Source organism: Ornithodoros turicata, chromosome 5 (genome assembly GCF_037126465.1).
Source record: "Ornithodoros turicata isolate Travis chromosome 5, ASM3712646v1, whole genome shotgun sequence".
In the NCBI taxonomy this organism is placed as follows: Eukaryota; Metazoa; Arthropoda; class Arachnida; order Ixodida; family Argasidae; genus Ornithodoros; species Ornithodoros turicata.
The window spans coordinates 48,268,186-48,392,955 of record NC_088205.1 but is presented as its reverse complement, the minus strand read 5'-3'; the positions used below and the strand labels follow the sequence as shown (position 1 = coordinate 48,392,955).

Sequence of the window (124,770 nt, the reverse complement as noted above, 5' to 3'; positions counted from 1 at the left end):
GTTGGCGAAAAGAGACGCAGAGTTTCTCGGGGAGGCATCGCACCAGCACCCGACACAAGATGACAGCGTAACACACCAAATTTCGCCCAATGACGGGACAAATTTGGCAAGCCAAACTGGCCATCGATGGCCCATGCTTGGCCAAACAGCACATTTCCGGTATGGGTTTCGTTCCTTGGCCTAAGACTCCGGCATCATTTGGCTGGCCAATCACTGCCCAAACACGTCGGTTAATTAGTGAACTCTTGTTAGTACACAGGCAGTGACACCGCACGCGGGTTATGGTGAGCTAGAAGAAGAACCTTCTAGCTCACCATACGCGGGTGGTGGACGCTGCAGTCACATAACGTGAGCTGCTTTCAAAAGACACATCACATGTGCGCCAGTGTTGCCACACGTGAAAAAAATTTATCTGTAGATCCGAGTCCGAAAAATCTGTAGATCGAGCTAAAAATCTGTAGCCACTCAAAACTCAGTTTCTTGAACTCTTTGCCTTCAAATCTGGAATGTCTGCCTGCGTCTCTAAATTAGTGGAAGAGCAAGGGCTTAGTTCGTTCCACTGCTGAAGACCACAGCTGGAATTTATTGCGCCCTGGCATTACGCGTTGGAACTTTCGGTTTCGGTTTGCGATGTCGCGTACTTAAGTCCGCTACAATCACAAAAAAGTATCACTGCACGTAGATTTTAATACTTTGTGATGTGTGTTCACATCAGCTGTGGCGCTCCAATGCAAGAATAATGCAGGGGCGCCGTATCGCCGTGTAGTAGGAACATTTCTCTCGCTCGTTCCACCAGTGGTGAGCGAGGATCGCAATGGACCACAAAAACAATAAAGCTCGATATATTATTTCCACAAACATAATGAAAGCGTACATGCGTGACGCGAATTATAAACTTAGTGGTTTCACTGCAAAGCCAGTCAAGCAGTGGTTTATCCAGAATCCCAAGCATGGAGTGGTGTTGCAAAAAATTGGGGGGAGGGGAGTCATTATTATAGTTACGTCATTACAGCTTAACCTATCATTACCGACATGTGTTTAAAGCTGAAATCGCGAGGGCACCGCTGTAGGGGGTACACAGGTGAAAAAGTTAGGGGGTGTCATTAAACATATGAGGGGGTGTTAGGGGGCTGTAGGGGGGGTCTGGATAAATCACTGCAGTCAAGCCAAGTCTGTGAGGCAAAGTGGTTAACGCGCACACAAACACCCATGAAAACTGATTTAGCGTTGAGGCTCGCCAATGGTTCAATCGCTGTAGACATCCTTCTCCTCCGGCGAACCCCGCGCGTTTCGTGATCCACGGATCAAATCCCTGTCAACGGCGAAGGCGAAGAGGCTTGACCCAACAGCATGCGTTTTGTCTGCAGGAGGCCAGTTATGGTGATCATTGAGAGGCTGCTTCTTTGCTTCGTTTTCGTCAAATTTACTGCGGAAAAAATAGTCGGTAAAGCACTCAATCCAGTGTTTTGCTGACGTTTTTCATCGTTGTCGTTTTGTGCCCTGATGCGGAACACTGGGTCGAGTGACTCATTCGTTGAAGCGAAAAATCATGAGATTTTCAGAAATCTCTGTAGATCTGTAGATTTTTGAAAAAGTAGGTAGATCTCATGATAAATCTGTAGGTGTGGCAACACTGATGTGCGCGCTCGTCCGAGGCTATGGATACGTGGCCGACAGTAGCCGAGCGTTGCGATATCAATACGGCACTCGCTGTTGGTGCGAGCACAAGGGGCGCATTACCGCAGCATCGTACGTCGCCCGTGCTCGTGCAGTCAGCGGCGTTAGGACGTGAAGCTGCGCTTTTCAAACTATGCAAACCGATCAAGCAGCACATTATACCGTATATATTATGTATGTCATGTATTTATTATGTATTATATTATTATAGAGTATATCACGTCGTTTGGTTGCAGAACGCAATGCGCTATATCAAGGAAAGGAAGGATAACCCACAGACAACGGCGAGCCCTTTCACCACCACCACCACCACCAATATCCAAAAGTTTTGTAACGCGCTGGGATGGGCTCTTCCTATAATTCAGATTTCTAACCATATTATTGGTAGAACCTTGGCCAGAGCACTTGTGACAAGTACTGTAGCCAAACTTGTTCCAATCTTTGTTTGGCCAATGTTTGAAAAATCTCAAAATTTTCCTTCTTGGCCAAATTTTGTGCTGGCCAAATGGCTGCCATACCCTTGCCAATCGATGGCCTTTGGCCATAGCTTGCTTGGGGTACTTCTCCCGACCGATGCCCAATGCGTCAAGAGCAGCAACGCGCATCGTTACTTCATCGTAGAGGCGTCTCAGCTGCTCGACATGCTGCGCGGTCGGAATGGGGCGCAGCTCCAAGAGCCGATCGATGTGCTCAGCACTAAGCATGTCAGGTCTCCCGAATCTGTCCTTGAGTATCTTGGTGGCAGACGGATAGGTATCCACATCATCCACATCGCCGCTGATGCGAAGCTCCTTAACCGCCCGTTTTGCAGCGTCGGTAAGGTAGGTGGCTAGGTATTTAAACTTCTCCACAGGCGACAAGGCCTCGTTCGAATGGATAGTGACATCAAAGTGCTCCCAGAACTGGTGCCATTCTGAGAACTTCCCGGAAAACGACGAAGCTTCGACTGTGACTGTGACTGTGAGGCTTTGGAAGCTGGACAGTGCGGAGGTGTCCTGCAGAAGACTGCGAGCGATCCACCGTCCCGTGCCCCCATGCTCTCTTCGTCGTGGCTTCCGCTCAATGCCTAACACCAAAGTGTTACGAAAAGAAGCAAACTTCAGGATTGCGACCGTCTTTACTAGGCCGTATCTCACATGTAACTGCCCCGAGCGTGACCCGTTCTCCCCCGTCCCGTGCCCCCATGCTCTCTTCGTCGTCGCTTCCGCTCAATCCCTAACACCATCCCCGGCGGGGGTTGGCTGGACGTCGACTTCCAGCCGGGAAAGACGCTGGACGGGGCGTGCCACGGATGATCCATTCGGTAGGCGCACAAAGCATGCGCGTACGACACCGTCTCTCCGACGTATGACTCGTGTCACTCGGCCGACCTTCCAAAAAGGCGGACGGACCCTATCCTCTTCAACTAGAACCACGTCTCCTTCGCTAAGGAGAGTTTCTTCCGCCGTAGCTCGGTGGTGTGCGGAGCGTAGAAGTAGCAAATACTCTCGCTTCCACTGTGCCCAAAACTTCCGCTTGGCCTTGCGGACGCTTTCGAGGCTCTGGCACAGCTCGTGACGGCCGCCCGATGATGGGACAGCTTCCCAGGCTTGATCGTTGGGAAAGGAAGTGGCACGTTTACCCAGCAAAAAGTGTGAGGGCGTGAGAGGCTCCGGGTCCCCGGCGTCGGTGCCCACGTGCATAAGTGGCCGGGAATTAACGACAGCTTCTATTTCGCACAGGGCTGTGGTCAGCTCTTCAAAGGTTAAACTGCCTCGCCCCAGACATCGCCTCAGAGCCTCCTTCACCGTTCTTATCAGGCGCTCCCACCATCCGCCCTACCAAGGAGCACGCTCGATGATGAAGCGCCACTCTATCCGACGTTGGGTGGCGATGTCCTGAACGTCGGCGTCAGCGACCAACAAGAGAACGGCGGACCATTTGTGGAAGGTCCGTGCGTTGTCGGAGTAGACGCACGAGGGCATGCCTCGTCGAGAAATGAACCGCCGAAAGGCGAGTAGAAAGTCGGGCACGTTCATGGACGAGGAGAGCTCCAAATGAACCGCTCTGGTCACGCCACGCGAAAAAATTACGATGTAGGCCTTAGAGCTCAAGAACGAGCCTCTCAGGTACAGGGATCCCGCGAAGTCCACGCCAACAACAATGAACGGCTCCGACTCCGTGACTCTCTCGCGTGGTAGCGGAGCGGTGGGGGCGGTTCCAAGTTGTGGATGATGTTTGCGGCAGGTGAGGCAGGTGTGAAGCACACGTCGTGTTGTTTGACAGTCGCGCAGTATCCAAAACTTGCTCCTGACTTGGCTTAGCGTGTCCATCCATTTTATGTGCGCGTGAAAGTATTGATGATGTAGCAAGTTTGCGATTCGATGAGCAGCCACTTTGCTTTTCTAAGTGCCGTGTCGCGAGAAATTCACAGTCTCGCGGATATAATGGTTGCGCTAAATGAAATGATTAGCGAGTTAGCGCGCAACCTTGAAAATTATCAGGGTGAAGGTAGCGGTTACGTCTCCCGGGACGTATACGAAATCGAATTGAATATAAGCACAATTGAAAAAAAAGAAGATTGGATGTGATACTGTAATTCCTGCCGAATTGAAAAAAAGAAAGAAAACACTCACAAATTTAAAATGCCCTGACAACGAGTGTTTCAAATACAATACTATAGGGCTGTTGCACTGAAGTTTGCACAGCGCCATTTCGGGCCCAAACGGCCGCGGATCCCAACAGTAAGGAGTTCCATCAGCGGGTTTTGCATGGTGTGTCAAACGGTATGGTGCCAAGGAAGCTACAAAACCTCTAGGAAATCAACAGAAAAAGCGGTGCTTCTTGAAAAGCGCGAACAACTCGAAACCGTGTACTTGAAAGTGCCGCGTCGTCTGCTAAACTGGGGAGTGTTGCATGATTCGGGGCGCTGATGTTGCTGCTCACTCGCGCCACCTGGCCCAGAGCAACAGGCCCATAGCGCTATTGCATCCTCAAAAAGCGCGTGGAAATGATTGGAAAACATATCGCAAATATCTCGTTGATCTCGAATCGAATCCCGCGGCTAGAATCAAATGGTGGCCCGACGGTCCGGGAGATTGCAGAATTTGAAGAACAGAATCGAATTGAAGTGTATGTGTACTCATATCAGGATGGGAGTATCCACACTTCTCGTGTTCCACGTCTCACATTTAACGATAAAGTGCAATTATTAGAATTTGATAATCACTTTTTTGGGATAAGGAATTTCAGAACCTTGTTTGGTTACAAAAATAGATATTTTTGTGAAAAGTGTACGAGGGGATTTACAACACAGGAAAACCTAGTGTCACATAGGAGAGTGTGCAAGAGTTTTGATGAGCTTTTGTTCGAGTTCCCTGAGCCAGGTAAGAATGTTCTAAAATTTGACAAGTTTGGTCACATGTTTGCATTTCGATATATTATCGGACTCGATACAGAGTCGGTCCTCGACCCTAATACAAACGTGAAGAGTACCGTACAGAAGCATGTTATGAGTTCCTTCTGCTGCATTCTAATCAGAACGTACGATTTGAAAATACTTGGAAATGAAAAATATTTAGGCTCCGATGTCGCTTCCAGATGCGTCGACTGCCTGCTACGTTTTCATAACAAGGTGGTCGATATCAGTCGTTGCCCTGCCCACATTAAACTCACAGACGAAGGGACTCGTAAACATGTCGCTGCAACGCACTGCGAGTATTGTGGTGTGTTGTTTAGTGTTCATAGGAAAAAGGTTCGTCATCACGATCACAGTCGTGAAAGCAGTGTCAGCAACTTTTTGGCTACCATTTGTAACGAATGTAACATCAGTTGCAGCAATCATGGCAAAATTCCTGTGCTCATCCACAATATGACATCAGCTCCCTACTGCATTGCTTCCATGCTTCGAAGTGGAAACACCCACCCAAGCTCATCGTGACCAGCACGGAGAAGATTCGCAATTTTGAATATGGCAATCTCATATTCAGGGATACCACACAATTTTTAAATAGTTCCCTTTCTTGCTTGGTGGATAGTTTGAAGGTGTCGGAAGGAATTAAGGCATTTAAGTGCCTACAGCAGGTGCATGGTAATGACTTTGCACGTTTAGCCAGGATAGGCGTGTACCCTTATTCCTGGATCAAAAGCTTTCAAGTCTACAATGAAGAATGCCTGCCAGCAAAGGATGGTTTTTATGATGATTTGAATGGAACACACGTCAGCGACGATGACTATGCTTTTGCTCGGGAAACATATGATCATTTTGATTGCAAGTCATTGAAAGATTATACTTTGATCTATTTGGAATGTGATGTCCTGCTCCTGTTAGATGTTATGCAGCATTTTAGACAGCTTTCTATGAAGACATATGGATTGGAAGTGCTGTACTTTGTCAGTCTACCCGGATTCAGTTGGCTGGCTGCACTCAAGTATACAAAGGCCGAGATCGAGCTGCTTACAGATAAAGATATGTATCGAACAATCGAGTCTTGTAGTAGAGGTGATATGTGCCAACAAGGATTGAGGTATGCTGCTGCCAATAACAAATATTGTGCAAACTTTGACCCAGAGAAACCACCTAGTTACATCTCCTATTGGGATGCAAACAGTCTGTATGCCAGTTGCCAAACATTGCCATTGCCTATTGGAAGATTCGAGCGGGTGCCCGAATCTGAATTTTCGAGTTTGGACATCATTAACCATCCTCAGGATGCAGAGTATGGCTACATTTACGTGTGCGACCTCGTCTACTCGTCGGAGCTACACCAGAAGACCAGGTATTTCCCACTAGCTCCAATGAAGCAAAAGGTTGATGAGAGCTGGTTGTCAGAGTATCAATTGGCTCTAAAAGACCAGTTGAATTACAAACCTGCAGCACAGGGTAAGTTACCTCTCACTTGTAATGATAAAACAGAGGATGTTGTATATTATCGTTTGCTGAGTCTATATTGCAAGTTAGGTATGCAGGTGAGAAAAATTCATAGAGTGTTGAAATTTTGTCAGGGTACGGTCTTTGGCCCGTACATTGAAATGAACATTCAGCGACGCATTGCAGCGCAAACGGACATTGAGAAGCAGGTATTGAAGTTAAGCTGTAACTCTTTGTACGGTAGGACACACCTTTCCCCCAGGCGATTTAGATCAATTAAGATAGCATTCAGCAAAGAAGAGGCCCAAAGATATAGCTCCTCAAACGAGTGCATTCGATTTGAAATTTTGTCAGAGAATTGTGTGTTGTATGAGATGAAGAAAAAGAAGGTAAAGTGTAGCTTTCCATTGCAGATTGGTTTTTGTATTTTAGATTATAGTAAGTTGGTAATGTATGAATTTGTCTATTGCACTCTATTGGAAAAATTGAATTGCCCTATCACCATCATGTATTCGGATACCGATTCTGTCATTGGTGTGTTTCATGCATCAGAGTATGAAGAAGAAATAAAAAAGATTGCAGATGATCACCTCGATCTTTCATCCTATCCCACTGATCATCCACTCTAAAGCAATAAAAATAAAGGGGCATTGTTCCGCTTCAAGGATGAGACTGGAGGTAGGATAATTGAAGAGGTGGTTGCTCTGAAAGTAAAAATGTATTCTATCCGATTGAGTGACGATAGTCAAATTGCTAGAGCAAAAGGTGTTAAGAAAAGTATTGCTCGTAGGGATTTGCATCACGATGTATATAAAGATGTTTTGTTTAATAGTGTGAAGGTAAGTCATCCACAAAGGACCATATGTAGTAAGCGCCAATATGCATGTATACAGTCGAAACAACTAAGCTTGCACTCATGCCCTATGATGATAAGAGATACCTCTTTAATGCAATTGAGTCCTATCCATATGGCAGCTGTGAAATTGGTAATGAGCAAGCATGTTCTTTATTATGTGTATTGTGTTTCTTCTGTTACAGGTCGTGAAGGTTTTTCGGCTGGGTTTTTCTCCTTCACTTGATTGGCATCACAATTGGCACAATTCCCAGCACCAATTGGCTGTAATAAATATATCTCAACTTGATTGGCATTAACAAATATATATTCACTCGTACTTTTTGTATATGACCGTTCTTTGCATGCCTCTGCATGTTATGAGCGCGCGGACAACCCTCCGCACACGCGCCGCGCGGGGAAAAATACGCGCAGGGCTCAGGGGCAGGGCCAGGGGTTGCTGAGTGGACCTGTCGTAGTCTCGGCACCCCCTCCTACTACTGGAACGTAGTGCGAGAGAATACCAGTCCTCCTCAGGTAACCGAGGATGCGGCTGTAGCAGGCCCCCACAGCTCCCCCTCTTCGCGGCTCTAAAAAATGTTTGCACTTCATAAACACGTGGTATTACTCTGTCAGGCATCATAGTTGATACCCATTGGCCGAAGGACATTGCGCGCTCCGCTATTGTTTGGCAAAGTTTCAAAAGAGCATTCTTTCGCGGGCTGCCTGTCTGGCGGGCAGTTACGAGAAGAGAACGGAGAGAAGTGGCAGCGGCGTCTCGACGATGTCAGTTGACACCACGGTATGATGGCATTGTTCAAAGAGAAGTCCCAGATTTGTTCATGTGTCAAAGTGACTCAGCGCGTGTTATGATGTTTCCCGACACAAGTATCCTACGTACGAACAGTCTCTCGAGTTCAGAACTGGAATGCAGTGGTGAGCTCACGCCTGAGGAACACTTGTGAGCGCCGTCGCATTTTCAAATGCAGTCACAACGGAGACAGGATTCGGTGTCCGTGCGACAAGCATTGCCCGCTTCGTTGAAACCTTCGCACTGCAACCAACGAAAGGAGATGCTAACCGTGAAATCGCGTGCACTCGTGTGAGCGTCGCTCACTTCTGGGAGTAGAGTGTGTGTGTGTGTTTCGAGTTCGAACTTGGTCAACGAACGCAACGATGTGGACTCTGTAGGCACGGTGAATATTTGTGTCAGACTATTGAATCAGTACGATGTTTCAAATAAATGTGTATTTTGTCAAAAATTCGCTTAGTTGTTCTGGAATACGGAATAACAAGCGTCGGGCATGAAAACCAGTAAAAGTAAAAGCCGATGGTAGCCAGTACTGGCCAGTACCGGGCCGAAAGGCGAGCCAAACTGAGAGACTCCTGATTGGCCGAAAGGTAGGCATCATAGTTCATTTTCATTGGTTGCATGTCCAGTGTTGCCTGAATTATCTCAAACTATGGGCTCTATGGGGAGCTGTGGGAGCCTGGCTGTAGAGTATGTACCACTACGCCAATCTACAACGTTGCAAGCTCATTGGCCTAGACTGTGTGCGCGCTCCGATTGGTCAATAATGTTTTGAAATCGCATTTTCTACGCGCGCATGTGCCTGCAGCGTCCCCGCGGCCGTTTCAACAGTTTTAGCATAGTTTCGAAATAGCTCGCATCGGCCGGCACGGCGTCCGTCGTCTTGTGTTCCGTGTTTCGGTAATGTCAGTCGGCAGAACAGTTTGTGATTCTACGCGTATTGTGCTGTTCCTGGACACAACTATTATCCCACGTACAGTCTATCAACTACGGAACTGGAATGCTTCGTGGGTTGGAGCGGTTGGAGAGTGAAGAACGCGTTCGGGCGCCGTTGAATTTTGAGGGCTGACAACAAAGACCGGATTACGATTACGTGCCACACAAGTGCCTTCCGCTCTGCAATCAACGAAAGAAGATGCTCATCATAGAATCGGCCGGCACGCCGTCCTCTTGTGTTCCGTGTTTCAGTGATGTCAATTGGCAGAACAGTTTGTAGAAGTGTTCGCTGGCTTATTCATGTGTTGATGTGATTCAACGTGTGTTGTGCTGTTCCTGGACACGACTATTATCCCACCAACAGTCTATCAACTCCGGAACTGGAAGGCTTCGTGAGTTGGAGCGGTTGGAGAGTGAAGAACACGCACGGGGCGTGTCGGATTTCGAGGGCTGTGTTCGTTTTGCTTCAAGATCGCACTTAATTACAGTGCGTGGAATTGCTTTGTATTCACAGTGCACCAATGTATCAGATCTTTGATTCAGTGCTTTGTGTCAAATAAATATTTATTTTAGCCAAAAGAAGCTTCAGTTGAAACATGAAGAAATTAACGATTAAAGATGTATTTGTCCCTTCTATGTTGTTCCAGCCTCAGAACATCAGTTCTCTCAAGCTTCAGTTATTTTGAATATCGGGTAACGGCGGTAGGCGTGAAATCCGGTAGAAGTCGATGGTAGCCAGAACCGGCCGGGAGCTCAGCCAAAGTTAAGGCTCCTGATTGGCCGACTGGCATTGCATAATTTCTACAACGTTGCACTCTCATTGGTCGTGTGCCCAGTTTTGTGTGAATTATCTCAAACTATGGGATCTATGGGGAGCTGTTGGAGCCTCAGAATACGTTGTGCCGTGTCACTCCTCACCGGCGGAGCGCGGAACAACAAGCACACGAGTACAAGGCTCAGGAGGCACACATATTATTCAGCGGGCACAAAGCCGTTTCATACCAACGTGACAGCTTTGTACCTGCTGAAATTTGGCGATGAGGATCGCTGTGCTTGCTATTTGATAACCGTTACGGCTACTTCCAGACGATTACGGCTGGGTACCGGCTGCACCTTCTGAGGGAACTTTTTTAACTGACACATGTCCGTCACAGGATTTAGAGTGTAATGTTTGCTCATGCTTTCGCAAGAGCCAACGCCTCCAAGAAGGATAGATGGCCTTCTGAGTGATTAGCTTAGGTCTCAATTAGGAATTAGGAGTTATTGTTGTTGCCTACTCCTTGCTTCCACTCTTCCAGGCACACAGAACCGTTCTCGTAGAGAAATGTCGATTTTACACCGTCAACAACTTAAAGGAACATGGCAAGTGAGGGAGCAAAAGTTCTCTGTTTGACCGCGTTGAAATGTGTCTGTTTTAACACAATAAATATTTTCCTAGCAAATATATTTCGCCCACGGCGGATTCCCATCGCTCGCGCAAAGCTCCCCGCTTTTCTGCGGAGGCCACGTGACAAGCCCTGAGAACGCGCGTCACGATGTGAAGAAGCACCTGCATCCACTGCGAGGAGGGATCGCGGAGTGACGTCGGTCGGGACCGGTCATCGACACTGCGGAAGTCAGAGCCTAGTTTCTTGCAGTTTCTTCTGGCAGACGCTTCTCCCGATAAGATCACGTGGAGTCCGAAACGGTCGATCTATATTGTGCAGCAGCGCAGGTTATAGTGCAGGTGCTCATTCTTCGCGATTTGCATTGCTCGATCGCGTAAGGTAAATTTTGCGACGGAGCAACACATCGCTTCAGACAGATTCCAAAGTCCGCACCGGTGAATTCCACGACGCTCGGCGGTGACTCATAAACCGTCTCAGTGAAATGTGGACTACGTATTCGGAGTTCAGTGCCAGGTTGCGTGCCTTACGTCCAATCAGTGCCTTACGTCCAATCAAGGCAAGCCACCTACTTCTTGCTGGCTCACTTGCCGGAACGTCATGCATGCGAAAAACGCACGTCCTTCCGTTTCTTTTATACTTTATTTGCGCTGCCTCGAACTCCACACGGCATCACACAATCACGGCATCACGGCAATTATACAGGCTCTATCTCGATTAAATGGAACGAAAACGAAAGGCGCATCAAACCGCAAAAAGCCACATTAGGCGCGTTTACATGAAGGCGACATAAGTCGACTGGGCTAGGTAGGTGTTCTCCCCTCTCCAGGTAAACCCACCTACATCGACCTAAAGGGGACGTCGACGCAGCAGAAATAAGTCGCTACGTTGGGGTAGATCAGACGACTGGAGTCGTCTCGCCTTTGCCATGTAATCCGGGCAAGTCGACTGTGCCGACGGTTTCCGCTACGTCACAACCGCATCTGCCGCCGTGCTCCGCCCGCAACATAAACATGGCGACGAACGGATGGTGTGTTTGTGGGGGTGAGTATAGGGCTGTTGCCAGACTGGCATGCAATGCAGCCAAAACAAGACTCGTTCCAGGTGTAGATTTATCGACTGGGCCGTTGGTAGAAAGCTTTAATGTTTATGGGCTCAGTAAAGGAAGTCGCACACTGATAAAACAGTATGCAATTGCAAAGTGACCACTTTAGTGCCTTGGCGGCGCTGTCATCGACTGAGTCGACTGAATTGCCCGGCGGACTAAGACGCATCACTTCCTGCCACGTAAACCGTCCCAAGTCGATCTTTGCGATCAGGCGACTGTAGCTTTCAGTCGACGTATGCGCCCATGTAAACGCGCCTATTGAGTACCACCACAAATAAGACTCCGATTGCGACGTACGTACGGGACGTACTCCCTACTCCTAGACGAACGCAACGATGATGAAAGAACCACAAAAGAACCACCGTAACATGCCAGCGGTAAACAAATGCCATTTTCAAAACGTTTGTCTTCCTGTTTGATGTCCTGGAATGAATAGCAGTGAACAAGTATAGCACGTCGCTCTGTCGAGAGCAGACGAATTTTTCGCAGCGAATGAGGCACATTGCTGAAGCAACGTAGCGACGGAGAGACAAGAACGAAGTCAGACAAAAAACACGGTGAACGTGGACATATTGCCATGGCAACGCCATGGCGTGTTGTTCGCCTAGTGTGAGTAGGCTACCCTAGTCACACTAGGCGAACAACAGCAGAACACGCGATGAAAAGCACGTGCTCGCAGATGTTTTGCATTTGTTCGGGGCCTTATCACACTGGGAAAACAAAAAAACAGACAGCAACAACAGTGCTGGCGAACATTGCTTTGCAAAACATTTCATGTTCTGCCCGTGCTTCGCAATGCACGCACACTGCACGAGCTCTCGTGAAAACGCGCTAGGAAAACAATCCATCATGGACGACGCTTTGGCGATGCGGCGATACTGATGTACAGTGCTGGACAAAAGTTTACGGAACGCGCGAGCGGCGAATTTTCTCTGGGCAGAGACACCCTAGCGGCGAGCGGAAACGGGCGAGTCCACGCGTTCAGAGGGATGAAAGAGTGCGCTTGTGGCGACCCACCGTGGTAGTAGTGATAACTTTGCTTTTGAGTGTAACGAACGCCAAAATGGCTTCGTTTTCGGTCTGCTGCACCGAGCGCGAGTGGAAGTCCCTCCGCTATCGGAGAGATAACAGGGCGCTAAGATGAATTGAGGTGACAACGGGCTGCAGTGCCTAGCTTTTTTCTTTTTTTACGTCTCAGCGTAATGCAGCTGACATGGCCTGCGCAGAGCCCGGACTTAAACATCATCGAAAACCTCTGGGACAGCCTGAAGTATAGGATGAGCAAGAGACGGACGCCTACAAGGAGCAAGGACGCACTCTGGGAATTTATAGAAGCAGAGTGTTCCTTGCTACGTGAAGACGTGGACCTTGTCCGTCGGCTATACGCTTCCCTTCCTGTGCGTATGGCCCCAGTTATTGCTGCGAAAGGGGGCCGACAAAGTATCGTCTCCCCCTGCCTCTTTTTTGTGTGTGTGTGTTCAAGGGTATACGCTCTTTTCTTCTGTTTTTGTCTAATAAAAAAAGAAAAAAGCTAGGCACTGCGAGCCCGTTGTCACCTCAATTCATCTTAGCGCCCTGTTATCTCTCCGATAGCGGGCAGTCTGCCTTCCCGCGATAGCCACTCGCGCTCGGTGCAGTAGACCCAAAACGAAACCATTTTGGCGTTCGTTACACTCAAAAGCAAAGTTACCACTACTACCACGGTGAGTCGCCACAAGCGCATTCTTCCATCCCTCTGAATGGGTGGACTCGCCCGCTTCCGCTCGCCACTAGGGTGTCTCTGCCCAGAGAAAATACGCCGCTCGCGCGTTCCGTAAACTTTTGTCCAGCACTGTACTGTCTGGCTGATCATGGGCAACAACGATGGTGGTGGTGGTGATGGTGAAAGGGCTTGCCGTTGTCGGCCTCACGTATATGGGCAACGTCACGACTGACGCCCTGGGGAAATGTGCGTCCTGGGCCGACTTCTAGGGGAACTGTGCCGACATATGTCTGAAAGCGTCTGAGATGACATGGTGACACGTTCAGGTACATCGGTACAGGTAGGTCGAGTACAACTACTTTGCTAGGCGAAATGCTTCACGTTACGAATGTACAATCTTCATACTAAGGTGAAACAGACCAGAGGACATCGCACGAAACTGAGACGGCACAGGAGGCTCTGTGGCCACTTATCAAAGTTAGTTGCAAATGTTCATCTGATGCAACCGCATTCAAGCACATTCAAGCCACATTTCTTCAATGAAGATGTAGTGAGTGGTCGAGGCTTTGCTGCAAGGCAAGTTACGAGCTGCAGCCACAAAAACAGGTGCAATTACATTGTCTGAAACAGCTCAACAGAGGATCTCAGTTGTCTCGCGACGTAAACACCCAATTATTTAATTGTTTAGCTCTTATTCTTATTCTTATTGTATTTAAGATACAGTATTTTAAATACAATACTCCAAATACGTACAAGTCTGCACACCTTCACCCTCACGCACATTACTCTCATCGTTTTTTTTCATCTCTTTCATTCTGCTTTTGTTTTGTTTTTAATGTTTCATTTATTTTCTGGTTATTTACTTGCAGAGTAGCAAGCCGACACTCCGCTTGGCTGGCCTTTCTCTGTTTTTCCCCTTTTCAGTTTTTTCTTCTAATAAATATATCCCCCGCCAACACACACACACAACCCCTTCTCTTACAAAGCGTATGACTGTAGAGTATACCCGTGCGAGATTACCTCCGTAATGAAGCATACAGTAAAAAATATATTGTAACTTTTCATCAAAACGAGGTAATTGATCAATTGCTTTAAAGTTAATCGCCTATGTACCGCCACCAAGTAACAAAGAGCACTAATAAGTACGTTGGCTTACAGGAACTCCCGAATAATAACCTGTTTGAGTTTCGCAAATGTGAGGTCAAACTGGGAGCTAAAAATGCACCCCCCCCCCCCTTCCAGTCTAACACAAAATATATTCCTAAATATTCGATTGTGCTTACCTTATGAGAGTTCGTGAAAGTTAGGGAGAACGTCACATCAATCAGCGTAATTAACAAATAAGTAAAAGAAAGTACAAGAAAAAATTATGCTTGCCGCTATTACGTCTTTTTCTTTTCTTTTTTTCTCTCTGTTCCACGTCCGACGCTACCCATATTTGTAGCGGAAATACTTTTCTCGTTACAAATTTATAATGTAGCGGCATCGCTACTCCGCTACTGAGAAAAAGTACCGAAAACGGTACTTTTTCTCAGTACCAGTAGTAGTACTATTAGTACAACGCTACTATAGCGCCGCTATGTGCAACACTTATCCTCCTGCCATTAACACAAAGTACCAGTAACCACCGAACAATTTTCGTGATAATGAGCACCAGGTGGTTACGGGGCGTTCCACTTTGAAACAATGAACACATTTCACACAACTCATCGCAGTAGAGAAAGCAATCGTACATAAAACAAAAATGCATTTCTCCGCCGTCTTGACACAACTTTTGACAACTCGCGGTACTTCTCAGTTGTCGGCTCTCGTATGAGGGTACATATGGGTTGCTTTAACCCAGTATTGCGACTTGCGCCGATTGACATGCCCTACTCTCGCAAAGAAACAACCCCTTGGGCTCAGTAGGTTGTTAGTTGAGCGAGCAAGCGACAAGACAGAAATATGCGCACGCTCGTACGAGCAGTGATCCTTGTATTGTATTGCTGTAATGTGTGCAATGGGGCTAGGAGACGAATTCCAAAGTGGCATCTTCGAATGGCTCAGAAACAGGGGTAAGCTCATTCGCTCTAGATTTATCTGAACGGCATTTCATTTGTACAGTGTATGACACTTCGGGACAATTGTCTGCTACTCAGTGCAAAGTTCGGTCACGATGACTGAGTGGCCCCGCTGGAGTAAAGTTAGCATATGTGCTTTGACGTTCAGAGACTACATGGACTCAGCAGCCAAACATCCCGTGTTTTGTCTTTTGGAGTAACCTAAATGCACTTTTCGTGTCGAACAACAAGGGAAACCCGCCGATTTAACGATTATTAGGTCATTACTAGAGCCGTGTAGGTTACTGAGAAAAGGTAGTGAAATCACAAGTACAGTTACGTGACTCCGAAAGTAATTAAATTACACCTAAAGTTTCTCATCAAATGTTGTCGAGTTATTCTGGAGTTACGTCAAGTTGCGTGGGTTTAATGTGGCAATGCAATGTGGCAAAACAAAGATAAGAAGGTTGCTCTACAAATAAGAAGGCTGATCATACCAAAAGCTCACTTTCTTAACTAAAAAAAAAAAATACTTGCGTAACAGGCTAGATCACATCAACGGGTATGTGAGAAGCCAGGCTATTATGGATTAAAATGCCTAATACAAACAAAACGGCACATCTAATATTGATGTTAAGTTAGTCGTTCTTCGTATGTCGTAAGACATGACATGAAAGACAAGACATGACACTCATTATTGAAATGGTGCATACATACCACCATATCTAATATCTATGAGAAAATAAGTTACAAATCTACAGTCTTAAAGCGGGGCTATGCCCACACGAACAGTGAAAACCTTGTTTGAGTGCGTTATGCCCTAAATGAATGTCGAAAAATCGAATCATTCGAGAGTTTGTTTAGGACCAGACCGCTATAAGAAGATCGCAAAACGTAATACACCTTTTCTAATTTCTTTTGCGCAAATTATCCACACACAGCAGTTGTCTCGCGACGTATAGCCCCAAAATTATTATTATTATACACACACAGGTTGTACAGACCGGAACAGGTCCTGGTGATGCCATTCTAAAGCGAATTCATGTACCAGTCTTTTTTTTCTCCTCTAATTCGTGTGTGCGTGGTTGCCTCCGTTAGATGGTAGTGTCACGACGAGCAAGCATGCTGACGATGAGAATAATGATGAGGATGAGGAAAAGACACACGCCCTAGGAAATGCTTGGGAACACACTTATGTGTCGTGTTATCAACTGAGTTTTCGTACAATGCCCGTATGTACTGGCACTCCGTTTGACTGACCTGTCCTTCTCTTTTTTCCTTTCTTTGGTCTTCTAATAAAGATACCCCCTTTTTGTATTTTTCGTCATAGTTCCAAATTGCAGTGTTTACGAACGCCACCTGTTTACGAACTATTCAGCCGGGGGATTTATGTGAAATACCCGGTATATTTAGTTTTACTAAGTATAACGAATGTTCAGGTTACGTATGAAAAAAAAAAAAGTTATTTTTCCGTGTACACTTTGCATGTGGAATCGTGAAGTAAAAGTGCATAGAAACAGCGAAATGCAAAAACAAGTTCACTTCAAATTACGTTACACGCTATGTTAACTTCGTACTTGTTATCACAATTCAAAACGTTGATTCCGTTACGGAGCTACAATCGAAATTACACTAGACTTTTTCTTTCCGGTGCTAAGCAGTGAACGTCGTTTCAGCTGGAGCATTGGTGTCTTTAGTTCATGCTGCGCGTGCCACGCCATATGGAGCAGTTGGAGCATATGGAGCGTTGCGAAGCTGACTGGCGTCGCTGTCTGAAAGACGTGAAGATAAATGTTGTCAGTGGAAGATTCGCGAGAACTGTTGTGGGCTACAATTCAGTGAATCGGTATTGACAAATGCACCAATGCGCATCAAGTCGCGCATACACGGAATACTTCGATCGGACCCGTTCCAAATCCACACGGCCAAGATATGTATGCGCGCGCTTCTCCTGTTATCTCATTGGATGCCGCCAATCTTTGCCTTCTGGGGATCCCATTCGTTGCCGCCAAAGACGGCTCTGTTTTCATTACATTTTTCTTCTAAACGGTAGCGCTGTGTGAACTAATTTTGCTCGAATTATACTAATTGAAACACGGACTTTCATTTGAGAGCAAGTTGTTTTTGCATTTTAGTGCCCCTTTAAGTTCTAGCATAATAAAGAACGCTGTCATAACGAGTATCCGTCTATTTCCGCTTTGAATTTGGTTTGGATTCTCGTGTTATATTGCTCATGCTGAAATTTCACGTACAAACCGCGCGGATGCCCAGACTTTGCGTTTCACATACAACAGCGATATTCCACGTCGATTCTGCATTCTGGCAACATCTGTGTTGACTGGGACTATACGATTTTCATTAAAGGTTGATTAAGTAAGAGTCCTCAAGCGATGTACTCGTTAGTAGAACGAAAGTGAAATGAAGTGGGTGGAAAGCAGATAACATAGATACTTTAGCCGTTAAATAATGTTTGTCTGGTCACAGAGTTTATAATCTCGCACCAGTTTCCTTTTATTTCGTGATTGCATCGGCACGCACTGTAACTCATGAGAGGTAGTCATTCATGGTTCATTTAAGTTTTCAAACTTGCGAATACAGCTTCGGACATTATATTTGCTTTATTGCTTCGTCGCATAGACAGCGCTGCTTCACGTGATGTCACCACTTGTGTCCTCTGTATATACCACAATATGACGTCGTCCGTGAATGCGTTATAATATGGACTGTAAGACTTCATCATAAAATAAATATCTAAATTTCGTCAGGCTCCTGATTCAACCCAAGAATAAAGCTTGACATTTCAGGGACTGCCTTAATAGTCTTCTGCGGTGCATTCGTAAACGATTCTCTTTAAATTATCAAATATCGATACCTAGGAAATTTTTCAGGTAGCCATTATGAAACAACGCGACAACTACGCGGGGACAGCGTTCACGGTTGTCTGTCCTTGTCGTTCTGTTCGCGTTGTTCCATAATGCGTATCTGTAACCACCGCGCTCTCTTTGCTTTGTCCTTTATTATCAGTTAAGCTCAGGCAAACATTTTCAACATCACATTTCTGACTTGCAGTGAAAAGCTTATTTAGACAACATATAGGACGAGCTTCCTCATCAAGCTCGACCATACCTCCTTTTGGACGTTTTCATCCAACAGTAATGAGTAACTGGTTCACTAACGTGTGTATGTTAATTAATTGATAAAAGACAGAGAATATTTTTTTTTGTATGAAAAAGCCTCAGCTGACGTTAAGACTACTACTACCATCCTGCAATGTAGCAGAGTATCGTCCCTGGCAATGGAACTCCCCAATCGTCATCATAAAATACAGTTGTTGTATTTTCGGCGAAGCGTCCTGTGTATAAATGAGCGAGAAACACATCTTACCGAAATGATCGCGCACCGAAGCGTCCTGCAACATCCGAGCCGGACCTGCGCCGAAATGTTCCATTCCCCTTCTCGTCAGAGATTCCACTCATCGAAGACTTCCCTGCCATACATTGTTCCGGTCCATTCAGTCTATGGATGGATTGATCATCGAAGTCAACGTTTTCCTTCCTCCTTTCAACGGAAGTTCCTTCTTTCAACGGTCGACAATAGAATGGATCATAAATAAATAAATAAATAAATTAGGGTTTCTCTTCGTAGGCGAGGTTTTGAGTGTAGAATTTGCTATGGTAATTTTCAGCGTAAGTTAATTGTTATTTTATTAATGAAATTATCTAAATAACTCAGTTCTTTTTTTTATTTCCATAAAAAATAAATGCCAGGAACAAAAAGGGATTAGGATCCTTGACGAGGAACCTGGTCCTCTACAAGCAGTCCGGCGATTTTGACAGCAACATTTCACAGAACACCGTACATTTTCCTATAAAAACGACAGAAAGCAAGCGAGCTGGTGCCAGATATCCATAACGAAACCAGAGACCAGGAAAAAAAAGGAAAAGAACGCACACCAACACAAGGCCTGTGTCTGTGTGCGTCCGTTTTTATTTATTTTTTCCGTAGTCTCAGGTTTCGTTATGAATACATTTTGCAACAATTTTAACTCAACAACTTTTAACATCAACAGAACAATAGTATAATAGTTCCAACAGATTTTTTCATGAATTAATCAACATAGAGCAGTAACGCCAGTGTTCTTCTGTAGACAAACAAACATGTAAACAAGTGGCTCATACAAAGGCGGACCCTTGTCGCAGCGCGTAATGGGGGACGGGAGAGAGGGAAATCCAATGTATAAACTGACCTTTCGTATGGGGGGCGATCGCCCAACCGCCTCCCCCCCTCCCCACCCCGAGATACGCCATTGGACTCATAGTGTTGCAAAAATTTGGTAACAAATAGTCAGTCGCATGCGTGCCATATTTGGTGTGACTATAAGGGTAGTCAGATAGATTTTGGAGTGTGTAACATTCAGTTCTGGTGTTTAACTGAATTGCACCTGAACAGAAGCTGCTGTACGCGAATAACCCAAGCTTTAAAGTGTACAGGGTGTTTCTTTTTAGTATTTACAGAATTTTTATAAAACCGTTAGGAGAGCAGCGTAGATGTCGTTTTTGCAGTTGAGTTCTACGGCCAGGCGGACGTCCTCTGGAAGAGAGTATGTAACTACAAGATAACTAATTACCTAAAATTCTTTAATTAACTCCTTAATTAGGGAGTTTCGTGCAAAAGCGAGACAACATAACGAGAGACAATCCTCGTTGAAATCCATTTTATGTTATAAAAATCTTGAAAAGAGCGCGTGCCTTGAAATAACCATCGCTGAATTTCGATATGCAAATGAGCCGAAACCGAAAACAGCACCTGAGAAGCGCATCACTCTCGCCGACGGAGGGATATCTGCGCCGGAAAGCGGCTTATCTAACCAGCTGAGCGGCACCTACGCCAATCATCTCCATTGCTCCAAATCACGTGGCTCTCTAACCTGAGATGAGCGCTGTATTGCCTGCGTTCCCGGACGCCGCGGTTTCAACTCATATGCGTATCAAAAGTCGGGGATGGATATTTTAACGCACGTGCGTGTTTCAGGATCTTTTAAACGTCACATGGCTTGTAGCTAGGGTAGTCTATCAATCTGCTATCTCGGTTTTACCAGAAATCATCTAAATAGAAAGTTAGTTAACTAATTATAGGTAATTAGCAATCTTGCATTTCCATCCTTTCTTCGAGAAGATGTTTGCTTGGCCGTAGAACTCAACTGGAGAAACGGCTGCTCTCATAGCTTGTCTGTCAAGGCTAAAAAAATCTCCTGTACAGGTCATATATTGACAAGATTTTTAATTCCAGAAGAGTTCATGAAGATACTGCCCTAGTATTCGTAATTAATCGCACTGCTCTCTTTTGCAGTGCGTACATGTTAGTGTAATTGGTCCAGCTAGTTGATCCCCATACCAACAAACAGCAATAAAGTGTGGGATAAATTAGCGCATAATTAATAAAGTTTCCACGTCTCCTTTGCTGCTTAAGCTACAATGAGTCTTTCAGGGGCAACAGGTGTATAATTTGATAGAGGGCGCCAATTTTCCTCGCTGTATCTGATGATACGTTGTTAATGTGAGTGTTCTATAGCAAATTTTCGTGAAACCATTCCCTTAAAAACTTGGTTTGTCTGACAGGGTTGTATTTTTGCCAATGTTAAATATATAACACTGTTCACGATCGATGCAGAGCCGTAGCAATAGGGGGGGGGGGGGCAGCTGCCCCGGGTGCCTTCGTTAGAGAGGGCGCCGAACGGCAGGCCATGGGACGTTGGTTGGACCGGGAAGAGAATTTCAATTTGTGATCTCGGCAGAGCGAATGAGCGTTTTCTATACTCTATTTACAGAGCTTCTGATGGCAGTGAGAGAAGGGGGGAGGGGAGTTCACATTTACCCTGCCCCGGGCGCAAACTCGCCTCGTGACGGCTCTGATGGATTGGTGTATTAGAATCGATATTAGGATACGATTAGGGTATTAAAGAAGTTAGTTGCATTAATCTAATTAATTTAAACCCACACAAATTCGTAATCCAAACATGGAATTTCTTAGATGTCAGCCACATCAGCAATCGGAAATCACTGATGTACAATGGTACTACTATCGCTACGTACAAAAATGTTTCCCGAACACATTGACCATTTTCACGATGCTCTGGCCTAATCTGGCTTTGCTATATTGCGCTGATACATTATTTACTATGTTCCTTGCATTGTGTGCATTAGCCGCTTGTGCTCCTCTCCTATGCAATCAGTTATAGGGCCCTTGGGATTTAATAAATGAGATATATGGTGTGGCTTAAAAGGCGGGGAGCGACAGCAAACTTCATGACTGATAAAAGAGAGAGGACGCTGACAAGCTGGTGCATACTTGAAGAAGGAGGAACCAGAGACACGGAGGAGATTGGGACGGGCACAACAATTCTCAAACACAGCAAAGATTTTATTGACAACAACCCACTATATATTCAAAAACCTCCGAAGGGGAGGAAGAGGAATGAGAGAGGGTTGACTAACACAATTGCCTCGTGATGGCTATCTCTACAGATTCACAAAGCATTCTTCGCCAGGTCACTCTTTCCCTACGCAAAACAGAGGTTTCCGCGAAGAGGGCTTCACAGTTGTTACATTCCCGGAGATGTTGAACTAATTCGCTTGACACGTGGGTCCTTTCTGTGCTAAGAGCATGTTCCCTAAGACGGTCATTCAGACAGCGTCCTGTCTGACCCACATAGCACATGCCACAAGCAAGAGGTATACAATAGACCACTGAGTGGTTACAGGAAACAAACGGATTACGGTGGGTGACATTACAACCACGGTTCACAGAGGAGAATGGGCAAAGCTTGCTTAATTTGCAGACATTTGAAAAAACAATCTTAATGCCAAAATTCTTAGCAACAGCTAAAATATTGTGGGAAACCGGGTGGTGGAACGGGATGGCCACCATCTTTTTTGAGTTCCGCGAAAGATCGGGCAAGGTCGGTTGGCCTTTGTTGGTATTATGGCAAAGATAATGCTAAACCTCTCCTACCGCGATCCAGTTTCCACTCGAAGATAGTCAAGTCTGGCATTGTTTCATCCTTGGTTAGAGCCTCCGTGTCAAAAACGTGCTCGCATTTTATCAATTTCAGTTTGTCCCACCAATGTGGTAGGTTGCTGTCAGCTGGCTATGATCGTCATCTTATCGCTTCCAGGGCCCTTTTATTTTTACGTAAGTTGTACCCCGCTCTACTGACCTTGCCCGATCTTTCCCGGAACTCAAAAAAGATGGTGGCCATCCCGTTCCACCACTCGGTTTCCCACAATATTTTAGCTGTTGCTAAGAATTTTGGCATTAAGATTGTTTTTTCAAATGTCTGCAAATTAAGCAAGCTTTGCCCCTTCTCCTCTGTGAACCGTGGTTGTAATGTCACCCACCGTAGTCCGTTTGTTTCCTGTAACCACTCAGTGGTCTATTGTATACCTCTTGCTTGTGGCATGTGCTATGTGGGTCAAACAGGACGCTGTCTGAATGACCGTCTTAGGGAACATGCTCTTCGCACAGAAAGGACCCACGTATCAAGCGAATTAGTTCAACATCTCCGGGAATGTAACAACTGTGAAGCCCTCTTCGCGGAAACCTCTGCTTTGCGTAGGAAAAGAGTGACCTGGCGAAGAATGCTTCGTGAATCTGTAGAGACAGCCACACGAGGCAATTGTGTTAGTCAACCCTCTCTCATTCCTCTTCCTCCCCTTCGGAGGTTTTTGAATATATAGTGGGTTGTTGTCAATAAAATCTTTGCTGTGTTTGAGAATCGTTGTGTCCGTCCCAATCTCCTCCGTGTCGCTGGTTCCTCCTTCTTCAAGCAAACTTCATTACGCGAAATCTTAGGTACCCGTATACGAAGTTAAAGAAAGATGCTGGCCAATTTCCGAATATATGCCCGTGCTGTCTGTATCACGCTCACATAACCTCAAGTGATAAATTGGGGAACATTCAAAATAGGGCAGCAAGGTGCATCCTCGCCCTACACAGAAGGAAAGATGGTTGCACCGACATGAAGCTCGAATTAAAGAATAGCTTGCCTCTCACCGAAGCGCACGCGGCAGAATGCATCCGGGAAAAAAATATATCCGGAAGGATCTAGTACAACGGGGACATGTGTTTTCTATCGTGCCGGATGATTGCAATTCTGCTCCACTGTGGCAATGTGGCGACACAGCCAACCAAGTAAAAGTGAACAGTTCATGCGGCTGAAACATGCTAAGTTTAAAAAATGACGTCTGCTACGCTCATCTCGTTCAATTTCTTCTGAGGGAACTTAACCGTAGCGATGAGATTCCAGCACGAATACTTCCAGTATACATATTTCTACGGCTCAACCGCATTAGTTTTAAGGCGAGGTAGCTTTTTTTTTTTCAAACGCGGCATTCAGGATATATTTAATTATATATTATGTTATATTATATATTATGTTAAATTATTTATTTAGTTATGTTATACAATATATTACTATATATGGTAGCACAACAGGATTTAATTTTTGCCCTAGAAATAACAGAGGCGTACAAATACAAGGGGCATCTCCTTGTCTCACGGTAAACCTACAGCCATCCTCGAACCTCAATTCAAAAATTAGTTTGAAGGACCTGGACTTAGACGCCTCATGCGGCTGAAGCATGCTAAGTTTAAAAAATGACGTCTGCTACGCTCATCCTTGCTTGCTGGTGACATTGGTGGAGATGATCATCTTGAGCTAAGAGTTGTCAAAAATACTGCAGCGCATGTGGAAATCTTTCTGGAAGATGAATATTTATTTTTTCAGCCCCAAAACTTAGCCGTACGGCTTCTCCATTATTTTATTTCATTATACATTAGTTCATTACACATTCCCTATGATTTGCTCTTCGTCAAACTCGCAAAATGGTAGTGATACCGTGATGAAAAGTCATCAGTTAGCTGATGTAATACATGATGCACGTCGTCTGCCGCACCTCGTGAAGCAAATTCTGCGTGTTCCTCCTTACCTGGATCATCTTCTTTGTCAGACGCCTTTCAATTACCAAGTAAGGAAACACGGAAATATAAAAGGGGAATTCTTCGTCGCAAAATAAAACCTACGAGGCGTAATTCACACCAAGAAAGTAAAAAGAAAGCACAGGAAACGCCTGTAGCAAAGGAGTACTTGCTGAGCCCAACTTCCAAGAAGTGACAGGCGCTGGAACCTGATGTACTAATTACAGTACATATGTACCTGGGCGTACGTGCAATATCCGATACATACAGTGGTGCAATATTTTTTCAGTGAGCATAAGGTTTTCAATGTTTCATAAATAACATGCAAAATTCTCATCATGCCCGCTACAATACTTGATTTATAAAAAAAAAATATTCTGTGCTTCCCTCGCAAGCGTCTGTGCCTTCTTCGTCGTCTTCTTCCCCTGTTCCAGGGCACGCAAGAGCTCAACAACCGATGCAGATGCGGTTTAGAATGTCTTTCGAATGTTTTCGAGACTTCTTTGTCTATTTCGCCATTTTCATTGAGTCGAGGTCTTTGTTGTGTACTCTTTTTAGTACACCAGGGCCGAAAGGGCTTCCTAGTGAGGCTGGATAAATAGCATTCGCACCGAGTTAGCTGCAAGACATGCCGCACTTCTTGACCTGATAAATCGTCGAAGTTTTACCTTCCCTGTCCGACTTTCAACGAAAGAGCCATGAACGATGTTGTGGCCGTCTTAAAACCATTTGATGGAAATTTCAAGGGAGACAAGAAGGAAAAGTGCTTGTCCTTCTACGAGCCCAGCAGTTATGGACGTCTACAGCCAACCTCGTTTCAACAACTAAGTCAAATTTGTTGTCAAAGACCAGAAGCCCCCGCATCACTAAGAATATTCGTGAACGAAAACAACACATGCAAGGGGTAATTTCTTCGTACACCCAAGACTCTAAAGTGCATCTTTCTTCGCAGGCTCGTTCCCTAAACAATTACTAAGCAGTTCCTTGAGGAAGTCCCGGATCTCGACGTAAACATTCCCAAGAATGCGCGCCAAAACGTAAGGTGCGCTTCGCCTGATGCACTTTGACGTTAGACATGAAAGTGTAGTACTACGGTCTCTCAATACTCTCTCTGGTCAGAGAAGTCCGACGAAAAACTCGTTAGGGCGCACCGCGGCCGCGCGATGGCGCTGTCGTAGATTGGGGGCAGAGAGTGCACTCCCTGGCTGTGTTGACATTGGCACATTGCCGCTGCCTTGGCGCGCCCACTTTTGTGAATGTGCCTGGGTGTATTTGAGCGTGTGTATTTGGCCATGCATACGGTGAATCATGGTGCTTTACAACCCGCCTCATGTCTGTTGAACAGAGGACTTTGTACAAACGTGGACACCGTTTTTACTTTAAGTTTATTTAACTGTGCCCTCCAACAGCCATGGCCTAAATAGCGGTACACAATATGTACATGCAAACACAATAAAATATCTAAAGTTTTTTTTTTATATATAACAAACGCCAGACAAAACGTCACCATCTCCGCAAATTACAAAAAAAAAGGGGGATAAAGAGATAAAATAAAAAGATATAGGAGAACTAGCAATGTACAGGTCAACATAAAATACTCTAAGTCCCGAGATCGGTTACATCCCAAACATAAGCAGTTAACTGATAAAGATGTGTGAGGTAAGACGTGATGAGCAGCCGCGTACCAGTTGCTGTGCACAATGTAAATGCTAACTAATATTTATTTCTACTGCTTTTTCGTTATTTTTTAATTTCTTTTATTTCGGCCCTTTCATACTCCCGAAAGAAAGACTCTGGAGCTTAATCTGCAGCAACTCAAGATCGGTCAAGACTTGGCCAATTGTCGACAATTGTCGACAAACACGCACTAGAACCATGCATTGGGAGAACTGAAGTGTTCACTTCAGTTCTCCCAATGCATGGTTCTAGTGCGTTCTTTTTTCCTTCACTGGCAATTAATAATAATTCTATATCACAATGTGTAATTGGATTACATAGTGGAATCTAGTAACAGTCTGAAAGATACACACTTTTCATTTTTACATTTTGCGTTTGCTTGATTTGTCACATATGGATTACGTTGCTTCATATTACAGTCGTTTAAAAATGAAGGATCACATTGTGCTTCATCATTTCTATTTTCGTTTTTATGTTGTATTCAAAAAGCAGCAAAGAATGCCCAGAACTGCATAATCTCTGTTGGCTTGTACTCTTTCCCACCGTCAAATTTCCTAGCCTGCTACACTACTAGTACCGGAACACCACACTAGGCGGGTTATCTTGGATCAGTCATGGTATTTTGGATAATCGCAGCTCAGCTGACAGGTTGCCTTCGTACATGTAACAGCAAATATGTACATGGCGTCGAAATGCAGAGTGCGCACCATTGTGTTTGGGGAGTCGAACGTGAAGCTTTCGGTCTCCACACGTGAGATTGCCCGTTTTTCACCGTTCTCTTTCAACGGGGTCCGATGGAAAACAAAAAATCCGTTTCCCTGCGACGCAACCAGTTACACAGCATGTCTTAGGCATGCTGGTACGCAATTACGAATCACTGAAGAGGAAAAGAAACTGTCGATGCTGTCGGGTTCACATTTCAGTTACCTACAGAACACGTGAAGCTCTATGGCTTCGTCGCCTGCTAACGGAGGACGGCGCCCCCCGATCAACACTAGCGCCCCCGCGCGACAGCTCCGGAACCTAAACAAGTCGCTCCATTGTATTTCGCCGGAGTTTCCTGGCCTGAGAGAGTATTGGGAGACCGTAGTTGTACTTTTCGACAAATAATGATCTTCTATCGCGCCTAAGGACGACCATAGAAAAGGACATCATAAAACCTTTCAAACCAACGCAGGTATTCCCGCCTCATCCTTGTTCCAACTATCAGTCTATATTTGTTTTCCACCGGCGTGGCTTTTGATGGTAACCTCTACATTCAATCCCAGGGTATCTGTACTGGATCTACTGTTGTTCCAAAACCGAGTGACATATGTCGGTCAATGTTAGGCGAGTCCCATAGGACACGAACCTTCACAAGTGTTGTGCACAAGGCTTCCAAATTTTGTCACGTAGATTTTTTTTTTGTAATAATTAGGGGTCATTCTCTCGTGCAACACCCTGTATAGAATGCGACCTCGTCATCGTAAACACAAAGAGCGAAACGAAGAAGGAGAAGAGAGAATATAGGTTTTAATACGGGTGGTTTTGGTAGCGGCTATTTTCGAGTGAACGCGAAGCATTCATTTGTGCTTCGACTATCAACAGAGCCACGTCTACTACAAGCGTGAAATTCCCAAAGCTTGAACCTCGGGCTGCCATGATGTCGTGTCCATGTGGAAGAAAACTCCAAGGAAGATCCAGGTTATAGTTCCGTAAACGGGCTTATAGGTTTTAAAAATTAGCGAGCGTGCTCAAAAGTGAAACAATGCGTGAAACTGAAAGAATGCCATATACATAATCTAAAAATATGATATTTATAAAATTGTATTGTATAGGATTTGTTTGTGCATTTGAATAACACCATATGAACCACTTCTACAGCAGAGGAAACACGGCGTTGCTAATCCTAACGGTAACATCTCATTACGGCCGAAGTCTCATTACGGCCGAAAGTCTCATTACGGCCGAAAATCCTTTAATCCCCAAGTGTCTCGTTACGGCCAAAGTCTCAATACGGCCGAAGGTAGTCTCATTACGGCCGAAGATGTCTCATAACGGCCAAAAAGAAAAAAGAAGCATCCACCATATTAGCTGTGTATATACTGTGTTTTATGCTTCCCAAAATGTGTCCGAGGCGGTGTGCCCCCACGGCTTGTGTCACACACAATGGTTCATGCACACAATATTGCGACAGTGTTTCATGCATCCCTCGTGAAAAATGGTTTTATTGTCATATGTGTCACACGATATTTGTATGTGTTACGCCATTTTCTCTCAGTATTCAAGCAACATCCTACTCGTTGGTTCTGTGAGCGAACTGTGTGCGTGTTCTGAAAAGTACTCCACAAGGGAGCCCACTGGGAGCTCCAGGAGCCACATGACCTATTACCATGATCTTCTCCCCCACTAGCTGCCTTCTACAATTTACGTCCACCTGAAATTTAAAAAAAGTACATAAGGCACAGAACAAAATGACATATGCTTTCGTTTGATGATGACCATGAGACATATGCTGTCAAGCAGACTTTTTTTCCATATATTCGAAACATATTCAAGAATTATGGACAACAATGACAATTACGTCATAATGATGCAGCTGCATAGCCAGGAAAATATTTCAGGAGGTGCTTTATGAGGCTTGACATGGGGTGGAGGAGTCCCCCTCGTCAGTGCTTTACCCAGACCCCCCCTACACCCCCCTAACTTTTTTGCCTGTGCACCCCCTACAGGGGGTGCCCAGTCGCGATTTCAGGTGTGATCACCCAGGTGTGATTTCAGCTTCAGATACGTCTGTAATGATATGTTAAGCTGTAATGACGTAACTATAATGATGACCTCCCCCCACAATTTTTTCCAACACCCCTCTCGTGCTTGGGATTCTGAATAAACCACTGCCCCTCGTTCATTTTCGTGGGGCACTACATTAGGGCTTATGCCACTGCACTGATGTCACAATGTTATAAGTGTGTGTCACTCTGGGCATTCGGAATTCCTCTAAGCTACAATATGTAAATTCAGAATACCCGAAGGGTAAGCATCAGATGTTACCTGCAGGCTTCATGCTGAAACGCGTGTACGCAAAACACTTCCGCCGTGGTGGGCGACGTCGTTAGTGTAATCATACACGCAAGACAATTGCGGGCACATGGAGTAGTGGCAGCAACCTGAAAACGATACATTTTCTTGCTTTATGAGTAATCAAAAATATACATTCCCACATGTTTCGTTTTGTCGTTTGCAGGAAGCGCTAATAAGGGAACAGCACTTGGTTGGTCACATGCAAGTCACAATGCGAAAGGTGCCCATATTTCGATTACGCGATCAAAAATTAAAAGTCTACAACCATGCACACTTCCCCATGCAACTACTTCCCCAGCATCGTGAGACATGACACCATGTATTCACGTATAGTGTAATGTGAAATAATATGCAGGAATGAAAAAGATGCCAACATACCTGTAATCCAGTGTCCCATAAGTTTGATTCGATTTTCTGGCAGCTACCATGAAGAGCAAATGCACGATTCACAAGTTTCGTTTCGCCATTTTCATTGCTGTTAATTTCGTAACCGTCAAGCAATCCCACGTGACCTCCTTTGGATCAGTGCAGAGTGAAAATTACTCGCGTCATGAACATATATGTTCATCTCAGCGCAAATCACGTTTTGCATGCTATAGAAGGGAGGGGGGATCAATACTCTTCCTTGCGTGTTTTGATATCTTGTTGTTTTGCTACTCTCACTTTGGAGTTCGGATGGTGTCTAGCAACGTTGGGTACCTCGTTTCTTGTGTGAGCGAGTGGTTGCTGTTTACGACGTGTTCATATATCGATTTGTAGTGCTGTAATGTGCAAATTAGCGGACTTTATAGCGGCTCTCTATTTTCCGTCGTTGTCTTTCGAGCAGCGCCTGTTGTTCCGGTACAAATCGAGTTGAATGAATCGCCACAGCCCCAACGTACGTATATCGCGCAGTGTTGACCAAGTCCAGCAGGGATTCTGGTGAGTAATGCTTTCGTAGATTGTCTGGATTAGTAGTGTGCTGTCCACACATCGTTAGATTCTCATACGAGTAATATAAATGAATCAAAACAGCCGAAGTGCCTGTAATAGATGTAACTCGGTATCTGTTCGTAGGTTTGCGTTGTTTCTAGTTGGTTGCGCGTTTAGGAACAACAAATTTATTCGAAGACGATAAGATACCGACAGTGCATCACCGTACAGCAGCATTTACTCGTATCATTGTGAGCCATATTTAATTTGTTAAAATTTGTCGTCGTATTTCTTCAAAAATAAAAGCGCAAGTTGGCGTACTTGAATTGATCTCCTTGAACTGCTTACGTCGAACGTCTGCAAATATTGTACTTATGTGCCTTCGCGCACCATACTAGGCACAAAAGCATATCTGAATACTTCAAGAGGAAGTCATTCAAATACATTGTTATTTATAGCTGGTTTTCCATTCCAGGCATGGTATGTGGCTGCACGGAGGATTCCGAAAAAGAAAAACAACATGGCTAATAGGATGTTGCTGCCCAGGGAGTCCTGGCCGAAGAGGTGAGCTGTTAAGATCATCATAAGGTTCTGTTGTGAAGTGAGAAATTTTGTAGTAGTGCACGAATGTTAATTCGAGCACTACCTTTATAAAAAAGAAACCAGAAATGGAAAGTTATGCATGCATCATTTCATGAATTGTAATGTATCACTGTTTGATATTCACATGTTTCCATTAAGGGAATGAACTACTGAACCTATATTCATATAATGGTCATGCTCTGTGTTTACCTGGAAGTCACATTTTTAAGGCTTGTCATTCTTTTGTCTAGATGAAGATTTATGTTAACCTTGTATGAAATAACAGACACGTATCAACACATGTGCAGCTTGTGCACATTAAAACCAGCCATGTAGAGACAAATGCTTGTTTTTTTTTTGTTTTGTTTTTTATATTCTAGCCTATTCATGGTTGCTCTTCGCTTCTTGCAGGTTTATTCATTCCAGAAGCAAGAATTGTACAACTGTAAGGCGAATGGAAATAAACTGACATCGACTGAGATAGGTGTTCCGTCTTGGCCAGTGACTGTAGGATGGCTCCAAAAGCGTCATAACAAAGCCAATATTCATCTAGCTCTCTACAAGTAGCTAACTCCACATAGTAGCCTGCTTCACAGCAACATCAACACTACCTTGTGGGAGTACACATTACACAATATGTTGCATTGTGCTGTGGTATGATAACATACCGTTTGTCTCGCAATATGTGTATATAAATATGATAAGGGCCCTAAGGGCACAGTGCATGCCTTATACCCTGCTGAATATATATCCATACCTGGCTGCGACATTGCATATCAATGCAGGTTACAATACACATTTTCACATTTGGCCGTTATGAGACATCTTTGGCCGTAATGAGACTGCCTTCGGCCGTGTTGAGACTTTGGCCGTAATGAGACACTTGGGGATTAAAGGATTATCGGCCGTATTGAGACTTTCGGCCGTATTGAGACATCGGCCGTAATGAGACTTCGGCCGTAATGAGATACAATCACCCTAACGGATTTGGAGGTCGCCATCTTGTGAAAGGCAGCTAGATAAGCGTTTGATTATAGGCATATATTGGGTTAGGTCAGCGTACCTAAGTGAGGTTAGTTCAGATGTGGTAAGCACAGATTTTGTGCGGTCCGGTGCGGGGATCCACATCGGGTGCGCTTTGACGCCGATGTGTCGTTGCCTCCTGAGAAAACATGGCGGATCAACTTGAAGAAACCGGCGATAAAATGTAATTTTTATACATTTCATACGCGTTCATTCTTGTAGCGTTTTATCTGTTATTTGCTCTTTTTTCTGGTGAAAGCATTTGCTTTTTGTGTATATTTCGATTTCCTAAACAAAAAAAAAAGGAAACAAGGCATACGCCCGTCTAGGGAACTACATCACAAATCAAATATACTAGTCTTATATGGAACCCCCATCAATTGTACCTAGCTAATGCCATAGAATCGGTTTTGAATAAAGCTGCACGATTCATATCGCTTCCGATTATAGTCCCCACACCATCGTCTCTCAGTTGAAGTATCGCCTATCACTCGAAAATTTTGGTCCCCCTCGTCAGTGCTTTACCCAGACCCCCCCTACACCCCCCTAACTTTTTTGCCTGTGCACCCCCTACAGGGGGTGCCCAGTCGCGATTTCAGGTGTGATCACCCAGGTGTGATTTCAGCTTCAGATACGTCTGTAATGATATGTTAAGCTGTAATGACGTAACTATAATGATGACCTCCCCCCACAATTTTTTCCAACACCCCTCTCGTGCTTGGGATTCTGAATAAACCACTGCCCCTCGTTCATTTTCGTGGGGCACTACATTAGGGCTTATGCCACTGCACTGATGTCACAATGTTATAAGTGTGTGTCACTCTGGGCATTCGGAATTCCTCTAAGCTACAATATGTAAATTCAGAATACCCGAAGGGTAAGCATCAGATGTTACCTGCAGGCTTCATGCTGAAACGCGTGTACGCAAAACACTTCCGCCGTGGTGGGCGACGTCGTTAGTGTAATCATACACGCAAGACAATTGCGGGCACATGGAGTAGTGGCAGCAACCTGAAAACGATACATTTTCTTGCTTTATGAGTAATCAAAAATATACATTCCCACATGTTTCGTTTTGTCGTTTGCAGGAAGCGCTAATAAGGGAACAGCACTTGGTTGGTCACATGCAAGTCACAATGCGAAAGGTGCCCATATTTCGATTACGCGATCAAAAATTAAAAGTCTACAACCATGCACACTTCCCCATGCAACTACTTCCCCAGCATCGTGAGACATGACACCATGTATTCACGTATAGTGTAATGTGAAATAATATGCAGGAATGAAAAAGATGCCAACATACCTGTAATCCAGTGTCCCATAAGTTTGATTCGATTTTCTGGCAGCTACCATGAAGAGCAAATGCACGATTCACAAGTTTCGTTTCGCCATTTTCATTGCTGTTAATTTCGTAACCGTCAAGCAATCCCACGTGACCTCCTTTGGATCAGTGCAGAGTGAAAATTACTCGCGTCATGAACATATATGTTCATCTCAGCGCAAATCACGTTTTGCATGCTATAGAAGGGAGGGGGGATCAATACTCTTCCTTGCGTGTTTTGATATCTTGTTGTTTTGCTACTCTCACTTTGGAGTTCGGATGGTGTCTAGCAACGTTGGGTACCTCGTTTCTTGTGTGAGCGAGTGGTTGCTGTTTACGACGTGTTCATATATCGATTTGTAGTGCTGTAATGTGCAAATTAGCGGACTTTATAGCGGCTCTCTATTTTCCGTCGTTGTCTTTCGAGCAGCGCCTGTTGTTCCGGTACAAATCGAGTTGAATGAATCGCCACAGCCCCAACGTACGTATATCGCGCAGTGTTGACCAAGTCCAGCAGGGATTCTGGTGAGTAATGCTTTCGTAGATTGTCTGGATTAGTAGTGTGCTGTCCACACATCGTTAGATTCTCATACGAGTAATATAAATGAATCAAAACAGCCGAAGTGCCTGTAATAGATGTAACTCGGTATCTGTTCGTAGGTTTGCGTTGTTTCTAGTTGGTTGCGCGTTTAGGAACAACAAATTTATTCGAAGACGATAAGATACCGACAGTGCATCACCGTACAGCAGCATTTACTCGTATCATTGTGAGCCATATTTAATTTGTTAAAATTTGTCGTCGTATTTCTTCAAAAATAAAAGCGCAAGTTGGCGTACTTGAATTGATCTCCTTGAACTGCTTACGTCGAACGTCTGCAAATATTGTACTTATGTGCCTTCGCGCACCATACTAGGCACAAAAGCATATCTGAATACTTCAAGAGGAAGTCATTCAAATACATTGTTATTTATAGCTGGTTTTCCATTCCAGGCATGGTATGTGGCTGCACGGAGGATTCCGAAAAAGAAAAACAACATGGCTAATAGGATGTTGCTGCCCAGGGAGTCCTGGCCGAAGAGGTGAGCTGTTAAGATCATCATAAGGTTCTGTTGTGAAGTGAGAAATTTTGTAGTAGTGCACGAATGTTAATTCGAGCACTACCTTTATAAAAAAGAAACCAGAAATGGAAAGTTATGCATGCATCATTTCATGAATTGTAATGTATCACTGTTTGATATTCACATGTTTCCATTAAGGGAATGAACTACTGAACCTATATTCATATAATGGTCATGCTCTGTGTTTACCTGGAAGTCACATTTTTAAGGCTTGTCATTCTTTTGTCTAGATGAAGATTTATGTTAACCTTGTATGAAATAACAGACACGTATCAACACATGTGCAGCTTGTGCACATTAAAACCAGCCATGTAGAGACAAATGCTTGTTTTTTTTTGTTTTGTTTTTTATATTCTAGCCTATTCATGGTTGCTCTTCGCTTCTTGCAGGTTTATTCATTCCAGAAGCAAGAATTGTACAACTGTAAGGCGAATGGAAATAAACTGACATCGACTGAGATAGGTGTTCCGTCTTGGCCAGTGACTGTAGGATGGCTCCAAAAGCGTCACAACAAAGCCAATATTCATCTAGCTCTCTACAAGTAGCTAACTCCACATAGTAGCCTGCTTCACAGCAACATCAACACTACCTTGTGGGAGTACACATTACACAATATGTTGCATTGTGCTGTGGTATGATAACATACCGTTTGTCTCGCAATATGTGTATATAAATATGATAAGGGCCCTAAGGGCACAGTGCATGCCTTATACCCTGCTGAATATATATCCATACCTGGCTGCGACATTGCATATCAATGCAGGTTACAATACACATTTTCACATTTGGCCGTTATGAGACATCTTTGGCCGTAATGAGACTGCCTTCGGCCGTGTTGAGACTTTGGCCGTAATGAGACACTTGGGGATTAAAGGATTATCGGCCGTATTGAGACTTTCGGCCGTATTGAGACATCGGCCGTAATGAGACTTCGGCCGTAATGAGATACAATCACCCTAACGGATTTGGAGGTCGCCATCTTGTGAAAGGCAGCTAGATAAGCGTTTGATTATAGGCATATATTGGGTTAGGTCAGCGTACCTAAGTGAGGTTAGTTCAGATGTGGTAAGCACAGATTTTGTGCGGTCCGGTGCGGGGATCCACATCGGGTGCGCTTTGACGCCGATGTGTCGTTGCCTCCTGAGAAAACATGGCGGATCAACTTGAAGAAACCGGCGATAAAATGTAATTTTTATACATTTCATACGCGTTCATTCTTGTAGCGTTTTATCTGTTATTTGCTCTTTTTTCTGGTGAAAGCATTTGCTTTTTGTGTATATTTCGATTTCCTAAACAAAAAAAAAAGGAAACAAGGCATACGCCCGTCTAGGGAACTACATCACAAATCAAATATACTAGTCTTATATGGAACCCCCATCAATTGTACCTAGCTAATGCCATAGAATCGGTTTTGAATAAAGCTGCACGATTCATATCGCTTCCGATTATAGTCCCCACACCATCGTCTCTCAGTTGAAGTATCGCCTATCACTCGAAAATTTTGCTGACCGACGCACGATTGACCGTCTGTGCTATGGGCTCGTTCGGCTGCCCAGAGGGCGCACTCGCTCACTGTCTCCAGAGTCACCTGTGGAGTCAGGGATAAGTCATTTCCGGTATTTACGTGAGTTGTTTTCTAGTTTCCTGCAGTTACTTCGACAGACATTGCACACAAATGGGAGATAGATCGAGCACAAGTCAGAATACACAAGGGCACGTGTTAAATCGCAAACATTGTCTTCTATACTTGTAGAACATGCTGGAAAACATTCTTCCGCTCGCATCCGGGGAAGAAAGAAAGCGCTACTGTCGCCGTGGCAAACTCTAGCCGAAAGTCCCTATTTCCGTGCACTGTATTTCTACATGCCTAGACAAAAATATTTTTTCTTTCACGTAATAATCATTGTTTTAAAGTAGAACCAGTTTACCCTTGCACTAACCATTACACGTGTTCCCCACTTTTGACTCGTATCCGCGACTGGAATGCCCTGCCTCAACAAATTGCAAGTGAACTTGACCAGCATAGGTTTAGAGCTCAATGTGAAACTCATTTACGCCACTTCACTCCACAATAATATGTTTATGTTCCTGTATATAACAACTCCAGTGTTAGTGAGTTTATGTATTGACTATGTCTGCTTCTGTTTTCTTCCTCATGTAATGTCTTCTCCGAACACATTTGAGGTAATAAAATGAAATGAAATGAAATTAAATCTATGAGTGGATGCAAACATTAAGTGACGTGTGTCCATCATATTCAACCATGATGAAGTGCTGTGCCAACTTTCAGCGTGCGGATCTTGACACCGAAGACGCCGGAAGGTCAAGCAGATCTCAAACGGTTCGGTTTTGCCAGATCGGCGAATCTCGGCTAAAACAATTCCGGAGACCTTAGGCATACCCAGAGAACGCATTGGGCTTGTAATTCATGAAGAGTTTCGCATGCGGAAAGTGTCGCAAATTCTGTTCCGATATGGTTGAATGCCGATGAGACACAATGGACGCCTCCAAGTTGAGTTTGCAGCCTTTTGAGCGTTGTATAGTGACGCTTTTCCTGAGCCAGCTGTTACAGTTGAGGAAGCATGATTGCATCACCGTGATCCTGAGACAAAACAACAGTCCACGGAATGGCGGCACTCGGGTTGTCCGGTGCCGAAGAAATTCAAAACTCAACGATCAGCGGGAAGGGTCATGGCCACGGATTACCATCTCCAGAAGAAGAGGAGGAGGAGGAGGAGAAGTGTCGTTGGGAGGAACCCGGGAGGTCTGCCTGCCTGATTAGGCGGCATGTTTCTCGGGAAGGGAAAGGTGGTGGAGAGGAGGAGAGGAAAGGGTGAAGTGGAAGACCGAGCGGAATCCGCTCGGGGGGAGGATAGCTGCGTCCATGGGCCGACTTCAGGGGAACTGTGCCGGCATACGCCTATTACACATCTGAGTGAAACCCAGGAAAAACCCCAGACGGCACAGCCGGCCCTCGGATTCGAACCGCGGACCTCCCAGTCTCCAAGCGCACGCGTTGTACTACTGTAGCTTACTGTAGCATACTACTTTAGCTTGCTCAGCCGGTTAAAGGAGGCTTTGGAAGAAAAACGGCGCGGGAAGCTAGGGAAAGGTGTTCAGGACAGGTTAATTTTCACCAGCCTATCGAGTCAACCCATGTTGTATTAATTTTAAACATGTTCATTTTAGTGGCCAGGTCAGCTGTTACACAGTGAGAATATAGCCTGTGTGTGTGTGTGTGCCTTTTCCACTGTGCCCCTTGGTTTTCTTCCCTGATGCTACACATCTTAGGGATAGGTTCTAGGACACGTAGATCTAGCCAAGTGAGAATTGCTTTTCATGGCGTTATCATGCTGGCAGTTGAAACATCTGGTTTAAATTATTTGGCTGACGAGAATTCCCGTAGCTTCATTACAAAAACTACTACTACTACAAAGGGGTTTCAAATCCAGCTTTCTTGTGTTACACATTCAAATGTAGTATGCACTATATGATGTACAATGCAATCAACATATACTATTTAGAAATCTGTGTTTCCTATTGAAAAAGAAGAAAAAGAAAAACATGAGATGAGCGACTTGGAAACCTGTTCTAGAGCTGACACAGGGGCAACGTAATGGGGCAATATGATCCATTCATGAACTCTCCATCCATTCACTTGTACACATCAGAACGTGTTCGAATTTTTTAAGGACCATTTCGTCTTTTGAAACTGTGGTTGTCCAGGTTTTTATTGGAGCTTTATGTGATTCAATACTCGAGTTATTTGAAGATTCCTGATCCCGAACACTTTGTTAATTTTAAAGCTGTACTGTGCTGAGGTACAAAAAGACATGTCAATTCTGCATTTCAATATTGGAATAGTTTGTAAGTACTTTCTTTGCTGACATTTATATTTGCACCAGTTCCCAACATTGCCTGATTGACGGAAAATGTAAGTAAAGAGACTTATTTGGTTGCCAAACAATACACAAGTGTCGTCTTTTCTAGTGAGATATTCCCTGTTCACAAGACATGTTACAGTCCAGCATCTTTTTTGCCATTTCACATATTTTTACTGTTATTCGTGTGCATATAGGGAAGGATATGTATCACTAGGAAGGTACAACATATACATAACAAATTACTCCGTATACAACCGCACATATGATCCAGCAGCTTGGATGATCCACTACATAATGGATGTCCATGCATATATAATTGTACTTCATGCACAACGCTTATACCTAAGAGTATCTTTCATGAAGACTTAGCGTTACACGTACCCCGTAAGACCGGCCTTCGCCATTTGGTAACGTGTCTCTCAAACTGTAAAGGGAAGAGGCAGTCGAGAATACTGCAGACATGGTTGCATCTTAGAAATTACTTAGCATGTCCTACATGATGAACATTAAATACTAAGCGCTGTGTGCAAACATTCCAGTGAACATAATTAGTTCACAGGCTGACCATTGATGTTCTCCATGACGACAGCCACGTAAATTTCCTTTCACTTTTGGACCACGTGAGGCGAGTTGTGTGTTGAAATAGCACTATACAGCAGCATATAACTCATGTTATATTTCTTTTCTTTTCCATGAAGCAAAAAGAGCGCACCCGCTGATTAGATTTCTAAGATCAGCGCTATGCCCTCACTCGTCAGACTGCCAAGACAACATTTCTAAGTGGCAATATGTGCCCTGGTATTTCTTTTGTGTCAGCCGCAACCACGTGGCTTTTGAAGCTTTCGTGTTATTGTTGTTAGACAACGGTGTTCACTAAAAGAAACTGCGCATGTTAGACATGAGTGCAGCAGATTGTACCAAGCTACACTACGCAGCATGACATAGGAGCGTGGGATTCAAGGGAAACTTCTGGAAAATGCACAGAATCTCACACAAAATGTGTAAAATGTGTTTTGTTTTACGTCGCTCGCTGTTCCATAATATCGTCGTTGTTGTTACACATCGATAAATCGTGCGTAAAACTTGTGCCGTTGCGCTACGGAGTTTCTCGTACACAGCACGATCTTTCCTGCGGCATTTTGTTGGTGAAACGGCTGTCAAAACGTTTCTAAATTTCCTCCGATACTTGTCCCTACGCGGCAACTGCTGTAAAGGGGCTAACGCTAACGTGAGCTAATGCACTTCTCGAGCTCACAAAACACAAACGTCGAATCGCAGTTACAACATCACACTGAGCTTCGTTAACCAATGAGCTCGTAGCTGCCGCACCCCCAAACAACACCGAATATCCACTGGATGTACGATTAATGTCCTCGTCCGTGGTCGGATTCGTCTGTCTGATAGATATCCCTCTGATATCCAGCGTGGATGAAGAAAATACCGAACACCTGATATCCTCTGGATGTACGAATAAGGTCCTAACGAATTCGTACATCCAGAGGATATTCGGTGTTGTTGGGGCGCGGAAATGATATCCTGAGGATATCCAGAAACGGGCATATGCATTTATCTATGCCCGAACAACACGTGGCAGTCCTTCCGACGTACGTCTCAAGCTGGATGTTGGAACATCCTGGGGATAACGAGTTTCGTCCGACATATATATACGCTCAGAGGTCCTTGTGGAGAAATGACTCCTCAGTGACGTCTGACAGACATCCAGTGTCCTGCGCTGCTTGCCCATACAATTTTTTTTGTCTGTGAGATTGAAGCATTTGATGTCACATATTTAGCGACACTAGAATTTTTTGCACCGCTAATGTGGATAGACAGTTGAGAATTAATTGACAAGATATCGTGACTGAATCAGGAATTTCATCATTTTCAAAACATAACTGAAGAAAAAGTGGCGGTAGCTGTGAGAGTATAATCCCCCTCTCCTACAGTTATTGTACCCTATAAACGCGCCCTTCCTTTTTCGGAAACATCAAAGAACCAGCGTAATCCCAGGCAGAACATGTCCTTTGATTTCTATGGGTCATCCGCTTACGGAGATTGCAATCTCCGTGAGAGAAAGCCCCAAGCGCCTATGGACATTCCACATCGATATACGGGTGACATGCGGATGGCCGGTGTTCGAACCTTCCCTGGAATGTCCGTTTCCTGACTATATCTGGCCATTCCACGGCAAGTGATCCGGGGCGCGGACAATTGCTCACCGGACAATTGCTCACCGGACAGTTGCTCACCAAAAACTGCTGAGGCCGGAGAATTGCTCACCGCCTCTCTCACCACACTTATATTGTGATTTTATTTCGCGTTTCTGGCGCTTGACTTTTTTATGTTAGCTGAACTTCTTTTTTAGCTGTGTAAGTTGCTTCAAATAGATCTAGAAATCCACAAGTGAAGAGGGTGAGGCGAGAGGTCGTCCACTTGAAGGCACACCTGAATCATCTTTGTCAGGACCTGCGTCCATGGGGCGTTCCTAGATGATTATTTCCCAAGAGGGGGGGCAGCAAAGTGCTGCCCCCCCCCTAAAGTGAGGTGGCGTGCAACCACGTCACCTCCTTCCCTGGAGACGGACGCTGCGGACTGTGCGGGTGTTCACAGGTTCATATTATGATGACTCTGAGAAAATAATCATGACCTATGAATAAAGAGTGCGCAATTTTACAAAGTGACCTTGTCCCCCTCTCGGTACGCTCATGCCTGCGTCACCAGGATCTTCCAAGGCACGAGACGGGGAAGATTAAAATCACATCATCATTTAACCACTAAAATTAACGAATTTTTTATATCTGTCCAAGTCGGTTTAGCGAACGAAAGCCACATTTTAGCTCCCGTTAGGCTTAGTAGGGCGGAGACGACTGAACAGTACGGTGGTCAGTTTATTATTAGGTTTGTCCAAGTTCAGTGTTTACACCGCTATGTCCAGGTTAGTCTAAGTTCGCTGTTGGCAGTTTCCCGCGCGCAACTGTGCATTGTATAGCCAGATAACATTTATTTACAGTAGTTTGTTTTGAAATGAGGATTTCGATCACTTTATTTCGAGGTACACCCAAGTTCAACTAACAAATAAAAAGTCAAGTCTATGAGCACCATAAACGATAAATAAAATCACATCACATAAAACCGCGAAATAAAGTTACATATAAGTGCGGTGAAAGAGGCGGTGAGCAATTGTCCGGCTTCAGCGGTTCTGTGGTGAGCAATTGTCCGGTGAGCAATTGTCCGGTGAGCAATTGTCCGGTGAGCAATTGTCCGGTGAGCAATTGTCCCGGATCCAAGTGATCCAGAGGTGCCCCTCGATCACCATAAAATTTTATGTGAATCTTTTTGGTGGTTCCTTATGACTGTGAAAGCAACAGAACATTTGTCTCTTCAAACGAAATTGAAATTTATGGGGTGCGGAATCCCTGAAAGATGCAGTGCGTGGCGAAAACCTATGTCGTTTTAAGCAGGCATTACGACCCACGTAAGGCACGGAGCATGTTAAAGAGCGTCTTATTTTTTTTTTTTTTTTATTTCCGTTTCCATCAAGAGATGGCGGTGGTCCCAGACAAAAAGCTGCCATGATGCAGCTTGAAAACGCCTGGGGACCGCGACGTCAATAGCAGTGCTAACACATACCAAACAAAGGAAAATAACTGGCATTCACATACGCGACACTTCAGCAACAACCAAATAAGCACATCTGGCATAATTACGTGCATCAATAAATTAATTGGTAAACACTCTTACAAAAAGCACCACAATAGCACAGACAGTAACAGCTTTGCTGTAATTACACACACTCATGTCTCTCCCATCATCAATAACGGTTTGAACTCGCAACAAAAAACAGCTACTTGATGATCGATCAGAAAAAACGGAAGAACGCAGGAAATGCCCTCGTAATAATCCAAAAGCGAAAAGGAGTAATAAAAAAATTCTAATGTGATTGAAGGATATTTAGGTAGTGTGCACGGAGAGCTTTTTTCGAGACCTGACCTTTTTGTAGTCAGGATGTTCGAACAGGTAACAGTATTTGTTTAATAACGTTGGTAACTGATAGCGTATCATTTGTGTTCCGTATGTGGTTCGGCATCGCGGAGTCAGCCAAACTTCCCTAGCCCGTGTACGAGCAACAGTATCATTCTTTGTTAAGTGTGACAAAGTGTGCATTTCGTGAATAACGGCACGACCAAATTTTAACATTACTAAGACTCTGTATTCATATAAATATGTGACTGAAATTATGCCCAACTTAAGGAAAATTGGCTTGGTATGTGCAATGAAGTGTTCATTACAAATGGCACGAGCTGCTCGTTTTTGGATTAATGTCAGTTTATTGAAGTTCGCCTTTGTGGTCGTTCCCCAAATCAAGTGTCCGTAACAAAGGAGAGAAGAGAAGAGCGCGTTATAAAGGCGTAGCTTAACTTGCGTAGGTAGTATTGCCCTGCACTTCCACAAAGTACCAGACACCTGCGACAGTTTACTAGATAATTTATCGACGTGTAAGTCCCAGCTCAAGTCATAGGAAAAAAAGACACCGAGTATCTTGACATTATTCACTAGCTCTATTTCATCACCAGATATAGTCAAAGGAATATTTGTTATGACACGTTTGTTCTTTGGTCTGAACAAAACTCCCTTTGTCTTTGTTGTATTAATCTGTAGGCAGTTATTGCGTGACCACTCATCTAGAGTCTTGAGTGTCATATTTGCAGTGCGGGATATTTCATCTGCATCAATGCCAGAAAAGAAAAGACTGGCGTCATCTGCATAAATTACAAAATGTGCACGAGGGCAAATGTTTACAATATCGTTAATGTAAATATTAAATAACAATGGCCCCAATATACTGCCCTGAGGCACGCCGGAAGTGATCTCAAGAACGGAAGATAAGTGGCCATTAATTTCAACCGACTGTCTTCGGCTGCCAAGATACGACTCTATTAGAGTGAGTGGGATACCACGTACACCATAAGAGTGCAATTTCTTTAACAATACACTGTGATTTAAAGAATCGAAAGCTTTTTTGAAATCTACATATACGCCTAATGTTAACCGCTTATTTTCGAAGTCAGTTAAAATAATTTCTTTTTGCCTTAGTAAGGCGAGCTCTGTGGATCGACCTTTGCGAAAGCCATACTGTGAATCAACTATAACCGAATGTTTTATGAAGAAGGAATCCAACTGAATAAATATCAGCTTTTCCACTAGTTTGGAGAAAACTGGTAAAAGCGATATAGGCCGATAATTTGCTAATAGCTGCCTTTCTCCACCCTTGTGAATGGCTATCACCTTCGCTATTTGCATCCTTTGTGGAAAGACAGCACTCGAGAAGCATTTATTAACGATATCCGCCAGCACAGGCGCGACTATATCGCCAACGTATTTAACTGGTCTTATCTGAATGCCAAAAATGTCACAACTCTTACTATTGCGTAATTGAGACAGTGCAGATAAGACATCGGTTGCATTTACTGGGCAGAGAAAAAAAGAATCTTTCACTCGTTCAACTGTCCGTGAGCAGAGAGGCTGTCTCGCCGTTCTACTAGATACAGCGTTCACGAAATAATCATTGAAATGATCTGCTAGGGCTGAACCAGACACATTCTTCCCGTTAATACAAAGGTCTGTTATCTGTGGTGTGTTCTTTTTCGGTGCAGCACCATGTCTATCCTCTTCCACAGGGTATGACTGTTGCTAAGGCAAGAAGTGTCAAACATGTTGCTATAGTAAGTTTGCCTGGCCCGCCGCAGCTCGAGATTTAACATGTTACGGTATCTCTTGAAGTCACGCAGCTTCTCGGGATCACGCGTTTTCAAGAATTTTTTGTACATGCGACCTTTCTTTCGTATCATCTGAAGGTGTGAACTAGTGACCCATGGTTTCCGTATGTGTCTAGATGCTTTGAGCACCTTGTAAACGAAATGCCGCTTATAAATAGAAATAAACGTGTCTAGAAACATATTATATGCATTTTCAGGATCATCTTCAGCATAAACAAAGTTCCAAATGACTTTAGAAATTTCTTCGCGGAAACTGTTCAGTGCGTGATCACTAACACATTGGTACGTCAATATCTCATTAGTGAAAACAATGGGGTGGTCATTTTCCGCAAGTAGAAATACAGGCAAGTGATCGCTGTAGTCAGCTACTAGAGTATCAGCACGATAAATGGACTGAGGTTCATTCGTAATAAACAAATCTATTAGCGCTATAGAATCAGTGGTAATACGAGTCGGATTCTGAATAACATTTTGAAACCCTAAAGAATTAATCAAATTCTGAAACATTAAGCTAACTCCACTACTTTCTAGCAAATTGATATTAAAATCGCCTCCCAAATATAATCTATAACCATTCTCGGTACAAAATTGAAAGAGTCGTTCAAGATAGCTCACGAAGTGATTAATATTTCCACTGGGTGGCCGGTAAATCACAGCGTAAACACACAAGTTTGACTGTACACATAACACTTCATAGTCATTCAGACATACAGTGAGCGAAGCAACTTTTTCGCACTTCATAGACGTTTTTGTGAGTATCGCAACTCCACCGCCTCTTCTATCGCGTCGACACAGACAAAAATTACTATAATTTGGCAGTACAAACATGTCATCATCACGCTGTAGCCATGTTTCGGAAAACATGATTACATCAAAAGATATTCTGGTACAAGTAAGTAGGGTAAAGATATCATCTTCCTTGTTTCGAACAGATCTTACATTGTGGTGAAGGATCGATAACAAGTTATTTGTTTGCGCATCGTGTACAATCTTCAAAAGTTCGCTAGGGGCAACAGGCATTTTTATCTACATAAAAATACTATCTACACACAGGAAATCTTAGCTTATCACAGAAAGGTCGTCATAACCAGCGATCTGATGGACCGGTGTACCCTCTGATTTACGCGCGAACAGCCTTCCATTTTTTGCCCATACATACTTCCAACCAAATTCGCGTTTACGTGCAATGGCAGCGCCAAGTATTCGTTTAAGTGCAGGGCAAAGGTGTTCGTTGATAAAAACTGGAGCCGTAGGAGTAATACACAGATCAGCAGTAGTCATACGCTTTTTCTTAGCTTTATCTAGAATTGCATCTCTTTTGGAGCGATGCACAAATTGCACTATTATATTTGCCATGTCTCTGCCACCAGCAGCAGGAACTCTGTGACATATTTCGATATCATTAGTGCTCAAGCTCTCCCCCACTATTTCGCTGACCTTCGTGACAATATCGGCCACATTTTCATTTGTTTGAATAGGTACCCCCTTGATTTCGAGGTTGCGGTTCCTACTGTACTGCTCAAGCTGCACTATCCTTAATTCATTTTCCCTTAGTTGTTTCTTTAGGGTGTTGCATTCTTGTGTTACGCTCTCGTTCATTTTCTTTAACACTGCATTTTCCTTTGACATTATTTCCACTGTTTCTTTAAATTCTTCAAAGGACTTATTCATGAATGTCAAGCTAGCATTTATTTCCCTGACCTCTTTTCTAAAATCTCTTTCAATACCGTCACGGAGTTCTTTCAGCTCATTTCGCAGGTCTTGTTTGAATTCCGAGAGTAGTTTAGCAACCTCTTTGGTTACAGACATGGTATCACACAAGTTTGTTGGCAGTGTTGGCAGCAAAGAGAACAGCAAAAAAAGCTTGCGCTACCAACCTGCAATGGTTCACAGAAGAATTAGCCGTGAAGCGTGCGAGAGGCTGCCAGCACTGCCAAAAGACGACGATTGTGCCCGTGCAGCTTCTTAAGTAGACGGCTCGACGTGGTGGCGTGTTGGTGCAATCGCTGGGCGCTCAGATAGGTGCAGGATCGTAGATAGCTTTATCTTCCGTTGTCTGCAATGGTTCACAGAAGAATTAGCCGTGAAGCGTGCGAGAGGCTGCCAGCACTGCCAAAAGACGACGATTGTGCCCGTGCAGCTTCTTAAGTAGACGGCTCGACGTGGTGGCGTGTTGGTGCAATCGCTGGGCGCTCAGATAGGTGCAGGATCGTAGATAGCTTTATCTTCCGTTGTCTGCAATGGTTCACAGAAGAATTAGCCGTGAAGCGTGCGAGAGGCTGCCAGCACTGCCAAAAGACGACGATTGTGCCCATGCAGCTTCTTAAGTAGACGGCTCGACGTGGTGGCGTGTTGGTGCAATCGCTGGGCGCTCAGATAGGTGCAGGATCGTAGATAGCTTTATCTTCCGTTGTCTGCAATGGTTCACAGAAGAATTAGCCGTGAAGCGTGCGAGAGGCTGCCAGCACTGCCAAAAGACGACGATTGTGCCCGTGCAGCTTCTTAAGTAGACGGCTCGACGTGGTGGCGTGTTGGTGCAATCGCTGGGCGCTCAGATAGGTGCAGGATCGTAGATAGCTTTATCTTCCGTTGTCTGCAATGGTTCACAGAAGAATTAGCCGTGAAGCGTGCGAGAGGCTGCCAGCACTGCCAAAAGACCATATATTATTTGATAGGGGAGAGTCCATTTTATCGTATGTAAGCAATTTCCACCGTCGCACTCGACGGGCTCGACGCTTGTGGCGTGCACGAAATTCGCAAAGTTTGTGCAAGTTTACAAATTTTTTTGCAATATAAAATTTTGGAATTTCTACTTCAAAATTTTTTGTCATATCGCCCCCGTGCTGTACTTTCGACACAAAAAAAAATCCAACCCCGCAGGTGCACTGTAAGCCGCAGTAAAAACATCGGGAGGTTGTAAAAATTCGATAAAATGCACATTTTTGACCGAAAAATTTGGTGTGAGGAGGTTGGGATAGAAGCGTGAGGAAGATGTCATTCGATGCACCGTCTTCCTAGCAAGATGTAGCAAAAAAATCTCAAATGTACTTTTTGTTAAACTGAAATACGTAATATTTTTTTAATTGAAGGTAACTTCGCAAACGTGTATGCGCGCTGCGGCGCATCGTACCGAATGAACAACTGAGCGAGCCTCATCTCATCGTGGGTACAGTTGCGACGCCGCCGACATAGTTGACGCAAACGACTCTTCCCATAGGAAGCAACGCAAGTAAAACTGTAATTTTGGAACACCGAGTAAGTTAATCTACCACTTCGGAGGAATATAAGTGCATGTGCTTCAGAGCTGGTAACGTGACTGCCATGCATGTTCTTTGAAGCATAATGTACCAACAATAAATGTGCAATCTCAAGCGTAGCCTGCTTTCCTTGGATGTTTAGGTTGCTTCACCTCGCTTGACGACAAGACTCCTGCAGAAAGTAGAACGCAACGTGCAAGTAATCAATTCGCGGTTTACAGGATGCATCAGGACACCTGTCGCGAAAGGGGGGGGGGATGTGTTTATTAAGAAAAAAGAAAGGTCAGCCAGACGGAGGTCGGCTTGCGATTCCAAAAAAAGGAAAATGGGGAAGACAATAAAAGGGAAAGAAAAAGAAGAAAAGAGAGGGAGAAGAGAAAAGGGGAAAGAAAAGGAAAAGAAGAAAAGGGGAAGACAAAGAAGAAAAGAAAGGAAAAGACAGAAGAAAAGAAAAGAAAAGGAAAAAGCAAAGAAGAAAAGAAAAGGGATAACACAAAACTAAAACTGAAAAGTCACACAACGGTCACACAATCACAAGGCGTTGACACGGTTCGAAGCGTGGAGAAAGCGGAGGAGCGCAGTGGTGACTGCCCACTGGGGCGACTGACGAACGGGACCCAGTAAAGTAGCCAGTGCTTGCGTGCGTGCGCGCGCGCGCAGAGGAACATTTGCGTTGCATGTTGATTACTCCAGTTGTTTGCCCCCTCCAAACATCCTTCGAATCGCTTGTAAATGATTTATTTCTGGCGAATTTGGAACACACTTTCGCTCTGTAACGGTGCATTCGGTGTAAGTTGTTTTGTTTCATTCAAGAGATTCAAGAGCATGTTCATTATGTAGCATAATATCAGGGTGTCATCATTTGGAAGTGCTACGATTTTTTCATTCGTTCTGAGTCAGCTTACATTATACTTTGCACAGATTCAATTTGAGATACATTGAGGTAGTGTTCGCAGTTGATTATAGTTTGCTTCTTTAGTGAACATTCTACGCATATTTCTGTGTGTGGGACCGCAAAAATATGTGACATGTGCTCTGGAAATATAGTTCTGCTGCTGTATGTTGTTGTGTTACTTCTCTGCATTGCCTTTCTATGATTAAGTGTTCGATATTCTGTGTAGTTTGCCCAAATTTGGCGTGTTACGGGGTGTAAAATATTCGCGTACCTATATATTAGCTCCCTATGCATGACAGTGTAACTTTGTGAGTAATTGTCCTCATGATTTTTCTAAAATGGAAAATTTTGAATAAAATATACAACTCGTGCACAAATGGAGCGCATAGGTGCCCGTATCAGAATTTGTATGTTTTTATATCATGGTCTCGAGTTTATATTTTTATATTTATATCATGGTCACAAGTGCTCGAGGAAAAATATCTTAACAATTACTTGTAAAGTCTATCCAGGAACATGCCGCGCCAGTCATAGGCAGACCTCTCGACTTACGCCACCGATCCCTTTGTCGTGTTGTCATTGCGCGACGAATTTCCCTGAAACGTTTAAGGCTTAGTTTAGGCTATATTTATTCCACGTCAAGAGATCCAACGGGCCAAGAGATCCACCGAGTCAAGAGATCCACCGATGGATCTCTTGACTCGATGGGTCTCTTGACCTGTTGGATCTCTTGACCCGGTTGGATCTCTCGACTCGCCTGAGGGTTCGCCGGGCTTGGATCTTTTGACCCCTTTGTTGTTCGTCGTTAACTCTAACATCGCTAAGCAGAAATTACTCATATCAGAATTCGAGGGAATCGTTTTACGTGCGGTATAAATAGAATACAAATGCAGGTGGCAAATCAAGATGTTATTTTTATTGACTTACTTAGTTACTTTAACACATAGCGCAGTCCAAGAAAAGCCGACAGTTCTCTTATGTAATTTCTGTTAAAAACAGGTGGCTGCATTGTAAGATCAACCTGTTTGTAACACAGGATTTATAGAAGTGTTGTCAATCTTTTTTTTTCTTTTTTTACTTTGTGTTAGAGAGTATTTCTAGAGTAAGCATGGGCTACGTAGACTGAAGTTGGGTGGGCCAGCCACTGTTTCAAACCCGTTCATTACTCAAACACTTCTCGTATCACAGCAGGCTCGTAGTCGAAGAGCCAAGTCGCTGTTCAGAACAGACGTTCTACATGGCGGAACCGTCTAATCAGTCAGATCATGGACTCAAAGAAAGGCAGCTTCTATTGCCCGAATATCTGTTCTTCTTTTTTTTCTCTTTTTGTGTGTATGTGTGTGTGCGTTTTTCTGTTTCAAGTTTTCCCCGCCGTCCACAAAAGGACAAAGACAGAGCATTTTGTGGCTGGGCCCATTATTATCGGTAACAAACTTCAGTTGTCGCATAACGTGGGGACGACTGCGCCAATCGACACAAAAGTACGAAGACAGCTCTGAGTCCAGCAGTATAACCTGCATTTTGGTGTTGAGGTCAATGAACGTGACAGGTCAATGTTGATTGGGAAGCACAGTAAGGCATTATTTTCCCGCACGGTCAGTAAAAGAATAGAATAACGTGATAAGGGTGGGGGCCATTGAAAAGAACGCTACAGGGATAAGTTTTAAGCCCTGCGACTTACGATGCCTTGTAAGTTGAGCTCAATATTCTTGGTAACAAGCATCCGTTCTGGCATAGCGTGTTACGGCGCTAGGGGCAATGAACATAAAAGTGCAAAGGCAAAAGGGGGACTCGGCGCAGTAACCTACAGCACAACCTCAGGATTTTCTCCCTTAGTTTTTTCTTTTTCGGTGCGCGTGGTAAGAAGAAAGAAAACACCGAAAAGTTTTCACTGTTACCGGGCATATTACTTCCTAACTTAATACTACTTCGGCAATGAACATGGTAAGAGATAGACTTTCTTTTTTGTCGGGAATCCTGACCAGTATGACGCTTTGACTGGTTGGATCTCTTGACTCGCCTGTCACGTGACCGATTGGGTCTCCTCGATGGATCTCTCCTGACTCGATGGATCTCTTGACCGGGTTGGAACTCTTGACGCTTTGGATCTTTTGACTCGCCTGTCACGTGATCAGTTGGATCCCCTGACTCGATCGATCTCTTGACCGGAAGCGGGCTGGATTCACAACTTCTTTACAACTTCTGTGTGCTGTGCAGACATTGAAAAAATTAATTTGATATGCAGCATGTGACACGACATAACTTTTCGAAAAAAAATTCGCGTGTACATTGCAGTACATGTTCTGAGGGACAGTACTGCTGCGGGGTGTAAGCGTCTTTGCAACATAAGTGCCTTTATATGCGTAAAAATGCGTTTTTTTTTTCATGCGTAAAAACAAATTACTTCTGTCCTTTATAGTGATTTTTATATTTTAATTAATATACTGATGAAAAATAAACAAATAATTTAAATTTCAGCATGAAAGACTACTCCCAACCGTCGTCCGTCACGCATCCCGCGTTTTCAAATGGGATGCTCGAGGAGCTGACAAAACGGTGTCCGTGGGACGTCTTTTGTCCCGCTAGACCCGTTCCGTAGGATGTCGTGAGACCCCGTTTAAGACATCCGTGGGACCTCCGCGGGATCGATTTGTTTTGTCTGGGTCGTTATCTCCAGGATATCCCAACATCCAACTTCAGACGTACGTCGGATATCCCTAGGAGAGCCATGTGTTGTTGGCCTCGATGTCTGTCGGACGTCAAAGAGGACTCCTTCTTTCTCTCACTTGGACCTATACACTTGGCGTACATATATCGGACGAAACTCGTCAAACCCTAGGATATACCAACATCTTACTTCTGACTTACATCGGGTATCCATGGGACAGCCTTGTGTTACCGGGGCTGTTCACTCATCGCGGAACCCCACTGTCAGCCATCTTTAAACAGAGCAGAGAGACGTGAAGCCACGAAAAGCCCTAGCTGGGTGATTCCATCTGAACTCAGGCAGGATGATCCGGACACCATCACCGATTTTTTTTGAAAAAATATGTGTTGTACCGCAACATGCATACATACAGCAGCTACAAATATTTTGGATCTGTGTGTTGTGGTTCGTCAGAAAAAAAAAGAAAAAATCGGAAAGAAATTGATTCGGCAGCAGAGCTTTCTGGCGCAGCGACTCTGACATTTTATTCCTCGCCAGCGGACGGGCCAAAACTATAGAGTTTTTTGCGTAGTATGTCATGTACAATGACTTTCAGCGTGCTCAAACACCAGGGGTCAATTCTATTTTGATCTACAATTAAAAACCGCCAAAGTAGCAACAAAATTCAGATTTTGCTCATATTTGTCTTTGCACTGTACTCCTCCTATGCACGCCATGGAGATATACAGGGTGTCCCAGAAAACGTGTCATTGAATTTTAATAAAAAAAACTGGGCGACCTAGAATCATGCGGTCAACGGCATTTGTTCTTACTAGGTTTTTGCCACCTCCTGATGTGCATGTCATGATGTGCAAGTAAAGGTCACTTTTTACGCCATCAATGTGAAGAGCGTGCCGAATTTACTCAAATTAATGATAATTGACCGTAATATTGAGGAGCTATCGCATCGAGAAAAAAAAAAGCCGAAAATCATGCTCTACGGAGCTCGCAGACGAATTTTTCAGCAGAATCGTTGTCAGTCCGACGAAAGGAGGTTGGAAACCCAGCCCACACCGGCATGGTAGAAAGAGATAACACAGACATGGCTTATCGCGTCCGGCCTCGGCTAGGACCGTACCTTCCCTTTCCCAGTTTCAGGAACTGTCACTTTTTCTACTATCACTCTGTGGGCTGGGTTTCCAACCTTCTTTCCTTTCATCGCACTGACAGCGACTGCGCTCAAAAAGTACTCGCGCGTTATACTCAAGTGCCCCGAGAAGCATGATATTCCATTTTTTCACAACAGCTGTCAATATTCACGAATTTGAGTAAATTCGGCACGCTCTTCATGTTGGTGGGGTAAAAAAGTGACCTATACTTGGCAAATTTCCGAGTTCACTTCGCAAAAATTTGCATAATTAAACTTAGGTTACATGACATGCATATCATAAGGTGGCAAAAACCTAGTAAGAACAAATGCCGTTGACCGCATGATTCTAGGTGGCGTAGTTTTCTTATTAGAATTCAATGACACGTTTCCTGGGACACCCTGTACGAAGTACCGGCGTGTAGGTCGAAGCGTGCTCTTTAAATTGATGTCAAATTTGTATGTCTGTACTTTTCCTCCTTTCGGCAAGGCGGTGTAGAGTACAGTTATGCTATCAAAAATGGGGTTTTTGAGACTCTCGTTTCTCAGAAACCCCACCTTCGATTTCCTTCATATTTTGCTGTTATATATGCAGTTATATATTGTGCAGGCTATGACCTACATGTGTCCGCAAAACGGAAGGTTCCCTTTCAGCACAACTCGGGATAGCGCGCAACAAACGTGGAATCTGGAACACACGGTGTCCATCTGGACCTCGAGAACCACGCCAAGGCGTTAACAAGATTAGTGGCGTGTGCTACTGGCGACATCTCCGACCTTGTATGACAGAGCTCAGAATGCAGATCTACCGCAAATCCCGTCCTAGCAATATATTTTGATTCTTTCTGACTTGTTTTTCCTGCAGCCGAATGTCAATGCCGTTCACGTGAAATTAAGCCATATTCTGAGTTGGCATATATAACTACAAAATATGAAGGAAATCGGAGGTGGGGTTTTTGAGAAACGAGAGTCAAAAACCCCCATTTTTGAGAGCATAGCTGTACTCTACACCACCTTGCCGAAAGGGGGCAAAGTACAGCCATGTAAATTTGACGTCAATTTAAAGAGCACGCTTCGACCTATACGCCGGTACGTCATATATCTCGATGGTGTGGATAGGAAAAGTACAGCGCAAAGACACATATGTGCAAAATCTGGATTTTGTCTGAACTTTGGCGATTCTTAATTGAACGTCAAAATAGAATTGACCCGCGCTGTTAACGCACGCTGAAGGCCATTGTACCTGACATATTGCGCAAAAATCTATAGTTTGGGACCGTCCACTGGCGAGGAATAAAATGTCAAAGTCGCTCCGTCATAAAGCTCCGCAGCAGAGTGAATTTCTTTCAAACTTTCTTTGTTTGTTTGTTTCTGGCGGGCCCCAACACACAGAGCCAAAATATTTAGTGCTCTTGTGTGTATGCGTGTTGCTGTACAACATATATTTTTTCGAAGGAAATCGGTGATGGTGTTTGGACCACCCTGCCTGAGTTGAGATGGAATCACCCAGCTGTAATCCACTGACAAGTACGAAGGCACGCACACGTCACAGTGCCAGGTCGTGCGCATCTACGTCATGAAAGATGGCTGCGCCCATGTGTGTTTCGGAATGTGTCATCTTTTTTTTATCTCTCTCTCTTACGTTGTAATGTACCGAAATGAGAGAAGGAAGGTGTATTCCGGGGAGAATTCGATGTGGGCTTTCAGAATATCACAACCGTTTCAATTATTTAGGATATCGGCGTAGCTGACCTTTAAGGAAGTTTCAGGAATGACGTGCCAAGTGCGCTGAACTTCGAGATGAGCATGTCGAATTGTACTAAACTAAGCTGCGTTCTTCCTTGTCTGACCGGTAATTTTTCAGCACCCCTTCGTATGTGTTCATTGTGAACACAGAAACCGTGGTGACGGAACTTGCCCGCGATGAGCTCATCAATGCTATCGCATTTCAATTTGTTTCAGTTGTTTCAGGACAATCTGCCCAGGGATTTGTTTTAATTTCGCTCAGCAATTCAGCCGGTTCAGCAATGCTGTTAGGCGTTTACGTTACAGAAAACGTCTCCTTTCCCGTGCACATAGAATATCGCCGCTTTTACAGTCTCCACTCTCCGTCCCACGTTGGAAGGCTGCCAGCAGCTGTGGTGAGGAGACGAAAAACTATCGACGAGGAACAATGTTGCCAGACGGACTGGCATACTGCGCACCGTATAACATCGTACTTCTCAAAACTAGAAATGAAAGGGGCGCTAAACCGATATAAGAGCAATGATGTGTCAGTAGGTATATGTCCATTTAACTCTGAAACATATTTTCTTAAATTATGAAAGTCGACAACGACATAGTAGCGCAGTAATTACAGAACGCGTTGAGCACTATTTCTTGAACTCGCTCCGCCCTTCAAGTTCTCACAACAATAGGAGCGACGTCATTTTGACGTTTCGTGCAGGCCACCACTTGTGTTGCTGCATTTTTGAATAAGTGTTTTTTTTTTCAAGGCCACTACACTACATTCACGAGGAATGTCCTCCACAACGTATTATTTGTACATCTTTTCCGGCCGCCTTCACTAACAGAAATAAGATTTCTTTATAAGCCGCATTTATTCTTTGAAGTGAGACCCCTCCGCAGCCATGGAGGCGCAACAATGCGACAGCAAACAGGTTCGGCTGGTTCTCCCCCGCGGCTGGCCTTGTGGGAGTCCAAGATTGGTTGACGACGCAAAACGTCATTCGGGGATGTGTCTTCCCCGTTTGCTGTAACCGAGTGACGTTTGCTGACACATTAGACGAAGGGGAGAGTTGCATTGATTTCGCTTTTTGATCTGGTTTTTAAATAGTTAAAGCGCTTGAGCTACGCAAAGTCTCCCGCATATATAGGTAAAGTAAAACCCTTTCTTTCACTCTGTGTAGTTTTTTAGACAAAGTTCGACCATCACTTTTAGTGCTCCTTTAATGTTATGACACTTCCGCAAGACAGAAAGACACAATATGTGGGAACGCGGCTTTCAGTCCTATGGTTTTGCGGAATATTTTCTGTAAAACAACAGTAACAAAGGTATGTGATGACGATGAGTGAGGAAATATTTTGCGTACCAAGCCACGCAAACATTGAGTATTTTGCTGCATCCAATCTCCTATGTTCTCTGCAGGCCTAATACGTGCGCGGTGGAAGAAGTGCCTGAGCTCAACTGGAAGTTCTACACCGAGTGCAAGTACTGGATGCATCGGAACATCTGCGGATTTAGAACGTGAGCAACAATTAGAAGGAGCAGTGAAGGCAACCCTTTCATTTTTGACAGCAGTGCATATTTTTAATTCCGTGTTTGCGCCGCGAAGCAACTTTGGGCCGACTTCAAGGGAAACTGTGCCAGCATTCGTCTGGAAGGTCTGCCGGAAGACCCAGAGAAAACCCCAGACAACACAGATTCGAACGCGCGTCACCTCCCAGTTTCGGTGTCATCCTAACCACATGAGCTGGTAACTGCAATGTATTGTGCAACAAATAGCAAATTACGCTCTCATGCGTCAAAACGACGATCGTAGCTTATCTGTAGTGCGCGCGCGAGAGAAGTCTTTGGCCTGCGTCAGTCCTTGCGTGTCGCTGAAATAATGAGCAATATAGGTAATGGCATGGATTCCACGTTAAAAGTGAGCTCCGGGTAATCCCCCCCCCCCCCCTGCTAGGTTCAGGCGTTTCTCTTCACCCCTCTTGAAATTTCTGAGATTCTCTAACACAGCTCTGCTTCCAATACATACCCCACCCCCATAAACATATATGTATACAGGGTGTCCCAGAAAACGTGTCATTGAATTATAATAAAAAATCTACGCCACCTAGAATCATGCGGTAAAGAGCATTTCTTATTATTAGGTTTTTGCCACCTCCTAATGTGAATGGCATGTACTCCAAGTTTAATTATGTAAATATTTGTGAACTCAACTCGGAAATTTGCCAAGTAAATGTCGCTTTTTTACCCCACCAATATGAAGAGCGTGCCGAATTCACTCAAATTCATGATAATTCACAGTGATATTCACGAGCTATCCCATCGGAAAAAATAGCCGAATAGCATGCTTTTCGGAGCACCGGACGATAGCGCGCGATGACTTTTTGAGCGCAATCGCTCTCAGTGCGACGAAAGGAGGTTCCGAAGCCAGCCCACAGAGTGATAGAAGAAAAAGTAAGAGTTCCTAAAATTGGGAGAGGGAAAGCATTATCCCAGCGAAAGTCGGACGTGATAAGCCGTGCCTGTTTTATCTCTTTCTGTGATGTCGGGGAGGGCTGGGTTTCAAACTTCCTTTCGTCGGACTGACAAAGATTGCGCTGAAAAATTCATCGTGCGCTATTCTGTACGACCTCCGTAGAGCATGATGTTCGGCTATTTTTTCCGGTGGGATAGCTCGTGAATATCCCTGTCAATTATCATTAATTTGACTAAATTAGACACGCTCTTCACATTGGTGGGGTAAAAAAGTGACCTTTACTAGGCAAATTTACGACTTAAGCTCGCAAAAATTTACATAATTAAACTTGCGTTACACGACATTCACACGAGGAGGTGGCAAAAACCCAGTAAGAACAAATGCCATTGACCGCATGACTCTAGGTGGTGTAGTTTTTTTATTATAATTCAATGACACGTTTTCTGGGACACCCTGTATACCCCCACCTGGAAGCGTGGAACGCCCACCCTCCAACCTCCCAAGAGTTCGACCGGCCAGAATATGACTGATATCTATAAGGTGCTGTTGTCCGCCGCAGTTACTGGATTACACTTCTCGAATTCTGTTGTTGACCATATTTTTCTTGGTGCGGGTATGGTTTGCTCCATAACGAAAACCCGATACAAGGGGAAAATAAATGAAAAAGGGACGCCGACAGCACAAGTCTCAAAACTCTTTATTTATTTATTTTCCCTTCAGGCATCTTATTTTCTCTTATGGATATCTGCCACCAGCTCGCTTGCTTTCTATCGTTTTATGGTTATCTGTTGAGTGATATATTAGCCTGTCTCTTTTCGTTCGGGCACAGCTTCGCACCAGGAAAAATACAGGTTTGAGTCAGTGGAGCAAACAGTTCAATTTTTAGTTAACATCCAGTGAAAGCGAAAGCGACTTTGGAAGCTTTAGAGTACGCATATGTTCTATTGAGTAACCGTACACTAGAACAAGTTAGTTGTCATGTTTGAAACTTTCGTCGAACAGCGATTCCGATGGGTATATGTCTGTGAGGATGACACGTGTTTGAAATGTCGCGTGGTTCATTGTTGCTCATGCGAGAGGCTTATTGTTGTTTTAGTTGATTTATTTCCGCAAACGACATATTCGTACTGCTGGGCGCAAGAGCACTTGCACAAGAGCAAGGACGTTTTCAAGCCGCGACAAAAAACACACGGAGGGTCCACCTTAGCTTTCCTTGCACTCTGAAAGCAGAATTTCACCGCATGACTTTCTTGATATGTTGAAAGTCGAAAATGCACGCCTTTTTGTATCAGCTTGGATGTATGTCATTTGGCATAAATAGGAGTACGCTTCCGATTTATTATCAACGAATAAGAGACGACAAGGGTACCATATCCAATGACGGTTGATTATGAGCGTGTCATGCGGTCAAGTTGTGCTTTATGACTCTAAATTTGGGGAAGTTAAACTAGCGCACATTTAATTTTCCTTTTTTTTTAGGAGTGAACTTTTTCCGGACCGTGTTCTAGAGGTTTACGCGTTCAGGTCATTTTTAAACGTTGATTCGAAGTTGCCATACCGGGTATTTCTTGCGAAGCTTGACATTCGTAGGTCGAACAAACGGCGTTCCAACGCAAAACATGCCATTAAAATGTGTCAACGAGATATACAAATGTATTTTACTACTATCACATTTTAATGTATCTTCCAAATTGTTGAACAATGTTTTTTGTTTTTTCTGCACACTGAGGTTCTTAGAGTACGACCACGTGGGTCGTGAGTAATCACTCGTCCACGGATACTTTTTTCAATGGTAAAAAAAAAAAATGTATAGTTTATTCGCATTTAGTAAATCGACAACACCAGCCATTGGTACATTTGAACCTATCACACTTCTAAAATTATTGCAGAACCATTCGCTACGAGTGCTGCGAAGGATATGCTCAGATAAGAGGCGAGCGTGGCTGTGTTGGAGGTGAGCGCCGCTTATAATTTGTGTCTATTTTGTGACAAAATAACACCACCCGGAAAGTAAAAACCGAAAGATTAACACTGGTTTTCTCTCGTCAGTGAAACCGCTGGTCACCGCCGTAGAGTTAGCCAGGCAGTTAGGAGCGCGCAAATTTGTCCATTATTTGGAAGACAGCGGACTCCTTAAGGAACTGGATAATGTGGTCACGCTGTTTGCGCCAACGGACGACGCCTTTGAAGTAAGTGGCCATAAATAAAATGTGGTTCGTTTCCTTTGGTTAAGTGTGGACGGTTCTTTCACGATGAATCCGGGGCTTCGCACAAAAATAATTATCAATTCGGGAACCACCAGTTTTGGTTCTGACTGGGCCCCTTCTTCCTCAAGGCTCGTCTTTATGAAGTCCGCAACATGTGCTTCTCGTAGCCAGATTCTTCTTACAGTGTCACTCTTTAAGAGCACATTGAGGAGAGCAGGCTGAAAATGAAAGCGCGTACTGAGCATGTGTACGCTCAACAAATATTAAATGGAATTTTTCGAAGGTAAACACCGTATGGATCACCTATTTTTTCCTGGCTATCCCTTGGTTCCATTTGCAGGTGTTCACAACCTAATGAATGAATGTGAAACAAAATAATATACAGAAATGGGCACGCCGAAGGTGAAAACATGCGCCTGCGTGAAATTCCCATGGGGCGTTCCGAAACTCCTGCTATTATACAATGATACTACTTTTACAACAAGAACGTGTGCAAGCTGCAGTTTTCGTCCAGGTGAGAAAACCACTGTGGTTGCACTTGCGCTTGAAGAATGATGTTAAATCGCTCAATAATAATAAAAATACAGTGAAATATAAAAATAGAACAATCTGAGCAATTAAAAATAAGGTAAAAACTTTAAAATTGCGACAAACGTATACACACATAGCAAGTGTTATGTTTATAAAAAAGTAGCCCGAAAAATCTAGCATGCCTTCATTTCGTGTTGAGACAAACAAATATGAGACTACAAGACTGCTGATACGAGTAGATACCGAGCACAAAATAAGTCAGTGAAAGGGTACTCTGTAGTGTTTGAGCTTACATGTTTGATGTCGCTTAAGAGCTTGATGCTGATAAATAAATAGCTCAAAATATCACACACGTATATGTTGCTCTAAATATTATCGATTTGTTTTCAAAATTCTCATAAAATCGCTCTAGGCGATACCTGGTGTGAAACAACCCACATTTTAGCAGGGAACACCGGCTCTGTGTATCCAGTACTACTACTTCTAATTTCAGTTTGCACTCGGAGCGCCGTAGACGCCGCATCGTTAGGTCTAGTGCTGTTGACATGCGAGATAGTTCCGCCGCCGTGCTTGCCGTGCAACACGAAGTTGGTGTCTACTTCGGCACAGTGTTGCTTGTAATTTAAAATTTTTATTTTCTGTAAACGTATGAGCGTGATTGGAACAAAAATTGTGAATGCGCTTCAACTGCGTTAACAGTGTACGCAGATGCAATGGAAAATATGTTTTTTTTTTTAAATTCTATTTGTACTCCAGATAGATCTTTTTTGTCAAAACATTTAAATCATATCACCACTTGGGGAAATGTCCATACGCTCCCAAATCACGATATTACAATAAACACGTCAACGGTGCGACCACCACAGCATCTTCTACAGCAAAGGAAATACGTTTATGGCGAATAGAGAAGTGGCGTATATTATTATATAGCTACGCACAACACTGCGCATATTTCTTATGAACTGAAAAAAAAAAAAGGAATTATAGATAAACGCTAGTTGAACAGTCCTACGTGATTACGTGATGCCAGGCCCATACTGGAGCAGAGCACAAAACTGACATATGATGGTAATTGACAGAAGCTCTCGAAGATTGAAAAGCTCAAGTTTGAGGGAAACCTGGCAGACAACTTAATGCAGCACGTACTAAGTGGAAGAGTAAAGATTCAAGAAGCAGAAGGCGACCTGAAAAACAGCGCCGGAGGGTCACTGTACCTCACTAGATATTCCAACGGGGTAAGGATTGTGCAACCGTCCATAAATTGCCTCCTTCATTTCGCCGTTATACTTGCAGATCACAACGGTAAACTGCGTTCCCGTCATTCGACGAGACCACGAGGCCAAAGACGGCATTGTCCATTTAATTGGCGGTGTGTTATTCCCTTCATCACAAAACACCCTTCCAGAACTCCTTCGGGAGGACGGGCGGTTCCGAGAGCTGGCTCGCATGCTCCTGCAGTCCAGGCCACTACTGGGAACATTGAGAAGCAATGGGCCTTTTACCATTTTGGCACCTTCTGACGAAGCGTTCCAAGAACTGCCTCCATTAGAGCTTCGCAGGATATCGCAAGACATCAACGTCACACTTGGTAAGGAGAAGGAAACACAACCACGTAAGGACACAACGAAAATAAGATGGTAACGAGGAAAGTTGGCTTCGACAAATGTTCTTGCTGACGGAGTTGTAATAATAGTTGGGAATTTTACGAGACAAGAACGATCATGAGCGACACCAGGGTGAACGGTCCGCGGATACGTTTTCCCCACATTCTTAAAAATGAGTATTCTATTGCGCCGTCTACAGGCGTTGTGGCTTTTGTTTAGGCGGTGAAGGATTACTTTCGAAGCGCCACCGTTGAAGTGATGCGAAAATAACAGAGAGAGAGGGAGAAGAAAAAAAGAGTGTGACAAAATAGGCCTGTTTGCATGGCGCCCACTATGTGGGAGGGAGAGGGATCATGTAATCAAAGTGAACTGCAACTTCGTCCTTCGTGACCTTTTTGCTCTTTCTAAATTTTTGCTCTTTCGCACCTGAATCTTCTTGTAGGTTTCAAGTGAGACATGACTATCGTACAGCAACCATGTGGCCAGCGAGCTAGGTATTGGGTCTTTGCGGTAGTTTCCAGAAGGGGCTCACCTCACTTTAATGAGGTTAGGTCAGTTTGGGTTCCACAGATTGGGGGGAGGGTCTGGGGGGCGCTCCCCCCTCCCCCCCAGGCACGCACTAGGCGGTGCGGGCGTGGGACTGTGCCGCCGGTTAGGTCAGAAGGTCCTGAGTAAAGAGGGCTCCCCTTCAGGAACCTACTGCGAAAAACCTCTCCCAGCGAGCTATCACCCGGTCAGATCCACATGCGCTCTGTACCTTTGTGGACTTTGTCTGCGTCACGTCCCTGACGATTCATAGTAGATGTATCATGCTTAATGTGAACATATTCCTCTGATTCCAAAGGGACATGTGCGGCCAGAGTTTTTCTTCTTTTTTTCTTTGGGGGGGGGGGCTGTCAGTCAAGAAATCAAACTCTTTTATTTCGGCTGTGAACAATACCGTTAATTAATTTACTTATGCTCACATAATATTGTTTTCATTCGTGTTCATTATGACGTACTACACATAGCACGCATATCAAATGGTCTGACCTGAACGTGTTGTGTTTAAGGTCTTCATATTTGCCGATATGAAGCGAAAATCCCAGCCCAAGCTCGCTAAACTTTTCACTATTGTCAGAGCCGCAATGATTGATCATTATACCAAACCATGCTCCTACCGAGGCAGCTTGATGAGCAAAGCGGGCTTTGCTTTAGACAAAATATTGACCGTGGGAGGGCTAAGAAGCAAACACATCTGAAAATTCCATTGGCTAGACCGTTGGAAGAAGTGAGCCAGGAGAAGGCCATGAGAAAGTTCACAGCCTTTTCCGCTATTTAGCCCTTTCGTTTTTTTCTTCCTTTTTATTTTTATTTTTTATTTTTTTCATTCGGGGTTTACTGCGGCCAAAAGCGACACAATGGACCATCCCAAAAGTACGCTGGTAGGACTGCGGGACTACGAGCGTAAAACCGGGACACGTCCCACGTGATCCGAGACGTCCGGTCATATTTAGGCCGCTTTCACACTATACCGTGTCTTCCGTCCGTTCGCTTCAAAAATAGAACCTAATGGCAATCGAGCCCCGTAGGTTCCAATGGACCCGCTTTGGCTCCGTGAAAAACAGGCACGAGAAAAACGTTAGTGTGAAACCCGCCTAAGGCCGGTTTCACCCTGACGATTTTCTCGTCCGTGTTTTTCACGAGCGAAAAACGGACCCATTAAAGTCTATGGTTCTATTCACACATGCATGTTTGTTCACAGACTGTGTATCTGTGCCGAGAAACTCTCGGCGTGTCCCCTACTCTGGCCCGTTTATTCACGCACTCGGCTCAGGGTGTATGTGCACCCTTTCACACCACCAAATTCCTCGTCCGTGTGCATCCTGATACTGATAAAAATAAGAGATAAATGAAGAAGGAGAAGGGAGTGTTCTGTGGCCTGCCGTTTCGCCATTCCGTGAATACAAGCCATGATTATCAGACCTCCATACCGTGTCATTTTTGACTGCTTGCTTGCTTGACTGTGACTGCTGAAACGATTTACGACAATAAATGTTGCGAGCAGGAAACGTTTTTAATTGCACACTTTTGTCAACACAGAGGCAAAAATATAACTCGTACATATAAAAATATGTATGTAAACATATCAACAATATTGTAGTGTCCATAATATGACAGCTAATGGCGCAACAGCAATGTGCACTTGAAACAGAGAGGTAAAGAAAATTCCAACGTCCTGATATCATTCAGGAGCGGGAGCAACAGAAGATGCATGAGAAGGGGGTGTGGTGTCCGAGAAATACGGGCAAGAAACAGGCACGCAGTAATTTTCGCAGAGTGGGCACACGGCGGACAGTGTGAATAGCAGCTCTGAACTACCCGCTACAAATTTCGATATGACGCGCGGGGAAAAACTCTGTAGTCTGAAGAGGTACGGAGATAAAGACGAGTTTGTTCCGTGAAAATCGCTTAGAAAGGGGTCTGTGTGAAATCTATCGTCGCCGACACGACACTCGCGAGAAAACACGGTAGTGTGTATCGCCTATACGAACCCGATTGGAACCTGTGAAAAGTAAAAAAATAAAAATAAATGAAATAAAAGCGGTCCCAACACGGACGCGAAAAACGTCACGTTAGTCTGAATCCGACCTAACTCGCATGCAGACGCTGGAACTACCACTGCTACTGATAATATTACAGTTGCTGCCACATTTATTGCATGTCGGTGTGTTAAGGATGCTATACAATACATTGTTATACTTGCTTGAAATGATTCATAGAGTCATTCATTTGGAACATAGCACGACTAAGTCAAACAGCTGACGAAACAGCTGACGGTACCGTATAACTTCCAGAAATTGATGGCTCGACGTGGAGGATCGCTCTAGGTGGACACATGCAATCAGCGTGAAAGCAAGGCTTGATGGCGATACACCATGAATACGATCAGCTCCTATGGCATAGTGGTTAGGATGGCCCGGTTCCACGCCGACACGGCGGATTCGAATCCCCGCACCGGCTGTGCTGTGTGGGGTTTTCCGGCAGACTTTCCATACGAATGTCGGCACAGTTCCCTTGAAGTCGGCCCAGGGAGCACACTAACCCCCCTGTCCCCCACTCCTTCCTGCTGTCCTCTCTCCAACTGTCCACATCTGTACGCCACTCATAGCCACAGTTGCTTCGCGCCGCTAATACGGAAACAAAAACAAACACACCACGAATACCTCCACAACCTGGAAATAGTAACTGCGGCGGTATCAGTATCAGTGGAAGTTTCGACGTCTGGAAGGGGGTTAGAAACGAGCACCGTCAGTGCCTCCTCTATACTCTTAGTGCCTGGCAAAAGGAGAGGAGAACAATGACCGCCCGCCGTCGGCGCAAGTACAGCGCTTCGCCGCCAGGTGCCGCTATCCAAACAGGGTAGTAGCAGACTGCCTCCTGTGCTTCTGTACACGCTCGCAGCCAGTGTCTCCTGCATACACTGTATGGTGGCTTGTGCATCGCTGCATTTAACGGTCTTTCGTTGCTTTCTTTTCCCTTCCCTTTATATCCTCGCTGCTCATCGTTGAGATGTTAAGCAAATTACGCTCCGTGGTCCACCTGATCATGGGCGTAGCTGTCCTATTTTCTCGGGGGTGAGGCTAGGGAAACTGAGAACGCGGGGGCGGGGGCTTCGCGTGTGACAGTAGTGACAAGCACCTCGGAGACGTCAGAACCGATTTTCAACCGAATAATGTGCTTTTCGCAGTTTGCTACCCGCGTTTACCTTACTCTGCAGCCTCTAGCTTAACTTCCTTTCTCAAAATTGAACTTGAGACAGACTCCCCCCCCCCCCCCATAGAGCGGCAGGGGTGAGACGATCCCCACAGCATCCCCGTTTTCTACGCATATGCACCTGATATTGCTACTCAAACAGTTATTCTCGTGCATTTCTTCCCTACTGCCCCAAAGGCGAGCATAAACCGAAGTAAGATGTACATATAAATTTCTCATTTATTACATTTTATACACAAAAATTAACGCTGGTTGCTGTGACACACATTCCTGCGAAACGACGTGAGCAAGCACATGGTTAAAGCCTCATGTATTTTCTAGACATGGGTTTCTTCGCAAAATATTTGAAAGAGTCGTGCCTGTCCGTAACACCAAATGCATGGTTTACAAGTAGTGGCCTCAGGAAACGAACTGATATAAGTTCCATGAGCTGCTTTCTGTGTTCACTGTCCTCGTTGGTCTGGCACTTGAGAAGCTTTGAACGGCAGAGGGCTGGAACTGCATGGCATAGTAAGGTAGCCAGCGGTTTTCGTAGACCTGGAGCTTCCTGCAGCGCACATTCAGCAAATGTCCTTAATGTATCCAGCACAAACAGCAGCTGGTCTGATGGATACAGCAGCCCACCTCTGTCCTGACTACAAGTAAACTGCAAGATTGGCTGGTTTGTCACTGGCTTCATCGTTGCACAGACACAGTACTCACACTCGATCTTTTCACTTATCACCCGTGCGATATAGCCACCAACATATGCAGTGGCAGATATTTGCAATGTTGGCAGCCATTGAGGCAAGACTACTGTGTTCAGTCTCTCCAGTACAACCAAGGCAGTCTTTGCGATTTGAGGTTCAGACTGCACCTCTGGCAGTGGGGTTTCAGTAGGGAGTGAACCTGATGTGGTGACAGGCTGGCTGTGTGCTACATTCGAACATTCGCTAGACGCAGCAATGCCTGTTTTCAGAATTTTCTCAAGTCCTGAGAGGGCTGCACGAACGTCCAAGACGTCGTTGCAACCTGACGACATTCTCAATGTCCCAAAAAGTGACTCTATAGGGTCGCTATTGAACTTGCGTGTAAGTACAAACTTGAACTTCTCCTCTGCTAGCAGATATTTGATGGAGGCTACAGTGGAATACGTAGTGAGCAGAAATGCTTCGTACGTTTCCTTTGTCATGAATTCCCGTGGATGCTGACATCTGCTTTTCAGGTCCTCCAGGTACATGGGCAAAGTGGCCTCAAGCCACTCAAGTCTAGGACCTTCCGCGTCATCATAATGCCGAGCATCTGGAAACTTTTGGCGGATGTGCTGGGTAGTGTTGCTCGTATCGTGAAGAACGAACCACCGGTATATATACTTCATGAACTTGATGGTTGGTCCTGCAGTTGCGAATGAGATGCTGCAGGTGTGTCCAGTCTGGTCCTTCAGGTGCTCCAAAGCAGAGGTGACGTCAGGAGATAAAACTTGGACGGCCCTTGCGACATTCATTTTTTCGATATTATTTGGAAACACATGCTTCCGACTCAGATAGCGCACTGCCTTGATTGTCATATTCTTTTGCAATTCGTGCACTTTTTTTATGTGGGAAGATGAAATCTCCCCTTGTGGGCCTATGTCATGTGCTAAGAACTGTGATCGAATATTTTTCAACACATGGCATGGGTCAAAACTAAGGAAGAGCAGTCTGCTGTAGTCAATGGGATGCTCAATCCTGTAGGTTAGTAGGCTTCATCGCATCGCATAGTAGCTTCATCGCATTCACATTAACCTTGTGATTGTCAGTCACTAACCTCACAATCCTGAATCCACAAGACTCCACTTTTTCCATTACGAACAGTATGAGCTTATGGAGCTGAGGGCCAGTCAGTCCTTTTGTGAAGAAGTAGGCTGCTGGGATACGGTATGATGTCGACAGTCCACTGATGACAAAGCACAGAAGAGAATTCGTGGGCAAAAATCACACAAAATGCTAGGCAACACTCCGATCAAACAAAGCTGGATGCATGCCCGGCGATCTGCGGAGGGAGGACGACGGACCCTGTTTACGCGGCGCCCCCACGCGATCGCCACGAGCGGTGGGTGAGGAGGATTGCGACGGCCTTGGGAGGAGTTTTTGCCAGGCACTGAGAGTATAGAGGAGGCACTGGCACCGTTCAGACGACTTCATCATGACACGGCAGGATTTGGGCACAGACCAAGCGAAGTTGCGAGCACACTACACGCGCGTATAGACACAGTACATACGACGGTGGACAGGTGACTGGTCTACGATGGTCAGGAGCTAGGGTTACCACGTGGACGGTATTTCACCGACTCAACCGGTTGTTTGCGCGTTATGCCGGTTGAAAGGTAATACCGGCAGCCTCTTGCCGGTATTTTCAGCAAGAAGCCTCTTTCGAGGCTTTTGCCAGGCTTCTCGTTTCAACATTCCACAGGAGCACGAAGAAATCTAGAGCGGAGATACAACTCCGCAGTTACCCGGTAAGGAAAATGTAATGTGGAAGCAAGTTCTCTTCTTTACCCATACCGATCGTTCATCTGGTGTCCGCATACCACCTTTTGTCCTCGTGGCAACTTTCTGAATTAAAACACCAGTTCACGGGTCCCCTAGAATTTTTCTCTTTTTCTTCAGTTGTCCTCTACATTCTTGTGTTTCGAGTGTGTACCAGTGGTTGTGTGAAGCCAGGTGGGACTCGGGAGTCTAATTAGAACGTACGACCACCATGAGTTCTCCGCTTGCAAAGAAGGTGCACCTGCGTCGAAGCTTTTTTGAAAGTGAGTGGAGACCCAATCCGGATTTTGACAATTGAATTGACAGGATTTTGACAACTGAACGGAATTTGATTGATGTTCGGAAAGACATTCTCACTGACTGTTCATATAAAAGCCACAACGCCTGTAGACGGCACGATGTATGACACACTTTTTAGAGTGTGTAGACTAGAGCTGAACGGATTATAAGGTCGTATCCTATGAAGGTACCAAAAAGCGCGTGATAACACACTGATGCCCTAACTTGTCCCTGGGACAGCTCGCTTCGAAATTTGTGAAGCCAAAATATTTTCCTTGGCGTCCTTAATAACTTCAGAGCTGCGTGAAGCAGAGTGTCCTCGCGGCGCACGGATGACCCTGCTGCACACAGGGATCGGAACCGGAACTGATCCCGAACCGAAAACCGAAAAAAAAAAACGTTATTTTCTGACGAACCCGAACCGAACCGAACCCGAACAATTGTTTTGCTTGTCCTGAACCGAACCGAAAAAATTCATACGGGTATCGGTTCGGGAATCGGTTCAGAGGTGAAATAATTGTACTACTGACCGACCTTTTTTTTTTTTTGTTTCCCTTGGCCAGGCGACAACAGAAGAAGGTTCGAGACAGCGACGACGCAACTTTCAACCGTTTACTGACGCTGAAAACAAGCGAAACATACATTCTAACCGACACTCCCTCCACATGACGTTATGTCACAGATAACACTTGATGCCAAACACCGATATCACCCAAACCAACAACCTTTCTTTATCACTTCTTCTTGCTTCTTTGTAAGCACCGCGGTGGGGGCACTAACACAATATCTACCTTGTTCTACGATGAGTTGCGTTTCCACGATCTGCCTGAGATACACATCCTGTTGACCTAAACTTTATCTCAGTGGCTTCAAAATCCGGCTCGCAACCGCAACCCATTACGTGCTCCGCTAAACGGGACGAGCCGGCCTCAGCATTTGATACCTTATTAGCATGCTCTCGTAAGCGCTCATTTACGCATCGGCCCATCTCGCCTATGTAGCACTCTCCGCATCCTAGAGGAATGGAATAGCCCACCCCCACTAAGCAAGGGACCTGTTTATTCCTATGCCGTACCGTACAGACACCCTCCCTCCTTCCACCATTCACAACGGCAGGAAAGGGTCCCAATTTCCTCTTGACAGACACTCAAAAGTCTGTCAAGTGTCTGTCAACGGTTCCAATCCCTGTAAATGTCCCGACCGCTGATCGATTTTTTTTTGTCTGTGTGTGTGCGGGGAGGGAGGGGAGGGTTCTCCCTGATCCGAACCCGAACCGAACCGATATGCCTGAACCGGTTCAAGCTGATAATTTCGGTTCAGCGGAGCTAAACCCGAACCGAACCAATATGCCTGAACCCGAACCGGACCGAAAAAACTACCTGTTCCGATACCTGGCTGCACAATGGAAAGGTTCAAGACATCCATTGCAAGGTTAACTGAATTGTTGATTTAAGTTTAAATGTAATGCAAATAAAATTGAATTGAAGTTCTTCATTGGTAAATATACAGAACACGCACAGCAACATGAACTGTGAACGGAGTACAAATATTAGCGTTGAATGTTGCAGCTGTGGTGCAGAATCATATCGTGCCAAAGCCCCTCTGTAGCCCTGCTGTCACAGACAGGCAACACGTGAAGACTCTGAGTGGCGAATCCGTAGAAGTTCACTGCAATGCCTCCGGCGTTTACGTCAACGATCACAAGTTCACGGGAGAGATACTGCTTGGAAAAAACGGTCATCTTTCTGTCATCACTGGCATTCTTATGCCAAAACGTGGTAAGAGCTTTGTTACATACCGTTTTACCCAACATATACTAAGCAGGTTGTCGCAGTAACGTGCCATGATTGTGGGGTTTCCACCAACTACGGCAGTCACGTTGGGCTTGTTGGTTAACATCATACATGTTGATTTCTGCCTCGTAGTTATTGTCTGTCGTAGAAATTAAACGTTGCTGGTTTGCGCTGCAGTGTTGTATGTTTGTTTTTCTGTGTCGCCAATTGCCCAGACTTTTTCAAGATAGAGTTTGTCAACCAAATCGCCTCCATCTACGGCATAGCTTTCGTTGTTTGAGATCGTCCCTAGAATACATTCGAAAGCATACTTTCACTTTGAGTGATGTTAGTATTACACTGCACGATTCTCACCCCCCGATATCTGGAATGAAAGGCTGCGACAACTGATTCATTGTATCATAGTTTCCCTCACACGCGTGAACGCTGCACGCATCTGGAGCACATAGGATGTACACGCGAAATGTATTATTGATCTGTCTTCCCGGGTGCGTTCAGAATTCGGCGTACCAAGTATCTCCGCCTTATAGGTTTATTCCTTGCTCTACCTAATTTCAGGGGTAGAACTAATAAAGTGTGCCGTCGACTTAGACTCCTTTAACTCTGTACCACCCTCCCTTTCAACTGCTATATACTTTAGGACAAAGCCAGGAAAGGAATATCTTGAAGGGCATGGGTGGTGCTGTTCACCATAGAAAAGAAACAAGCTACATTGTACTGGTCCAACGTTATGTCCTCTCATGTTGCACCGATACTTACTCCATCGCTGCGAAATTGCTCGTCTTTGTTGTAGCCCGCGGACCACCGATGAGCGCCCTCATATACTTTGCTATCTTGGTCCTTCACAGCGAAAAGCCTGGTGGACTTGATTTTTGAAAGATCCGACATCTTGTCAACGTTTATGTCACTACTGGAAGACACTGGACTGGCTGCCGCCCTTGCTGAGGGAACCTTCACCATATTTGCCCCGTCGAACGCTGCCTTCGAGAAAGCTGCACCCCCAAACACCACGGAGGAACTCGTCCATCTCTTGCAGCATCACGTAATTCATAACGAACGGATACGCAGCGACGATTTTAAGGATGATCGGGAACTGCCTACTTGGGAAGGACACGGCACCCTGAGGCTCAAGGTGTACAGAAAGGTGAGGTGGTATGTCCTGAACAATGAGCTGTGTAGAGAGCCCCACATTCAAAGGTATTACATTTACACATGCCCAAACCTTGGAAAATCCTGATGAAAATCATGATGATCCCTTGGAAAATGTTCTGATTTGCTCCGACTAAGCCGGACTCTATGACTCCATAGGGATCTCAAAAGCTGTTCCTGAACTAGCGCCATCCTCCTGAGGCCTCGTGTACATTTCTACCAGACTTTTTGTTATAACGGTGTTGTGAAGCTGAAGGAACACACACATAAGGGAAAAAAGTGACAAATTTTATTGCGGAATTACAGTAATTATGACACAAATTAACGTTCATTTTCGTGAACACTGCGACTGGTTCTTTTATCCTAACCAGGTTCAAACATGGGCACCGTTTTCGAGATGTGGCTTTAGAGCCACAAAGTCCGTCACAATGGTCAGGAATATTCGGCCTCTACAGTTATCGAAATGTAACGCTGTTGCAACCTATTTTTCCTTTCCCGATGTGCATGATTCGTTACTGCACCTAATTACACACAATGTTTCGCTCTAAGGTATTGCTGAATTGCAAGAAATAAACTTACTTTGCCTCGTGTTGCCGTCGGTAGAAGAAGAAGCACCATCTTGGCTAGCCTTGACGAGCCAAAACAAGACAATGCGCCATCCGATTGCTCTCAATCCCGGCAGATGGCTGCACCAGGCTCCAGCAGCTATTCATAGAGCCCATAGTTTGAGATAATTCACACAACACTGGGCACACGACCAATGAAATTGCAACGTGGTAGATATTATGCATAACCAGTCGACCAACCAGGAGCCTCAATGTTTGGCTGGCCTTTCGGCCGGTCCTGGCTGCCATCGAATTCTACTAGATTTCAGGCCTGCCGCCGTTATTCGATATTCAAAACAACTAAAGCGATTTTTGGCTAAAAGAAACATTTATTTGACACAAAGCACTGATTCGAAGGTCTGATACATGGGTGCACTGTGCGTACAAAGCCCACTGCGTTGCTGACACACTGGGAGAAAGTTCGAACTTGAAGCAGGACGAACACGCTGTACAACTCCTAATAACAAGCCAGTCTCATGAGTGCGTACCATTTCATGATGAGCATCTTTTTTCGCTGCTTGCAGTGCATCATACATTGCAGCGAAAGTGCTTCTGTGGCACGTAATCCTGTCTTTGTTGTCAGTCCTCGAAATCCAACGGCGCCCGAACTTGTTCTTCAGGCTCCAACTCGTGAAGCATTCCGGTTCCGCAGTTGATAGACTGTTCGTGGGATAATAGTTGTGTCCAGATCACTCTGGTTTACACTTCGCAAAATAAACTTCGAGAATAAACTCCTCGAAATAAATCACGAAAAAATCCACGGTGTAAAGATAAAGCCGTAAAAATCAACTTTTGCGATACAAACGCTTCAGATTCAAACTTTCAAAATAAATTGTCTCTGATTGGCCGACAGCCACGACAGCCTCAGAGCAGCGAAGGCTTTTGGCTCCCGCGTCTCAAAATAGTTCCCCGCAGGGTGAGGCTTTTTGCGGTGGGCTGGGAACGAGAGTACCGAGTCTGGACGAATCGTTTACTGTATTCTCCGCCGGCTATCAGGATTCTGTTGACACTGCAATTAATGATTTGTTCTGCTGCTCGCCTGTCAAATTTGAGTATGTCGTACTTTGAATTCGTGTCGTGTCACCAAATGAGTTCCCGGTGTTGGTTCCAGCTATGGTGGACACCTGCTATATTATGAATATTGTCGCGAACATCGACATTCTCCTGCAGCTGCCTTGGTTGTGAAGTCGTAGAGTTGAAAAGTGACGATCGACGAAAAAGCCTGATTCCGATACCGTGTGGATGTGTTGTGTTTGTCCGTCTGCATGTGTTTGTGTGTGTTCCAGCCTCAGGACCGTAGAATCGTGAAATCGGAACCTGCCTGTGGTTTTCCTTGTGAGCCTACGTTCTGATAAACGCAGGGAACAGGTACTGGACAGACTCTCGAAATGCATTTCTGCAAATAAGCTGCATATGAATCTGAAGAAATTGTTTGTTTGTTTGCAAGAAAAAACTATTTTCTCTCGGATGAATAACTTGAGTCATCAGAGGTGCCCTAATTTTTTTTAACCAGCATACGGTAATCTCAAAGTGTAACGAAATAAGATTCTAATTTCAGGAACATACACATTGATTCGTGCACCTTCCTAGATAACGATTTGCCATGCAAAAGCTGCAAAAGATGTATCTAGACATAATACTTCAAGCACTTTGTTTTCACTGGTCTTTGAATACCCTGGAACCTAAGAATGCCATTTTCTTAAATACCGTGAGATTATCTCACAGACATTTTTGCATCTTTTTTTATTCACGTGTTTATACAGTGCAAGTCCTGGTTATCAAATGTCGGAACTGAAGAAAATCAAGCGCAATAAGTAACTGAAATCAGAAGTGCGAGAAATGAATGGCACCCTCTGTTGTATTTGTTTGCCTCTCTTTCTCTCCTATGATCTTCACATTTAGAAATCCCGAGGTACGTTTATTAGCAGGTCACTCTTTATGCCAAGCACCCACGCCAAGAAGAGGTCTAAAATTTACGGTACCAGCTACTTGATTGTATGGTACCCTTGCACCAATTTTTGTAGCTTATAAATATTGTGCTGAAATGTGAAATCGCTGTAAAACTTGCATCCTGCACGACATTACATTAAGAGGGGATACCACCTCCGGCGGCCCCATGTATTTTCTATGGGACAAACTTTGCAGTCTCTTTCGGTAAATATTGAACCGATTTTCACGAGACTGGTCTTGTTTGATAGTATTCGGAAATGCGCTTTGTCGCTTCAGGAAAAAATATTGCTTTTCTCAAGACATTTTTCTAAACGCGTTATTGAAGTACAAAAAATTACCAAAATTGGATACACAAGCTTTGACACGCTCTGATAAAAAAACTAAGAGTCCTATGCGGAAATTTTCCTGGAGCGGCAAAGCAAAAATCTTTCTAGAGCATTTTAACACGGGGATCATCCACATCCGATTATCTGTTCTCTCGATATATGATAAAATGTGAAGGTTGGTAACGCGCTGCATTTTGCGCCTTCCTGTGGCGCCATATCGCGGGCTAAAGGGGTACAAAGAATCCCTCCGCCACACAGCAGCGTAAATCCAACACCCTATCCTAGATTCCCTTTCCTGAAAGGTTCCATTCCCTCTTATGAAGTCTTTGAAACAGCTCTTTATGGGAGATTAGGTAAGGGAATGACAAAAGCGTCTGCTGTTTGGGATTGTTGGAGATAGTAGGTGTGTCGCAATCTCCCAGTCTGTTCCCTGCCTAGGGTTTTTCCGACCTGATCGGTATGGCAATGCAAGTTTTCCGGCAGGCAAGTCTGCAGCTATGTCGATCACCCTTGTTTGTTTTCTGTGCACAGTGGCCGCCAATTTTTCGGTGAAAGGACCATGTATATCCTACTTTTATATGGTGCTGTCTTTGAAAGCATACAGGTTTTTAATTGCACTGAGTATGAAAATCGGCACTGCTTTTGTTATTAGTTGCTCCGGTGCAGGGTTTTAGGAAAAAATGCCCCCACCCCCCAAATAATCAAAATGCCACTGAAAAAATTATCAGCTGGAAGAAATGTGCACACAAAAAATGTCCCCTGAGGGACATCCAATATTGATTGACAGCCTGGGATTGTTCACTTTGGACGTCGGCTTTTTGCTACAGTGTGAATAAACACGGGGGGGATATGAAGATGAATTAAAGAAAAAGGGAAAAAAGGAAAGGTCAACCGAAGCGAGTAGTCGTATATTCTGTTTGAATTCCGAATCAAACATGCAATTCAACGTTCGAATTCCTAATCGCATCGATGTTTCTTCCAAACACATTTCAATAATTGATTGATTGATTATTTAAAAGAAAACCAGGGAGAAACATTTCAATAATGTCGAAGCTGCACACGTTAGACTAGAGGGCATAAAATAATGTGAGCGCTGCTCCAGCATGGAAAGCAACGGAGGACACGAAACGTCTAGGTAAATTGTAGCAAGATAAGCTAAGTTGATAAGGAAATTTAAAGATTACGTCCGTTTCATGCTGAATAATGATTTCGCATGTGGTGGATACCATGCGTACGGGTGTAGAAAAAAATGGTCGACAAAAAATGGCCCCTCAAGCAGTCTTGTGCCCGTTACTCGACAAAAGTAATTGATTACCGTTACCGTTACTTCTACGCAAAAGCTAATTGATTACCGTTACCAATTACTCGACTCCAAATGTGATTGAGTAACGAGTAGAAAAGTAATGCGTTACTCCGGTCGTTACTCTACATTCACGCAAATTATACCCGTCCTTGTGTGCCTCAAGAAAAAAAAAAGAAAAAGAAGAAAAGAAAGAAAAGAAAAAGCTGTTGAACAGCGGAACAGCTGAAGAACAGCAAAAAACGCAAACGCGTGGAAGGAGGTAGATCTGTACGGCTACTGTATTTATGGCCCCGGAAGCCATTGACCCGATTGTGGGAGAACATTGCGTGGAACTTCCCCATGACTCACTAAACCCCAAAAGCTTCATGTACCACACCTCTGGTGTAGGAAGGGATTTGGGAGAGCGACCCTGAGATTCCAGAACGTTATTACAATGACCTCCGCTTGCTAGTAGAACTAGAGTCACTAAAAAAGAAGAACGGCCCAACTAAGGCTGAATGAACGTCGAATGAACGTTTCATCAAACGCAGATTCACCGAAACCGAAAATCAAAAAGTCATTATTTTTCGTTGTACCATGGCGAAATTATCTTCGTAGCACCCGCAGATTTCGGGTAGCTTACGCGCACATATCGCTATCCCATTTCAGATCTTTCCCTACCAATGAAAAAGGTGCCCAGAAAATGTAGAGGTTGCTCCCAGCTTGGGGTCTTTTTTTTTTTTTTTTTCAATATGTGTCCTACTGGTATGCGTGATTGTTCCGCACTGTTCTATTCCGCTGTGCTGTTCGTGAATGACAAAGATATGAAAATAACCAGTGGTCTCCCCTCTTCAGCTGAAAAACCAAACAAACAAACAAAAAAAAAAGAAGAAAAATTTCGCATATTCGTTTCGAATACAGCTATTTACAATTCGTTTCGCATGTAGTGCCCCTGCGAATTAACTTCTATCGGAATGAAGTTCACCAGGGCGCCGACAATCGCTCATCGGACAAGAGCTCACCCAACGATATCGCTCACATATTTACCGACTGCGACTCTTTTACTGCCATGGCCTTTTCTTTTTCTTCTGTGGGTTCAAATGTCCCCGGACAAAATGTCCCCGGACAAAATGTCCCCAGCTGCCGTCACTCAGCCGTCTGCCAGTCCTAAACTGCATTCTTGTTCGGCGGATTAAAAAATCAAATTATTCATATTTTTTTCATTTAAATATGATGAATATTGATTAAATCACTGAGTTGATTTTTGTCTTCTAAGACAGAGCTCCACCTCATGGCTTCCGTGTGCCACCTCGTAGTAGCGAAATCACTTTTTGAGCACATACAAAGAAGGGCGTCTAGACTTCTAACAGTGCGGCTAAGAGTTACTAGCTAATGCAAATGGAGATCTATTTGAAAACTATATATTATGAATTACACCGAATAGTAATAGGAAAAAGAAATAACTGGAAAAGTTCTACGCTCGTAGAATGACCACCCGCCATGTGTAACCAAATTGATTGCCAGTGTGCCAGAGAGCCACTGAAGGGGTCACGTGACGCTGTTTGTGCTAAAAGTCACTGAAGTATAATATATTTCAGGCTGTGGTTCATTTCCAGGCTCAGTCTCATCTTCCCCAGCGTCTCCAGTTTTATGTTACTATTCGAATTCAAACATAACATAAGGGAGGTGATTTAAATCTTGATTAATATTCATGACTTAAATCGCGATTAAAATCGGTGATTTAAATCAATCAACCCTGCACATGGTAGCATGAAAAACATTGGTCACATTTGAGGTACCAACGGCTGTGCAACCGGACGGCATCTGGGGACATTTCGTCCGGGGACCATTTCGTCCGGGGACGTTTTGTCCGGATCCCGAGACTCGTAAACATCAAGCATAGACATGAAAGAACTAAGATGTGGGTTCGAGTCCTACAGCTGGCTAACCTTTTCAGTGACTTTCTCCTTTCATCGTTAATCAAGCATAGGTTCGCTTGCGTGTGTGTTTTGCAGATTGGAGAAATTCTATATGGTAATGTAATCAATCAATCAATCAATCAATGCACCACATTTTTTTCTGTGAATACACAGCACTTGGCTTTACGAAAGCCTAGCTTCTATCTGCGAAAGGTTTTGCAACTCCCAGCCAAAGAAACATCAGCAGGTCAATATAATTTTAAAGAAATAAGCGCGGCGAACGAAACGTAACACTTCGACTTTGCGTGCTGGTGTCGAAGAACTCAGACATGGAAAGCTTAGGAAAGCTAAGATAACATCAACCCCAGAAGTCAGGAGATGCTGTCCACAAAGAGACAATGAAGAAGAATTCGCCTTGGTCGGACCTGTCTTTTTTCCTTTAGCTCAGTTGACCTTGGCAACCCACGCAAGACGGGAGATCCCTGCACCTCAATAGTCAAGGAGGTCACACGTGTTTATGGAACTACACAATCCCGCGGAGGAGAAACTCGTAACAGGGGTATTCATTAGAGCTTTCACCTTGATGAGACCCGGATGTTTCTGTGGCGCCATCTACATGCGACAAAGTCGTGAATCGGAGATGGCTCCTCGGTGATATCCCCTCTTAAATGTGCTGCTTGCAGTTCTGCAGCGTTGTTTCTTCCTCACGTTCAAGTGAAAAGGCAAAAAGAACGCTCCGAGACTTACGGCCGAATTCATGAACGAGCCTCGACTCGACGCTCCGCCTCGACTCCAACGAGTGGAGGAAAGCACCGCTCCTCCACTCAAAGAGACCATGCGTTTCATGAACCCGCTTCGGGGATTCCTCCGCCAAGGCGGTCCTCGAGAAACCGTCCTCGAATAAAGCTGTACTCTCGTCCCCAGCCGTCTTTCGGGACCACTCGAAAATGTTAATTATCGTGCTTAAAACACACTTATGGCATGAAAAATAAATGTAATTCTTTACTTTATTTCAACCAATGTGCATTACAAATACAAACACAAAGGTCTACAAGTGTTTGAAGAAGGGTGCAGGTGTTTCGAACAGGGAGACAGACTGATAGGTTTCCTAGTTTTCTGGTCTGGCAATTACAACCACAACGGAAGCAGCTAGCTTCATGGCATGGTCACCTCGTATCAAATAATATGAAAGATGATGTCACTGCTTGTCACTCTTCTATTATGTTACAATATGTGGCGTGAATGACTGTTTGTTAGCGGATGGCTACGTTTACCCAACGCCTTGAGGGTAGCTATAAACAATCAAACAACCAAAGCGAGTTTACAACAACATCACGAGCAAAGAATCGGGGAGACCATTCTTGGGGAGTCACCGCGAGCATGTCGTACGAACTTTTATGGCTCTCATTCGCGCTCTGCTTAAACGGTGGAGCCTGTTATCCCACCCAACAAACGGAATTCGTACTATTGTAACAACAACTAAAAAAAAAAAAAAAATCAAACATGAATGGAAGATTTGTTGAGCCGTTTCGGTGATAGCTGGAGCAGGGGTTGGGCCAGCAAGATACAGTATAAAGATTACGGAAAACATTGAGGAGGCAGATCAGATGTTTATTTTTTTAGATGTCCAGTCAATGCACTGTTTTTTTTTTCACCACTTTTTGCATGAAAACATCCTTCAAACACACCTTCTTTGTGCAAAATAGCGCGATAGAAGGAAAATTCGTACACCTTGTCTTGAAAAGTGTACTTCGAGAAGGCGTGGGATTTTGTCCACAACGCGGCACACCGTCGTTTCTGACACATTCACAATGTCTCCCGTGGCAGTTCGAAAAGTCCTAACGCCATAAAATCACATGTCGACGGGCAGCTGTAGCACAGGAGGTAGCGGCAGCCCACGATTGCACACATTTTCCTCCAGCGGCAATATATCCAAAAGGCTTCGTACGGTTGTCTTCATGAAGCGGTACCGTATACCATATGAGGAACTCGTGATCATCAAAATGGTCAAAAGGAGTTTAATGACCCATTATTTAACGTTGTCGCTCAGTGGTAATGTTGTCAGCACCCAGTTAAAGGCCATCGTGGCACAAAATGCAATCGATGGACGCAGTGAACGACCTGTCTTCCGCCATGACACCAGCCAAACTCGAATTGAGGAGCGTTCTCGAGGTAGCACCGATGCTACCTCGAGATTTTCGAAGAGTGCACGGAGGAATTCCTCCACTCGAGGAGCGTTTCGAGTCAAGGTCGATTTATGAAGCGCAAAACCGGCCTCGAGGAGCAGCTGGAGTCGAGTTTCGAGTCGAAGCTCGTTCAAGAATACGGCGGTTACTCTCACACAACCATTATTTCGGGGCCATGTCCTCGCACTAAATGGTCACGAGCATACTTTTGAAAACTATAGCGGCACATAGGGAAACCGACGTTGCATTTGCACCGACCTTCTATTTCCCATAATTAAACGAGACCTAATTAGTACATCCACTTCGGATGTAGAACATGTTGTCATCCCTCATAACTGCAAAAATATGATTTCTCTAAGAATAAAAAAAAATCAGTCCATGGACACTCTATATGCACCGCACCTACTAGAAATTAACCAGTGCTTGCTGAAAATATACTGGTATTTGTGTTTTATGTGATGAATAGCCTACATTTTCTTTTTGACCAGCTATGCCAGTGTGAGAGCTGCTACGCCAGACTAGCTAATTCCTCCTCTTTGTCCTCCATGCGGTCACATATATGTTACACTACAAGGAAGCTAGCTGGTACCACAGTACCAAACCGGTGAATTAACATGAACACAATCACATAGCAAAGTGAATAACAACCACCATTATTGACTTAGTTTGCTTGGTCGATGGCAACTGAAGGTGGCATATTTCTTTCCTCAGATTTTTTTATTGGTTTGTTCCAGCTAAAAACAGAAGCCCCACCCATACACTGAGCAGCAGGGCATAATAAAACCCTCCATAAGCATCACTTTGCCTCTTTGGCTTTGGCAAGCGTGGCTTTGCCTCCACAAGCATGACTTTGACATAATTGCTTTGTGCCGTGATAAAGGGTACTATGACTGTGTTGGCAGTACCATTTAAAACGTTGGCACCTATAGGGCTAGATTGCTACCCCCTATTGTGTGCAGATATTCTGATGCCTGCAGAGCTGTAAGCTGTTCTTCCGGGTGAAAGAAACCTTGAAGACTGCATACGTTGTGGCTCACTGCCAAAGAGATACGGTTGGAGAAGAAATTACTGGACATAAAGCACAGTGAGGCACGCTCCACCCAGGCCACAAGGAAGTACTATTACTTTGAGCCACCTTCTGTTAATGCAGCAAATACACCTATTTCCACTGAAAGAAAGACTATGGGCTTTTTTTCTGTTGTGGTTGAAGGGCACACGACATCATAATAAATTGTTTCCAAAATCTGTTACGTCGCATTCTGACATGATCTGAGCCAATATGGTCAGCTGATGCTATCAGATCTACAGAAAACACATGCCAGCAGATTCTGAACATGCTATAGGAGAGGGTATGCCCTTGAAATGATGAGATTTGTTCACTTTCCAGATGACTTCAGGTATGTGAAAACAATCATAAATGTTGACAAAGCTGTTATGAAGCAGCGACTGCAACTAATCTGCAGAACTGGGCAGAACAGTTGAATGCAAAATTTGTTCAAAGTGTGCTATAGCGCCATACAGTTGGGATATGAATTAGCTGACGAAACATTTTTCTTGCATAAGAACAAATACACCTGTAGGTTCTCAAAATGGAAAAGCAGAGCTTCGATTTTCGCAGGAGAGAGCCACAAAGGCATCTTTTATTTTATTTTTTGCTTCCTAGATGGCCTCAACTGACGAACAAGCTGCAGCACATTATGGTGGCAATTTTTTTCATTTTTTTAAAGATTTTCAATATGTTGCAGGAGAGGACTACGTAGTTATACAAATAAGGGAGGATTTCTTTTAGACAACCTATATGTGAATATACTATCTGAAAAAAAAAGTAATTTTTTGCAAGTGCTTGATATTCTCAAACACATGGTTAAACAATGAGTATAGATCAGCTTGATATTTTTATGTGAAGCTAATCACAAGCAATCAGTTACAAGCATAAATAATCTGGGGCTCCTTCAAGAATGCTAATTTGTCAGAAATTTATTGTAAACTTCACCCCAAATGTGCTTCGTTCTTGAGCTCTCACCACGTCACCAGATTTATTCTCGTTCTACATGCACTTTGGGATGCAGACCCGTGCTTCCCCTCTAACACCAGGCAAGGAAAGCGCACAAATGATGTATATGTAGATGTCAGAAGGAAGCTCGTAAGGGACAACTTCATATTTCGGCATAGTTTAATGCGCCCCATTGTTCAAGCAAACAATAAACGCTTCTTCTTGATTAGCAAGATTTTAAGACGTTTCGTGAACCAAGGATTGTGATAATAAGATTTCACTCTTATCTTTGGAACATTGTACACGGTAAGGTAGTTTATGTTGTCACGAAAGAGGGACCAGTTATCCTCAATGGAGTGAGGCGAGGTGCCATGAAAGGGAATTTTCATACAGAGCTTCAAGACCCTCGTTTATGGCTTGGAAGTTAGCTCGAGCCTAGTCGTATATGGTTTTATCGTTCAATTTACGAACATTTGGACGATTTGAAGAGATATCGAAGAAAATGGCCTTGTGGTTACTGAGACCATCAGTGACATGCAGAGAAGTGATGTGCTCAGGATGGGAGGTTAAAACCAAGTCAAGGGTTGACTGCGTGGCATGAGTTATTCGGGTAGGATGTGGAACGACCTGCGATAGATTAAATGTAAGGCATAAATCCACAAACAGTGTCTCTTGTGAACTCCGGGAAAGATTGCAGTGGAGCAAGTCCCAATTTATTGACCGTATATGTATCAGCGTATATTGAAGGTATATATTACTGTACATGTATCAGGGCAGATTTCAAGCTTCCTGAGCGCGCACAGACGGTGATCTCAGTTGTAACTCAGTTGTCGCGACGTAACAGACGGAGAAAGACACCGGCTGTCACACACACAGCCATCCCGAAGGCTATGCCCATCTTTGTTGATGCACCCACGAATCCACAGGAAGACTGCCGAAGCTCTCCCACTCGTATTAAGTACCTGTAGCTTGAACTACAAACAGTTTGGTGCACACTCAACAAAACGAGAACAGCTGATTGCTGATTTCATGGGCGCGGCCATGCGAGCCGAGAAGGATAGTTCAACAGAGGAGCAATTTTAAGTAAGTTCGAACGTGGCGCCAGTCGTCGGTGCAACAATTTCCAGAGTGAACCTAGCTCGATCAGTTCAGATAACGCTTTTTTCATTATTTTTCTTTTTAGTATTACTTATTATTATTTTTTATTCATTTCCAATTCCCAGCTCAACCGCTCAGCGCGCTGACGCTAGTGCAACGTAGAGTCAATAAATCTCTCGCTTCCTCGCTTCCCTAAGGAGAAGAGTACTTGAAGTATATTCGTGTTTCGTGATTCCTTTTTCCCTCTCTACGTTCCAGAAACATACGGTTTCTGAGCCAAGACAATATAGTTGCGAGCGGTGTTGACATACAGAAGTATCCCATACCGTGAAGACCACCACCCCAAACGTGGTTGCCACGGTTTCGGTTTTGGTCCATTTGCATGTCAAAATTCAGGGATGGATATTTTAATACACGTACGTGTTTAAAAATTTTTAGACATGGTGTGGATTTTAACTAGGACAGTCTCCCATATCCGTATCTGGCTTTTGTTCAAGACGTCCTTATTAGAGTTAATTAATTAATTTAATTGATTAGTCATCCTTATTAGTCATTATAGTCTTTCTTGGAAAAGATACGCGCCCGTAGAACTCAACTGTGAAAATGACGTGCTCTCGTGACTTTTTTATAAAAATTGGTCCAAGATGAAACACACACACAAAATAAACGGGGTGCCACAAACGTATACTTCGTGGTCGTAGCCATTTTTAATAGAGTTTTTTTAAATAAAGCAACTAGGACTACGTGTACATTAGTTTCGCACTTACGCGTATGCGAGTGGAGGAAAACCTTATCTGCAAGGTATTTTGGCATTCTAATTTCCATAATTCACTAAGATGTATTTTTATTTATTTATGAAGCTGTTTTTCTTTCTTTCGAGAAAGAGAATGAGCAGAATTGCTGGGAATCTCCCTTCATGTTCATTTTAGATATGAGATGAATCCTTCATATCTACATGCTTCAAATTATTATCCACAGAGGTGACATTTGTTTTTATTGCACCATTTCAGGTTTTCCATTATGGAGATACTTCGTTCGCACTAACTCGGAAGTCGGCAAGGGGGAGCGAGCCCTAACCTAACCTAACCCAACCTAACCTCACCTGAAGGAGAGCACTGCGGGACATGGCGTTAGAGATTGAGAAGTACGGCATATACAAAGAGGTCCTCGGAGGGAAAATTCGGGGGGGGGGGGGGGGGGAGCAGAGCCAGCACCGTGAAAACTCGTGGAGCGGTGGACTGTTCCCCCTGCCCCCACATTCCGATTTATACCGAAACTAAATAGGAGCAGCTTTCCAAGCTAGGGCTCCGGAACGAACCGACAACAGTAAAAAACAATAAAGAAAAAACAAGAAAGAAAAGAGACGAAGGAAGCACAAAAAATGTATATTCGCTTGAACCGCAACGGGACAAAAAGCATTGCAAACACGTTTTTTCTTGTGCCGGCCATCGGCATTTAGCAGCCTTGCTGAACCCTGATGCGGATTACAGGCCCAAATAATGACAAATGAGCAAGCAAGCATCTTCGCTGCTCACTTTTTGGTGTTTTACGTCGTTTGAAGTGGAAATTGTTGCGCCCACCACTACCGCCACATTCGCGTTCAAATTGCTCCTCTGTTGAACTGTCCTTGTCGGCTCGCATGGCTGCGCCCATGAAATCGGCAATCATCTGTTCTCGTTTTCTGGAGTGTACACCAAACTGTTCACAGTTAAAGGTACAGATACTTAATCTGAGTGGGAAAGCATCGGCGGTCTTCCTGTGGATTCGTGGGTGCATCAACGAAGATGGGCATAATTTTCGGGATGGCTGTGTGTGCGACAGCTGATATCTGTGCGCTGAACTGGACTTCTATTTTTTGAAAACAACTTCAATATATTGCAGTTGTAGCGAGATAGTTTCCTTGGTTTCGTCGCATATTGCGTTCACTTCATCTGCTTTTTCTTTTCGCCAAGTGGTGTAACCCCCGCTTTAACTATTGCGGCCTCTAAGGTTTATGTGTCAGTTTTGGAAACACTGAGATTGTTACATGTGACACATTGTAGTGTACTGCAGCCAGCTTCACTGTTTGACTGATAATTCGCACGGTTACTTCTTTAATATTATTTGAATTACTTTCATCTGATACTCTACCATTAAATAGGATAGGAATCCATTATGGTTTAGAATTATTTTTCCTTTGCAATGTTCCCACACTGATCTTGGTGACAAGTTGTCTCTCATTAAATTCCTTTTGCGTTGTATTTCACACTGCTTACAGCATAATGTGAGAATGAGAAAATGTATGCTTCACATGTTCTCAGCATCCTCTACAGCAACTGCTCTTGGGCTTAAAATCCAGAAACTACACACGAAAAAAACAAAACAAAAACAAATGTAGAACAGACGACACATGAAAAAGGACACTACAAAATGATTGGGACTGTGTTATGCTATACTTTGTGTGTGTGTGTGTGTGTCTCTAGTTCTGCATTTTTGTGAACATGTGCCATGTTGCCGGCACCCTTGCCCTCTTGTCACAAAAACACCCTCAGACATAAAAATGCAGACAAAAAAGTAGAGAACTCCAACTTAACATAACAAGAGAGAACAAAGATGGGGACACAGGAAGCTTCTAGAGTCTTGGCACATATGCAGTGACCCCTGGGTTTGTAACAAAAACCGTGGCCCCTCCCCGAACAATACTCCCATCTCCTTAAATAGCGACCGGTTGTGCAATCTCTCATTCAGTTTGACACTGATGATGTCCGTCGCATGACGGATAAAACGTCTGAGTAAACCTTGGGCGATTTCATCTCAGATCAGGCAAGCCGGTCCCCTTTGGTCCTCCGATTTCGTTGATTCTTTTTTATGCTAAAGCCACACCTCTATGATGAACAGTGCCACTGGTCCGAAACTTGAGATCGCAGTAGTTGTCGAGAAAAAAATTGACGAGCGTGCCTGGGTGGCGTCGTGCGCTTCACAGAATCTTCCTCGGGTGGTACTTTGAGAGCGTCTCGTCCGCACCACGAACACGCTAGAGGAGCGCGAATTTTTTTGCGCATTCTACAGATGTCGGACTACCACTTAATTTAAAAAAACGGGCATTTCCTCTCACGAACTGTTCGATAAAAAATCGCGAAAACGCTCGTGAGCGCATTTTACGCACATTTTAAACTTTTATTGCGGAAGAAGTACGCATGGCAGAATTACGAACTATGCACCAAATGAAAGATAATTAATTGCTCTTTCCAACGGCGTATCACACATAAATGTGAGTGTTACTGGAGAATAGGTAGAATAAGACGAACCATGCTGCCTCAGTGAAAGTACACGAAGTTCGTAGGTCAATTCCTCAAAAACCCCACCTTTAATTTTGGCAACAAAAATTGCATGGAATCCTGAATATATTACCTTTCCAATGGTGTAAAATTTGTGTGTTCTAAAAGTTTAGAACCGAAATGCCAGCGCCCATAAGGAGAGCAGGTACAACGCCGTCATGCGGTTCCAATTCTGGCCACCCTCCGGCGTTTGTACTGATCGTCGACGAAGGGAACCTGGCTTTCATCACCTCCTGTGCCTGAGATGGACATTTCGTGCCATATCGTATTTCGACTAGGACAGGGTGCAAAGAACAAACGTTGCTAGTATGTTACGTACATGAGGAGAGCAGGTACAACGCGGCCCGACGGTTCCATGTTCTTCCGTTCTAATCCTTTGTTTTCTGTTGACAGGCGCTTGAGATGTGGTCCGTATTTAACGACCTTGAAGCAGGGCAGCTGGCCTAATATATTGATCCGCATGTACAGGAATAATACAACACTGCAAGCCGGTAGAGTGGTTTATTTGGTGACTGGCTTTGCTATCGCTCACCTTTAGAGAGAATTTACGAAAGACACTAAAACAAGAGTAAAATATAGTTACAGTGCATGAAAGAGCCGTATGTACATTTTAAATACAAAACACAGCTGTGAAAGTGGAATGCGGAAATCGGGAACAAATGTCACCTATGTGTGAGCGGCATTACAAACTGGTCCTGTTGGAAAGCATAGATTTGTATGCACATCACCAGCCAGACGTAGTGTGCTGATCGTTCGGCGGGCTGAAAACAACGCAGCTATGACCAAGGTTCAAACATGTCCTCGGCGGTTCTTGCTAGCTGAACTCCAGATACTGCATGACCTTCAGATGCTTTGTACCACACATGGGATGAACGGATCCCTGTCACTGGCCGAACCAGTTCCCATTCATCCTTTTTCGAATTTCGAAAGGCTGCAACCTGAGCCGACGGAATGTGCAGCAGTTCCGTTGCGTGTTCCTTCTTTTTGAGAGCGCACACAAAATCTTCAGCGGTTTGAATAGCTTCAGCAGGTGGACATCGCAAGTTATGCAAGCTTGCGATATGTTTCAAAGAGCCCCCGACACCATCGCACGCGTTTTTTCCATGGCCACTGGCAGAGAAAATCCATCGCAGCAACAAGTTGTTTTTCCCCATTTCATAGAGCTGGTATCTGTTCTTAAAGTGCGCTGCAGCACCGTCGGACACGTATATCACATGGGAAAACACGGGCAGGATGTCTTCTATAGCCTCGGTTATGTTTTGGAGGGCAAGAAGGGCATGTGCAGTATCGTGAGATAGGTCGTCACTCACTGTGGCAAAACTTTTTGTCGAAGACATGGTCGTTACAACACAGGTGAATAAGGATATTTGATCCGTCTTCCAATAACGCCCTTGGACCTCACTTGAGAAGTTGACTCTCCAGTTTTCTGCGAAATCGAAGTGCATGATGACATGTCTTGGATCCACGAAGGCCTTCTCGTTCCAAATGGCGCTTCTTTGTATGTTGTATATATATTCATGCTTGGTGTACAGAGCAGCACATTTCCTGACCGCCTTCAGGAATATCGATGCCTTTAGCGTTTTCCTAATGAGGTCACCAGATTCCCAGAGAGCCATATCAACGTCGTCGGCACGCTCGATCCTTAGCTTCTGTAGGTTGATCGTTTTGGCCCCTTGACAACTGCGACACTCTTGCAAAAAGCATGTCCTTTGTGGCTCAGGACATACAGACATCGCATTCAGTTGGTCTCTGCTTAGCTGGATGGATGACGCACTGTTTATGGCCGCGATGATCAAATCAAAGTTTGCGCAGTACAAACACACGCACTGTTCCGGACGTGGGTCTGTGCGAACCCACTTAGGCCGAAGTGTGTAGAACTTCGTCAGTCCTATATTGATGTCCGGATGAGCACTCTTGAGCAGGCTAAACGTTTCCCGTATAGAACGAGTCATAAAGCGCTTTGCAACAGCGACTCTCTTCCCGTCTCTGGTGACATGAATTACGTCTTTTTTGTTGGGACTTTGGACAGAACAGTCCTTTTCGTCTTCAAGATAGTACCGGAGTGCAACCTGTACGTCGTTTTCGCTGACAGGATGCCCACCATACTTGTCCGGCATCGCCCACACGCCCTGTTTCCCTTTCAGGCTTTTTGATTTTTCTATCACATATTTCGTTGCATCCGGGATCAGTCCTACTATTTCTTTTTTCGTCATGTTTTCAGGAAGAAGCGTAAGAATCTGGCATCTTCCTTGATTAGTGGTGCACTTCTGATAAGCGGTCCTGATGTTGCGCAAAAGGCTAGAACATCTTGTGCAGTCTTTTCCGGAGGTGGTCGGTTCGTCTATGTCATATGCATCACTTATTCTGCGGCTTATTGACCTGCTCAATGCGTCGCCAACTTCTCTCCGTTTTCGTGACGCATACGACGGCATTTGTTTCCTTTTGAGAGACGCCGGCTGCCGCAGCGGAGTTACGTCGATATTTGCCGTCGAAATACTCTTATTAATTTCTTCAATAATGTCCTCACTCTGAACATAGTCTGTGTCAGATAGAGCAACGGGCGAGGACTGCGATAGACCACTAATTGCTGAACGAAAGTACGCAACACAATTCTTACATAGTTGGTCCTCACCGCAGACTTCATCACGTCGCTCAGGGTCGAGAAGCGCCTTCAGCGCATCGATGTCAAGGCTTGACACAGTTGTGAATCCACTCTGGCGAAGAATCCTTTTCTGATGTCGACGTGCATAATCGGCACAAAACACACGTTCCTCACTATAAATGTTCCGAGCCATGGAGACGACTTCCAACGCTGACGAAGCAAAAGTTATTCAGACACCTCACTCAACCGCTGCATCGTCGACGGCAGGTCCGTGCATTATTGGCCACACACGGCGACCAAACGAACCTGTCCACACCGCAGCAAGGTCATTTTTGTTAGGAAGTCTGGCGTCTGGTGTCCCCAGTGCGGGTTTGCTTATTACTTATAATCCGTATGTACATCCGGCAAAGGCGATGGGACGCGGGCACAAAGTTTGGGTGAAAGAGAATATAGCCTCCGCGTCACGCAACCTGATGCCAATGTTTCTTCTTTGCAGCCTGTCCGTTGTCGAAATACGATATGGCACGAAATCTCCATCACAGCACAACAGGTGATGAACTGCAGTGTAACATAGATACGTGGAAGTCAGGTTCCCTTCGTCGACGATCAGTACAAACGCCGGAGTATAGCCGGAGTTGGAACCGCATGATCGCGTTGTACCTGCTCTCCTCATGCGCGCTGGCATTTCGGTTCTAAACTTTTAGAACACACAAATTTTACACCATTGGAAAGGTAATATAATCAGGATTCCATGCAATTTTTTTAACCAAAATTAAAAGTGGGGTTTTTGAGGAATTCACCTACGAACTTCGCGTATTTTCACGGAGGCAGCATGGTTCGTCTTATTCTACCTATTCTCCAGTAACACTCACATTTATGTGTAATACGTCGTTGGAAAGAGCAATTAATTATCTTTCATTTGGTGCATAGTTCGTAATTCTACCATGCGTACTTCTTCCGCAATAAAAGTTTAAAATGTACGTAAAATCGCGCTCACGAGCGTTTTCGCGATTTTTTATCGAACAGTTCGTGAGAGGAAATGTCCGTTTTTTTAAATTAAGTGGTAGTCCGACATCTGTAGAATGCGCAAAAAAATTGGCGCTCCTCTAGCGTGTTCGTGGTGCGGACGAGACGCTCTCAAAGTACCACCCGAGGAAGATTCTGTGAAGCGCACGACGCCACCCAGGCACGCTCGTCAATTTTTTTCTCGACAACTACTGCGATCTCAAGTTTCGGACCAGTGGCACTGTTCATCATAGAGGTGTGGCTTTAACATAAAAAAGAATCAACGAAATCGGAGGACCAAAGGGGACCGGCTTGCCTGATCTGAGATGAAATCGCCCCCTTGTTATTTTATTATGTTAAGTCGGAGTTCTCAACTTTTTCGTCTAGTTATGTCGTCTCCCGGCTTTTGGAGTATTTTTGCATAAAGATGCAGCTTGTGAGAGGCACATAAACACTGCTTACATTGCTAACCTGTCTATCACAAGACATGTGAAAGGATTGTCAAATTAAAATTCAATAATACAAAAATGATTCTGAAATACATAATTTCAATAGAAGGCAGAGTAAACATTGGAATAACAGGTAAAGGTAAAGCACTGAAGTGTTGACATTCTTGTGATGTGTATGGTATACTGCTCTATTTAACCCATGACACATATGTTGTCAAACATTAACTTCTTGCATTCAACATCAAGATGCTGTACCTATTCCATCTAAGCGACTCGTCTTTACACGGACACGTGGCACACCATTTTGGCACAAAGATTTGATATCGCTGTTTGTTGGACATATCAGCAAATACTGTGCCAAAATTGTGTTACCTACATGACATGCTGCATCTGCTGAGATGTGTTACCGGAGAAATACTCCTGAAGCGATTAACAGAAGTGCACAAGCTTTCGCGTGGAGGTCCACGCTAACTCAGGTAAGACCTGAGGAAGCGTCACGGGACCTCCACGCGAAAGCTTCTACAAATTAAAAATCTTTAGTGTCAGTTTCTGTATTTTGTTTATATAACATGTAGTTAGAGTGGTTTAAACCACCTCGCAGAAGTTGCAGATGTTGTTCATCAGCTTTATTTTGAGATGGACAGGGAGTTTCATTGCCTGGGGCGACACTCTACCCCATAGCTGCTTGTGGTGTGAGGAAGGAAATAATGTCCCATGGAGTCCAAAATTGCCAAAACAGCTTTGAGAGCAGGCATTCGTGGGCTCGATTTAGGCATAAGCCAAGCAATTTTATTTGAAAATGGCAGTTTGGAAAGCTTGGTAGTGTGGGCAATGACACAGAATATACTCGGGGTCTTCTACAGCACTGCAGTGACAGTATCTGAGAGAGTCAACTTGCCTCAGGTGGTAATGACACTGAGCTGTAAATGCCCCATTGAGTCACAGTCCATGAGTCACAGTGCACCATCTTGGCGAGAAGTGTTTTGTGGCATCCAAAAACCAAGCTCTGGGTCAACATTGCTCAGTATAGACGGGAGGAAAATGTCAGTTGTCCATTGACAGGAAGACTATTTATACAATCCATTGATGTGTTGGTGAACGAGATCTGCTGTCTACATGACCAGTAATAGTCCTTTGCTATCTTTCACTGTGATTTAATTAAACACCTCCCTCATGTGACGGTGTTCCCGGCACAGTTTTACCTTGCTGAACCACTTTTCGCGGCTCTTATCAAACATAACATTAGCGGTTCTTCGTAGGCTGAGGCCGAGGAACGCAAGAGACGTTTACATGATGTTTACGTGATTACCGTCGTGACAAATGGTCGACACAGCAGTTTTGCTGTACGTTTTATATGTTGCTCATCCTGGACATTTTTCGCTACCCGATTTCCTGTCCAAAGCAGCTACGACTGCATCAATGTCACTTCACCCATGAATTCCTTCATGAGTTGCACGCGCGTGTTAGCACACCAAGTCGTTACACGTCTGAAGAAATCGGCAGAAGAAACATATGCTTGATTAGAGCTTGCAGTGATTATCCTTTGTATGCAGCACATCCCGCAACACCATACAGCTCCGTCGTTACTCCATTTTCTCAAATAGCCTCATCCTCAATGGTAGCCGAACGGCCGAACCGCTGAAGCGCTGTTTTCCTAGTATTCATACGCGTAGTTATTTACGCCTGTAACTTAATTAAATTAATGAATAATTGAGAGATACATGCTGAATACGACACAGAATTGCATAAAGACTAGTTATTCTGGAGTGTGGCCCTCTTGAACACCGATTTTCTCACGTAAAACCATGCATAAGACTGGACTGCATAGACCCATTCTGATTTATTTTGACAGCTTGGATTTCAAAGGATTGGAATTTGAAGGGTGGATTTCTTAGCGTGGATTTCAAAAGTTTTATTATTAAGACTGGGTAACAGGGTACACCCCGCTGCACGCACATGCGCGCGTACAAAATGCGATTTCAAAACATTGTCGACCAATCGGAGCGCACGCACAGTCTCGGCCAATTGGCTTGGAACATGGTGTATGGACAGAGTGGTACATACTCTACAGCCGCATCCGCGGGTACCTGAGGAGGCCTGGCTGCACTAGCTGTTCATCTCCGTGCCCAAGACGACTTTCTGTTTACACACATCTGTCAACACGAGAAGACCGGTTCGAACTTATATTTTGCTGTGGTTGATAAGAAGCGGGACAAACGCGTGGGCTGATAGGCTGATAATGGTGATAGTGTCCACCAGCATGCTTTGCGCGATGGCATTACGTGATCACTGACGTAGGGGTGCAGGTCGTCTATTGAAGTGTTGGGACGGGATTTTCGTTGTCCATTCAGATGGACGGACTTCCCATTGCGGAGCCTCAGGACGTTATGACTGGGTTTTATAAATATGCGCAACTAACACGTTTCTCATTGTAGTCTGTTGGTGTGGACGTGGCCATCATTACCGAAGCAGACATCGAGGGCTACAATGGAATTATGCATGTTATAGATGAAGTACTTGTCCCACGGCAAGAAAGCGTCTTGGACCTTCTGCAAAAGGATGAGCAATACAGGTAATCACTTGACTTTAATTTTATTTCCATAAGGTAGTTAGCCTTTATGGTGTCTTAGTTTAGGGAGCACAAACTGTTGCAACGTCCTTTCCCAACTCTCACTTTAAAGCGCACATTTAAAACATCCAGTAGTCGTAGTAGTAGCAGTAGTAGTAGTAGTAGTAGTGGTAGTCGCAGTGTCGCAGTCGTAGTAGTAGTAGTAGTCGTATTAGTAGTCAGCCTGCCGCTAGTTTGTCCTCGTTACAGCAGCTGACAAAAGACATGATTCCAGATTCAGTTTATTCCAAGTGTACCGTTCGCAAGCAGCTAAACAGAACGTTGTGTCATATGAATCAGGAACAGAGGAAGGTGTGGAAGAAGCAATAAAATGTAATCATGGTGATTTGATGCAAATGGACGTGAAAAACTACCTCCGTATCAGCACGGTAGTTCCACTCGGGAGGATACTCGCCCGCTCCGCCGCTAAGAAAAAAAAAAATGAAAAACGAGGAAAGAAGCAACCGACTTTATTTGCCTTACACTAGCTTATACCGTCCACAACACAACGCCCGCGACACAGGAAAATCGCCACCACTCGCAAAAGTCCGATATTTTGACTCCAGTCCCTGCACCACCTTGCAAGGACGATTGCCAGGTGATCAAGGTGATCAAACTCTGGTGAAGGTTTCTAGAAAACACTACGACATTATCCATGTAGGTCATTGCGACATTACAAGAACCAGCTTCAAAGTAACGCACGTGGCGCGAGACCAAAATATGACTGACAGCAGAGCGTGCTGTCACCTTGGAGCTCTACATTAGCCCACTACAAACATGCCAACTTCACTTGTTCCCTGTCACCAGCTCGCATGGCTCAGTGATTAGCGTGCTGGCCATATCACGTCGCGACTGGGAGGTACCTGGGTTTGAATCCCGGTGCTGGCTGAGGTGTCTGGGGTTTTTCGTAGGTTTTCCTCAGCTGCTGTCGGACATATGTCGGCGCAGTTCCCTTAGTGGTAGCTCATGGTGGCAGTTGCGCCACTTGACCACTGGAAAAACTCATCAATCCGTCAACAGTAAAAGTTTGAGGTTGCGATTCGTGGATATCTGGAACCAAATGCTGTTATTGCAGAAAAACAGTCGTGTTCGAAACATTCTAACGGGAAAAATACTAAATGCACTATGCATATGCATTGAACTTAAATGTGCATCATCTCGAGGTCAAGATCAATGTGAAATAATACATATTGGCTGTAAGGACTTGTATACTTTATGCTGCATGCTGGCTATAGGGAACATAAATATTGCATTGTCTATAGACACATTCGGCAACGAGAGTACAGAAAGCTGTTGCCTAAAGAAGGGTACAGTAGGGGATAAGTAGCGGCATAGTAGTTACGTTACTTTTTGTTTTTTTTGTAGCGGTAGCGGTACCGAGTTCCTTTCTGAAATTTACAGCAGTGCTAGTATTGCACAACAATTTTTTCTTTTTTTTTTAGGTAGCGGGTAGCGGTATTCCGTTCTTCCGTTTTGGTAGCGGATACGACACTGCCTGTCAGTATAGGGGAGTGTGCCTGCTATGTTAGCGCTTTTAAAACAACGCGCAGTGATTGATTTTTGAGGGCCGAAAAAGTGAGTCCTAGTGACATTCATTGTCATTTACAAGCCGTTTACGGTGATGAAGTTGTTGATTGAAGTACTGCGCATAGATGAACGAGAAAATTTCGTGCATCCGAAGATGGTAAAGCGAATATTGAGGATGAATTTCTCTTGACACTGTTCTGGGATGCCAAACACGTGTACCCGACGGAGTACCTGGATGTAGGGACAACAGTGAACTCTGCGCTGTAATTAAAGAACTTGAAAAGATATGTGTATGTGTATGCACTTGTTCGATAAAAGTAGACTGCTCTTGCAGAACTTGAAAAGTCTTGAAAAAATATTGCATAGCTGAAGGTAACGTAAGAGAAACGTAAACGCATAATAGTTGTAATTAGATGTCATCGTTGCAAGTTACTGCGTCCGTTCCAAGGAACATGAATATTACACAGTCGTGACATTGGGTACCGAGATGCCTGAAAGGCGAGGACATTAGCCTGAAAAGCGTGCGAAAATCAGTGCGACTAAAAATATTATCTCCATCCGCGCTTTTTTAAATACAGTACACCACAATAATAATAATAATAATAATAATAATAATAATAATAATAATAAATTATCAGGAAAGTGTTTTCAGGTACCACGTCAGGCTTTGCCTTTTGTACCTGAACCTCATTTCTGTATGAAATGAGCTAAATTAAAATGAAATGAAATGGAGTGGAAAAGTGGTACTTTCTGACGGTGACCATTCGAGTCGGTCGCACTTTGGAGAACATCAATCATAAGATGATTATTTTAATGCGTTAGCATTAGAGTCCTCGCTACGAAAGAATCGCGGCGTGGTCTGTGTGTAGCTACGGAAGTTTAGGGAGGCGCTCCGAGGGGAGAGGAGGAGAGGGCGCGTGGAGAGCGCCACGCGGCGTGCCGGCAGTGCAGCTGTGCTGTGGTGGCCGACAGGTTCAGACGTGTGTGCGTGGGCGCGCCATGGGTTATGAAAGCTGTGCGGAGGAGCGGCGCCGAAAGAAGACTGAGGCTGCGAGACGGCACCACCAAGCTGAATCGGAGGAAGCCCGAAAAGCTCGTTTGGTCGCTGGTGCTGCTGCAAAGCGACGAAAGCGAAGTACAGAGAGTGAAGAGATCCACGCCGACCCGAAGGTTAATGGAGTTTGGACCTCTTTGTTGAACGAATCCACCGAATAAAGATGTCAAACAAAGCCTTTAATGAGTCCTCATGTGTACCACGAAAGTGTCTTCCAATGGGGGGGGGGGGGGGGCAACGCATGGTTCTTTTGGACCAAAGAGCCAAAAAGACTATATGCGTTAGCGTTGTGTAGGGTCGTGTGAAGGGTTGTGTAGCGTTTGTAAATGGTCGTTGAAGGGTTGTGTGCCGTGGTGAAGAGGTGTTCCAAGAGGGTTTTCAAGTTCATTCGAGGAAGTGCAAATTATTCTGACTACCTCCTTCGTTAACTAGAGCTCGTTTTTGTATTTTTTTCCTATTGAGGACACCCGGAAAAGAAGAGAGTTTTTGATGACACCGAAGAATGTCTCCTTAATGCCGCCTCTAAACTTCATTTTTAGCCGCCATTTGTCCGGCGACTTTTTCAAGTAAAACGGTGTGTTTGTTAAATAAACGTTACGATGGGTAACACTATGTCGATGAAATCGGTCGTATATTTATCTCGTATACTTCCAGTCTTTTCACAGAAGCACTGAAACGGGCTGCAGGAATGCAGCTTCTTGGAAACATTACTACGCACACAATATTTGCCCCCACTAACGACGCCTTCCAACGCTACGCTGGTCATCTAAATAACACGGAGACTTTACAGAAGGCAAGTACGAAACGGTTCTCCGATATCAGAGTTTTTTTATATCCGAATACGAACTCGAATTTCTCTAATGTATGTTACGTATTGTATACGTTCAATGCACTTACGCACCGTGACATCGTGCTGTCCGGGAACCGGGGGAAAAAGGGAAAATAGGACATACACTAAAACTTATGTCGCTGTGTAACGATACATTGACACATCTGAGTCTCTGGTTGATAAATGAATTAAGCTTTCTTTCATTCAGCAAGAAAAGGGTGAGATAGCAAACGGCTCCGCACATGAGTTCCGTACGCCTGTTCTGATAATGATCAAGCGGCATACAGTGCTTTAAATAAGCATATGTCATATTTTTGTGAGATCGACTCATTCTAATGGAGCTGGCGAGCATAGTGCAATGTGTGGTGACCTAGCAATCGGTTTATCACATCACACAGTATACCGGGTAAATAAACCGCAGTATATGCGTCTATAATTTACATTTCAGTTTTTTATGCCTTATTACGAATTAAAAATGCTAATGTACCCATTTGTAATTTTCAAACTCGTCTTTATTCCCATTTGAAATATATTCTTGATCTTGATTTCTTCCGACATAATTTCTTCCACAGATCCTTCGCAATCACATAGTCGACGGCATAATATCAACAGGATCTTTCAGATCTCCAACTCTGGCATATGACCTGCAGTCAGAGCAATCACAGACCCTGAGAGTGAGGCACCGTGCTCATAATGATCATATCACTGTCAACAGAGCCCATATTGTCAAGAAAGACCTTCTTGGAAGAGACGGCATTGTCCACTGCATAGATCAAGTCCTCATGCCTCCACTGTAGCCCTTGTTGCTCATGCTTGTTATAATTAAAAACTTCATGTATCAAAATGACAATGTACGTAGTGTTGGGAATCCCGGGTCATTTATTCGGGATTTTGGGAATTTCGGGATTTTGGGACTCATATAAAACCGAGATAGCGCGCGTGCGCAACATTTGTGCATTAATATTGACGTTTCCTATATGCGTTTTAACGCGAAGCATTCTTTAGCTACTAACACCGAAAAAGTGGTACGTGTTCTGACCTCCTAACATAACTAGGAGGTACACACGCGGCGCGTGTAAACGGAGCGCCAGTACGCACTCCTTCGCAATCGCACCCGATTGCCAGCGGCGCAAGGAGCTATACCCGCGCCGCGCGTACACGGAGCGGTAGTACGCACTCGTTCACATTCGCACCCAGACCAATGCAAAACCGATTTCTAGGTGGGGCGCTGCAGTAGCGCTGACGTCAATGATAGCGTCGTAAACCGTTTATAATAAACAGTTTATAAAACCCGACCTTGATGCACACGTTGTGTCAGATGAGATGGGTCCTCGAAAGCGGCCATCACCCACACAAGAGGAGCTCCTCGACGGGAAACGGCGCATGGCGACGGGACAAGACCAAGTGTGTCTGTCGCTTCAATACACCGTTCTGGCCAAAGAGAGAAACTCGTATACTCAACCCAATACTGAAGCACGACGGTCACAAGGTCGGTAATAATGCAAAGAATTTCAAGAGCGTCGCATCTGTGGTGCCGGCGCGATTGCGTCCTTGTATTCATAGTGAGCTGCGTCATGAGTTGCGATGTGGCTATCTGGCATCGTAGCAAAATCTGGCCTCTTCTTCTACGTGACGTCGTGAGTCTTCATACACGATGCTTCGCATATTGTATAGAACCAGCAAAGTGGTTTCTGCAAAAATTTTCTGTGTGAAAAAACATAGAAAAATTTTGCAGAAACCACTTCGCTGGTTCTGGAAACCACTGGAAACCACTCAGCGCTCCGTCTCTACGTGTGAATCAAAACGTTCATCAGAACTTAATGATTTCCATCGTGTTTAAGCACGTGGTTATGTTTATTAAAAAATGCCATTTTTACACCACTCGATGCCACTCGATTTATTAGAACTGGCCGAAACCAAGCTGCGACATAAAACTGAATCATCGAAGCAGCAAAACCTTACAAGGAGTAGCAGAACAAGTCGGGAGACGAGTTCAATTTCTCCTTGTTTTTTTTTCTTACAAACAAACAAACAAACCTTACAAGAAGCAGGAAATGAATGGCCCAGGCTGCTGTGGAAACTCCAGGTAGATGGATGGATGGATATAGAAAGAAAAATATGCAGACGTAGCTCGCGCCTCTGTCTACAAACATGTGACGCCACTAGAAGACCAGTTCCAGGTTATATTTTGCTGTGGAGGGCAAGAAGCGGGAAAAATGAGTAGACTTATAGGCTGAAAAAGCTGATAGTGCCCACCAGTATGCTTTGCACGCCGGCGTTACGTATAGTCGATGATGTAGTGGCTCAGGTCGTCTATAGGCGCCGACTGCGTGGGGGGCTTGAGGGGCCTGACGCCTCCCCCAAACCCCCAAGAACTACTCCAAGAGGGGGGCAGGCACCCTCCATGCAGCCACCCAGCTAACACTCAAAAGGAACGTTTCGAGGGATATTCTATAAATCGCATGCCAAATCTTGAAAAAAAAAAGAAAAGCCTTTTGACACGTGTTCCTGCCTCCAGACACTATTCCCGACATCGGTGCATGGAAGGACTCCCGAAACCTGAAGCGTTTGCGCCGGGAAGGGGGGGGGGGGGCTTTGTGCCCCAGCCCCCTCCGGTATGTTGAGAACTCACCGCCTACGGTATATCTGCCAAGTGAGTAATTCCTGTTACGTTGAAGGAGACGAGTGTGTAGACTTTTCGTACAGAGGCCGTAAACGTTCCCAGTATTTTGGTACGTCTCCTGCACATAGCGTGGTCGTTCCCGGGATTTTTACCGGCGGGGGGGGGGGGCAAATTGCTTGCGGGGCGATAAAGCGTGCATCCCCCTCACCTCTTTTCCTGGAGACGAAAGCTTCGGACCGCGCTGGCGTTCACAGGTCCATATTGTTATGCCATCTCGGTAATTGAGCGGCCACAAGCCGCTTGGCATAGACGGGCCTCTTGTAGTTCCTATGTGTTATGTGTAACTCGGAATGAATAAATAAATAAATATAAATAAAATCACAACGACCTATGAATAAAGAGCCCATGCGGAATTTTCTCGGGTGACCTTCAAGTTCCAGGTGGGGGCACGAACCCCTAGCCCTCCTCTTGGTACTCCCATGGCTACAGACGCACAACAACGGTCTCGTCTGGCAACTTTCTTTAAACATTAAACTGTGGCTCAGAACCGTGCTCCAACAAATTACTTAGTATGTTCCCAAAATGGGATTCGGGCGCTACCCTTAGATAATAAACCACCATTCTAGGGCAGTTTATTTCCGCTACGCTGCCGTAACGTCGCGTAGCGTCTGTCCTACCGTTACCGTAGTTACTCTCTGAAAGCCTCCACACATGTGACAAGCCGCTAACGACAACGTTTGCCAAAAGTCAGTCACTGTTAAACTTGAAGAACAACAGCTTTTGTTACAAGATCATGAATGGGGGGTTTCATCGTCAGGGGCGATGCTCTACCCCATTGCTGCTGGTGACGCGGGGAATGAAATAATGAGCCCCATCACAATAAGGATCGAAGTCCTTTGGTATCCAGAAAGGTGAAAAGAGCTTTGAGGGCAGAACGTTGGTGGGCTCTATGTGACCAGGGACCAAGCAATTTTGTGAGAGAGAGAGAGAGTGGGGGAGGGCGAGAATCTTGCACGTTAATGGATCCGGAGAGTACGGTTCGGGAAGGTTGGTAGTGTGGGCAATGGAGAAGAAGGTGCTCTAGATCTTCTACAGCACCGCAGTGACTGCAGTGGCGAGAGTAAACTTACCTCAAGCGGTAACGCCACTGCACTGTAAAAGCCACATAGAGGCGCATTCCATAAACTAACGCGGCATCTTGACGAGAGGTATGTCAAGGCTTGCGTAAAGCGAGCGCTGGATCAACTCTGCTCAGCATGGCTGGGGGGAGAATGTCAGCGGTCCATTGGCGGGTAGCCAGTTGAGTCACCAAGCGTCGAAGTACGGACCGACGATTTCCTCTCAGCAGCGCAACACGAGTCCATCTCCGAGACGAGAGAGCTGCTGCTGCGGCGCTGTCGGTTTGTTCATTCCCTTCGACACCGCAATGAGCTGGAACCCATTGGAGAACCAGCCTGTGCCCTGCTTCGTAGAAAAGTTTGTAAGCCATTAACACATCTATCACCAACGGTGCGGATAAGCCTCTGATGCCAGAATTTTCAATTGCTTGCAGCGCAGATGTTGAGTCAGTGAATACGACCCATTCCAGTAGGGTAAAGTGAACGATGTGCTGCAGAAAGAAAAGTAATGCATAGCGTTCCGCAGCTGTGGATGACATAGGTTTGAAGCGAAAGGCGACGTCCTTCCACTACGCCTTCGGATGGAATGACGAATGCCGAGGCGGACTTGCCATTTCGAGATGCGCCATCGCTGTATGCTGCGGCTTCGCGTCTACCAGAGCATAAAAATGGGCTCGAAGGACTTGAGGGGGAACCTGATCTCTTCGGTCTTGGAGGTCCGAAAGACGTACGAAGGTAGGTGGCACAGGCTGAGACCTGGGGGCGTCCGGCGGTAGCTATGAAGCCAGTGAGTGCCTGGCGGGTCCTCTGCGCTACGCTATGGAAATCACTTTCAGGACGGTATTGAATTTTCTTGAGGAGTGTGTGACGGGGAATGTGCGCACGCAAACGTAGGAAGTGTCGAGCCGTTTCACGCTCACGGAGAACCTCCACCGGGAGTTCACCAGGTTCAGCTAGGACTTGCCGTGTTTCAGCCATTCTTAGAACTCCAAGGCAGCGACGAAGGCTTCGGGCAAACAGGGTCCGAAGGGTGTTTAACGACGTCGTAGAAATCCTGTGCAAGATTGGTAGGCTGTGAAGCACAGTCGCCCTCACCAAAGCCGCGTGAACGGCTAGAAGGGAGCGCTGATCACAGCCCCTTCCTAAGCCAGAAAGATGTTGAATTACAGCAAGCCATCGCTGCACCTTGTCTTCGAGGTGCTTAATGTGGCGAGCCCAGCGTAGGTTCGAGTCCAGGACCACACCAAGGTAGCGATGGGAACGTACAGACTCGAGCTTCTTTGCACCAACCAAAAGAGGGAAATTTCTCATAGCCATTTCTCATAGAGTGAAAGGGAGTTCGACGCACTTTTCGTGCGAAAGGTCCATTCCAAGTCGCGTGAGGTGCAGATGGACAAGCTGCAAACGGCGCTGAATGGCTGGTCGTGACTTGCCTACTGTCCAAAGGGCAACATTATCGGCATATACAGAGAATGCTACTTTGCGAAGAATTATCGATTTTAGGCCTGCCATTACCACATTAAAAGTGTAGGGCTCAGAATGCTTCCTTGGGGTACGCCTTGATGAACAGGATGCTTAGGGCTTTGGCCGTGGGATGTGCGGACAGCGACAGTTCGGTCGGTAAGGAAATCGTGGAGCCAGCTGAAGAGTCGATCTGATACTCAAAAAACCCACAGGGCGTGGAGCACACAAATATGCGAGACGGTATCATATGCGCGCTTGATGTCCAGGAAAACCGATACGACGATCCGCCGATGAGCACGAGCATGTTGGACTGAAGTGGATCCATGGAGCTTCGGTGGCGATGAAATCCAGCGATTTCTTGAGGGAACACACCTTGCTTTTCGAGCCACCAGTCGAGGTGATGCAAAACCATTCTCTCTATCAGTTTTCCCATACAGCTTGTCAGGCTCACAGCGCGAAAGGAGGATAGGGCATTTGGGGGTTTGCCTGGTTTCAGGATGGAAGCAACTCATGCCTCCTTCCAGGTAGGTGGTAGGGATCCTTGTCGCCAAGACGTAGTATAAACGTGAAGGAGAGCTTGGAGTGACCGCCCGTCAAGGTTTGGCAGTGCGTCATAGGTGATTTTATCTGGTCGGTCTGAAATATACCACATTCACAAGTTTCAACGCTGTCTTCAGCTCGATTAGAGTGAAGTCGCGGTCCAGAACCTCCGGTGGTCGGGGCCAGTCTTGGTGAATTTCTGTCGCCAAGCTCTGGACAAAAGTGCTGTGTACCGCAGTCGTCGAGGTAGCCGCGGGAGTCGTTAGGACGACGGAGAAATCTGACGCTAGCGCGTTTTCGTCTACACCCTTAACGGTAGCCAATGCCGTGAGAGGATTCCTTTGCGAGGGCGCATCCTTCAGAGCTCGAATTATCCACCAGATATTTGTGGCCGGGTCAAACGGTGAAAGATGTTCACCAAACCGGGCTTCCGGTCTTCTTTCTTAAGTTCTCGTGTTACTTCAACTTTCATCCGGCGGTATGCTACAGAGGTCAGGAACATGCCCAGTTCGGCGAGCCGTTCTCTCTGCTCGGCGACGTAATGCCCTAAAGTGGTTAATTGCTGGAGAACGACCAACGTTACCTGTTACTCCTTTAGAGAGGACCAGCGCGTCCTGAATGGCGCAACGAATGGCTTGCGAGAGGACATCTGGGGACATATCGGTGTGCACAGATGTTCGGAGGCCGGCACGAAAGAGTCTCCAGTTCGTCAAAGTAATCAGTCCAGTAATGTGTGAGAGAGGCAGTCTATCGTGCGAAATATACAGGGGAAAGTGGCCACCACCTCGGGTGTCGACATCGGTAGCGCATGACAAGTGGCGAATTATGTCTGTTAAGCACCACGAAAGATCCAGTACATCGAGTGACGTTGGTGAGCGCATATAAGTTGGCTGTTGGTTGTTTAGTAGGCATATGTGAGCAGTCTCCATTGCTTCCAACAACCTCATTCCCTGTCCGTCCGTCCGTCCTACGGCTCCCCCGTGAGCATTGCAATCACCCAGCACGAGAGCTCGGGATTCCTGTGAATTGAATTGAACGTTCGCGTTCAGTCCACGGAACCTGTACCGCGGGACGCAGATAGATACTGACGACTGTTAACAGCATGTGCCCAAGATGGATCTTGCAGGTGACTGACCCTATGGGCGCAGCAACGAGGCCATTACGAACGTGTGACGCTGTTCTGCTCTCAGAGGATTGATGAGATCGATAGACTGTATATCCATTAACGCGATGTGCAGCATCTATGCTATGTTCGTATACAGCTATGAAAGGGAACTTGTACTTTTGAAGATGAGATTTAAAATCAGGGAGCTTGTTACGTAGGCTGCGAGGATTGCAGTGCATCGCTATAGCCATTCTATACAATTCCATCATGCTGAGGTAAAGATAATGCCTCCAATGCCAGAAGCACTCCAACGTCGGGCAGTTGCGACACACCAGGAAATGCAGAGACAATTGTCTTGACTGCCGCGAGTACCGCAGAGAAGGCACAGCTTCGGTGGTTGATGGTGGTAGCTGTCTTCTCACGCTTGCTGGATCTGTCACGCCGGTGTAAGTGCGTGTAATCTGCCTTGATGGACCATGATGACTTGATGGACCACACCCTGCAGGGTGTGTTTGGTGGCTGCTTCTGATGGGTTTGGCCGCGATGGTGTTCTGCAACCTTCGTTCGCCTTGTGCCGACCGAGGTGGGAGTGCGGGAAAGTCGTGTTCATTTGTACCAGACGTGACGGTGGCAGTACCGCCCTTGAGAGCGTCAGACGGAAGTCGTAGTAAGTAGTAGAGAGACGTATAGAAACAAGCCCCATGAGAAACTACGGCACCCCCTGCCCTGAACCCTGCGCGTATTTTTCCCTGTGCGGCGCGTGTGGGGAGGGTTTTCCGCGCGCTTATCGGTGGGGGAGGGCTGCGCATGCGCTCATCGCAGCATATTTTTCAGCCTGGGCAGACTTCTTGGGCCGACTTCACATATTTTTACGATACAACAGGTGAGCGGTTTACATGCAGAGACATGCAAAGAAGGGTCATACACAAAAAGTACGAGTGAAAATATGTTTATTAATGTCATTCAAGTTGAGATATATTTATTAAAGCCAATAGTGCCGGGAATTGTGATGTCAATCAGGTGAAGGAGAAAACCCCAGCCGAAAAAACCTTCACCACCTGTAACAGGGCGGTTCTCGAGTGGAGGGTTGCTGTGGTGGGCGGAGCGTGACCGGAGGGCTGCGTGCATGCTTACCATTCACCCTGGGCTGACTTCTTTCACCATTTTCCTACTTGGGCCGATATCCTTCCCGTGACAGGTGGGCGGAGCGTGACCGGAGGGCTGCTGTGGTGGGCGGAGCGTGGCCGGAGGGCTGCGTGCATGCTTACTATTCACCCTGGGCTGACTTCTTTCACAATTTTCCTACTTGGGCGTCGCGTGGCCGGAGGGCTGCGTGTGCGTTTACCATTCAGCCTGGGCCCCCGACTTTCGTCATTTTTCAGTCTGGGCCGCCGACTTTCATCATTTTTCAGCCTGGACCGCCGACTTCACATATTTTTCCAGCTACAACAGGTGTGCAGTTTACATGCAAAGGATAGCCATACACAAAGGTACAAGTGAAAATATATTTATTAAAGTCATTAGGAATTATGTTATGACTCCGCGTGAATGGGAAAAACTTAGCCAAAAATCTGAAATAGAAGGAACACAATACACGTAACAATACTTATTACAGGTATGATACACTAGCATTGAATAGATATCACAAATCAAACACAATATTTTTTATTAGTGGAAGTTTTCAATGAATCAGAAGTGATAGTGCATTTAATCAAAGAAGATATTCTTAATCAATACGATTACAATCAAAATTACAAATTGTATTATAACACGTCTAATATTCCTATACGTGAGAACCATCAGTGCAATAGCGGGAAGTTCTGATAGTTGTATGCAGTTAAATGTGAACAGCAGAGACTCTGGAGGACTATGGGACACGAACACAAGAGGAAATAAAATCTATACCACTACATTGGTTAATCAAAACAACATAGTAATCTATCATTCAGAAAATGAAAAAATCAAACTCATCAGGAAATAGACATGTTAAAAATGAACTTCACCACATAGCACGCTCCAAGCCAACAAACAGAACAAAGAACGACACGAACACAAGAGGAAATAAAATCTATACCAATACAAAGAAGATATTCTACTTCACCACATAGCACACTCCAAGCCAACAAACAGAACAAAGAACGACACGAACACAAGAGGAAATAAAATCTATACCAATACAAAGATATTCCACTTCACCACATATCACGCTCCGAGCCAACAAGCAGAACAAAGAACGACACGAACACAAGAGGAAATAAAATCTATACCAATACAAAGAAGATATTCCACTTCACCACATAGCACACTCCTAGCCAACAAACAGAACAAAGAACGACACGAACACAAGAGGAAATAAAATCTATACCAATACATTTGTCAAACTCATCAGAAAATAGACATGTTAAAAATGAACTTCAACACATAGCACACTCCCAGCCAACAAGCAGAACACGAACGACAAGAACACAAGAGGAAATAAAATCTATACCAATACATTTGTCAAACTCATCAGAAAATATACATGTTAAAAATGAACTTCATCACATAGCACGCTTCTAGCCAACAACCAGATCTAATGATATATACCCTGATTTGTTGAAGACGGGTGCCGATAGATGTATGGAAGACCATGGAATATGAACGACAAGAACACAAGAGGAAATAAAATCTACACCACTACAAAGAAGTCATTCTTAATCAAAACAACATAGTAATCTATCATTCAGAAAATCAAACTCATCAGAAAATTAATATTCCTATACGTGAGAACCATCAATGCAATAGCGTGAATATCTGTCATAACATTTCGAGCGCAATAGGGAATCTCAGTTTCATATTCCAACATTACTCAACTTTTAATTTCTTATTAAGTGAATAGCATAGACGTAAGGAAATAACGAGAAACAACACAATCAACAGCTACAATTAATAGAGAGCCAAAACCTGCGCACCATCCAACGCATAGAGAAATAATAGCTAATCAATCTATCAAAGGCGAAATAGCACAGGCTTAACGCTGAAGAACAAAGGAATACGCGGCGACACGTAAACATCAACAGAGGAAAATAATCTATCATTGAACCATCATAAAATCGATCAATATACAATTTTCATTCTAACAAACACTGCGAACCTTGATGGAGGTATCCAAAACATAGGAAATATGCACGGTTTTCACTCTTTTCCTCAAAGCCAGGAGACTTTATGTCTCTATCTATGTGACCATAGCACAGCGCATGCTTTATCACTCAAAGGGTCAGGGGCTATATTACTTCGTCCAGCAAACGGGGCGCTCTAGAGGTCAGATAAGAGAGTTCAAAGGCGATATATTTTATTGTGCAGCGCAAATAGATGTCGATATCACTCGCTGGGGTCACTATCTTTTCGCATCCTTTCCATGAAACGGAAATCTTTCGTCAAAGTGGTTGACAAGTCGGCTAAGTTTATAGAGATGCGATATTGTTATTGAAGATGTAGAGAAAGTCCAAATTATTAATTGGTAGCAACGATACTCAATCAAAAAGAGAAACAAATTTAATTACATCAATTTTTGTAATATCTTGCAACAGAAATTTCTAATGAACCACACAGCAATATGAAATGTGAAATGCAACTCAGAGTTATGAGGCATTCCCATCTTAGAGGTACTTACTTATGTCATGCGAGTGAACAATTGGAACAAATACAAGACAATAATTATCTCGAGCGGTAAGTTCACAACTCATAGAATATCAATCGAGTGAATACTTGAAACAAAATCAAAACAATGATTATCACGACAGGTGGAGATTATAGCATTCTAAACCAGATAATAAAATTTTAATCAATAAAATAAACATAGATATGCTTTTAATTAAGTGTAGATGTGCGCTTGAAAACAGAAGAGACAATTGCTCTACATTGAAAAGATGGACAGATTTTGTACTCGATACCATAAGTCATGGGAAGATGTGATAAAAAACTGCTTCGAAAAGGAGGAGCCGCGAAACGATTTCATTATCGATGCATTTCAATACGTCCTAGACATGGTCGTATTCGCAGATATGGTACAAACTACAGAACTGCAAGAATTTATATGCCGAACCTACAATACTTATAAAAATATCTGCACATCAACGTCAGAAGGGCCATTGGGATTGATGGCGGAGTTTTTGAGGTTTGGCAACGAAGAATTGAAATACACTAGACCAGATGTAATTGTAATCATTGCAATGGGCATTGCGTACATCAAGAAAGCAGTCGGATCAAATTATCATATACAAGCGGTCTATATCGCACGATTCACTACGGATTTGTTGAAATTACACATATCTGAGATGGAAAGTACATAAAATATTATCACGTGATATATTCCACTACCACAGCAACGCAATTATTTTCTTCTACCAGTCTCTGCAACGATGTCGAATCAACAGAAGTTCAATATTCTCGTGCAAGGTCTGATGTATTATCACCTGTTGAAACTCAACAAACATATCAATTGCGGTGGACCACCGGACGATTTTCATCTAATACTCTCTTGTACGCCATTCAAGAACCTTCATACAAAGAAAGGAAACATCAATAAGAGACTGTGCAAGTTCATCGCGACAAAGTGCAAGTTGTTGAAGCAATACAAACACGGCGACAACATAGCGCCTGCGTTAATCAACGCTGGATTCAAGCGCCCAATAATCAGAATAAACTATTTAATGTCTTCGGAATTCATCAATGAAGACAACAAACGAAAACTTCAGAGTTTGAAATAGAATTGTATTTTATCGAAATAAACAAGTGTATAAATGAAACAATAATTGTAATCTGTCATCATTATAATGAATTCTTCGCATCACAATGAAAAACACTTTACATTTAGCATGGCTAGACTGAGAACAATGATCGCTAAGGAAACGAATATTCCACAATTTGTGTAAGAATTCTCATATGGAATGAGACCCGACCACCAAATATTGTATTATTAGTTCACACCCCCCTCATGTAACGCCCCTCGCGGGCATTTGAGGTATTCCCATAAATAAAATAAATAAAATAGGTTTTACTCGACTGCACTCTATACAAATTCAACACCCGATGGATAGAATTGCCGGAGAAGGATCGGTCATTGAAATTTAGAGACTTGATACATCGGTCCATTACCTGTCACGGGAAGGAAATCGGCCCAAGTAGGAAAATGGTGAAAGAAGTCAGCCCAGGGTGAATGGTAAGCATGCACGCAGCCCTCCGGTCACGCTCCGCCCACCACAGCAACCCTCCACTCGAGAACCGCCCTGTTACAGGTGGTGAAGGTTTTTTCGGCTGGGGTTTTCTCCTTCACCTGATTGACATCACAATTCCCGGCACTATTGGCTTTAATAAATATATCTCAACTTGAATGACATTAATAAACATATTTTCACTCGTACTTTTTGTGTATGACCCTTCTTTGCATGTCTCTGCATGTAAACCGCTCACCTGTTGTATCGTAAAAATATGTGAAGTCGGCCCAAGAAGTCTGCCCAGGCTGAAAAATATGCTACGATGAGCGCATGCGCAGCCCTCCCCCCCCCCCCGATAAGCGCGCGGACAACCCTCCCCACACGCGTCGCGCAGGGAACAATACGCGCAGGGTTCAGGGCAGGGGGTGCCGTAGTTTCTCGTGGGGCTTGTTTCTATACGTCTCTCTACTACTGTAGTATCCGATCTTGATGTCTTTCTGTGGCGGCGGTCTCCACGGGACATAAAGAGAACCACGCAGGATGGCGGATTTGCAGTTACCACACGTTGGCTCTCTCTTATTGTTACAGTCTGATTGGCGTTGAGGCCCAGCGCATATGCCACACCTAGTAGCACCTCGGCAATATGGCCAAATCGTTGACAGTTATAGCACTGCATGGGGCCTTCTACGTATTCGTGAACGATGAAGGTCTGAAATCCGAGGGCAATTCGGTGTGGAAGAGGGATTGTGTGTTGAAAAGTTAGGATGCCGCAGCGTAACGGGGTGAACACATCACCGCCATATTCTGTCATGGAATGCCGAACCTGTCGCTTTGTACATATAACCACTGCGTCTTTCAGGTAGAGCACGAGATCATCATTCGAGTGCTCTTTAGGTACAGCATAAATCTTGCCCATATTTCTAGCGTACGATTGAGGTCCTGATGGTAACACAGGAATTCCAGCTAAACACTTAGCTCACAAAAGGTTGCGGGCAGCCGCCAGACTGGATGGAAACGAAGAGAGAACCATTTCGGTGGAAACGGTAGTGCATAACTTGTTGTTGGTTATGACGACGCCAACACTGTCACTTCTCTTCATGACCCGCTCACCACTCTCACCTACAGGAAGAACCGAGCCGGTGGTATTCCCGTACTGTTTCGGCCAGCATCTAATGACTGATAAACTTGTGTTTTCGAAACAGACCGCAGTTTTTGGTGCCAATATAGCGACCAGAAGTTGGCAGATGTGTTATTCGCGACACATTTTCTCAAAAGAAACATGAAAGGCAAGGAGGAAGGCTGTGCGCGACTGTCCCAATGGCATTTTATTTATTTATTTATTTATGACAATACCTCACGTGCCCTCAAGGTGCCTTGTGTGAGGTGGAGGTTACATCAACAAATATACAATACACAACAGGAGAAGCAACTGAACACATAAGAAACAACATCATTGTGAAATCATTGTGAGTTAAAAAATATGAGATGATGGTAGGAAAATTATATACCAAAAGTGGCAGCTAGCTGGCTGCGAAAAACTGAAAAGTCGACTACGATAGACTGGGGAAGGTTGTTCCAACCAGTGATGGTTTTGGGGAAGAAGGAAAATTGGAAATGGGATGTACGACATGAAATGTGGTCGATTTTATGGGCATGATCGATCCTAGGGGAGATGCAGTGGGCCATAGTGATGTACCCTCGTCGGATGGCTGTGCTGCAGTAGAATATATGAAATCAACACAGACAATAGTATTTCCTACGGTGTGCAAAAGGGGGAAGACTGATAGCGGCCTTTAAAGATGTGTAGCATCATCGTCATCGCCGCGCACCGAGCTTAGCACGGTCCCCGTGCGCTGCGAATAAATCACGTTCGGGTCACCAGTGTAGCGCGATCCAAGGAGGGACAACAGGGAGCCTCGGAAGGTCAATCGAAAGTGATTTATTCGCAGCGCACGGGTTATAACGTTCCCCTTGCCGACATGACCGCCCACTCGGTGGCTGCTGCCTTCGTCAGCACATGGATCAGCCGTTTCGGCGTTCCCTCGGAGATCGTCACCGACAGGGGAAGACAATTCGAGTCCGCCCTTTTTCACGCCCTCACGAAGCTCCTCGGCTGCTCGCGTCTCCGGACGACATCCTACCATCCTGCAACTAACGGCCTTGTAGAACGCTTCCACCGCACCCTGAAGGCCGCCCTCATGTGTATTGGAAACACAGCCGAATGGGTTTCTTCGCTTCCGGTCGCGCTTCTAGGCATCCGCACGGCCCTGCATGCCGAACTCAATTGTTCCCCCGCCGAATTAGTCTATGGCACCACGCTTCGCTTGCCGTCGGAGTTCTACGCTTCCCAGACCACGCCTTCCCTAGGTGACTCGGCAGCCTACCTCGTTAAGCTGCAGCAAGCCTTCCGCTGCCTTCGACCTTCCCCGCCTCGCGAGCGGCACACCCAGTCTCCCTACGTCAGCCCCGACCTCATGAACTCCTCCCACGTGTTCCTGCGGACCGACGCCGTACGCAGGTCTCTGCAACCGCCATACACTGGGCCTCATCCCGTTCTCTCGAGAACCCCCAAGACCTCGATCATCAGGGTCAACGGCAGAGAGGAGACTGTCTCTAACGACAGACTAAAGCCGGCCCATGTTCTGAATCCGGACGTCTCTGCTGAAGCCTTGGCAAGTTTCTCTCCACCTTCGCATCCCCCATCCAGCCCTTCACCCAAGACAGTCACTTGGAGACTATAGCTCTCCTCCAGCGGGGGGGCTATGTAGCATCATCGTCATCGCCGCGCACCGAGCTTAGCACGGTCCCCGTGCGCTGCGAATAAATCACTTTCGATTGACCTTCCGAGGCTCCCGGTTGTCCCTCCTTGGATCGCGCTACAGATGTAATACTGGACGGAAAAGAATAGTCTGATAAAATAAAGCGAGCTGCCCGGTTTTGTATGGATTCGAGAAGGCCCACAAGTGTTGACTGATAAGGATCCCAGATGCTACCTGCATATTCCAACTTCGGCTTGACTAGTGTTTGGTATGCAAGACGTTTCACCTCAGGTGGAGCAAGTCTAAGGTGGCGACGGATGAAGCCAAGCTTGCGATTTGCATCGCCAACAATGGTATGAATATGATCTGACCAAGAGAAGTTTGAGGAGAAATGAAGCCCCAAGTACTTGTAAGTATCAGACTCACGGATAACATCCTGGCCTATGTGATATAGATGTGTTAGTGATGACCTAGAGCGCGAAAAGGGAATATAACAACACTTGGAAGCATTAAGAGGAAGACCACAAGTAACACACCAGTTAAAGATAGACACAAGATCCTGCTGGAGTGCTAATTGATCAGAGGAGGACAGTATGCGGTGGTACAATAGACAGTCGTCAGCGAAGAGCCTGATAGAGGATGAGATGGAATGCGGGAGATCATTAATGAAAATAAGAAATAGCAGGGGCCCGAGGATAGATCCCTGTGGGACGCCTGAAGCAACAGGAAGGAAGTCAGAAAGGGAGTCATTGACAATGGTAGCCTGTGTTCGATTAGAGAGGGGTGATTCCACTGAAAATCGCCAAGCATGGAACCTCGACATCGCCGATCTCACCGTAAAAAAAAAAAAAAAGAAAAAACGTGTTATCACATTGCAAATGATGAAAAAAGACCATAAAAGAAACTTCCATATTATAACCGTTTTCGAGGGAGAGGAGGAGAAAGAAATGCGGTGTATTGGCGCCTGGTCGTTTCGGCCTACTTTGAGCGCTTCCCAAGCGGCAGCGGTGGCCCGCACGGCAGTTATTTTTTTTCTGCTTATCCTCTTGCAGGCTGACAATAGATTGACGGCTTCTTAGTTGTTTGGTGCAAAGAACCACTATTTCAAAAAATGCCAAACTTTGGTGAGAGCGTTAAACTGGTTGCATTTTAAAGCCTTCTGTCGCGCAGCACATTTACCGCACAGACATGTAACACACACCCTTGTGTTCGTCGTTAAAGGCTCTTTCTGTTGGTACCAAAATCATCATCATTTCTTCAGCACATCGAATCCATATTGCCGTGAACGCAGAAGCGGTTTCATAAAACTGGCAGATTTAGCACGCTTCTGACCCTAAAAAAACACCAAAAACATGCCTCGATTTTTTTATATGTTACGTAGAAATCCTTTCCCCGCACACCCACAAAAAATCATGATTCGTTCTTGATTGTACTTCACGCAGCGATTTTTTAAATGAACGCAGGATACGCGCCCTAGGGGGCCGCTTGCCGGGAACCCTCCAGCGCCGAATTCGTGTGCGCGCCGAAAGCGGAGGATACTTCAAAGTAACTGCATACACACGTACACGTGCACACATTTTACTTGATTAACTTCGTAGGACAACACAGATAGAATTCTGAATATACAACAACAACAGCAAGATAAACGATAACGACATACATATTTACACTGGTGACATGTATTTCTGCATTTTCTTTGCCAATCTCTCGTGGAGCGCCCATATCAGGTACCTGGAAGCGAAAGTTCAACGCTGGACCAATGTCATTTCTCACTTCGCTGGCGCTGCATGGGGGATTGATCAGGAAGCGCTTCTATTGATTCATGGGGCATTGGTTCGGGGAACCATTCTCTACAGCCTCCCGGTCTTACATGGCATCTCAAGAACATCTGAACAGAGACTTCGGTGCGTGTTGGCCAGGAGCTTGAGGATCTGCCTCGGTGTACCCCGCGCCGCTGAAACGCGCATGGTGGTGGCAGAGGCCCGCGAGCTGCCAGTAGAGGTCTTACGTCTCAGAGAAACTGTGCGCCATTATCTACGCCTCGTCGCGGAACACCGTCGTCACCCCTTGGTTTCGAAGCTCAAAAGGCGGAGGCAGAGCAACATTTCTCATTGCATCGCTGCTGTAACGTCCTTGCTACCGGCTTTTGTTGGAAGCTCAGTCGTCCCCAGGTCCCCTCCGTGGGTCTTTTTGATACCTTCGATCTCCACTACCAATCCTGGGCTCAAGAGCAAGAGGGATCACGTTGCAGCACCCGTGTTGAAACAACTTGCGTTAGGCATGATGCAGTGCCGTTAACCTTCGCACACTGCAGTATTCACAGATGGGTCGACCAATTTACACTGCTCCACTGCTGCCTTTACAATCCCGACTATGTCGTCGTGCCACGCATACCGTCTATCGCACCGCACCTCATCTACGTCTGCAGAGTTGCATGCCATTTTTTTCTTCCTCAAGCACATTGCATCAGCCGCTATCAGCAGCTGGGTGATATACTGCGACTCCAAGGCAGCTCTCCAGTGTATAGCGAACATGGGTATTCGTGGATCGCTTGCATCTGTGGTGGTGGACATACTGGAGGAACTAAGCCGTCTTGAGATCAGCGGGCACTCTATCTACTTCCAGTGGGTTCCTGCCCACTGCGGCATCCGCGGCAATGAAGAGGCTGACGAGGCTGCAGCAGCTTCGTATCATTCCCGATCAAGCGTGCGGATTACCCTCCGCAAAGGCGACAGGCGAACTTACCTAAATGATGTGGTGAGGCCTCTCGCACATGCGCAATGGTCTCGAGACGTTCCATCAAGAGTTCTGATGCGTGAAGTGGACCCTGACTTTGGCTTCACCATGCCTTCTCGTGTGCCTCGCCATTTTGTGTCGCTGATACACAGGCTTCGTCTTGGGATTGCCTTCACCCCCCATTTCAAGCATCTGATCGGCCGCTCTGACTCGATGCTCTGCTCTCCCTGTGCCCTTATGAAAATGATTTTCCAGTTTCTATACAGGACCTATAGATAGTCTATCTATCGTATCTAGTGTCAATCTTGTGCATAGGAAATAGATAAAAGCTGTATAGGGTTTTTAACTGGTAAACTCTATACACATTCTATACAGGATTCAGGAACTAGATTGTATACATTTTGTATACAGTCTCTATAGAGCTAATACTAGGCACCGAAAGGTCTTATTTACGGGCATGTTTTGCTGTACATTTTGAAGAACAACTAATACTCGTGATTTGTGCATGTATGGACATAGATACAAATGCTCATAACAATATTGTGACTTATCACTTCAGGCAACGTGAACATTTACCGTTTAGTACTTTTTAATGTTGCACTTGACGAACTGCTGCTTCTACACTGTCAGAGGAAAAGGTATAAAAAGCGTATGTATAAAAAAGGTAAACCAGGGCGGAAGTACCATTCTTGTACCTATTTCAACTGCCTATACCATCGTTTAAACCAAGTGTAACTCACTGATAGCAGGAGCGAATCGTATAGTACGGGGCTGGCTCCATGCATGCGCAGCGTGCAGCACCACATTAATTTGGTGTGGAGATTGTGCTGGGTTAGTTCGAGTAATTTGAGTAATAAACACAGTCCTTAGTGCAGTAATATATTAACCAGACGGAGGAAATATTTTTAGTGACTGTTATTCGCTACCGAAATAACAATCTATGCGAGCTCTCCTCACCCGTGTGGTTGCATCTCGAGCTAGGACGGCTCCACATGTAGCCTAGCCAGTCCTCCTCAGGAAACCGAGGATGCGGCTGTAGAGTATGTACCACCGCGCCAATCTACAACGTTGCAAGCTCATTGGCCCAGGCTGCGTGCGCGCTCCGATTGGTCGACAACGTTTTGAAATCGCATTTTGTACGCGCGCATGTGTGTGCAGCGTCCCGGAGGCCGTTTGCCGTTTCAGCATAGTTTTGAAATAGCTCGCATCGGTCGGCACGGCGTCCGTCCGTCCTCCTGTGTTCCGTGTTTCGGTGATGTCAATCGGCAGAACAGTTTGTGATTCGACACGTGTTGTGCTGTTCCTGGACACGACTATTATCCCACGTACAGTCTATCAACTACGGAACTGGAATGCTTCGTGGGCTGGTGCGGTTGGAGCGTGAAGAACGCGTTCGGGCGCCGTCGGATTTTGAGGCCTGACAACAAAGACAGGATTACGATTACGTGCCACACAAGCGCCTTTTCCGCTCTGCAAACAACGAAAGAAGATGCTCATCATAAAATCGGCCGGCAAGGCGTTCTCTCGTGTTCCGTGTTTCGGTGATGTCAATCGGCAGAACAGTTTGTAGAAGTGTTCGCTGGTTTATTCATGCGTCGATGTGATTCAACGTGTGTTGTGCTGTTCCTGGACACGACTATTATCCAACGAACAGTCTATCAACTCCGGAACTGGAATGCTTCGTGAGTTGGAACGGTTGGAGAGTGAAGAACAAGCGCGGGCCCCGTCGGATTTCGAGAGCTGTGTTCGTTTTGCTTCAAGTTCGAACTTAGTTAGAGCAGGCTCCAACAGCTCCCCATAGAGCCCATAGTTTGAGATAATTCACACAACACTGGGCACACGACCAATGAGAGTGCAACGTTGTAGAAATTATGCAATGCCAGTCGGCCAATCAGGAGCCTTAACTTTGGCTGACCTTTCGACCGGTTCTGGCTACCATCGACTTCTACCGGATTTCACGCCTACCGCCGTTACCCGACATTCAAAATAACTGAAGCTTCTTTTGGCGAAAAGAAATATTTATTTGACACAAAGCACTGATTCAAAGATCTGATACATGGATGCATTGTGAATACAAAGTTCACTGCGTTGCTGACGCACTGTAACTAAGTTCGAACTTGAAGCAAAACGAACACAGCTCTCGAAATCCGACGGGGACCGCGCTTGTTCTTCACACTCCAACTCACGAAGCATTCCAGTTCCGGAGTTGATAGACTGTTCGTGGGATAATAGTCGTGTCCAGGAAGAGCACAACACACGTTGAATCACATCGACGCATGAATAAACCAGCGAACACTTCTACAAACTGTTCTGCCCATTGACATCACCGAAACACGAAACACAAGAGGAGCCTTGCCGGCCGATTTTATGATGAGCATCTTCTTTCGTTGTTTGCAGAGCGGAAAAGGCGCTTGTGTGGCACGTAATCGTAATCCTGTCTTTGTTGTCAGGCCTCAAAATCCGACGGCGCCCGAACGCGTTCTTCACGCCCCAACCGCACCAGCCCACGAAGCATTCCAGTTCCGTAGTTCATAGACTGTACGTGGGATAATAGTCGTGTCCAGGAACAGCACAACACGCGTAGAATCACAAACTGTTCCGCCGATTGACATCACCGACACACGGAACACAAGAGGACGGACGCCGTGCCGACCGATGCGAGCTATTTCGAAACTATGCTGAAACTGCTGAAACGGCCGCCGGGACGCTGCACACACATGCGCGCGTACAAAATGCGATTTCAAAACGTTGTCGACCAATCGGAGCGCGCACGCAGTCTGGGCCAATGAGCTTGCAACGTTGTAGATTGGCGCAATGGTACATACTCTACAGCCGCATCCTCGGTTACCTGAGGAGGACTGGTTAGAGTGCGTCAGCAACGCAGTGGACTTTGTATTCACAGTGCATCCATGTATCAGATCTTTGAATCAGTGCTTTGTGTCAAATAAATATTTCTTCTAGCCAAAAGAAGCTTCAGTTATTTTGAATATCGGGTAACGGCGGTATGCGTGAAATCCGGTAGAAGTCGATGGTAGCCAGAACCGGTCGAAAGGTCAGCCAAAGTTAAAGGGACCGAAAAGTGAAAAATAACCCCTATATTTTTGCCCACTGTCGTGCACAACATCGTTGTTTGATAAGATACAGAAAGCATTACTTCTCAATTCGGAATATTTTTTACGTATAAATATTTTGAAGATTGCCGGAACATGGACGGTGCTGCCAGCGAACGGCGAAAAAGAGCAACTTGGGTTTCAGGTCCAGGGCTCCCCGGGATTGGTCAACCCTTACCACGTGAGAGTTAATTTTGTAGAGAACAAAGCTGACGCACATTATCTTACAGCTAAACGCCATTTTAAAAATGATGCTCATTTCCATAGCTTTTACGTTAATAAAGCATTCAGCTACTTCGCCGCTAGAGCTACTATCCGCCGCGCCATCTGCAAGGGCGTCTGTGTTATCGCATTTATTGTTTACGTCGTGGGTGGTCGTGTTGGTCGCGCGAAGAGAAGTGAATGACATGTTCGTGGTTGCTGTGTCAATTATTCGAGAGATCTACATATGCCTGGTGTAGTTTTGGTGTTCGGGGATGCAAAAATCATGTTCGTTCACCATCGGCGGCGGGCGTTTTCTACCACAAGATTCGACAGGAGAGTGCGCGAAAACGAATGTGGTTCGAAACACTCGATTATTAGATGTAGCAGTCGTGTCGTGTGTGCTGAGCTCATTTTGCTGCCGATGACTACGAAGATGCCGTAAAAGGCGAATTGCGAAGACGTCCGAGGCACACTGATGCTCAATATCCAGTGATTTTTCTTCACCGAGGTGACGAGTTCAACACAACGTCTTAGGTATGTACAGGCGTCACACATGTATAAATTATAATATAGCGACGACGTATTCCATTTAACTTATGTTATCCCACTTGTCCCGTACTCAACATTGTCAACATCAACAAATTTAATTTTAGGGGCCTTCCAGTGTTGAAGTGGCGCAAGACTGCTTCGTGTGTGTGTGATCCCGGCACTCAAGTTGACATGACAGAAATAGCTGAATGCAGGTATGCAAAGTCCACAGATGGAAGCACTAGATTTGTTACGTGTTGCAGACTTTGTGACATTTTTTTGAGTCTTTGGACAGGTGCAGAACATTAGTATGACTTCAACAACAGGAGAAGAAACCGATGAGAACTACTAGCTTGTTTGAAGGGTACAAGAATACTTCCTGTTGAGATGTAGTTATGACTTTATGACTAAGGAACGCTAATTAATTTTCTAGAGATGCATCTTCTACACTTGAATGCCCAGTGAAACAGCAAACGTTCATTGTCTTTGAAGCCCCACTACTGGAATTGTTCAATGTGTGTCAGAGCTGCAGCGAGCCATGCAAGGTTACCACATCATATTGGTCCTAAATTTGCAGATCTCCCCTATCTAGGACGCAACTGTCATTTCTTTTTATTGCTCTTCCGATCCTACCTTCTCAGAGATTAATGTGGTTCACCATACACTGCATGGGCACTGCCTTTCTCTATACTCATGCTTTCGGTTTCTTGTTCTGTTGAATAAACTTCATTGAGTTTGCAGCCATCACGCTGTCTACTGTGTTTGCCCCTCATCTATATCGATGTGCTGTGACGGTATAGCACATCAACATGCCAACAACCTAACAAACAACCTTGCCTAGTCCGACTTTTGGATGGAAACTACATGATGTGGTAACATCATCATATATAGTTTTAGTCGACGGAGATTTGCTGTTTTTGTACAACCTTCATTGTACATTTCTTTTGTCTCACTTAGCATGCCTGAAGAAATGTTCTGATCTTCATCAAGATGACAGGTCATTGTTTGATCTGCAGCATTATTGTTCCTGTAATCTTTTCACCAACAGAGAATACAAAAGTGAACAAATGGTAAAATATAACTAGCTTGTTAAATTCAAAAGGGAAAGACGAAGCTGTTTATACTTCTCTTGTTTATTTTGTTGCAGGTTTTACAACTCTATGAAGTACGTCAGAACATCAGAGGGCAGGAAGTCCTACTCTGTTTCCTAAATCCCTGGACAATAAAAAAGAAAGATATAGTTTGAGTTGTAACAAAATGTTGCTTCTGCTCTTATATTTCAATTAAATGTTACGATGCATTTGTAGTGTACACTGAAGCCAATTTCAATTTGCAGGGCTGTCAACAGAGAACTTATGCAATCAGTTATTTAGCCATTTTGGAGTACTATGCACACCAATGGTGCATGGTTAACTTTGAACCCAGATCAAGGGTTAATAATACTTGAAGTCAGCCCTCAAGTTCTTCTTTACAAATGTTAGTTGGTGACGTGATAATGAATCAGTTACAAGTACTCCGTTTAGCAAAACAGATAATTAAGTGTTAAATCCCAATCTTGGTTCAATTATTAGTTGACATTTGGAAACGTGGTCACTAAGAAGTATACTAAAAGGTTATGAAAACAGTTCAGCTGAATGCCACTGATGAAAATTATCTTACTTACTCCTCACATATACAATTGAGACATGAGTATAACCTACAAATACATCTATGCCCACAGGTTACTTAACCCTCCAGGAACAAACTAGTAATTATAATATACTGTGACAGCAAAGAAAAAGCAATGAGAAAAACTTGCAGCAAACAAGAAATGAAAATATGCTGACAACATTTCTATAGGTCAGCGCACTGATGGGTAAGCATCCCTAATAGCATGCATGACGCAGATCGAAATCCAGTGGAGTACTTTCTATTGTATTTTCTCGGAGCACCCCATATCCTTGTAAATGGCCGACAGGTGGTATAACGGAATTTCCTGCAGAAATAATGGTTTTCCGTCCAGTTTGCCGTTCAAGTAGTGCGTAAAGACCACACGGCGCTGAAGTGTATGTTGCCATGCTCTTCGGTTTCTCGGATGTATGTAAAAGACACTTGCAATACTTCGGTGTCAAGGCACAGTGTCTGTCTGCTTTTCACACGCATTCTCTACCTCTCGGCAGCAAAAACCGTAGTATCCGTCCGTAGTATCCGTCGGTTTGCATTTCACACATGAACACCTGCACAACGAAAAAACAGCGCTTGTTTCGGTTTACACAAGTGCTTCTCCCTGATACATGGAAATTTCACAAAGCAGTCCATGTTCACGGCACGGTGAGCTACTGCTGAGGACGAATGTGACTCCGATTAATCTCTGGACGAGGAATCTTCTGCTGCGAAGAACACACTTTCCAGCACGCTAACGCACGAACAACAGTTCTGTGTGAGCGACAGTTCTCGAATGCGGAATTCCAGCGCACTCATGTTCAAGAGGCTCGACATTCTCGACGTAGAAGGTGGTCACAAATGCACTGCCATTTTCGTTTTCGCCGGATTAGCGCCCGGAAGTGCGCGTATTACATGCGTCCTCGACAGATGGCGCGGGGTCATGCAATTGTTGACAGACTGCTCGGTTTCCTACTAAGTCCCTGGACATGCAATTATGGAAAATTCGATTACAGAAAAACTACAGCGATTTCAGCGGAGTTCTTTGATATTTGAACTTTTGAAGGATCAAGCTTTTCGCTGAACATAAAGTTTCGATACGTTTATACTCACTTTTCGGTCCCTTTAAGGCTCCTGATTGGCCGACTGGCATTGCATAATTTCTACAACGTTGCACTCTCATTGGTCGTGTGCCCAGTGTTGTGTGAATTATCTCAAACTATGGGCTCTATGGGGAGCTGTTGGAGCCTGGCCTAGCCATTTCGTTGCGTGTTCTACCAGTATCTGTTCCTCTGCAAACACGTCACAGGATTGTGCGTGTGCAAGTGTTTCCCTCTTGCTTCTGTTTATTTTACGTACTTCTACGGTTTCTTTTTCTCTTTCTTTCTTTTTTTTTTGCGGTTCGTAGTGGGATGGCACGGTAAAATAAATGGAAAGTTCCTGGTTTTTGAAATACAAAACAAGGTTATCGATCTACTGCCATCGGCTAGGCGGCGCAAACAATGTGTAGTCAACCAGTTGTCGAAGCTGTATCGAAAATGATACGAGATTCTATTCATATTGTATACGACTTGTAATATGCTCTCCAATTCCTACCTAATATTGTTTCTAGTTTCTATTCAAATTTGCTATCCAGTTTCTATCTGTTTCTATCACCAATTATTGAAAGGAACCACATTGAAGCGAGATAAATGCTGTATACACTCTCTATTCAGGATTAATGCTCTCATTCTATGTTCTTGTTTACAAACTCTATACAATCTAGAAAACCTTTTTCATAAGGGTGCTGTTTTGGCGGATACCAAGCATGTGCTCCTCGACTGCCATCTATACACCTCCCAAAGAGCAGCTCTACGGTGTCGCCTGCAGTCGATCACGGCCGCACCATTCACATTGGCAACCATTCTCGGCCCTTGGTCTAACCAGACTGACCATCGTCAAGTTCTTGAGTATTTCAAGATGTTTCTCCGGGACACTGGTCTCCTCTCTACCCTATGATCTGCCTGCGTACCTGTGTGCTGTGTGTGTGTTTTTGTGTGCTGTGGTTTTGCCTACCGTTCTGATGTCTTACTGACTCCACTGACTATCCCTATTTAGCATCGTTCATCACCTCATCATCAGGACACATCACATCCTACCCCATTGTGCCTTGGGGTAGTGGGCCGCACCTTACGTGGCGAATTTCCCCATTCATTATCATTAACTTATTTGTTGTTGTTGTTGTATTTTCTTTAGCTTGACATCTGTTGCGGATGCGGTTTCCTTCTCCCACACGTAATAACAACGAAGTCCGACAACTGGCCGAACGCCTTTCCACTCCTCCAGTTTTATTTCTCTGTACCTGTGCACATCTTCAGCTGTAAGGTGCAGGAGTGTTATATTATGAATAATCTTTGTCAGTGCTGCTGTGAACTCTGCTGTGTTCTGTATTGCCTCAGTTGCTGAAGAGCGCAAGTTGTGTGGGTGTGCGGGGAAAGGATTTCTGCGTAACATATAAAAAAATCGAGGCATGTTTTTGGTGGGGTTTTTGGGTCAGAAGCGTGCTAAATCTGCCAATTTTATGAAACCGCTTCTCTGTTCAGGGCAATATGGATGCGATGCGCTGATGAAATGATGATGATTTTGGTACCAACAGAAAGAGCTTTTAACGACGAACACAAAGGTGTATGTTACATGTCTGTGCGACAAATGTGCTGCGCGGCAGAAGGCTTTAAAATGCAGCCAGTTTAACGCTCTCACCCAAGTTTGGCATTTTTTGAAATAGTGGTTCTTTGCGCCAAACCAGTAAGAAGCTGTCAATCTATTGTCCGCCTGCAAGAGGATAAGCAGAAAAAAAAATAACTGCCGTGCGGGCCACCGCTGCCGCTTGGGAAGCGCTCAAAGTAGGCCGAAACGACCAGGCGCCAATACACCGCATTTCTTTCTCCTCCTCTCCCTCGAAAACGGTTATAATATGGAAGTTTCTTTTATGGTCTTTTTTCATCATTTGCAATGTGGTAACACATTTTTTTTTCTTACGGTGAGATCGGTGATGTCGAGGTTCCATGCTTGGCTGATTTTCCGTGGAATGACCCAGAGGTAACACACACCCAGCAGCACAATGTGCTGAAAGTCGAGTGCAATAGGGGTGGGCGGTATGTGTCTTATCAATGTTCTTTAGTTTCAGGAGTCTGTTCAAGGCCTTCCACCTACCCGTCCACCCCTATTGCACTCGACTTTCAGTACATTTTGCTGCTTGGGCAATCCAGTTATACACGTGGGGATCAATGTTTAGTAAAGAAAGCTTGTGAATAAGGCCAGGATGTGAAACAGAATCGAAAGCCTTTTTAAAGTCAAGGAAAATGGCGTCGGTTTGGATACCTCTGCCCATGTTAGAGCTAACATCAAAAGTAAATAGCGACAGTTGGGTTTCGCAAGAGAAACCCTGGCGAAAACCGTGCTGTTCAGCAAAAAAGAAATTGTTCTGTTCGAGATGAGATGAGATAGCCGAGTCGATAATGTGTTCAAGGATTTTGCAGGGAATACTAGTCACAGAGATCGGGCGATAATTTAGAGGGGATGACTTATCACCGCTCTTAAAAATTGGAACGACCTTGCCCTGTCGCCAGTCGTGAGGCACGTAGCTATAATCGAGACATTGCGTAAAAATGAACGACAAAAAAAGTGACGAAGATTCTTTGGTATTTTTGAGTACCTTGGAGTTAATGGAATCTGGTCCACAGGAATGAGATAATTTCAAGCAATCAATAAGCTTAAGTACCCCGGTGCGAGATACCTCGATTTTGGGCATGGGATTTAAATATCCGGTGGATGTGGGAGTCCGGGGGAAACTTTGACGCGGATCGTGTAAGAAAACACTGACAAAAGCTTCGCTCAAAGCAGTTGCACAATTGGCGTCAGACATTTTGGAGCCATGAGGATAAGTTAGGCAAACAGCTTCTCGTGAAGATGGATTCATGGTTTTCCAAAATTTACGAGGATTACTAGTCAGCATACAGGTCAGTTGCGTGGAATAGAAGTCACGTTTTGCCTGGCGAATGGTCCTAAGCAGTGGCGTAGCCAGTCCTCCAAGGTAGGGGGGCTCGATACGAAAACTCGATCCCTCCCCCTCCTCGCTGATCCTGGGCGCGACAACATACACGTACTCGTGCACGCCGCAAAATGGGGCTAAAAAAAACAGAACAAAAATAATTTATTTGGACGTGCACAATATGATTACATGTATAGGCTGTGATTTCCAATGAGGGGTGTCACGAGATTGGAAGGATTTTGAAAAGCTTATACTCTGAAAACCATTCAAGAGTGCTGCTTAGACGCCATGAACTGTAAGAACTTTCGCGATCGTCACACTGTCACCCCCCCCCCCCCCGTATATTATTTTCTCCTCGGATTTGCACGCTTTCCGTGGGTCGTTCCGTGGCAGGTAGGGGGGCCTCGAGCCCCCCCTAGCCCCCCCCGTGGCTACGCCACTGGTCCTAAGGTATTCGTGTGAACAAAAACGATAATTTGCGTACGCAGAATCAGTACCAGAACATCTAGCTTGCCGGTAGAGGCGCTTTTTTTTATTGTGAAGTTTCTTGAGACGGTTGGAATACCATGGAGCTGTGGGAGATGGACCAACAACAACAGATGGAAAGTATCTGTTAGTCAGCTCGTTTGGCTTGTTCCGAAAAAGCAGCAAGTTCTCCTCGACCCAACGCTCACAACCACCGGCCAAAAAGAATGGATAATAATTAAATAATTCATAATTTATTCTGTCGAACTCGGCTCTGTCATAGAGTCTTATCGTCTTACGAACTTTCTCCCTGACCGGACGGTACAGACGAAGTGGTACATGAATAGCTAAGTGGTCACTCAGATACAAGTGGCAGGAAAGAGGCCCAACGATCGAAGGGTCATTAACAAGTAGCAAGTCAAGAATGGTGGCAGTGGTGGATGATACACGGGTACACTCTAAATCCGGCACCCGATATGTACCGCATGAAAGAGGACCCGCATCTGGGCCAAGAGGTACAGATGAGGCACAGTCCTCGACCAGCAGGTACAGTTCGCGACCACTGCGAAATTCAAGCGGTACAAGGGCTCCGAGACCCATCCGTACCGGCTAGGTGCCTTTTAAGCGCGGTCTAGTAGAGCTGTACCTCATGTGTACCGCGTGTTTCCGGCGCATGAGTACGAACGCCCTCTCACGATCTCCATGCGCTGCAAAAATATTTCGCGTGATTACGAATACCAGTCAATAAATTCCCTTATGCAGCAGTGCCGTAATGGATCAGCACAATCATTCTATCAAAGAAGTGCAATAACTAGAACCCGTGACCGTGAGGGACCGCACGTTTGGGAAGAATGCGTTTCTTGCAACCGCTGGCAAATCAGTTTGCTTTCAAGGGACTGTCGCATCCGGAACCGTGCTTACGAATCCAATACCAATGTGTTCGGTACACTACCACGAGCTATTTGCCAAATTTTCTTCTTCCAAAACTGCCGGGGTGATGAGGAATCGAATTTAAAAGATCCGGTTTCGTTTTGATCCTCGAAAGCGCCAGCGCCAACGACATCGCGTGACGCAAGGTGGAATCTGGCTAATCCGCTGTGAAGGACGCCGTCGTCTGCCGCCAATTCTGGGGCTGCTTTGTTTTTTCCTGCACGTCGCCCGTATTCACATGTGACACTTTCTAGTGACGCGGATACTCTTTGTGAATCGGGGGAATCTCTACGCTTGCATCCTTCGCGTGAGATGTCGTTTGGAAACCGACGCAGCGTTCCTGACTCCAGGAAAACTTCCTACGAAAACCTCGATGTTTGATTTCGCACGCCTAGGGTACAGCTACAGCCAGACCCCAGACGAAGCGAAAGTGGGCAGCAGCTACATCACTAGCGGGTATTCAGATGAAGCAAGGAGCGTTCATGCTGTCCGTGTATGCTCCTCGCAAGTCACCGATAATGTGTACCTGGATGAGAACATCATGGAAGTGCAACTTGGATTGACACAAAAAAGGAAACTTGACTCCGTTCCGACAGTGTTCCACGAACAAAGCGAGCCAGCAACTTCGACAGTAAGTCACAATGTCTATTCCCAATCGGATCTGTCACTCTTGCGCGTGAGTAACTTAGCAGCAAAAGACGAAATCGGTACAACGTGAGGGGTCCTCTAACCTCTGATTAATAACTAGATAAATAAAATACAATAAACAAGTAAAAGAACATGATGCCATTCATATGAACGTGATTGGCTTTTCTTGTTGTCGGACGCGTTATCATGAAACTTTCCCTGTTACTGAACCTGTGACTTTTGTGGAATGTGGTAGACATGATTGGTTTTCATGGGTATTACAGCTGCAGGCAGCTCGACAGGGTCAAGCGCAAGTGGTACGTATATTACTTAAATACATATAATGTGTTTACAATTTTTGGGCACAGAACAATTCGCAAACTATGAACCCCGATCACTAAAAGGAAGAACTGACGCTGTTTGTGTGCTGGTGTTAGAAACAGGCACTATATACAAGCAGTACCTCTGTCCGTAACATAAGCGCCATAAACCACTTCCCAGTTTCCTTTTATCTTGCTGTTTGTGAACTGTTTGTGTGCTGTAGGGCGTCGGTTTTTGCGGTTATCGTAGCCAACTTGAGGTGACGTTCTGTGTTATAGAAGGACCAGGTGCTGCTGATCCAAGTCCCATGCATCCATGAAACGGCATCAAACACTGTACGTGTGTGCACGACGATTTTGCTGAGAGACCTGCTTTTTACACTAATGCCTTTACGACGCCTCTGACAAATTAGGATCTTCCAGAACAGTGCTTTCTTCATCCAAGTTCAAGAAGTAAAGAGAATGACTTCATGGCTTCTACTAACATCTCACAGCTACATGCCAAGACAAAATAACTTGAAAGAAGGAAATGAAAAACAAAGAAGAAAAAAAGGTCCTTTTCGGCTCCACCCAAATCTTTGTGCAGAGGCTGACAACAACAACGTTATTGCGAGATGATGAATGATGCTGATGCAGCGTTGAGATTAAGCCCTTGTTTCCTTTTTTGCAATGGTATACATTACTGCTGGTTAAATGCAAAATAATGCACCTACCTCCAGACATTAAAGGGGCTACCAGAGATGTAGTGTCAATTCAACAGAAAAGCTGCATGTTCTACGAGGCACAGTCACATAAGTATAGGCCAAATTTGCTGTCCTGTGAGGTTTGATAGGATATGCCGTAGATAGTAAGAGGCCTCTTACCGTAAAAGGGAGGTGCATTCCCTTCCGTGGGAATCTTCAACAATCAACAATCTTCCGTGGGAATGACAAATTGTGGACATTCCCAGACAGATGTATCACTTTCTATGATAATGAGGTG

At 44.9% G+C, this 124,770-nt stretch overlaps 2 protein-coding genes and 1 long non-coding RNA gene across 3 annotated transcripts; 2 read left to right on the top strand and 1 right to left on the bottom strand.

The window, feature by feature from the left end:
• Positions 1–15,277: 15,277 nt before the first annotated feature.
• LOC135394437 (transforming growth factor-beta-induced protein ig-h3-like) lies at positions 15,278–95,252 on the top strand. Its single transcript, XM_064625175.1, has 11 exons — positions 15,278–15,354; positions 54,765–54,863; positions 57,708–57,772; positions 57,868–58,007; positions 59,636–59,791; positions 59,850–60,144; positions 68,271–68,480; positions 69,344–69,639; positions 90,812–90,948; positions 94,220–94,358; positions 94,967–95,252. Exons 1-11 carry the CDS (start codon positions 15,338–15,340, stop codon positions 95,189–95,191), a joined length of 1,779 nt encoding a protein of 592 aa, XP_064481245.1. The 5' UTR covers positions 15,278–15,337; the 3' UTR covers positions 95,192–95,252.
• LOC135395995 (uncharacterized) lies at positions 27,946–29,524 on the bottom strand. The gene is made up of 3 exons (XR_010423235.1): positions 29,431–29,524; positions 29,023–29,138; positions 27,946–28,408 (listed from the first exon to the last, which is right to left on the bottom strand). It is a non-coding gene; the product is annotated as an uncharacterized LOC135395995 (long non-coding RNA).
• Positions 95,253–108,418: 13,166 nt separating the features above from the next.
• LOC135395816 (uncharacterized) lies at positions 108,419–109,180 on the top strand. Its single transcript, XM_064626906.1, has one exon. It carries the CDS (start codon positions 108,419–108,421, stop codon positions 109,178–109,180), a length of 762 nt encoding a protein of 253 aa, XP_064482976.1.
• The last annotated feature ends 15,590 nt before the right edge of the window (positions 109,181–124,770 follow it).

Bases quoted from the DNA above. Each gene is read 5' to 3' on its own strand.
- LOC135394437 (XM_064625175.1), top strand. The intron at 57,773-57,867 runs GTGAGCGCCGCT...TTCTCTCGTCAG, and splicing joins CGAGCGTGGCTGTGTTGGAG to TGAAACCGCTGGTCACCGCC. The intron at 59,792-59,849 runs GTAAGGATTGTG...TTATACTTGCAG, and splicing joins TCACTAGATATTCCAACGGG to ATCACAACGGTAAACTGCGT.
- LOC135395816 (XM_064626906.1), top strand. From the start codon at position 108,419: ATGACCGCCCACTCGGTGGCTGCTGCCTTCGTCAGCACATGGATCAGC.